Here is a 144179-nt window from a genome sequence, read left to right on the forward strand (position 1 = left end):
GCCAGGAGCGTCTGCCTGGTCTCCTACTCAGGTGCTGGGGCCAAAGAACCTGGGCCATCTTCTTCTGCTTTCCCAGGCCATAGCAAAGAGCTGGATCAGAAGTGGAGCAGATGGGTTCTCAAACCAGAACCCATATGGGATGCCGGCTGTACAGGCTGCAACTTTATCCACTTCGCAACAGTGCCGGCCCCAACAAATACTTGTGATTTCAAAATTCTCTCATTAAGTCATATCGCCTCCCCTTGAACTTAGGCAAACTTTATAGTTTAGAAACCATGACAATGTAGTAGAAATTATGCAACTTAACTGGAGAGATTTTGTAAAAAAAGGAATATGTTCTGTATTTCTCTCTCTCAGTGTGTTCCCATCTGCCTTTGGCTCTGTCTCTCTGTGTGTATGTGTCTCCCTTTCTTTCTCTGCTTCTCTGTGTCTCTTCACACTCTTAATTTGTCTTTTTCTCCCTCATTTGGAGGCCTGTATTCTAACTAAAGATTCCAAGAAAAGCAGATTAGTAGTGGGGAGACTACACAGATATGCCTAAGGAAACTTTCAAGTATTCCTATTTGGTCAAGTTTTAGTCAAGTTTCTGATGCTATGTCAAGGCCCATCTGGGAACTTCTATGTGAAATTGTTTCAGCAAGAAAACCCTGCTAAGTCAAATTAGCTACATCCCAGTCCCCAATATCTCATTACTCTCATTACAGCTTATATTACTCATTCTTAAAAAAAATAAGATTTATTTTATTTATTTGAAAGGTAGAGTTACAGAGAGAGGAATAGACAGAGAGAGAGGTCTTCCATCTTCTGGTTCACTCCCCAAATGTCCACAATGACTGGGGCTGGGCCAGGCTGAATCCTGGAGCCAGGAGCTTCTTCTGGTTCTCCCACTTGGGTGCAGGGTCCCAGGGACTTGGACCATCTTCCGCTTCCAAGCACATTAGCAAGAAGCTGTATCTGCATTGGAGCAGCTGGGATTTGAACTGGCACCAATATGGAATATCAGCACTGTAGGCTGGGGCTTTAACTTGCCATGCCACAGTGCTGGCACCCCACATTCCTCATTCCCCACCACCTACTAGGTAATTTGATGACCCTAACATCTGATGTTTTCTAGTAGTAAATATCCATCCATTACTATCTCACTGTTTTTTAGCTTTCAACTCGCACTTGCTCATGCTGTTGGGAGTTGAGCCAATCTCTCTCCTCCATAGCATGACTTATTGCCGTAGTCTTTATATACAGTGCAGTGGTCTTAACTAAATCACCTTACTGTGATTTAGCTAGTCTCATTGAGTAATTTGTTCTTTAACAAATCTGAATTGTTCTAGCTTCCAGGAGTTTAAATCTCAGATCAATCATCCATTACATGAGCCAAATTTCTCCCAATGATTAGAGCCCCAGCCATAATAACAGCCACTGGAGAAACCCTATGTAAGACCTTCCTAGGTGAAACCATCCAACAATGGGGCCAAAGTTTTGATTTCATAAGAGATAGTAAAGTAATTGTTGTTCTTTTCACATTTGAGCACTTGTTATGCAGTGATATAACAAAAATGTTTGTACATTTCTTGACTGTGCATTGCAATATACTACTACGGTATAGCAACATCATAGGGAACAAAAATCTAAATAATGTTACATTTTGGAAATACTTCTTTTTTATTTTTTTTAAATTTTTTTATTTTTGTGACAGGCAGAGTTAGACAGTGAGAGAGTGAGAGTCAGAGAGAAAGGTCTTCCTTTTTCCGTTGGTTCACCGCCAAAGTGGCCGCTACGGCTGGCGCTTTGTGGCTGGCATCCGAAGCCAGGATGCCAGATGCTCTCTCCTGGTCCCCCACGTGGGTGCAGGGCCCAAGCACTTGGGCCATCCTCCACTGCACTCCCGGGCCACAGCAGAGAGCTGGACTGGAAGAGGAGCAACCGGGACTATTTCAACCCCTTCTGATGCTTCAATTATCTGCAATAAAAGCCTAGTGGGAACTCCAAACTGTAGGGTATATGGTATGCATATAGGGAAAGAGGGTCCTTGGAGAAGGTCTTCAGTCTCCTGTTATAATCCACTTGAGAATATGTCTTATTATAGGTTAATGACTTGTAAATGAGAGTTAACAATTTAAGTGGCTAAGAGAAATACAAACAGTAGTAAATACCTTAGTTTGTGTGGCCTAGTGGAAAGAACACAAAGTAATTACCAAAATCAGTGAGTGAGTCTTAAATGAGTTACTAAAACTAAATAGTAGTGAAGGGTTATGGAGAGGACGTGTGTAATGAATGGGTTTGCTTGAGCAGGGTGTTAATGGTTACCAGTAGAGTTAAACTCAAAGGTAAATGTTCCAATCTTCATAATAAATTGTTATAAGTGGATGTTCTGATTCTTTGCAAAATAACCACTATGTTTTTTGTAATCAATTATTATGTAATTTATCATCACATTGAGTCTCTGTTCTATTGTATCTCAAATATCAAGTAAATCTTTAAAATCAAAGAAATTGTTACATGGCTATGGAAATTGGGATAAGGGAGGGGTTACACGTAATACTAGGTCAATGGCTTAAAGTGGATGGGAAACACTTTGTTATCATAAGGAAGAATCATTAGCTCTGTAAGGATCACTAATGAATGGACATTTGCAGAATTTTTGAGGACAGTAAAAAATATGTAAAATGAACAGCAATGTAACTTAGGGTATAAAAATAAGTCCGGTGCTCTCTCATCAGAACCATGCCATCAGCCTTGCTGTGAGTGTGTCTTTCATTCCTACCTCCCCCAGCGCCTCCAACACCTTTGGGAACCCCTGGACCTGCTGGAGCTGGCCTCTGGCAGGAGAGCAAACTGGGCAACAAAAAGGAAATATGGAGAAGTAAAAAATGATGAATTGAAAAACAACTAGTGTTTAATGTGGAAATGGAAAGTCCCAGAATGAGTTTGTGGAAAACTGCCAAAAATGGTTGGCACGTTTGGTTGGACAATGTGCATTTTGGAACCAATCATGTTTTCTCCAGGAAATACTCAGCCTGGTGGCTAGAGTCACCTTTAAAGACATGAACCATGAGCTGGTAGAGATAGAAGCCAAAATAAACCTTGCCAAGTACTTTGGCACAGTGTCTAGCCAGGCTCTTTGCACTGCATGGATGTTTACGGTTCACATCCTCATAATACATGAAACATTACTCATTTGAAATTTTCTTGGTTGAGGAATTCAGAATGGGCTCAAATTGCTCAAATTGCTATCTACCTAAAAGTATGTAACTCATCAAAAACTTTATTAGAACATCAAGTTATTTTCATGGACATCTTCAGTACTCTTCAGTAATCATTACTTAATGAAAATAGTAATATACAAAATGGAAGGAGAGAAAAGTTCCTTGTGGTTAAGAAAGCTGGGGCCCAGCAAGCATAGACGACCTGGTGGATCATATCATAAAACTTCCTTCCTGCTGCAATGATACCTTTTACTTCTTTGGCTTATTCTGTCCAGACTGGTACTTTGTGAAGCTGTGATGTTTGGTTGCTTAGGGACATTAAATGCATTCTGAACTTACTCAACTTGCAACCTAAATTAAAGGCCATTTGTATATAAAAGTGAATCACTGATTTCTTTTAACAAATTTCTAAGTATTAATCTGATTGATCATCTTTTTATGTTTACATTTTGCACTCATTTTCTTTTTTTTTTTTTTTGACTGATGGAGGTAGAGCAGATACAAATGTAAATTAATTGTTTTCAAAAAATAAAATGCCAAATCATGATGACAGGGACTTTAGAGTGACTGACAAAGAAATTAGTTCACTTGGAGCCATCAAAGAAGGAGGTACCTTTCTCTGAAAAGAGGAGAGAACTTCCACTTTGACTATGACCCTGTTGGAATAAGATCAAAGTCAGCGAACTCAAAAAGCTTCCATAGCCCTGGCAACTCATGACTAGAGCCTAGGGAGATTACTGACGCCATGAACAGGAGTGTCAGATTGTTAAGTCAGCAACAGGAGTCACTGTGTACTTACACCCCATGTGGGATCTGTCCTTAATGTGTTGTCTAATGTGCAGTGATGCTATAACTATTACTGAAACAGTGTTTTTATACCTTGTTTTTCTGTGTGGGTGCAAATTGATGAAATCTTTACTAATTATATACAGAACTGATCTTCTGTATATAAAGATAATTGGAAATGGAAAAAAAAAACCTGGTGTTAAATTGGAAATCGCATAGAAAATTAATTAATTTTTAAAAAATATCATGTAGGATCTCTGTCTTTAATATGCTGTACACTGTGATTTAATGCTATAACTAGTACTCCAACAGTATTTTTCACTTGGTGTTGCTATGTGGGTGCAAACTGTTGAAATCTTTACCTAATATATACTAAACTGATCTTCTGTATATAAAGAGATTTGAAAATGAATCTTGATGTGAATGGAAGTGGAGAGGGAGCAGGAAAGGGGAGGGTTGTGGGTGGGAGGGAAGTTATGGGGGTGGGGGGGAAAGCCATTGTAACCCATAAGCTGTACTTTGGAAATTTATATTCATTAAATAAAAGTTTTTAAAAAAGAAATTAGTTCACTTAAGATGAGATAAATTGTTTTAAAAAATAATGCAAAATTCTAGGTAGGACAGGTGAACTTTGGAATTCATTTGATCGATCATAAAGGGAACTTGAAGGTTATAAGGTTCAGGATAGAGTGAAATGCAAGATTAATATATTTCAGTCTTTAAAATAGCATAGAATTCTGCCAGGTGACAACATGGAAGAACTGGAGGACATTATCCTAATGAAAAAATTCAAGCACAGAAAGACATGGACCACATGATTTCACTTGTATGTAGAATCTAAATCTTTCCAACTTGTAGACGCAGAGTATAATAGAGGCATGTTGGTCACAGCATGCAAACTTCCAGATGTGTAGGAAGAATAAGGTACAGCATTCTACTGCACATTATGGTGCATATAATTAATAATCATGAATGATCAAACTTACTAAGAGTGTATTTCAAATGTTCTCACCTCAAAAGATAAGTATGTGAAGGGATAGGTATACTAATTTATTAAGCTATATTTCATCATTCACATAGTATAAAATAGGATACGATAAAAAATGTAAATATGATACTGTAAATCATGTTTATAAATAATATCATAATCAATAAATAAAATGAATTTTAAAAATATATAAGTACATTTGTATTGAGAGCCACCTCTAAACATCACATTTTCCTTTATCATTAAACATTATTTTGTATTAATCTCAGTATATTTACATATATATTTAATCTTATAACACATATTTGAACACATTAATGTTAAAGACTTTGAATTGATGCAAAATTTTTTTTTAAAAATAGTCCTTTGAACCATTGTATCCTGGTATTAAGATCACTTGCATTATTATTTTATCTCTTATTCTGCATCAGGGATACTTCAGATGGAAATCACCTCACTTGCCACTGCTCATAGCACTGCTCTAAATCTCTTGCATCATGCTGGTGCATTACACATGTAGGTCTTTGCCTTCCAGTTATGAAAATCAATTAATAACACCAGAGAACTCACATAACCATGACAATATCTAACTTGGCTTTTCTACCTATCATCCTGGTTCACAAGCTCTGGTTGTTCATATCATGTATTTACTTTAATCAGTGCAAGTTATACTTTAACTACTTATTACATTTCCTTTTGGATATAACCATCAGAAACTAATGAAGGGAAAACAAGTAGAAAGGAAGCATTGCATTTCACCAGGATGTCCAGGAAATGTGTCTCACTTCTGCTGCTGCTGCTACAGCTCAGTTGCTGCTTCAGCTCTGGGAGTTGTGGGAAGGTGCTGGTGTGGCCTATGGAGTACAGCCACTGGATGAATATGAAGACAATGCACTTGTCCTGCGAGGTCATGCAGTAACTGTTCTGAGATCAGCTTCTGTTTGAATCAATCTCACCAATAAATCAGGAGTTAAATTTGAAACTTTTCACACATCCCCCACTAAAGATGAAATGGAAGCTTTATCAGGTATTGGATTAATACATCAATAAATGATGTGTCAAGAGATGCATGTTCAGAATACTTCTCACAATTGCAAAATTATACTTTGAACATTCTGACACTTTTGAAAGCCAAGATATCATGGAAAAAAAAAAAAAGACCTAAATGAATGATCTCTGTGAGTGAGATCCCAGTGGAAAGAACGGGGCCATCAAAGAAGGAGGTACCCTTCTCCGAAGGGAGGAGAGAACTTCCACTTTGACTATGACCCTATCGGAATAAGATCAAAGTCAGCGAACTCTAAAGGCTTCCATAGCCCTGGCAACTCATGACTAGAGCCTAGGGAGATTACTGACGCCATGAACAGGAGTGTCAAATTGTTAAATCAGCAACAGGAGTCACTGTGTACTTACACCCCATGTGGGATCTGTCCCTAATGTGTCGTCTAAAGCGAAGTGATGCTATAACTAGTACTGAAACAGTATTTTTATACTTTGCGTTTCTGTGTGGGCACAAACTGATGAGGTCTTTACTAATTACATACTGAAGTGATCTTCTGTATATAAAGAGAATTGGAAATGAAAAAAAAACGACCTGGTGTTAAAATTGAAATGGCATAGAAAATTAATTAATTTGAAAAAAAATTATGTAGGATCTCTGTCTTTAATGTGCTGTACATTGCTATTTAATGCTATAATTAGTAATCCAATGTAGTTTTTTCACTTTATGTTGCTATATGGGCAAAATGTTGAAATCTTTACCTAATATATACTAAACTGATCTTCTGTATACAAAGAGAATTGAAAATGAATCTTGATATGAATGGAAGGGGAAAGGGAGCGGGAAAGGGGAGGGTTGCGGGCGGGAGGGAAGTTATGGGAGGGGGGAAGCCATTGTAACCCATAAGCAGTACTTTGGAAATTTATATTCATTAAATAAAAGTTTAATAAAAAAAAAAAGAAAATCCCTGCAAAGACATAGTTTTGAACAAGAAAATCATGACAAAATTTTAACAATCAAGGTTTGATGTTGTTCTTGCAGACCCATTTTCTTCCTGTGCTGAGCTGCTGCCTGAACTACTGAAAATATCCTGTGTGTACAGTCTCCGTTTCGCTCCCAGCTACATATGAGAAGACTTGTAGAGGACTTCTATTTCCTCCTTCCTATGTGCCTATTATTAGGTCAGATTTAAGTGGTCAAATATTCATGGAAAGGGTAAAAAATATGCTATGGATGCTTTATTTTGACTTTTGGTTCCAATCATTTAATGAGAAGAGATGGAGTCAGCTTTTCAGTGAAGTTCTAGGTAAGTCATGTTTTTGATTGCTGGTGTGAATTTTTAACTTTCCTGTGACTTTGTAGGTGAGTTTGCATGAAAGTAAAATCAAGGAATTTAGTCTTTTATAGGTAAGATAATGAAATGACAATGAAGCTAGAGTGTATAATTGTTTGTAAGCCCCTGAGTTCTTTGTCTCCTAGACAAGGAAGTATGAAGGCAAGGACACAAAAGAGCAAATGAATATTGAAGCAAAATTTAATGAAAACAAATAATGAAGAGACACAATTGAAAGACCAGGTGAGCATCTTGGTAAAGAACTGATCCCAGTCTGTATTCAGAGTTTTTATGAATATGCATAGGAGCCCTCAATACTTTCTCTGCCCTGCTCTCCCTGCTGAGAAGGCTTCATGACTCTGAGATTCCTAAATTTCCCTCAGAACTTCCTAATGGACCTACATAGCTCCTTCCTTGTAGGGTGTTGAAAATTCCCCTGATCTGCCCCCTTAGCAGGAGTTGGGCTGTCCTATTTGATTATTGTCAATGACAAGACTCTTTTTTAAAATTTTATTTAAGTTATATAAGTTCCATATATTTCATATATACACATCTAGGAACATACTGATACTTCCCACCCTAGCCTCCCACACACCCACATTCCAACTCTTCTTCCTCCTCCCTCTTACATTCCCAATCTTAATTTTTATGGAGATCTACTTTCAGATTACTTAATGATCATAAAATTAATCGTACACTAAGTGAAAAAGTTCAACTAATAGTATAAAGACAAGAAACACTGTTCCTCAGCAGGAGAGAGAAGGGCTGTAAACAATCATCGAATCTCAAAATGTTCACTTCGTTCCAATATATTATATTTTAGATACTGTATTAGTTACCTCAGATCAGGGAAAACGTAGTATCTGTCTTTTGGGGACTAGCTTATTTCACTAAGTACAATGGTTTCTAGTTGCAACCATTTTGTTGAAAAGTAAAGGATTTCTTTTTTTTTTTTTTCCTTACAGCTTAATAGCACTCCACAGTGTATATATATATATCATAATGTCTTTATGCAGTCAACAGTTGATAGACATTTGGGTTGATTCCACACCTTAGCTATTGTGAATTGAGCTGAAATGAACATGGTGGTACAGATAAATCTCTCATATGCTTATTTCTTTTGATTAGGATAAATTCCAAGGAGTAGGATGGCGGGCTCATATGATAGGTCTATATTCAGATTTCTGAAGTATCTCCATACTTTACTCTTACACAGTGGCTGCACCAGTTTACATTCCCATTGACAGTGGATTACGGTGCCTTTTTCTCCACATTCTCACTATGTGAATGCTGGCCTGCTGCTACAGTTCTTCCCATACTCAACCAAACAGAAGATACACCTAACAAGGTTATTGAGCAAGAGCAACACTTTGGATATGTAATTCTGACTTGCTTCTTCATTATTCCTCTCTAAACAATACAAAAGTGCCCATTTTTCTTTGACCACTGATACAAATATTAATTCCTGTCAACTCTTAGAATCTGTTAGACCTCTGAGGCCTAAATTCCCAAACCAGAAGAAACTAGGCTCAGGTAATCTTAAGGCTAGTGGTATGCTTATGGCTCTGGAAGCTCCCTACCTGGGACATTCCCAACTGCTAAGACAATACATTATAACTTCACCAAGGAGCCATTCTGCTTGTCTCCCACCCATCTCATCAGGGTCCTTGTGGTACTCTGTACCTCCCTGAACAAGAAGCTTAAGAAGGGATTCTGCCTGTTATCCAAACTCATGTTTTGGGAACCCTAAAATCCTAAAATCTAACATCTACTAGCTAACTTAATAAAATAGAAAGGTCGATCAATTTCAGAAGTGTTGTAGAAAGGATGAGTTAGAAGCCAGAATCGAGCTCATCCTTTGGATGGGACATTCCAGGAGGTTGCACAGCTACAAATGAAACAATGAGGATTTCTCTGAGCAATTCTATGTCCATTTGATAATACGTTCTTCATGTTATAAAACTTAGTGGGCACTTCTCTAATATATTGATGAAAAAAGATGTGTCCATTTGCTTGTTACACATACTTCTCATTCAAGCAATTGTGTGACCTCAATTTTTCCTTACATAGATCTGTCTCTTCATTTATAATTCTAATATTATTTCTATATTACCTGAAAGAGTCATTAACATTAGGGAGATACAGAGTTTTTACCAGGGAGAAAATCTGTAAATTGACCTTTGTACAGTTGATAAATTACTTCATTATGTACATAAAAAATCATATGTGTAAAGTCTAAAATTTTGTTGAAAGATACATTATATACATATATGTATATATGCATATATACATAATTAGTCTCTATTTTAAAATTAGGTTGTTGTACCTGAGAGAGTGCAAACAGAGGAGCACCACACATTGATAAAACTTGATGGTCCTTTATTGCCAGTGGTAGAGAACAGGTCCTTGCCCTAAATAACTCTCAACCCCAAAGCTCAAAGCAGCAGGGTTTACAAAGGCAAAACTACATGGAGGGAAAGAAGAATACTTCATTACTAGGACTGGGGACTGAGAATACATGGTTACTAGAATCAGACTGACCTAAGGCCTATGTAAAACAAATATCAATTACAGTCATGACAATAGACAAATTACAATCTTAACATTAATCTAGGTGCAGTCTATCTGTTTTAAGCTTGACTGATCATGCTAGGGATTTTCTATGCTCTGCCAAGTGGGATGCACTCTACTGTTATTGTATGAGTAGTGTTATTGTCTGAGTTTTAGATCATAGTTCCAGACCAGAGTCTCATAGTTGGGGGTGCTTTCTCAAGATGGAGTCTTGGGTGCTCTAAAATGAATTCTCTACTGTCAAGGTATTACTTCAGGTTTATCTGTTTTTTTTTTTATAATAATGATCCACAATCTGAGTGAGCAAAAATCTCCATTTCCATAATTTAAATATATATCTGTTAGATTTTACTATTTTAGAGTTTGAAGAAGGTGAGGAGGAAGCTAGTTAAATAAGAAAGAATTTTTATTTTAGTGAGGCCAGAACAAGGGCATAAAGAGAATGGGAGTTGAGCCCATACAGAGAGCCAGGCTTCACTTTACTGGAGCAGCAACAGAGCCCCTTGTTAAGATGCTTGTTGGGGGAGGTACCAGGTAGCTCAAGGACCTATAGAGAGGGTGGGAGTCAGGCAGAAAGGCTCCTAGGGACAGTTTATAGCACATTGGCTATTGTTAAGGGCTAGGTAGAGTCTAAAAGTCCCTACTCCAGGCTCTTGCCTCTTACCTGGATTAGCCTTCTAAGTATAGGCACAAATATGACTTACAAAGTGATGAAGTTCATTTGGAAGGTGAGGAAATCAAATACACACACATGGGACAGGTTCAGGAACAGAGTGGGCAGGGAAGAACAAGATGAGAGATTTCAGTACCCTGCTCCTCTATGTCCATGGAAGAGAGACCCTCCCTGTTGCCAGACTTCTTAAGAGCTTCTGAATGGAGGACAAGTTACCTAGCACTGCCCCCAGGCTAGGGCAGGTGCATCCATGGGAAGGGGTTATTGGATTGAAAGGTGGGTGGAAGAGATGTACAATTTGGGACATGCTCAAGAGGACTTGCCCCAAATGCTAGAGCTAGAAACATACCAGGGGATTCCAGTTCAATACCATCAAGGTGGCATGTACCAATGTCATCTCACTAGTCCAAGTGATCATTTCAGGTCACAACTGATCATAATGATAGGACTAAGAGTCAAAGGGATCACACAAACAAGACTAGTGTCTGCTAATGCTAACTGATAGAATAAAAAAGGAGAGAACGATCCAACTTGGCAAGTGGGATACACAGCAGACTAATACAATGGCAGATGTCCTAAACAGCACTCTGGCCTCAGAATCAGCCCTTAAGGCATTCAGATCCGGCTGAAAAGCACAGGAGAGTATTTCAGGCATGGAAAGCCAAGACACTCTGGCAAAAAAAAAAAAAAAAAAAAAAAAAAAAAAACACCTAAATGAAAGATCTCCGAGAGTGAGATCCCAGTGGAAAGAACAGGTCATCAAAGAAGGAGGTAACCCTTTCTCTGAAGGGAGGAGAGAACTTCCACTTTGACTATGAACTTGTCTAAATATGATCAGAGTCGGTGAACTCAAAAGGCTTCCATAGCTTTGGCAACTCATGACAAGAGCCTAGGGTGATTACTGATGCCATAAACAAGAGTGTCAATTTGTTAAGTCAACAACAGGAGTCACTGTGAACTTATTCCTCATGTAGGATCTCTGTCCTTAATGTGCTGTACATTGTGATTTAATGCTGTAACTAGTACTCCAACAGTATTTTTCACTTTGTGTTTCTATGTGGGTGCAAACTGTTGAAATCTTTACCTAATATATACTAAACTAATATTCTGTATATAAAGAGAATTGAAAATGAATCTTGATGTGAATGGAAGGGTACAGGGAACAGGAAAGGGGAGGGTTGCAGGTGGGAGGGAAGTTATGGGTGGGGGAAGCCATTGTAATCCATAAGCTGTACTTTGGAAATTTATATTCATTAAATGAAAGTTTAAAAAAAAAAAGAAAGGTGGGTGGATAGGATTAGAGGCTGCAGGGTCTGGGGTGAGGGAGAGATGTTGCTTTCAGCTCATAGCCCTAATCTAGCTAGCTGCCTTATCCCATATCCTTAGCACTTTTGAATGTCCCAGGTGTGGGTGTTTTCTAAGCACATATAAACATTCCACTAGCCAGTAAGTTATGTATCTGTGTCTGGTTTTACTGGTCCTAGGGATTCACGCCTCAGTGACCTAACACATTCTCTCAGGCCTCAGTGGCTTTATGGATTCTAACACTCCCCATATGATATTTGGAAATATTTATGTATAAATTTACATGTAAATGAATATTATTAAGCTGTTAATGTGAACCAAAAACAGTACTAAGTAAAAGAAAAAGAAATTCAACCAAACTAAAAAAATTTAAAAATGAAGAAATAAATCACACTTCTCCTAGGAAAGCAAGGAAACCAGCTGGCTAAACTGGAAACTGGGCTGAGTACCTCCTCTGGGAAAGCTCTGTTCATGATTATTGTAGGATAACTACTCTTCTACTCTTGTAAGTTTAAAGAGGAACACAATGCCTGTATAATTCTAAAACGGACTATTTTAATAACAAAATTATGACTATACTGATTTGATGTTAGAAACAATTCCTGGGGCTGGCACCATGGCTCACTTGGTTGATCCTCTGCCTGCGGTGTCGGCATCCCATATGGGCCCTGGTTCTAGCTCCTGTTGTTCTTCTTCCAGTCTAGCTCTCTGCTGTGGCCCAGGAGGGCAGTGGAGGATGGCCCAAGTGCTTGAGCCTCTGCACCCGCATGGGAGACCAGGAGGAAGCACCTGGCTCCTAGGTTCAGATAGGTGTAGCTCTGGCCGTGGCGGCCACTTGGGGGGTGAACTAATGGAGGGAGGACCTTTCTCTTTGTCTCTTTCACTCTCTATCTGTTAAAAAAAAGAAAAGAAAAGAAAAAGAAACAATTTCTCATTACACAGTGGTTAAAAAAAAAAAAAAGGAAATCCTATTTGCAACAAAATAGATGCAACTGGAAAACATTATACTTAGTGAAATAAGCCAGTCCGAAAGACAAATACCATATGTTCTCCTTTATCTGTGGTAATTAATAGCATACCTAAAAGTATGCTATTAGTAGAAGTGAAATTGACACTTTTGAGATGTGGTGACTTCAAACATCCTTGCCCTGACTGTTGAGGAACATTTTTTTATACTATTCACTGAACTCTTCAGTGTAGGGTTAGTCTTATATATATAAAGATAATTGAAAATAGGTCTTAGTAAAAAAATAAGAAAGGGATTGGTAGAGGAAGAAGAGAGAAGGGTGGAGTGCAGGTAGGAGGGAGAGTAAAATGGGAAGAATCACTGTGTTCCTAAATTTGTATAGATGAAATACATGAAATTTGTACCCCTTAAATAAAGGTTTCCAGGTAAAAAATAAAGGAACAATTCCTTTGCAAATATATCTTGTATGTGAACAATTCATAATATATTTATATGTATTATATATGAAATACGTATAAATATTTCTTTTAGCAACACACAGACACTTTATACATCATTGACTGCATCATTCCATGTAGTTACATGAAAAACCCTGCTTAATAATTCTCTCACTAATTTGCTTTTCCTCATTTTCCTCTATTCAAAAAGACCTGTTAGATTCTTTGAGCTGGTGGAGAAAGCTGAAACATGGCTCATTAGAGCTGTTGATATTTGGAGTTTCCTCACACACTACTACAGAATTTTTATTTTGTTGGAGGGCTCCATTGCAAACCTGCCAACCTCTGTTCAAGTAAATATGTTTGCTTTCTTTTTTTGACTGTTTTTCATTTAGAGCACCTGACTCACAGGAAGAGATATGGGAAGTGGGATAAAGGGCCCTATCAGGCAGAAAATCATGAGAGGACTTTACAAAGAACATGCAATGTTTGAGTTAGAAGATAATATATATTTACATGAACTTTATGAATTCTTGTGTATTTCTATACTACCAGATGTATCCATTTTGTTTATCATTAGAGAATAACAACTTCTGGGGCCAGGGCTGTGGCATACCGGGTAAAGTCGCTGCCTGTGGTGCCTGCAACCAATATGGCTCTGGTTCGAGTGCCAGCTGCTCCACTTCTGATCCAGCTCACTACTATGGCCTAGGAAAGCAGTAGAAGATGGTCCAAGTCCCTGCACCCGTGTGGTAGACCCAGAAGAAGCTCCTGACTCCTGGCTTCAGATCAGCTCAACTCCGACTGTTGCGACTATTTGGGGAGTGAACCAGCGGATGGAAGACCTCTCTCCCTCTCTCTGCCTCTGCCTCTCTGTAATATATATCTTTTAAAAATATATCTTTAAAAAAGGGAGAATAACATAATATCTGGGGAACTTTAAGAATAAAGTAAGTTAAATTAAGGTCTTTAATATTCAGCACACAAGAATTGGCTTTTAATTTAGTGTGGACTCATAATGTGACAAGGATACAAGAGGGGCAAGTGCTGGATATATAGAGAAGTAAAGTAGAAACCATTTGTGCTCTCTCCCCAAAACTTTATGTTCTCTTTGGAGTCATAGACAGTAAAAAGGGTGTAGATGATTAAAGGAAAAATCACACTGTTAACATTTATCCAGGAGCGGTCATAGAAAATGTTACAGAGTCACTGATAATAATACTTGACAGATATTTGAATGATTTACCAGAACAGGTTAATGATTAGGGGAGAACAAGACAGAAAAAAAAATGCAGACAGCATAGTGAAAACAAGTATAGTTTACTCGAAGTGGAATAAAGAGACTGATTTTGTTAGGAGGGCATTTAGTATCACAGAATATGAAGGCATTTAAAATGCATCAAAATATATTTGTTAGGGAACCACAGAGAAATAGTTGAGGTAGAGATATATTCAGATATCCTATAAGAATAAGAAAAAAAAAAAACAAGAAACAACTAAACTAATAAATAAGCCTTCAAGATCACTGGAGTAGATTGGAGAGGTATGACTGCAGAAAAGGTGGGAATCAAGGAGGTGATTACATGAGTTCAGGCTGCACAATAGAGAGCTAGACAACAAAGTTCACAGACATAATTATTCATACACTTATACTAATAATGTTATTCCATATTATGTTGTGTGGAAAAATGGTAAATACAAAAAAAAAAAAAAAAAAAAACAAATGCTTAAAATGTCTCCCAAAACCAAAGGAAATCCAATCAGTCTGTTAAAGAGCAAACTGCATTGGCATGTTAATTGCAACACTATTTGTAATAGCCAAGAAGTAGAAACAGTCATATTTGTCCATGGACTGATGAATGGATAAATAAATGCCTCATATATAAATAATAGAATACTACTCATGTATAAAAAGAATAAAACCTTGTGACTTACCACTACATGGATTGATCTGGAAGTCATTATGATAAGTGGAAAAAGCCAGGCCCAGAAAGGCAAGTACTGCATGTGCAAAAATCTAACACTCATATTCATAATCTAAAAAAGTTTATCGCATAGAATTTGAGAATGTAAGGGGTGGTTGTCAGTGGCTGGAGAGAGTGGAAGAGATGGGAAAGGCTTGATAAACAGGAACAAAGTAAAATATAGATAGATGTGAAAAGTTCTGATGTTCCACTGAATAGCAGGGGAAGCACAGACAACAACAATGTACTACACATTTTTCTATAAGAAAAGCAAAAAGAAGAAAGGATTTTTAATGCTGTCACCGTAAGGAAATAATGAATATTTCAAGATATAGATATCTTTACTGTAAATATTACAATATATCCTATAAATATGTATAATATTTATATGTCTGTAATAAATAAGAAAAAATTCCGACACTTAGGTCAGTAATCAAAATTAATATTGAATATTGTCATTATTGCTGCTTTTGTTGTTATTACTAGTACATTTAATTACCTAAAATATATGACTCTATGGACATAACATAATTCAAAAGGCAATTATTTTCCAACATAATGAAATTATATTCTCAAGCAAAAACATAGAACAGAAATAATGTAGACTCATTTAAATGTAAATGTGTAGTTTTGACAATCAGATGAACAACATGAAGGCCAAAGTTTGATTGTAGGCACTGAGGCTCTTCACCGGTATTCCAGCGTCACAGAAAAATTCATCCTCAAAGCAGCATAAATGTGTGGTCCCAAAAATAATGATGCTCGAATCCAGTGCTTACATGCTTTGACCACTGCCTTATGTCAATCCTTGTTGAGCTCCAAGAAGCTTACTTAGAGCTTAAAAGGAATGGCTTACATGCTAAGACAGATGTTTTCGGTTTTGTATGTTAGATCCCTCAATAAAAGGCTGAGGCAATTTTCGTGAAAGCTTATACAACGTGTCTCTACCCTCACAGATTTCCTGCTTTGCATAAAGGGAAAGTGACAGTGTTTGTAGAAGAGGGAGAAAGAGGAGAACAAGGCAAATCAGAAGGACAGCTAGCCCTGTCATGATAATTGGCAATAATATCTGTTATTCGGTTCCACAAACAAAATTTGAATACAAGTAAAAGATTGTGAACCTTGTCCTCTTTTGTCTTAAACATATCTTCCTTATCCCAAGGAACTTGCTTTTCCATGCTTATCAAATGCCCAGGTAATCTCTGAGCCTGTGATTATAGAGTGGACTAATTCTATAAACAGTTTTTTTGTCAAGGAATATTCAACTAGAATGACATATTGTTAATGGATAAGTAATACATACATATATATGTATATATATATATATTTAATGCAAAAAAAGTTTTTTTTTCTTATTCTTTGATGTTCTTAAATACATTTCAAAATGTTAACTGTTCCTAAATTTCAACAATAACTACAAATTTAGAGAGTGGGGCCTTGCAGAGGGTGCATCTTCTTACCTCTTCTATCTTTCTGGGTCACTCCAGTGTTCTCTACTGCTGAATCTCATCATTTATCCAGATGACAAGAAATGTTTTGCCTGCAAAAATCAGAGTTGGTACAGGACACAGCCAGGAGCCCAGAACTCAAAACAGAAAACAGTCTTCCATTTGAGAAGCTGTGACCCAAGTTAAGTCATTCTCTGCTCCCTCCCATGACGTACAAAGCAGGAAGTTGGATAAGAAGTAGAGTAGTTAGGGCTCAAACCTGGTATTCCAATATGCTACGTGAGTGTCCAAGCAGTGACTTAATAGCTGAACCACACACACACACACACCACTGTCTTAATTTTTTAAGTACTTCACTGCACATTGTAGAGTGATAAGATCTTAGTCCTTGTTTTTTTTTTCATTTATTAAACTTTTATTTAATGAATATAAATTTCCAAAGTACTGCTTATGGATTACAATGGCTTTCCCCCTCCCATAACTTCCCTCCCACCCGCAACCCTCCCCTTTCCCGCTCCCTCTCCCCTTCCATTCACATCAAGATTCATTTTCAATTCTCTTTATATATAGAAGATCAGTTTAGTATATATTAGGTAAAGATTTCAACAGTTTGTCCCCATATAGCAACACAAAGTGAAAAAAATACTGTTTGAGTACTAGTTATAGCATTAAATAACAGTGTACAGCACATTAAAGACAGAGATCCTACATAATATTTTTTTAAATTAATTAATTTTCTATGCCATTTCCAGTTTAACACCAGTTTTTTTTTTTTTTTTCATTTCCAATTATCTTTATATACAGAAAAGATCTTAGTCCTTGTGTCAAGGCCTGTGTCTCATTTAGATTCCTACAAAAAGAAATAGTTTCAACATGGATCTATTCATGTTAATAACTGGTGGATATCCTGTCTTAGTTTCACACATAGATATGTACATTATATATTCTTTATTGAATGGAGACATGTATGTGTTCAGAGCAGAGCTGGGAAAGGATTTAGTCATTTGCTTCATCTACTGCACTGAATGGAATTTAAATTTTGTGCTTGATTTCTTTTTTTTTTTTTTTTTTTGACAGGCAGAGTGGATAGTGAGAGAGAGAGAGAAAGAGAGAGAGACAGAGAGGGAGGTCTTCCTTTTTGCCGTTTGTTCACCCTCCAATGGCTGCTGAGGCCGGCGCGCTGAGGCCGGCGCACTACGGCCTGCGCATTGCGCTGATCCGAAGCCAGGAGCCAGGTGCTTCTCTTGGTCTCCCATGCGGGTGCAGGGCCCAAGGACTTGGACCATCCTCCACTGCCTTCCCAGGCCACAGCAGAGAGCTGGCCCAGAAGAGGGGCAACCGGGATAGAATCTGGCGCCCCAACCGGGACTAGAACCTGGTGTGCTGGTGCCGCAAGGCGGAGGATTAGCCGCTTAAGCCACGGAGCTGGCTGCTTGATTTCTTTTAAACAGTTATCAACCAAATTTATTTTACTATATGAAGATTTATCTAATTTAAATATTTTAGAATTCATTACATTTGTCTCTGAGCTTGCCTGAGATTAATTTTATAAAATGCTTTATATGCATTGGAAAGAATGCATATACTCTAACATTTGAGAGTCCTCAAAAGTTTCGCCAAAGGGGAAACCTGTTAAGTGAAATGGACACTATAAGCAACAATGAACTGATCAGCTCCTGTCCTGACTTTAGATGTACAATGTAATACTTTATCCTTTTTAGTATTTGTTGTTGTTCTTGTTGTTCTAGTACTAGTGGTTGAACTCTGTAATTAACACACAATTATTCTTAGGTGTTTAAATTTTAACTGAAAAGTGATCCCCCTTAAATCTAAGAGTGGAAAAAGAGAGGGAGGAGATGAACAATTTGGAACATGCTCAATCGGACTGGCCACAAATGGTGGCCAGGGGATTCCAACACAATCCCACCAAGATGGCATGTACCAATGCCATCTTACTAGTCCAAGTGATCAATTTCAGCTCACAATTGATAGCTCTGATAGGTCTAAGAGTCAAAGGGATCACACAAACAAGACAAGTATCTGCTAATACTAACTGATAGAATCAAAAAGGGAGAGAAAGATCCAACATGGGAAGCGGGGTACACAGCAGACTCATAGAATGGCAGATGTCCTAAACAACACTCTGGCCTCAGAATCAGCCCTCAAGGCATTTGGATCTGGCTGAAGAGCCCATGAGAGTATTGTAGGCATGGAAAGCCAAGATATCATGGGAAAAAAAAAAAAGACCTAAATGAATGATCTCTGTGAGTGAGATCCCAGTGGAAAGAACGGGGCCATCAAAGAAGGAGGTACCTCTCTCTGAAGGGAGGAGAGAACTTCCACTTTGACTATGACCCTATCGGAATAAGATCAAAGTCAGCGAACTCTAAAGGCTTCCATAGCCCTGGCAACTCATGACTAGAGCCTAGGGAGATTACTGACGCCATGAACAGGAGTGTCAAATTGTTAAATCAGCAACAGGAGTCACTGTGTACTTACACCCATTTTGTGGGATCTGTCCCTAATGTGTCGTCTAAAGCGAAGTGATGCTATAACTAGTACTGAAACAGTATTTTTATACTTTGTGTTTCTGTGTGGGCACAAACTGATGAGGTCTTTACTAATTATATACTGAATTGATCTTCTGTATATAAAGAGAATTGGAAATGAAAAAAAACAACCTGGTGTTAAAAAGGAAATGGCATAGAAAATTAATTAATTGGAAAAAAATTATGTAGGATCTCTGTCTTTAATGTGCTGTACATTGCTATTTAATGCTATAATTAGTAACCCAATGGTAGTTTTTTCACTTTATGTTGCTATATGGGCAAACTGTTGAAATCTTTACCTAATATATACTAAACTGATCTTCTGTATATAAAGAGAATTGAAAATGAATCTTTACATGAATGGAAGGGGAAAGGGAGTGGGAAAGGGGAGGGTTGCGGGCGGGAGGGAAGTTATGGGAGGGGGGAAGCCATTGTAACCCATAAGCCGTACTTTGGAAATTTATATTCATTAAATAAAAGTTTAATAAAAAAATAAATAAATAGTATACATTTTTTTCAATGTCTACTCCATCAAGTTCATGAGGTATCATAAGTGAGGTCTAATCATATATTCCATCCAAATAAACTGATGTTCCTGACCATGTTTCCTCTCCTGTTACAACAATTCTGCTATGTTTCAGGATATTTATCCCACTTAAAATTTACTGAAAAACATTTCTCTGTGAGGCTGACCTGGTTTCAATAGTGTTTGTGCCTTTTGAGCAAAAACCTTACTGAACTTTAATTTTTTAGTCACAGTTTTGTAATTGGAATCAACAAAGACATCTGTAGCACTATTGATTCTTCTGTGAAGCATTGATCCTTCTCAATCAAAACATGAAGATGATTGATTTTTTTGCTCAGAAACACTGAAGTGGAATTTCTGTACCTGTTGCCTTCGTTTTCAACATTGTCTTGTTCCTCCTAAAACTTGATTATTTACTTATAAATCTCTAGTTTATCTGAGTCATTTTCCCTGTAAGCTTTTGACAAAACATAAATACTTTCACCTTTATTCTACCCAAGCTTCACTAGGAAGTGAATTTTTGTATTTGTTTCAATTTGTGTTGTTCAGATACAGGCTATGTTTCAACCTTAATTTCTTAGTGCATTAAACCAGATCCTATATATACAAGATGTACCAAGTTAGTATGAGGTTATTTTGTTGCAAAAAAATGAAATCAATGATTTTAAACATAAATGCATTTTTGAAGACTACATGCATAAATAACCTAAAAAAAATCTATTGATAGTTAGGTAGTGTCTTAGTTAAAGTATGAATCAGTGAACTCTAACACAAGTTACTGGAAGTAATGCAGTCTAAGTATCAAGAAGAATGAAAAAATAAGAGAGTGAATACAGTTTAAGAGACGTAAGGGATTGTGCCAGTCTTATGGAATAGAGGGTTAAGCTGCTAAGCTACTGTTGGCAACGTTGGCATCCCTTATTGAAGTGCTGGCTTAAGTCCAAGCTGCTCCATGTTAATGCACCAAAGAACATAGAAGAATATGGCCCAAGTACTTGAGCCCCTGCTACCCACTGGGGAGACCAGGATGGAATTCTTTGCTCCTAGATTTGATGTAACACATCTAATACTGCTGCAGCCATTGAAGAGTGAATCAGCTAAGAGGATCTCTCTCTGTCTCTTCCTGTATTTCTGATGTTTTGTCTATCACATAAATATATAAATCTTAAAAAGAGAGTTGGGTCGGCGCCATGGCGCAGTGGGTTAATCCTCCGCTGCACCCTTTCCAGTCCTGGCTGCTCCTCTTCCAATCCAGCTCTCTGCTACAGCCTGGGAAAGCAGTAGAGAATGGACCAAGTGCTTGGGCCCCTGCACCCTCATGGGAGACCAGAAAGAAGCACCTGGATCCTGGCTTCGGATTGGTGCAGCTCCGGCCGTTGCGGCCAGTTGAGGAGTGGACAAACGGAAGGAAGATCTTTTTCTCTGTCTCTCCCTCTGACTGTCTGTAACTCTACCTCTCAAATAAATAAATAAAATATTTAAAAAAGAGAGAGAGAGTGAGTTAAAGGACAATGTCAACATGATTATTTGTATATTTTTTGACATGCCAGTAAGAGAAAATATATCTTTCAAAATGGCACAGAATTTCTCAACTGGAGGAAAGAAACAGAAAATTCTCTCTGAGAAGCACAAAAACTCAAGATAAATCCAGGAAGACCTACACCCAGATGCGTAATAATTAAATAGTTCAAAATTAAAGATATAGTGTTGAAGGCAGTAAGGGAAAAAATTGTTATATATAAAGTAATCTGTAGTTGTATTTGCCTTTCTGTGCCTGGCTCATTTTACCTAATATTGTGTCCTTTAGGTTCATCCATGTTATTAAATATAAAGTGATTTCAATCTTTTTATGAATGAATAATATTCTATTTGTATGCATATGATATTTTCGGTATCCATTCATCTCAGGTTTAACACTTAGTTTGAATGTGTCTCATCTTCTCTGTATGGTGTTACAATAAATATCAATATCAGAATGCAGATTTTGTTGACTGATAGGTCTCATTTCTTTTAAATACATATATAATACTCAGAGGTGCTGATTCTTGGGTAACTCCACTTTTATTTTTTGAAGGCTATTAAAAGGTTTTATGACAATAATTTGAGCAACTTAAGTAAAATATGTGTTTATTTAAAAACAAGAATTCAGAAAATTTACAAAGCAGAAAAATATTTTAGTATTCTCTTATGGGAATTTAAGATTTTACAGTATTAATCTCAGTATATTTATAGATATACATATAAACATATAAAACAGAACCAAATGCATTAATGATAAAAACTTTGAATTCATGCAAACATTGTTTATAGAACAATCCCTTGAACCACACTATCCAAGAAATGAAGATGAGTTGCATAATTATTTTATCTCTAATTCTGTATCAGGGATAATTCTATGCAAATCAAATTGCTTGCCACTGCTCTTGGCACTGCTCTAAAATCTGTTCATAACACTGATGCATTACACATGTAGGTCTTTGTCTACATGTTATAAAATTAATCAATCATAAAAGACCAGGAACACTCACATAAACCACAATAATATATAACTTGGCTTTTCCACCTGCCTAAAGCTCCACAGCCAATGCAAGTTATTCTTTAACTATTTATTACATTTCCCTTTGGATATAACCATGAAGAACTAAAGAAAGAGACAAGTGGAGAGGAAGGATTGCATTTCACCAGGATGTCCAGGAGATGTGTCTCACTTCTGCTGCTGCTGCTGCTGCTGCTACAGCTGAGTTGCTGCTTCAGCTCTGGGAGTTGTGGGAAGGTGCTGGTGTGGCCTATGGAATTCAGTCACTGGATGAATATGAAGACAATCCTGGATGCACTTGTCCAGAAAGGTCATGCAGTAACTGTTCTGAGATCTTCTGCTTCTGTTCTAATTGATCCCAAAAATGAATCAGGAATTAAATTTGAAACTTTTTACACATCTTATACTAAAGGTCAAATAGAAGCTTTTCTCTTAAATGGGATTAGTAAACTTATAAATGATATGTCAAGAGATGCATATTGGGAATATTTCCCACTACTGCAAAAATTATTCTTTGATTATTCTGATGTTTATGAAAGTATCTGCAAAGACTTGGTTTTGAACAAGAAAATCATGACAAAGCTTCAAGAATCAAGGTTTGATGTTGTTCTTGCAGACCCAGTTGCTCCCTGTGGTGAGCTGCTGGCTGAGCTACTGAACAGACCCCTTGTGCACAGTCTCCGCTTCACTCCTGGCTACACCTATGAGAAGTATAGTGGAGGACTTCTGTTTCCTCCTTCCTATGTGCCTGTTATTATGTCAGATTTAAGTGGACAAATGACATTCATGGAGAGGGTAAAAAACATGCTATGGATGCTTTATTTTGACTTTTGTTTCCAGTTATTTAATGTGATGAGGTGGGATCAGTTTTGCAGTCAAGTTCTAGGTAAGTCGTGTTTTTGGCTGCCAGTGTGATGTCTTAAGTTTAATGTAATTTTGTAGGTGATCTTTCATGAATGAAAAAAAAAATCCAAGGAATTTTTCTTTCCTAGGTGAAGTAATTTAATGAAAAACAGAAAAAGATTTATCAGTTTTACAAATGTTATGGAGAGGTTGTCATTATAGATTTAGATAGAACTTATTGAGTCACATTTGGATGGAAGATTCCAGGAAGTTGTACAGCTACCAATGAAGCACTGGGGATTTCTCTAAATAATATTGTGTCGATTCTATCAGTTTTCTAAGCCATAAAAATCAGTGGACAAATTTTGTTGATGAATGAAAACATGTAGATTGTCTTGTGTAGGTCTGTTGCTACATAAGTTTTCCATATTATCTAAGAGTGCCACTAACAACTGGATGATACAAAGTTTCTTTCCAGACAGAAAACATGTAAATTGAGTTGTATAATGTTACCACATTCCTTCCTCAAGTCCTTAAGTTCATCTGTGTAAGGTCAAAAATTTTGTGGAAATGTAGACACATATAAATAATTAATTTTAAAATCATGTTTCTCCATATAAAAAAGATCCAAAACAAGGGTGAGACAAAAATATGTTTTTCCAAAATTTAAAAACATCTCCCTGTGATTTTGCAAATATTTATATAAATTTCATTGTAAAGTGATATTATTAAGTCACCAAAGTGAACCAAAACCAGAAATAGATCAAAAATATGCTCAGACTAGCAACAACAACAAGAAGAAAAAAAAATGATTTTTCAGTTCACCTGAAAAATCAAGGATCAGAGGCCAGTTTGGTTAACAGGAAACAGGACTGAGTTCCCCATCTAGGAAAACCCTGTTCATGATAACTGTAGAATTTCTTGACTCTACAGCTAAATAGTTGTTCTCATTTGAATTTGATACTCTTGTAATTGAAAAAAGAAAATAATGCATGTTTAATTCTATAGTGGCCTAATTTAATGACAAGAATTCTGGCTGTATTCTTGATATTAGAGACATTTTTGCATGTATCAAATAGGTGAATAATGCATAGTATACATATATATGTATATATATATGTATTAAATTATTAAATTTAATACATATTAAATTATTGCTTTGTAAATCATTGACTACATTGTTCCACATAGTTACATAGCATACTTCATGTAACAATTCTTTATTTACCCTGTCTTTTCCTGATTTTTCTTCCATTCAGGAAGACCTGTCAGATTCTCTGAGCTAGTGGGGAAAGCTGATATTTGGCTCATTCAAAGTTATTGGGATTTGGAGTTTCCTCGCCCACTCCTGCCGAATGTTGAATTTGTTGGAGGGCTCCACTGCAAACCTGCCCAACCTCTGCCCAAGGTAAATATGCTCCTGCTTGCTCTGCATTGTTCACTAAGAACATCTGACATACAAGGAGTGCTGTTGAAAGTAGAATTAAATGCCCTGCCAGCCAGAAACTCATAGGAAGGGACTTCACAAAGAGTTTGGAATATTTGAACTAAAATATGGACATTTCTGTGAACTTTTTGAAATCCCCTCATAATTTCAAAGCCATCACATGTATAGAGACATCATTATCATTGTAGCATAACAGAATGTCTAGAAGACTTTTAGACTAGAGTCATCTTGATTAAGATATTTCTTATTCAAAACATAAGAAGATATTGGATATTAATTCAGTGTATATGTGAAAAGTGATTATGATACAAAACAGCAAATGTTGGACATATAGAGAAATAATGTAGACAGTTTATCCTCTCCCCAGCATTTTACATTCTCTTTGGAAGCATGGTTCCAACATTTTGTGAAAAGAAAAACAACATTCTTAAAAAAGATCCAGGAGAGGTCAGGGAAACTGTCCCACAGTGACTGATAATAACAGACATATGAAGGATGACATGAGCAGGCTAAGGATGAATGGATATAAGACAGAGAATGACAAGTATGTAAAGTAGCAAACGCAAGAATGGTTTAGAAGGAGAGGTTGAACAAAGAGGCTGATTTTTCTAAAGAGGTCAAGTGGTACCACCTAATGTGAAGGAGTGTAAAATACATCACAATATTTCTGATAGGGAACCAGAGACGAAGATTTGTGTTACAGATAGGGTCAGATTTCCTTTAGTCAAAATATTAATTAGTTAGTTAATTAATATTTAAGATGCAGACATCAAGATTAAGTCACTGGATTTGATAGAAGAGGTATAGTTGTGGAAAAGGTGAGATTAAGGAAGTGATTGTAAGAGTTCAGCTACAGGATGGAGAATTAGGCAACAATCACCAGAGATATGGTATTCATGATGTTATAATAATAACAATACTGCCCCATGTTTGTTGTACGGAAAATTGGTTAGTACAGGAAGAACAATTAAGGTGTCTCTGATAACCAAAGGAAATTCAATCAGGCTGTCAAAAAACAAACTGCATCACTAGGCTAATTGCAGTATCATCTCCAAAGCTAAAACTGGGAATGGGAATATTTTTCATCCACTGATGGGTAGATACAGAAAATACAACACATTATACAATATAATACTATACAACTATAAAAAATTATGAAAACTTGTGATTTGCCACTACACATATGGAACTGGTGGTCATTATGCACAGTGAAATAAACATCACAGACAGACAAGCACTGCATGATTTCATTTATGTACATAATCAAACAAAGTTCATGTCAGAGATGTTGGGAAGAGAATGGTAGTTGTCAGAGGCTAGAGAGAATAGTGGGGTGGGAGACATGGGGAAATGTTGATAATGAGGAACTAAACTACAGGTATATAGGTATGAAAAACGCTGTTGTTTCATTGTGCAGTAGGGTCAATATAGATAATGGTAATGCACTACATATTTTCCTAAAAAACGCTGGAAAAAGTATTTTTAATATTTTCAACTTTAAAAAATAAATAGTAAAAGATAATTTGCCCTCATTATAACATAATATACTGTAAATATCACATGGTGCCATATAATGTATATTATATATACATTATATATTATAGATAATATATAATATATGATCATTATATAACATATAATGATTATATATGTGTATAATATATAATGTGTATAATGTATTATGTAAGATATATTATATAATATGTATACTCTTTTATATATAGTATATATAATATACATTTATATTAATTTATATAATATTATATAATATAGAATCATATTATATATTTTTATACTTTTATTATATTCATTTCTATTAATATATATTATATTATATATTTATCTAGATTATATGGCATCATGTGATAGGATGTGATAAGATGGCATTCTTCATAAAGAAACATGAGTACTTAATATATTTTAAACTCGGTTGTGAACTGAAATTAATCACTTGGACTAGTGAGATGGCATTGGTACATGCCACCTTGATGGGATTGTATTGGAATCCCCTGGTACATTTCTAACTCCATCATTTGGGGCAAGTCTGATTGTGCATGTCCCAAATTGTACATCTCCTCCCTCTCTTATTCCCACTCTTATATTTAACAGGGATCACTTTTCAGTTAAAATTTAAACACCTAAGAATAATTTTGTGTTAATTACAGAGTTCAACCAATAGTACTAGAACAACAACAACAACAATAACAACAAATACTATAGTTCACAACCGATGGCTCTGATAGGTCTAAGAATCAAAGGGATCACACAAACAAGACAAGTGTCTGCTAATACTAACTGATAGAATAAAAAAGGGAGAGAAAGATCCAACATGGGAAATGGGATACACAGCAGACTCATAGAATGGCAGACGTCCTAAACAACACTCTGGCCTCAGAATCAGCCCTTAAGGCATTCGGATCTGGCTGAAGAGCCCATGAGAGTATTGTAGGCATGGAAAGCCAAGACACCATGGAAAAGAAAAAAAAAAAAAAGAAGAAGACCTAAATGAAAGATCTCTGTGAGTGAGATCCCAGTGGAAAGAACGGGGCCATCAAAGAAGGAGGTACCTTTCTCTGAAGGGAGGAGAGAACTTCCACTTTGACTATGACCCTATCGGAATAAGATCAAAGTCAGCGAACTCTAAAGGCTTCCATAGCCCTGGCAACTCATGACTAGAGCCTAGGGAGATTACTGACGCCATGAACAGGAGTGTCAAATTGTTAAGTCAGCAACAGGAGTCACTGTGTACTTACATCCCATGTGGGATCTGTCCTTAATGTGTTGTCTAATGTGCAGTGATGCTATAACTAGTACTGAAACAGTATTTTTACACTTTGTGTTTCTGCGTGGGTACAAACTGATGAGGTCTTTACTAATTACATACTGAAGTGATCTTCTGTATATAAAGATAATTGGAAATGAAAAAAAAAAAAAAACCCTGGTGTTAAATTGGAAATGGCATAGAAAATTAATTAATTTTTTAAAAAAAAATATTATGTAGGATCTCTGTCTTTAACGTGCTGTACACTCTTATTTAATGCTATAACTAGTACTCCAACAGTATTTTTTTTTCACTATGTGATGCTATATGGTGGGAAACTGTTGAAATCATTACCTAATATATACTAAACTGATCTTCTGTATATAAAGAGAATTGAAAATGAATCATGATGTGATTGGAAGGGGAGAGGGAACGAGAAAGGGGAGGGTTGCGGGTGGGAGGGAAGTTTTGGGAGGGGGAAGCCATTGTAACCCATAAGCAGTACTTTGGAAATTTATATTCATTAAATAAAAGTAAATATATATATATATATATATATATATATATATATATATATATATTTTAAACTCATACTACCCTAAAATGACATGTAGAAAATAAGTTTTCTTTATCACTGTATTAGCTCATCTCTTAAGAGATACCATCAGTCTTCCTATTAAAGCACCACAAAATTGATAGTAAATGGTTAAAATACTATACCAATTTTGAATGCAAATTGCTTGAGCTTTATATGGTACAATTCACAGGTCTAAAGGCTGAGGCAATTTTAGTGAGGGTTTATACTATGTATCTCTTTTCTTAATGGTTTCCTTATTTGCATAAAGGGAAAGTGACAGTGGCTGTAGGAAGAAAGTGGAGCAAAAGGTAAAGCAGGAGGACAGGTGGCTCTGTCATGATGGTTAGTAATGACACCTGTAGTTGTTCCATTGCACAGACAAGGTCTGAATACAGCTCAAGGTTGTGAAGCTTCTCTTCTTTTATCTCAAGCCTAGTTTTCTAATTCCAACAACTTGCCTCTCCTGTGATTATCATATGTCTAGATAATGTCCATCCTATTTAAAAAGAGAAATAAAAAATTAATAAATTAGATCAAGATAATTAAAATGTTTATAACATTTGGATTTTTAAGATCTTAGTATGAATCTGTAAAGAGAGAAGTAATTAAGATGTTTGAAGTCAATGAAAATAGTAGTTTTGCAAAAATAATCATGAACAGTAATGTAAACTCAATATTAGGGAGTGATTAAATAATTTGGTTTGTAAAATCACATCAATACAATTATTTTATCAAAAATCTTTGATGACAATAAACCAGCCATATAGGAAATTTAGCTGGAAACAGGAGCCAAGAAGATAAATGAAGGGCCGGCGCCAAGGCTCACTTAGCTAATCCTCCACCTGTGGCGCCAGCACCCCGGGTTCTAGTCCCTGTTGGGGCGCCGGATCCTGTCCCAGTTGCTCTTCTTCCAGTCCAGCTCTCTGCTGTGGCGCGGGAAGGCAGTGGAGGATGGCCCAAGTCCTTGGGCCCTGCACCCGCATGGGAGACCAGGAGGAAGCACCTAGCTCCTGGCTTTGGATCAGTGCAGCACACTGGCCATAGTGGCCATTTGGGGGGTGAACCAATGGAAAAGGAAGACCTTTCTGTTTCTCTCTCTCTCACTGTCTAACTCTGCCTGAAAAAAAAAATGAAATCAGATTTTATTCTCTAAAAGGAGAAAAGGATTCTAAATTATGATTACCATTCCCTGCATTTGTTTCTTATAAAATAGGGCCCTAGCCGGCGCCATGGCTCACTAGGCTAATCCTTCGCCTTGTGGCGCCGGCATACCGGGTTCTAGTCCCAGTCGGGGCACCAATCCTGTCCCGGTTGCCCCTCTTCCAGGCCAGCTCTCTGCTGTGGCCAGGGAGTGCAGTGGAGGATAGCCCAAGTGCTTGGGCCCTGCACCCCATGGGAGACCAGGATAAGCACCTGGCTCCTGCCATCGGAACAGCGCGGTGCGCCAGCCGCAGCGCGCTTACCGCGACGGCCATTGGAGGGTGAACCAATGGCAAAAAGGAAGACCTTTCTCTCTGTCTCTCTGTCTCTCTCTACTGTCCACTCTGCCTGTCAAAAATTTAAAAAAAAAAAAAATAGGGCCTGAAGTTTCAATTTTCTAAGAAAAAGAAATCCAGGACAGTTAGCACAAAAACGTGACCGTAGATAACACGAACATCTTTATAGTTAGAAATGTATAATCAGAAAAAATTAGACAATATTGGAAAATTTTGTCACCATGTCTTTTACCACAATGACCACTACAATAATTTCTGATAAGACTTTACTTTCTCTGCTTAGTTGATTGCACCGATCCTTCCTCTAGTGTTTGTTGTGATGCTGCCCTTTTGTGATGGAGCAATTTTTCTTCACAGGAAATGGAAACCTTTGTGCAGAGCTCTGGAGAAGAAGGAATTGTGGTGTTTTCTCTGGGGTCCATGGTCAGTAACATGACAGAAGAAAGGAACAATCTGATCGCATCAGCCCTTGCCCAGCTTCCACAAAAGGTTAGAAAAGTGTCCTAATGGTGGGCAGCTACTGAATTGTGTCTGTTACACTCTGTAAACAGGCTCAACAGAGAAACTTCCTGTGTGAAAACTAAACTGTTACAATACTGAGATTTTTTGTCAGATATCAGTTTAAAACTAACTCTCTGTGAGACATGGAACAGTAGCACAGAAGATGTTTTTAACAAAAAGTGTGTTTGGCTTTTAGTATTTGATCACAAAAATGCATATATGGGAGGTGCAGTGTGAGACTTTGTTACCATCATGACATTGCTACCAAACTCTGCAGTATCATTTGGTTCTTTATTCTGTACATTGTTGATGCCCCCTCCTACACTAAAGATGTTATCACAAAAGAATTAAAGTGCAATTGATAATTGAGCTGATAGATTAGTATTAAAAATGTTTTGAAAAAATTCTGCTGTGTGACTTGTGGTTTCAGACTCCCAAATAATTCTCAACTATTTACTTCTCCTAATTTTATAATAGGTCCTCTCAAAATGATTTGCTGGAATCTTCCTAGATTTAGAAAAATCAGGGCTTGTGAACCCCAAGCTCAGGACTTCACTCAGTCAAGTATATTTAGAAAAATGAAGAAAACAGGCTGCCCTCTAGGCTGAATCCTGGTTGTATCTAAAACAGGAAAATGTAAGGGAGGGAGTAGAGATGGACCCAGTGCATCACAATGTGTGGCCTCACAGGACTGTGTTCCTAGCCCATTAGATATACACCTCCTGCAGACTGAGGAAGGAGGAGGGAATTTCAGGATGAAGCAGGAGCAGACCTGGAATGAGGAGAGATTCAGATGGACTCCTCTAGCAATTGTAGTGCACAGCAATTTTCCAATATATGTAAGATAACTTTGATCTATAAATTGTTATGAACTGCTTTTTAGTGTGGTATGTAATGGAAGGGTCTAGTAATCACCTATGTAATTTTTTTTCTGAGAACTGAAATTATTTTTAACATTCACAAAGCAAACTGAAATTAAATGGTTGTGGATCCTGCTTCTATGAACAAAGCTTGGAAACTATAAAATCAGTACTTCATTTTGGTACTGCATATGGAAACGATCTAACAACAGCAGAAATTAGTAATCTTTGCTGTTAGCACTTTGTAGTGCATCATGGAAGAGTTTACTGTCAGTTGAACAAAATTTAGCATTAACAATTTTGCATGTTTTTCAGACATCATAGTACTACTAACACCCTCTTATTTTCCACATTTAGAGTTTCCTATCATAGCAATAATGATATTACTCTTGATTCATTTCAAAAATACCACTGTAGTGGTCAGTGATATGGCTCAGCAGAATAAGCCTGTGTTTTGGCTTCATTTATCCTATATGATATAGCTTGTGATGGAGTTTTTCCAGTGCTTCTGATCCAAATTCTCACTTTTAACCATCAGCAGGTACTAGCTCAGGTATCCTCGACTCACATGGAGTTGTAGGTTCAGCCTATCCTTGCCTTATCTGTTGCAAGCATTTGGAAAATGAACAAGCACACAGGATCTCTCTCTCTCTCTCTCTCTCTCTCTCTCTCTCTCTCTCTCTGCGTGTATTTATGTGTGTGTGTGTCTTTCTATATCTCCATCTCTTGCTCTGACTTTTACAGGTACATTAAGTTAATATAATAAACTTTACATAAATCCATTTAAACATTTTCCAGGAAATAGTGCTTAGGAAGTTGTGATATAAAACAAGTTAAATGTAGTCCTAAACAGAATTAATTTATTTCTCACAAATAACTCATTACACGGATTTACTTTTTGTGAATTAAAAGATGTTAGCTTATAATGAAATATGTTATGAACATTGGATATAAGTATGCTTTTCTTTTATGATCACAACTGAAATAGTTATTACACTTGGAAGATGAGTCCAACATGGTAATTCATGTATTTCAAAGTGTACAATGCAGGGAATGAGTTTCACTTCTTGCAGTAGAATTATGACATTTTAACAATTCCTAAAACACTGGTTTTTGTCAATCATTATGTCACATGACTAAGGCAGTGTATGTGAAGCATCATAATTATGTTCCATGTCTGTTTGAATGACAAATAAACAGAACATATTTGTAGGCTACTTACCTCTATCTTTTAGTAGTTCTCTCTACTTAATCTCTTCTGTCTCCCTTTACTAATCTTACACATGGAAGACATTTAACTAGGTTACCTCTCAATGTCCTTAGACTCTAAGATGCTGTAGTTTGATATTCAACTCATGAAATAGGTATTTTCTTTACCTAATAGGTTCTTTGGAGATTTGATGGCAAGAAACCGGATACCTTAGGACCTAATACCCGGCTCTATAAGTGGATACCTCAGAATGACCTTCTTGGTAAGACATGGAGGACAAATGCTGTAAACATGAGTAACAGCCAATCAAGAAGACAGTACTCCAACAGAAAGCTGGTGACCATTTTTAGTGGAAAAACTCAGAAGTCAACCAAATGTATTCATTCTCATTATTTTCTAGTCCTAGGGGAATACAATGAACTAAAGAGGTTGACATTTCATGATGCACAAATTCTTCATGTCCATAGAATTTCTAACTTCTCGGTGGGAGGGCATTTGGTATAGCAGTCAAGATGTCACTCAGGACATCTGCATTTTTATTGCTGTTCCTGGGTACAAATTCAATTTCGACTTCTGGTTCCAACTTTCAGCCAATTTACACCATGGCAAGTAGCAGGTGATGGCATAAATTCTTGGGTCACAGTAATCCACATTGATACCTAGGATTGAGTTCCTGCTCCTGGCTTTGCCTTGCCCAGCCCCAGTTATTGCAGGAAGTTGTATAGTGAATCAATAGAGGGAAGATCTCTCTCTCTCTCTCTCTCTTTTGTTTCTGTCTCTCTCTCACTCACTCATTCTCTCCATATGTCTTTCAAATAAATAAAAATATAATAATTGTTTCCTAGGTAGTCTCTCTGTTTCCTGTTTCATTCAATCTATCTGTTGATTCCCATAATAAAATTTCCAAATGCCACTGAAAATAATATATATCTGTACTTATTAATTACTCCACATTTTTTGTGGGAAAAACTCAGAATCTTCAATATGAAGTGATAATGCATTTGAAGATGAAGTGTAGCCCCTCCTTCTATGGTTCCAGCAATACAACTATGCCACTCCTGCTGCATTGTAAATTTTACATATTGGTCTCAGTGAGTGGACTATTGCTTTAAGACAAAATCTTCTAACATGTACTTGATGGGCTTTTTAGTTTTCTTTAGCTATATGCAATCTTTTTTTATTGAGAATATGTCCTTATTTCATGCCCATTTGCTAATCCGCTGGTTAAGTTTTAAGTCATACCAGCTTCCCATGTGGCTTTTGCTGACCTTTCCACTGGAATTAGGAGTCTCTTCCTCTGGATCTCAAACTAATTTTTACACTATCTCATGTTTACTCATAATCTGTGGTCTAGAGGTCACCACCCCTTTTAGCGCCTCAAATTCTGTTTCTTATTTCACTACTAAGATTTATCATTAATAATTTCACTGAAAACCTCTCAATTTTAGGTCATCCAAAAACCAAAGCTTTTGTAACTCATGGTGGAGCCAATGGCATCTATGAGGCCATCCACCATGGCATCCCTATGGTGGGCCTTCCTTTGTTTGGGGAGCAACATGATAACCTTGCCCACATGAGGGCCAAGGGAGCAGCTGTTAGATTGGACTGGAAAACAATGTCAAGTTCAGATTTGATCGATGCCTTGAAGACAGTCATTCATGATCCTTCGTGAGTATTGTTTTTTAAAATAAACTGTATTAATAGATAAGTTTTCACTTGAGGACTAAGTGATTGTGAAAAGGGAAAGTATTTTGAGTACACTTTTGGATAACATTGGAAAACAATAGAATTAGAAAATAAACAAGTAATTTACTTGAAATGGATAAATTGCAATAATCTGGTTCACTATTCAAAATATTTGTATCAAGAGATGGTTCTCAAATTATTCCTTTATATGGCTAATTTTGATTAAGCTATTAGTGTTTTATTGTTATATCAATAATGTTTGGAATGTATTTTCCTCCTTTCACTACATAATGACATAAATGTAAATGCAGCATTTTCATTGGGTAGTAGTACCATGACACATAGGTTTATTTTATTGCAATTATAATTTATTCAAGAATAATACATAAGCAGGTTTTCAATAAGTTGATGAATAAAGTAAAAAATTGTTTTGACTCCTATATTTGCTACAAAAACTAACTTCCATGTTTTCTGTCACTTGTCTTTCACTTTTTACTTTATTTTATCCTGTTATAAGGAATTGTCATATAATTGATTGGAAATGAGAAAAATAATGAATTTAGTATATTATTTTTGCTTAATTAGGGTCAAATTTTTTTCCATCCATATAGTCCCTTCAATGTAAAGTTTTAACAGCAAATAAAAAATCAAAAGCTAGATCAATGAACTTTTAAAGCCAATGATGACCCAAAGCATAATTAAGTCAGGGAAAGAATATTGGAAAAATGCGACATTATAGCTTGACTAACAAGCTGATATTCTGTTTGTATGTGTGTGTGTGTGTGTGTGTAGAATTTGATGACTTCTCTTCTTATAGGCTAAAAAAATATTCTGTTAGGGTACTGGTTTTCCTTTGTGTTAAGCAATAAGTTGAGCTTTAGCAATAAATTGGATGATATTTATGAACCAGATATTAACAGAAGTCTTAACGAGTGCTGTCAAAATCAACCAACCATTCATCTATATATTCAAGAAATATTCATCAAAAGATCATGTGTTTTCAATTTAAAAATTGGTAATAAATGCAAATGTTTATATTTGGTAAGAATTTTGATATTTGGCTGGGACAAATATCCACTTTGAATTATGAACTGACAGTTCAAAAATATACAGTTAGATGTAGGTGATTCCATAGATGTCAAAAGTAAAATTAATATTTCTATGTGAGTAGAGACTGCCTAAATTCAACTCTAACTGGCTATCATTGACAGAGAATGATTGCTATTCAGTCTGAACATCTGAGAATTTAAAGTGATACTTGAGACCTATCACCTGTTTTTTATAATTTCATTTAAGTTATATAGGTTTCATGTATTTCATATACACAAATTTAGGAACATAAAGATTCTTGAACCTCTATCCTCCCTCCTACCCAAACTCCAACATTTCTTCCTCCTCTATCTCACATTTCCACTCTTAATTTTTACAAAGATCTACTTTCAGTTTACTTAATGATTATAAAATTAACCCTACATTAAGTAAAAAAAAAATTCAACAAATAGTATGGAAAAAAAAAAAAAAACTCTGTTCCGCAACAAAGACACAAGGGCTATAAACAACCATCAAATCTCAAAATGTCCATTGCACTTCTAAACATTACATTTTAGGTACTCTATCAGTTATCTTGAATCAGGGAAAACATATAGTATCTGTCTTTTGGTGTCTAACTTCTTTCACTAAGTATAATGGTTTCAAGTTGTGTCCATCTTGTTGCAAAAGACAGAACTTCATTTTTTTACAACTAAGTAGTTCTCCGTAGTGAATTTATACAATAAATTCTGCATGCAGTCAACAGTTGATGGACATTTGGCTTGATTCCATATCTTAGCTATTGCGAATTTTGCTACAGTGAACGTAGGGGTAAAGATAAGTCTTTCGTATGCTGATTTCTTTTGGTTTGGTAAATTCCCAAGAATGGGATGGCTGGATCATATGATAGCTCTATATTCAGATTTCTGAGGTATCTCCACACTTGATCTTACACAGTGGGTGCACCAGTTTACATTCCCACCAACAGTGGATCAGGGTACATTTTCCTCACATCCTTACTAGCATTTGTTGTTTCTTTATTTCTGTATGAGACCCATTCTAACTGGAGTGAGGTGAAATCTCATTGTGGTTTGATTTGTATTTCTCTGATGGCTAGTGATCCTGAGCATTTTTTTAATTTCTGTTGGCATTTTGAATTTCCTCTTTTAAAAAATGCTTGTTCCTTCTGTACAGCAAAAGAAACAGTCAGGAAAGTGAAGAAGCAACCAACAGAATGGGAGAAATTATTTGCAAACTGCACAACTGATAAAGGATTAATAACCAGAATCTATAAAGAGATCAAAAAACTCCACAGTAACAAAACAAACAACCCAGTTAAGAGATGGGCCAAGGACCTTAACAGGCATTTTTTCTTTTTTTTAAAGATTTTATTTATTTATTTATTTATTTTTATTTGACAAGTAGAGTTATAGACAGTGAGAGAGAGAGAGAGAGAGACAGAGAGAAAGGTCTTCTTTCCATTGGTTCACCCCCCAAGTGGCCACCACATCCAGTGCTGCGCTGATCCAAAACCAGGAGCCAGGTGCTTCCTCCTGGTCTCCCACGCAGGTGCAGGGACCCAAGTACTTAGGCCATCCTCCACTGCCCTCCCGGGCCACAGCAGAGAGCTGGAATGGAAGTGGAGCAACCGGGACTAGAACACGGCGCCCATATGAAATGCAGGAGCCGCAGGCAGAGGATTAACCAAGTGAGCCACAGCGCCGGCCCCAACAGGCATTTTTCAAAAGAAGAAGTCCAAATGGCCCACAGACACATTAAAAATGCTCAGGATCTCCAGCCATCAGAGAAATGCAAATCAAAACCACAGTGAGGTTTCACCTCACCCCAGTTAGAGTGGCCCTCATACAAAATCAACAAACAACAAATGCTGGAGAGGATGTGGGGAAAAGGGCACTCTAACCCACTGTTGGTGGGAATATAAACTGGTAAAGCCACTATGGAAAAAGTATGGAGATACCTCAAAAATCTGAATATAGACCTACCATATGACCCAGCTATCCCACTCCTGGTAATTTACCCAAGACAACTGAAATCAGTAAACAAAATTACTATCTGCACCACCATGTTTATTGCAGCTCAATCACAATAGCTAAAACATGGAAGCAACCTAAATGCCCATCAATCAAAGACTGGATAAAGAAATTGTGGGATATGCACACTGTGGAATACTACATGGCAGTAAAAAAAAAAAAAAAAAAAGGATGAAATCCAGTCCTTTGCAACGAAATGAAGCAAGCTGGAAAATCTCATATTTAGTGAAATAATCCAGTCCCAAAGAGACAAATACCATATGTTTTCCCTGATTTGGGCGAATTAATAGTGCACCTAAAATGAAAGCTATAGAAGTGAAATTGTCACTTTTAGAATCAATGTCTTCAATAGTCCTTTACCTGACTGTCGAAGGACAGTTTATCATTGTTACTTTTTACTGTGTATATCCTTTTGTTTTGTTTGTTTTTTTCTCTGTTTTCTTTCTTTCTCTCTCTTTTCTTTACTTCATACTATATGCTGAACTCTGTACGTAACATAGACTCAGTCATATGTATTTTAAGGCAATTGGAAAAATATCCTAGTTAAAAATAAGAGGGGGAGCCTTCCTTGTCTGAATATGATCAGAGTTGGCAAACTCGGAAGGCTTCCATAGCTTTGGCAACTCATGACGACAGCATAGGGTGGTTGCTGGTGCCATAAACTAGAGTGTCAATTTGTTGGGTCAACAACAGGAGCCACTGTGCACTTGCTCCTCATGTGGGATCTCTGTCCTTAATGTGCTGTACATTTTGATTTCATGCTATAACTAGTACTCAAACAGTATGTTTCACTTTGTGTTTCTATGTGGGTGCAAACTGTTGAAACCTTTATACTAAATTGATCTTCTGTATATAAAGAGAATTGAAAATGAATCTTGATGCAAATGGAAGGGGAGAGGGAGGGGGAGAGGGGAGGGTTGCAGGTGGGAGGGAAGTTATGGGAGGGGGAAGCCATTGTAATCCATAAGCTGTACACTGGAAATTTATATTCATTAAATAAAAGTTTAAAAAAAATAAGAGGGGGAATAAGAGATGGAGGAGGTAGTCTATAACTGTAAAGAGTCTAGTTCTGCATACAGTCATACAGACTCACCTCTAAGGGTACAGCCTAAGAACTTGTCATGGGGCTCCAAACCCATAAAAATCAGTGGTATAAATGCCATCTTCAATGTTAAAATAATCATATTAAACATTAAAGTCAACATATAGATAGGTCTAAGTTTAAAAAAGATCATATAAATAACATAAAGTACCCAGTAAAAATAATATAATTTAAAAGGAAGTAAAGTCCAATATGGGAAGCACTCCACACAGCAGACTCCTAGAATGACACTCACTATTAATAACACTCTGACCTCAGAATCAATCCTTAAGGCTTCCTGGTTTGGCTGAAAGGACTGTGAGAACATTTCAGGCAAGGAAAGCCAGGACTCTGTGGAAAAAAAAATTCTACAAGGAGGATCTCTGTGAGACCTAAGTGGAAAGAAAGAGTCATCAAAGAAGGATATACTTTTCTCTGAAGAGAGGAGAGAACATCCATTCTGCTTATATGGCTGTGTCCAAATACCAATGGAGTCTATGATCACAAAAGGCTTCCATAGCCTTGGCAGACCATGGCAAGAGCCTTGGATGATCACTGATGTCATAAATAAGAGTGTTAATTGTTAAAGGAACAACAGAAATCACTGTGCACTTGCTCCCCATGTAGGACCTCTGTCTCTAATGAATTGTATTATGAGAATCGACTGCAAATTTTCTTCCCAAACTGTACTCTATATGTTGTGTGTGTGTGGGGGTACAAATTATTGAAGTCTGTGCTTAGCATGGAGTTAGTCCTCTGTATATAAAGTCAAACTAAAAATGAATTATAATGGAGAAGGAAATAAGAGAGGGAGAGGGAAGTGGGACAGGAGTTGGGGTAGGGTGGGGGGAAAGAACCACTATATTGCTAAAGTGGAATCTATGAAAAAATGCATTAATTAAATAAAAACTTTAAAAAATGCTGTTCAAATCCTTTGCCCATTTTTTAACTGTATTATTTGTTTTGTTGTTGTTGAGTTTCTTGAGCTCTTTATAAATTCAGGATGTTAACCCTTTATCAGTTTCAAAGTTTGTAAATATTTTTCCCATTCTTTTAGTTGCCTCTTCACTTTGCTGAATGTTTCTTTTTCAGTACAGAAGCTGTTCAGCTTGATGTAATTCCATTTGTCAATTCTGACTTTGATTGTCTCTGCTTCTGGGGACTTTCCCCAAAAGTTTTTGCCAATGTTTTGCAGAGTTTCCCTAAGGTTCTCTAGTAATCTGATGGTGTTGGGTCATAGATTTAGGTTTTTAATTCTATTTTGAGTGGATTTTGTGTAAGTTGTAAGGTATGGATCTAGTTTCATACTTCTGAATGGGAAGATCCAGTTTCCCAAGTACCATTTGTTGAAGAGACTGTCCTTGCCCTAGGGAATGATTTTTAGATCCTTTATCAAAGATAAGTTGGTTGTAAATGTGTGGATTGATTTATAGTTTCTATTCTGTTCCATTGGTCTGCATGTTTGTTTTTGTGCCAATATCAGGCTGTTTTCATTATACCTGTCCTGTGGTGTGTCTCGAAATTAGGTACTGTGAGGCCTCTGGCTTTTTTTTTTTTTTTTTGCTATATAAAATTACTTTAGCTATTTGGGGTTTCTTATGTTTCCATATGAGAACCAGCTATGCCCTACACCTTCTCATGAAACCAGGGAGTGCCCAGATTCTCAGCACACAAGGCTCCCACAGTTGCTGTGTGAAGAGGTTTGGCTGTGCCCTGCCAGTCTGTTCAGTCAACAGAGAGGCAGATGTTCCTCTGGCCAGCTCTGCCTAGGTGTCTTGATCCTGGGAGGCTGTGGGTACCTTATGGGTGCCTAGGCACCTCCCAGCCAGGCTCAAAGTCAGTGGGGCCTACATATTTTTCCCTCTGCTACAATCTCTGGATCACCTGTGCCTATAAGAACCACTGACTGAATATTGCTCTCACCACCACTGCTGCCAATACTAGCAAGAAGGCATCCTGCCTCAGCCAGTTGCTGTAGGTTCACAGACAAAGGCTTCAGCAGCTGCCATCCAAACCCAAAATGGCGCCTGCCTTTTCTCAGCCAGGCAGTGGACACTATTGTGGGGAAGTTGGGGAAAGATAAATGTGCCCCCTCTATTTCCACTGGGACTATGGGCAATCATTAAAAACCACCAGTCCCAGGGGCACCATTCTAGACTCAGGCCACACTCTCTCTGGCTGTATCACACAGTTTGCCGCTGTCCAGTCTCTCTCTCCACGCCTCCACCAAGCCACCTCCCACTCCAGCTCTTGACTGCAGCAATTGTGTATCGTGTTTGTGTTCATGCTGTATGTCCACACCCTCCACACAGGTCCATGGCATTCCTCTTCCTCTTGTAGGATCTCCAGTTGGTTTCTTCATCAATTCTCCCCTGAGAGTGGACTTCCTACACTTTTGTTTTTACTATTTATCTCAGGCCTAGCCCAGTATATCATTCCCTAACCCACCATCTTTGAATCTCTGACACTTAGGTATTAAAAGTAGTTGGATTTCAACTTTTTATAGCTGTCGTTCATCCTAATGAGCTTAATTAGAAGCACACTTCTTTTGTCTTTTTTTAAAAGTGAATTTATCATTCACTTGCAGATTTTTTATTGTAGTTTAATAGATACAATGTTATGGAGTAGAGAATTTCTTAATTAGCTAATACATTGAGAATATATAATGTATGGAACACATTGTACTAGTTTTTGGCAAATATTTTATCACCTTTTCATTATAGCTTTTCACCATCAATTTCCACAATTTTATAAGCACCCCTCCTGAAAGGAGTTTTCCTACATTTTTTATAACAACAATGGAATTTACCTTCATTGTAATTGCTATTGCATTGCAATTGCACTTTGTGATTCAGAGTTGGTAAGACACAACCTTACATGCACCCTTTTACCTTGTCCATTAGTTCTTGATAATTTCAACAACAAGAACAATTACAACTGTCTTGAGTGCCTTGAGAATTCTCCAGACCCTGAAATCACAACCCTACCAAGAAGAAAAATAGTAATAATAGAAAACATTTACTCTTGGTTTGTCATATAATAATAATAATAATTCAAATATTCTAAAAATCAACATATTTTTGATTTGAAAAAACAAAGAAAGATAATGTCTATTTACAATGCATTTAACAATGAAAATCTTGTAAAGTTAAAACTGAGAGAAAGGGAAAGTAAAAGTCAATGTAAGGCTACAAAGAAGGCAATTAAATTTAATGAATTCACAACTCAAATGTTAATGCACTGATTAAGGGTTAAGTCTAGCACAAATTCCTGATTGATAACAACTCCTTATTAATTTGGCCCAGATATACCTGAGCTTTGTAATGATTTGCCTCTTATCTCTAAATTACATTAATCCCAATCTAGTACATTCAACCTATAAACCACTGCCTACAGAACCTGTCAAGCTTTGTACATAAAGTGAATAGTTTTGTTGCTGTTATTGTCATTTTTTCTTTTCTTTGTCTGTAAAAATTAACTGATTCCAATTTCTAGGTTTGAAAGTTAGAAATATTGTTCTTTGTCAGTTTCTCCCAACACATTTTGTAACCTTGTAATCCAACAAATTCCTATCAAAAAACTCAGATCTGTCTGAGGTTTACTGAAGAAAATAATTTATTTCTCCTAGTTTTTCATGCAACATCCATTTTACCATCTACATAAAAATTTCACATTTATAAATTTATGTCTATCGATTTTTTTCAGCTATAAAGAGAATGTCATGAAGTTATCAAGAATTCACCATGATCAGCCAATGAAACCCCTGGATCGAGCAGTCTTCTGGATTGAGTTTGTCATGCGCCATAAGGGAGCCAAACACCTTAGGGTTGCAGCCCACGACCTCACCTGGTTCCAGTACCACTCCTTGGACGTGATTGGGTTCCTGCTGGCTTGTGTGATGATCATTATCTACCTTGTTATAAAATTTTGCTTGCTTGTTTATCAACAGCTTGTTAAAACAGGAAAGAAGAGAAAGCAAGATTAGAGCTGTTACAGACCTAAGGCTAGCAGCCCTGCTATGTGACATCATGCCATTAGCTCAACCATTAATGATGCAGGTGTGTAAAAACTGTCCTGCATACAGTTCCTGATTCCTGGCATCATCCTGGTCCAGATCTGGCTGTTGTGGCCATCTTGGGGGTGAACCAGTAGATGGAAGATATTTCTCCTTCTTTCATTTTTGCTTTCAAATAAATCTTTTCAAAATTATCTTTTTACAAAATTACCATAGAGCTGGCACTGTGGCGTGGCAGGTTAAGCTGTTGCCTGCATCACAAGCATTCCATGTGGGTGCTGGTTGGAATTGTGATGGCTCCACTTCCTTTCCAGTTCCCTGCTAACAGCCTGGGAAAGAGGTAGAAGATTGCCCGAGGGGTTGGGCCCCTACCACACATGTGGGAGACCTGGAAGAATTTCCTGGCTCCTGGCTTTGGCCTGGCCCAGCCCCAGCCATTGAGGCCATCTGGGGAATGAACCAATGGACAGAAGATCTCGCTCTCCTCTCTTTCTGTAACTCTGCCTTTCAAATAAATAAATAAAATCTGCTTGCATATGTAATAGATACCAATTTTTAAATGCAATGTAAATTTAGGCCACGTCTTTTTCTTTCATTCAAGGTAGATATTTGATTTTTCTCATACTTAGTTTATAGTAACAGATCACCAATAAAAATGATGAATATACAACAACAACAAAAAGACTGTCCTGCGCAGTTTAGGAGATCTGTGCATTCCAGATTTATCCAAATATTTATTCTTAAAAAAGCATTAAGGAAGTACACCATTCTAACTTTAGATATACTGAAACAATTCAATAGTAATGATGATTTCTTAACTGATTTACTAACTTGAAGAAAGGAGACTCACTGGAGCATCAGACTGTTCTTTAAGAAGAGTTCTCAAATTTTGTGTTCATTTTCAGAATCATCTACTTGAACACTATTCCACCAAGTAGAATATATGTGTACTTGCCAAAGAAAATATAGCCAGATCCTTGGTGTAGGAGGCAAGACAGATTGTATCCTGACATCTTTTAATTGGAAGAATGACTCCATGATAAGCTGTACTCAAGTTCAACTAGGACAAGTGTGACAGATTTTCAAAAGGAGAGACAGAGAGGGAGAGAGAAAGAGAGAGAGAGAGAGAGGAAATACAGTAGTAAGGAAGGTGAACCAAAAGAAGCTACACAAATTTATGGAAATAGAAGATTACAGAAAATGAAGTGGAAAATTACTAGAAGTAGTTTGGTAAGGTGCACCAGACAATGTAGAGTTTACAATTTAGCAAGATTGAGTTTTCTTGAACAAAGAGTCAGCACATATTCTAGACTTAGCTTTAAAGATCTAACTCATAGGGCCAGCACTTTGGTGTAGTGAGTTAATTCTCTGCTTACAGCGCCAACATCTCATTTGGGCACCAGTTCTAGTCCCGCTGCTCCTCTTCCAATCCAGGCTCCTGGCTTTAGATAGGCTCAGCTCCCACTGTTGTGGCCTATAACCCTGTCTTTCAAATAAATAAAATAAATCTTTTTAAAAAAATGAAAGGAATTACACTATGTGTGCACTTAATTTTTCTCTTACACTATAATTTGAAATGTGACTCAAGTAATAAGATTTTTTTTAACCTAACATGGTCTATGGAGATTTCATGACAAGAAAACCAGTACATTATTTTCCAATTCTTGTGTGAATGAATCCCATCAAATTCCCTGCTAGATATGACTCTGGACTCAGTTATTGAAATGATGTTCAGGATCACTAGCAATCAGGGAAATGCAAATCAAAACCACAATGGGGTTTCACCTCACCCCAGTTAGAATGGCTCACATTTAGAAATCTACCAACAACAGATGATTGGTGACGATGTGGGGATAAAGGGACACTAACCCACTGTTGGTGGGAATGCAAACTGGTAAAGTCAGTGTGGAGATTCATCAGAAACCTGAATATAACCCTACCATACAACCCAGCCATCCCACTCCTTGGAATTTACCCAAAGGAAATTAAATTGGCAAACAAGCGGTCTGCACCTTAATGTTTATTGCAGCTCAATTCACAATAGCTAAGACCTGGAACCAACCCAAATGCCCATCAACAGTAGACTGGATAAATAAATTATGGGACATGTACTCTATAGGATACTATAGAGCAGTGAAAAATAATGAAATCCGGTCATTTGCAACAAAATGGAGGAATCTGGAGCACATCATGCTGAGTGAAATAAGCCAGTCCCAAAGGGACAAATGTCATATGTTCTCCCTGATCAGTAACAACTAACCAAGCACCAAAAAGGAAACCTGTTGAAGTAAAATGGACACTATGAGAAACAGTGACTTGATCAGCAGCCCTTGTCCTGAATGTTGATAAACAACTTAATACTTTATCCCTTTTAGTATTTTGTTTTTTTTGTTCTAGTTAATACTATTGGTTGAACTCTTTAACACAGAATTGTTCTTTGGTGTTGAAATTTAACTGAAAAGTGATCTCTGTTAAATATAAGAGTGGGAATAAGAGAGGGAAGAGATGTACAATTTGGGACATACTCAATCTGATTTGCCCCAAATGGCAGAGTTAGAAACATGCCAGGGGATTCCAATTCAATCTCATCAAGGTGGCATGTACCAATGCCATCTCACTAGTCCAAATGATCAACTTCAGGTCACAATTGATCATACTTATAGGTCTAAGAGTCAAAGGGATCACACAAACAAGACTAGTGTCTGCTAATACTAACTGATAGAATTAAAAAGGAGAGAACGATCCAACTTGGCAAGTGGGATACACAGCAGACTCATACAATGGCAGATGTCCTAAACAGCACCCTGGCCTCAGAATCAGCCCTTAAGGCATTTGGATCTGGCTGAAGAGCCCATGAGAGTATTTTAGGCATGGAAAGCCAAGACACTCTGGCAAAAAAGAAAAAAAAAAAGAAGAAGACCTAAATGAAAGATCTCTGTGAGTGAGATCCCAGTGGAAAGAACGGGGCCATCAAAGAAGGAGGTACCTTTCTCTGAAGGGAGGAGAGAACTTCCACTTTGACTATAACCTTGTCTAAATATGATCAGAGAGAGTGAACTCAAAAGGCTTCCATAGCCTTGGCAACTCATGACAAGAGCCTAGGGTGATTACTGACGCTATAAACAAGAGTGTCAATTTGTTAATTCAACAACAGGAGTCACTGTGCATTTACTCCCCATGTAGCATCTCTGCCCTTAATGTGTTTTTCAATGTGAATTAATGCTATAACTAGTACTCAAATAGTACTTTACACTTTGTGTTTCTGTGTGGGTGCAAACTGTTGAAATCTTTACATAATATATACTAAATTGATCTTCTGTATATATAAAGATAATTGAAAATGAATCTTGATGTGAATGGAATGTGAGAGGGAGTGGGAGATTGGAGGGATGCAGGTGGGAGGGAAGTTATGGGGGGGGGATGCCACTGTAATCCATAAGCTGTGCTTGGAAACTTATATTTGTTAAATAAAAGTTTAAAAAAATATGAATAAAGCCATTAGTGTGATAACAGTTCAGTGAAATTATATTTGTCATATATTTATGAATGGAATTTTTAAAAATAAAATCTAAGTTATTTGTATTTATTTTTCAGGTCTAGAGAAGAAAGACTGAACTATAAGAACTGGTATGTTTTATACCTAGTCACATTCTTTATGGCCTAAATCAAAGTATTTTCCTTCAAATGTAGTTATGTTTCACAGATAACTTTTTCAATAATTTTCTGCAATGTGTCTCTCTCTGTTTGACAACAATATGCTTATCTTTTCCCTACTATAGAGATATTTCAAATGCAACTGAAAAGTAATTCCTCTCTTTATCAGTAACTCTTCAACTTCCTAATGCAAAAAAAATCAAGATATATCATGAAGTAGTAGCACATTTTATGAAGAAGTGTGGCCTCATGGAAAGCCAAGATACCATGGAAAAGAAAAAAAGAAGAAGACCTAAATGAAAGATCTCTGTGAGTGAGATCCTAGTGGAAAGAACAGGGCCATCAAAGAAGGAGGTACCCTTCTCCGAAGGGAGGAGAGAACTTCCACTTTGACTGTGACCCTATCGGAACAAGATCAAAGTCAGCGAACTCTAAAGGCTTCCATAGCCCTGGCAACTCATGACTAGAGCCTAGGGAGATTACTGACGCCATGAACAGGAGTGTCAAATTGTTAAGTCAGCAACAGAAGTCACTGTGTACTTAAATCCCATGTGGGATCTGTCCTTAATGTGTTGTCTAATGTGCAGTGATGCTATAACTAGTACTGAAACAGTATTTTTACACTTTGTGTTTCTGTGTGGGTACAAACTGATGAGGTCTTTACTAATTACATACTGAATCGATCTTCTGTATATAAAGATAATTGGAAATGACTGCACTGGCCCAGGCAGCCCTGCCTTGCTAAAAAAAAAAAAAAAAAAAATTTCATTCCATATGGGTGCCAGTTCATGTCCTGGTTATTCCACTTCTGACCCAATTCTCTACTGTGTCCTGGGAAAGCTTTGGAGGATGGCCAAAATCCTTGGAAAATGCTTAAGAAGCTCCTGGCTCCTGGCTTCAGCCTGGCCCAGCCCCAGTCATTGTGGACATTTGGGGAGTGAACCAGAAGATGGAAGACCTCTCTCTCTGTCTATACCTCTCTCTGTAACTCTACCTTTCAAATAAATAAAATAAAAATTATGTTTTAAAGAATGGGTAATGTAAGCAGTAGTGAGAGTAATGAGATATTGGGGACTGGGATGTGGCTAACCTGACTTAGCAGGGTTTTCTTGCTGAAACAATTTCACATAGAAGTTCCCAAATGGGCCTTGACATAGCATCAGAAACTTGACTAAAACTTGACCAAATAGGAATACTTGAAAGTTTCCTTAGGCATATCTGTGTAGTCTCCCCACTACTAATCTGCTTTTCTTGGAATCTTTAGTTAGAATACAGGCCTCCAAATGAGGGAGAAAAAGACAAAATAAGAGTGTGCAGAGACACAGAGAAGCAGAGAAAGAAAGGGAGACACATACACACAGAGCCAAAGGCAGATGGAAACACACTGAGAGAGAGAAATACAGAACATATTCCTTTTTTTACAAAATCTCTCCAGTTAAGTTGCATAATTTCTACTACATTGTCATGGTTTCTAAACTATAAAGTTTGCCTAAGTTCAAGGGGAGGCGATATGACTTAATGAGAGAATTTTGAAATCACAAGTATTTGTTGGGGCCGGCACTGTTGCGAAGTGGATAAAGTTGCTGCCTGTACAGCCGGCATCCCATATGGGTTCTGGTTTGAGAACCCATCTGCTCCACTTCTAACCCAGCTCTTTGCTATGGCCTGGGAAAGCAGTAGAAGATGGCCCAGGTTCTTTGGCCCCAGCACCTGAGTAGGAGACCAGGCAGATGCTCCTGGCTCCTGGCTCCTGGCTTCAAACAGGCGCAGCTCCAACCGTTGTGGCCATCAGGGGTGTGAATCAGGGGTGTGAGTCTAGCGGATGGAGTCTCTCTCTCTCTCTCTCTCTCTCTCTCTCTGCCTTTCTGTAACTCTGTCTCTTAAATAAATAAAGAAAACTTAAAAAAAAAATTACAAGTAATTTTTGTGTCCAAATCACCACAAATGAAACCTCTTGAGCTGGCCAGCAGAGGTCACTAAGTGGCTGTAAAATCATTAAATACTGACATCACAGTAACTGAATTTCCAGGTTTATACTGGTTGAAAATTTCAACTAATACTGCAATATATTTATTCATAGACATTTTAAATATGATATAGACACCATAAATATGCCCTGACATATCACATAGATAATGTTAACAGATTTCTAAATGATTTTAGTATTTTCAATGATACCAAATGTTGATAACACAATATGAAAATCTTGGAATTTACTTCTTTGAATGAATTACTTAAGTGATTTTAGGTCACATGATTCCTGAAAACATTCTTGTGTAGTTCAGCAATGCAGTCCATTGAGGGGAAATTAACATTCCCATCAAAGGAAACTCTAGTATTCTTTCAGATCAGTTTCTCTGTGTTTATAGAAATGTAAGTATTTTTACTTACAAAAGCTTTTCTTCTTGAACTTTTTAAAATTTAGCAATGTGACATGAGCATCATTGAAACTAACTCCATGTAATCACCCTTTTCCCTGAAACGGCTAAGTGCTGTCTAACATTTTGATGGAGACAGAAGTGTACTTTGTCTGAAAGCCATTTAGGTGCTGCAGGGAACATCTTGTACCTTGCATGGTCGTGTGCAAGTACTTTTGCATGACAAATTTGCTCCATCACAAAAGGGTAGTACTGCTGGGTCTTAGTCCACCCGTAGGAGGATGCACCGGCCCGAGGAAAGGTAAGTCCACTGCTCGCCCCTTCCCCAGCCTCCTGATCCCGGAGACAATCAGATGCAGCTGGGAGCCAAGTCAAGTTGGTTTATTTCAGGGTAACAGAGCCTTTCAAAACACACAACTGCAGAGTCATTGGGGAGGGAATAAGGACCAACCAATCACTTAAAAGATCATTTTACGGGGCGATTTCTACAGGACTAGCCATATGTCTATACACTTGCTATCAGTGTTGTCACTTCCCCTGATGTTGCGCAGCCAATTAGTTTTAGTGGTAAACAACTTTGGATTCCACCCACCTTACTTCCTCTGGGCACCACTTTTGAATTACTTCGTGTAACTAATTTTCCCACATACTCCCCCTTTTTTGTTTTTAGCCGACGCCCACCTCGTTTGAGGTTCGGGAATACGGACACCTCCATTAGGAAGCATGTCGGGCTACACAGAATATGTGGGGAAATCAGTTACAGGAAGCAGCACAGCGCATGGAGCCCGGCGCGGACCATCGGAGACGGAGCAGCGGCAGTAGGGGCGGCCAGGGCCAGCAGTAGCCTTGGCACTCGGCCAACGGCTGCCGCCCACCGGGTCAAGCGGCGGCGCGGATCCGGAGAAGGACCACGGCGGTAAGCGCTGGGGCCGGCGGCCTGGGCGGGAGCCCCGACGTGGGGGGAGGGGAGGGCTGCAGCTCCGGGCCCCTCTCTCCACCACCAAACAAAGCGGGGGACGCGGGGCGGGCGGGGAGAGGCCGGGTATGGGGCCGGGTATGGGGCGTCCCGCGGCCGCCCGAAGCCCGCATGCGCCCTGCGCCCGAGCACTCGCTGGACCTGGCCGGAGGCGGAGGGCGGTGCGCGCCAAGTCCACGGACTGCCCGGGTACCGGTTCGGAGCGCAGCCAGCGCGCGCGCACCCCGAGGAGCACTGGAGATGTCCTGGACAGCAGCAGCTGGTGCACAAACCCCACCTACACGCTCATCATCCAAGGCAAGATCCGCCTCCGCCAAGTCTCCTGGATCATCTGCGGCAGCAGGAAGCCGACCACCAGCTGCACAGCGTGCAGATCATCTGCCACTTGGAGGCGGTCGCCGAGCAGCTCAGCCAGCGTGTGAACCGCAGGTGCCTGGGCTTCCTGGCCTCGGGGAACCCCTGGGTGCAGGACGTGGCTTAGGACCCGTGGCAAGAGGAAAATGGCTGCGAGTGCACCAAAGCCGTGAACTTCGCCATGCACGAGCTGCAGCTGGTCCGCGTGGAGAAGCAGTACCTGCACCACAACCTGGACCACCTGGTGGAGGAGCTCTTCCTTGCGACATCCAGGCTCCAGCTACTTCCTGAGGCTGCTGGGGTATTGGTGCACAACAATGATTCCTGCGAGCTAGTGACCCTCATCCCCCACGTACTGTAACCACACTTACAGGTTTGGGTGCCATAAGGGTTGGCTTAGGAGCTTCATTTTTAATAAAACAAAAAAGGGGGGACCATTCCAGGAAGTACAGGATATTATGACAAAATTAATAATAATAAAAAAAAAAACCTTCCGTGTAGCCAGGATGTACTTCCTAATGGAGGTGTCCGTATGCCCGAACCTCAAACGAGGTGGGCGTCGGCTAAAAACAAAAAAGGGGGAGTATGTGGGGAAATTAGGTACATGAAATAATTCAAAGGTGGTGCCCAGAGGAAGTAAGGTGGGTGGAATCCAAAGCTGTTTACCACTAAAATTAATTGGCTGCGCAACATCAGGGGAGGTGACAACAACTGATAGCAAGTGTATAGACATATGGCTAGTCCTGTAGAAAAATAAACAGTGATAAAATGCCTGATCAAAGTTTAATCAGGTTTCCACTTCTACTAATTCGTAGGTTGTGTCGCTAAAGGTGACTCTAGCCACAAGCTGAGTATTTGCTCAAGGAAACATATTTTAATTCAAAATGTATATTGTTCAACCCATCTTCACCTACCATTTTCAGTAATTTTCCACTTACTCACACTATAGTTTTCTATTTCCACATACACAACTTGTCCTTTTTCAGGTAATCCTTTTTTACTTCCCAATGTTCTGGTTTTGTTCTCTGTTCTCACTTTGAAAACCACAGTCACCTTCGTGTTAGTTGAAGTTGAGCTCAGTTTGTCCTGGAGTCTCTTTCCCCTATTATGGTAGTAAGAATAAAATCTGTGTTATCACATTTAACTTGTGTCCATCTCTGTGATTCTTGGACAACAACACATATGAGGGTACACTGAGAGGATCAAGAAAAATTGAGGCCGGCACCGTGGCTCAATAAGCTAATCCTCCACCTGCGGCACTGGCACCCCGGGTTCTAGTCCCAGTTGGGGTGCCAGATTCTGTCCTGGTTGCTGCTCTTCCATTCCAGCTCTCTGCTGTGGCCCGGGAGTGCAGTGGAGGATGGCCCAAGTGCTTGGGCCCTGCACCCGCATGGGAGACCAGGAGGAAGTACCTGGCTCCTGGCTTCGGATCAGCGTAATACGCCGGCTGCAGCGCTCTGGCTGCAGCAGCCATTGGAGGGTGAACCAACAGCAAAGGAAGACCTTTCTCTCTGTCTCTCTCTCTCTCACTGTCCACTCTGCCTATCAATCAATCAATCAATAAAATAAATAAGAAAAATTGAATGAAAGGACAACTTTATGTGGTGAAAAAACTTTTGAAATTCATGAATAGTTTTCTTTTCCTATACTATAGGTTGTCCATGAACATTTTGAAGATCCCTTGTATACTCCACTAGATTACATTTTAATAGGCGGGCATTTCCAAAAATGCATATTAAAAACATTAGCCTATTCTTTCTTCTATATCAACAGGCTCAGGTTCTAGTGATTCATATTTTAGTAAAAATACTATATGTGTGTGTATATATACATATATATAATTTTGAAATTATAATTTTTCTTTGCTAAATGTTCAACCTTGAGTAAATTTAGGTATCTCAGAAATGCATTCCTCTTATTACAGTGGAAGATAGTCTTGCCACAGCTTAATCCCTAGTGGTTGAAAAAGTGGAGGCCGGCGCCACGGCTCAATAGGCTAATCCTCTGCCTGGGGCACTGGCACACCAGGTTCTAGTCCCGGTTGCCCCTCTTCCAGGCCAGCTCTCTGCTATGGCCCGGGAGTACAGTGGAGGATGACCCAAGTCTTAGGGCCCTGCACCCAATGGGAGACCAGGAGAGGCACCTGGCTCCTGGCTTTGGATCAGTGTGATGCAACGGCCGCAGCATGCCGGCTGCAGCGGCCATTATGGGGTAAACCAACGGCAAAAGGAAAACCTTTCTCTCTTGTCTCTCTCTCTCTCACTGTCCACTATGCCTGTCAAAAAAAATGAAAAAATAAAGAAAAAGAAAAAGTGTAATGACTGTAACTACTAGCTTTAGGTTTCAAAGAACTCGTCATCTATCCTGTCTTTTCTGACACAAACTTTCGGCAATCAAAGAAAGTATATTTTATGACAAAGAAATTATGACTTCAGTGCAGAACAGCAGCAACACAGTCACATTCAAACATTAGTGTGGGAATCACGTAAGGTTGTAGGCTTTTGGTCAACAGTGATTGGATACTTGTTGATCCAGCAAACTGCTAGGACTCCGGACCTTCATAGACTGATCATGGAGTTTGGTTGCTAACCACATGGCGTTTGTATGATGGCTGAAAGAAAATCATGGACACCAAATTATACAATAAATTAGAAAAGATTAATAGGTGTAGTTTTCATGCAGATGTTAAAAATATGTGCCATAGACATTCCAAATTGGAGTGCCAGCTCCAGCCCCAGCGACTTGGATTCCAATCTGGCTCCCTGCTAATGCATCCTGGGATGCAGCAGATGATGGCTTAAGCATAGGAGTCCCTGCCATCCACATGAGACACACAGATGGAGCTCTGGGATCCTGGTTTGGCCTGGAACAGCCCTGGCCATTGTAATCATTTGGGGAGTGAACCAGCAGGTAGAAGATCAATCTCTCTCCCTCTTTCTCTCTCTCTTTCTCTCTTCTCTCTCTCTCTCTCTCTCTCTTTGCCTTTCAAATATATAAATCTTAACAAAGAGAAGTAGAATGTTGTTTACCAAAAAAAGTGCCACAAAAAATCGAAGAAAAAAACATCACATTTTATACATTTTTAGTGATTGTTATAAAGCTCTTAAATCAAGAGCCATAATTTTTTAAATGCATAGGTTTTCAAGACTTGAAAAGAGAAATTGAACAAGAAAGAACACTTATATTCCAGAGATCAGAATGAGTTTAATCCCAAAGGAAGAGGGTAAAAATAGTGTCAATTGATGGTATAAAACTTAAATTATCCCTTACGCAATTGCTAATGGATTAATAGACCTGGTGTACCAGGCATAAAACACTATCAAAATAGAAAGATAAGAGGCAAGTCCATGACAAAGTTCAGGTACATGCACAAAGTAATAGTATTGACAATTGCTATTGACTTTGTATCAGTGAATTAATGTTTGAAGTCTGAACTATATTGCTTTTGTTGAATCCTGGCTTTGATACTTAATATCTATTTTTTTTTAATTTTTTTTTTTTGACAGGCAGAGTGGACAGTGAGAGAGAGACAGAGAGAAAGGTCTTCCTTTTGCCGTTGGTTCACCCTCCAATGGCCGCCGCGGTAGGCGCGCTGCGGCCGGCGCACCGCGCTGATCCGATGGCAGGAGCCAGGTGCTTCTCCTGGTCTCCCATGGGGTGCAGGGCCCAAGGACTTGAGCCATCCTCCACTGCTCTCCCTGGCCACGGCAGAGAGCTGGCCTGGAAGAGGGGCAACCGGGACAGGATCGGTGCCCTGACCGGGACTAGTTTTTGATTCTTACTGTTTTCTTCAGTTTTTCAGTGTTAAATGAAGTAGATAAAAATATGTGATTACCCTGAGTCCTAATGTATTAGTTCTTAAAATACTCAGATTTAGTCATATAGTATACTTATCTAATATTGCTAGAGTTTCAGTAAATGTTTATAATTTTTTATTTTGTTGGTTTTCTTGTTAGTTATTTTAGAATCTGTATTATTAAGCATTTACTTAAAGCACTGAAGCCACATTCATTATTTATACTGTTGAAATTACTTTAGCATACTGGAAAAGCAAGATGAGTGAAGAAAGGGACATGACTTCCAATCTCTAAAGCACAAAGTGCTATAGATTGGCACTATAGAACTAGCAATACAGATAACTTGTATCTACTACTTTAATAATTTGAAGAACTATGTTTTGAGAGGAGGCTATGAATATTGATATATTTTTATAATATTATTGGGAAATGCTATAATCAAACTATTTAATTCTTTCAAAAATGAGTAAAATGTACATATCATAAGCATTTCAACATGTATTAGCTAATAAAGAATTTTCCAACTTGAGCATGCCCCAAATTATACATCTCCTCCCTCTCTTAAAAAAAGAAGAAGACCTAAATGAAAGATCTCTGCAAGTGAGATCCCAGTGGAAAGAACGGGGCCATCAAAGAAGGAGGTACCTTTCTTTGAAGGGAGGAGAGAACTTCCACTTTGACTATGACCCTGTTGGAAGAAGATCAAAGTTGGCGAACTCAAAAGGCTTCCATAGCCCTGGCAACTCATGACTAGAGCCTAGGGAGATTACTGACGCCATAAACAAGAGTGTCAAATTGTTAAATAAACAACAGGAGTCACTGTGTACTTACATCTCATGTGGGATATGTCCTTAATGTGTTGTCCAATGTGAAGTAATGCTATAACTAGTACTGAAACAGTATTTTTACAGCTTGTGTTTCTGTGTGGGTGCAAACTGATGAAATCTTTACTTAGTATATACTGAATCGATCTTCTGTATATAAAGATAATTGAAAATGAAAAAAAAAACTTGGTGTTCAATTGGAAATTGCATAGAAAATTAATCAATTCTTTTTTTTTCATCCTTCTTTTTTTTTTTTTAACTTTTATTTAATGAGTATAAATTTCCAGTGTACAGCTTATGGATTACAATGGCTTCCCCCTCCCATAACTTCCCTCCCACCTGCAACCCTCCCCTCTCCCGCTCCCTCTCCCCTTCCATTTGCATCAAGATTCATTTTCAATTCTCTTTATATACAGAAGATCAATTTAGTATAAAGATTTCAACAGTTTGCACCCACATAGAAACACAAAGTGAAACATACTGTTTGAGTACTAGTTATAGCATGAAATCAAAATGTACAGCACATTAAGGACAGAGATCCCACATGAGGAGCAAGTGCACAGTGGCTCCTGTTGTTGACCCAACAAATTGACACTCTAGTTTATGGCGCCAGTAACCATCCTAGGCTGTCGTCATGAGTTGCCAAGGCTATGGAAGCCTTCCAAGTTTGCCGACTCTGATCATGTTTAGACAAGGTCATAAAAGACAGAGTGAGGATAGTAACCAATGATCCTAAGAGTGGCATTTACCAGGTTTGAACAATTATACAGCATTAAGTGGGGAAGAGGACCATCAGTACACACAGGTTGGGAGTAGAGCCATTGGTGGTAGAGTAGAGGTTATGATTACAAAGGAATGAGGCCCAAGTGCACTAGACAGGGCATAGAACAAAGGACAGAGTCATTATTGGAGGAGCTAAGAAAGGTGCTGTCTAAGCTACAAGTAATTTTTCTGATTGAGAGGCAAATAGAACCTGATAGACGGGGCTTGATAATAATCTGGTGGGCTTTAGGCCTTGTAAGTTAAGAGGCCCAGAACTATCTATCTCTTCACATGGGGTATATCCTAAGGGAGGTGTGAACCTCCTAGGGGAAGGCACTCTGTTGACTTTCATTACTTGGCTGGGCTGGGAGGAGAGCTGGCCAGGTAAAGGCAGGTGGCATCTCTAACAAGAAATTTACAGTTCTGCCTGCAATGTTGCTGACCCTACTTGACCATCTCCTCAGCTGCAGTGGTCACTTTGGAAGTTGGGCTGAGTGAAGGGCTTTTCAGCTTAGAGCCAATAAGATCTGTGGCTCTGACCTGGGCATCCTTCGACTCCAGGGCAGATCCATTTCCAGTGATCCAACTCTTGGCAGAGCTGCCCGGGCTCTTCACAAGCTGACTTCTGCTGAAGCCCAGGCTTACCACATTGAAAGCCACTGCAGTGGACTGGCCTGTTGGGTCTCCCTGAGGGCAGATCACTGTACAGATCAGCCATTCTAGGCCTGCCACCCATTGCTTCTGATGCCTAGCTTTCTTTTCCTCCTGGTTTGTGTTAAAGCAGACCAGAGGATGCAAGTCAAGGGAGTGCCCGTGTCCCATCTCTAATCTTCGGTGGCCTGAACTACAAGTCTATAGTCACAGGCATGTTCTGTAGTAGTTTTTCTAAGGCAGACAAGGCCCATGAGGAAAATTATATTCTCACTTTAAAACTTTCTTTCCCTTTGGTCTGAAAGGGAGGTTTTTTCTACTTACTGTATACTTCGCTGATGGCGAAGTGAATCTAGCTATGAGATTATTATTTAAGTTCTTATTTTGGCTATGCTATTGCAGAAAAAAGTTAGCCATCTCTTTTATAAGGTCTAAAAATTAAATTGTGCATCCTACAGATTCCTTCATAATAGAATTAGTTTCCTACCTTGAAGAGAATAGAGAAATGAAAGAACAAGTTGGGCTTAGAATAGAGAAATGAGGGAGCAAGTCCTAGATCGCTTGCTGACAATAGCAATATCACATGAATACTTAGCAAACCGTTTCAACCATTAGATAACAACTTAAGAAAACATTTACCAGAAGGTCCAATGCCTTCTATAAATTTTAAGAATCATGTATTTGGAAACACCTCTTAAATATCTAACATGGTGTAGTTTGTTTAACCAGTAAACTTAAGCACAACCATCTAAAATGTTTTTAGTTTCTTTTACCAACAAATCTAAAACATATGATACACAGATTTAGGTCCCACAAATTAAAATGTATCTTTCATTGATTTTAGCATCTTAAATTTATGGACAATCTTTTCTATAAGCCATTTAAAATAAAACTCTTAATAAAATTTCCCCATGTGGACATACAATATGTACACACATATAATATAGCATAATAGACCAATATAGCAATTTTAATAATAGCTTTTAAAAACTTTAACTCTTTTTTGTAGATTGCCAATTGATTTGAATTGCTTTTTCTTTTTAGTAACCTCAGTTAACCATACTTTCTCTCAGTTGGTACTGTTAATACATTATTGGCTTCATCTGTTTACAGAGCCATCCCAAAGTACTGAATACAATAGAAGTGGCTGGAAAAAGTCCATATGAACCTATAGGAGGACAGGTAAACACAGAACCAACAACGCTTTAGTTTTATAAGCAGCACATCATATATAACTGTGGATGACAAAAGACTTTAAGTCGCCATGTTTAAAATTATAAACTCATCAACCAACAAGAGGCCCATGTAGGATCTCTGTCCTTAATGTGCTGTACATTGTGATTTAATGCTATAACTAGTACTGCAACAGTGTTTTTCACTTTGTGTTGCTATATGAGGGCAAACTGTTGAAATTTTTACTTAATATATAGTAAACTAATCTTCTATATATAAAGAGAATTGAAAATGAATCTTGATGTGAATGGAAGGGGCGAGGGAGTGGGAAAGGGGAGGGTTTCTGGTGGGAGGGAAGTTATGGGGGGGGAGCTATTGTAATCCATAAGCTGTACTTTGGAAATTTATATTCATTAAATAAAAGTTAAAAAAATAAAAAATAAAATAAAAGAATTTTTCAACTTGTAACAAGGATTATGGTTATTGAAATTAATAAATATAGAAAGAAACCTTAGAGAAATCTGCTTTTACATTAAGCCATCAAACAAGACATCTTTACTCTCTGAAAAAAAAGATGTGCTCTTCATGGTTCTCGTTATAAACAATAGTTGTACTGAACTTAAAATAACACTTTTTAAAATCAATCAATTGGCAATCTACAAAAAGAGTTAAAGTTTTTAAAAGCTATTATGAAAATTGCTATATTGGTCTATTATGCTATGTTATATATGTGTACATATTGTATGTCCACATGGGGAAATTTTATTAAGAGTTTTATTTTAAATGGCTTATAGATAAGATTGTCCATAAATTTAAGCTGCTAAAATCAATGAAAGATACATTTTAATTTGTGGGACCTGAATCTGTGTATCATATGTTTTAGACTTGTTGGTAGAAAGAAACTAAAAACATTTTAGATGGTTGTGCTTAAGTTTACTGGTTAAACAAACTACACCATGTTAGATATTTAAGAGGTGTTTCCAAATACATGATTCTTAAAATTTATAGAAGGCATTGGACCTTCTGATAAATGTTTTCTTAAGTTGTTATCTAATGGTTGAAACTGTTTGCTAAGTATTCATGTGATATTGCTATTGTCAGCAAGCGATCTAGGACTTGCTCCCTCATTTCTCTATTCTAAGCCCAACTTGTTCTTTCATTTCTCTATTCTCTTCAAGGTAGGAAACTAATTCTATTATGAAGGAATCTGTAGGATGCACAATTTAATCTTTAGACCTTATAAAAGAGATGGCTAACATTTTTCTGTAATAGCATAGCCAAAATAAGAACTTAAATAATAATCTCATAGCTAGATTCACTTTGCCATCAGTGAAGTAAACATTACGTAGAAAAAACCTCCCTTTCAGACCAAAGGGAAAGAAAGTTTTAAAGTGAGAATATAATTTTCCTCATGGGCCTTGTCTGCCTTAGAAAAACTACTACAGAACATGCCTGTGACTATAGACTTGTAGTTCAGGCCACCGAAGATTAGAGATGGGACACGGGCACTCCCTTGACTTGCATCCTCTGGTCTGCTTTAACACAAACCAGGAGGATAAGAAAGCTAGGCATCAGAAGCAATGGGTGGCAGACCTAGAATGGCTGATCTGTACAGTGATCTGCCCTCAGGGAGACCCAACAGGCCAGTCCACTGCAGTGGCTTTCAATGTGGTAAGTCTGGGCTTCAGCAGAAGTCAGCTTGTGAAGAGCCCTGGCAGCTCTGCCAAGAGTTGGATCACTGGAAATGGATCTGCCCTGGAGTCGAAGGATGCCCAGGTCAGAGCCACAGATCTTATTGGCTCTAAGCTGAAAAGCCCTTCACTCAGCCCAGCTTCCAAAGTGACCACTGCAGCTGAGGAGATGGTCAAGTAGGGTCAGCAACATTGCAGGCAGAACTGTAAATTTCTTGTTAGAGATGCCACCTGCCTTTACCTGGCCAGCTCTCCTCCCAGGCCAGCCAAGTAATGAAAGTCAACAGAGTGCCTTCCCCTAGGAGGTTCACACCTCCCTTAGGATATACCCCATGTGAAGAGATAGACAGTTCTGGGCCTCTTAACTTACAAGGCCTAAAGCCCACCAGATTATTATCAAGCCCCTTCTGTCAGGTTCTATTTGCCTCTCAATCAGAAAACTTAATTGTAGCTTAGACAGCACCTTTCTTAGCTCCTTAAATAATGACTCTGTCCTTTGTTCTAGACCCTGTCTAGCACACTTGGGCCTCATTCCTTTGTAATCATAACCTCTACTCTACCACCAATGGCTCTACTCCCAACCTGTGTGTACTGATGGTCCTCTTCCCCACTTAATGCTGTATAATTGTTCAAACCTGGTAAATGCCACTCTTAGGATCATTGGTTACTATCCTCACTCTGTCTTTTATGACCTTGTCTAAACATGATCAGAGTCGGCAAACTTGGAAGGCTTCCATAGCCTTGGCAACTCATGACGACAGCCTAGGGTGGTTACTGGCGCCATAAACTAGAGTGTCAATTTGTTGGGTCAACAACAGGAGCCACTGTGCACTTGCTCCTCATGTGGGATCTCTGTCCTTAATGTGCTGTACATTTTGATTTCATGCTATAACTAGTACTCAAACAGTATGTTTCACTTTGTGTTTCTATGTGGGTGCAAACTGTTGAAATCTTTATACTAAATTGATCTTCTCTATATAAAGAGAATTGAAAATGAATCTTGATGCAAATGGAAGGGGAGAGGGAGGGGGAGAGGGGAGGGTTGCAGGTGGGAGGGAAGTTATGGGAGGGGGAAGCCATTGTAATCCATAAGCTGTACACTGGAAATTTATATTCATTAAATAAAAGTTAAAAAATAAATCATGCTCATAGATTATCCTTCTCACTGGGTTAATCAAACAAAATATTGTACTTCTAATTAAAGTAATTAAAAGGGATGGAAAATATATACTTAATAATAGTGGTAGCGAGAATGATAACAGGGTAAGCATTTGGCATGGGGGTTAGGACTTGGATGGCCCTTTTCTAAATTCCTGACTCAATACCTGCCTTTGGCTCTTGGCTAGCTTCCTGTTAATGCAGATCTTCAGGGGCAATGGTGATAGCTCAATTCATTAAGTTCCTATGAGTTCATGACTCCTGGCTTTGCTCTTCAAGTCTTTGTGGGCATTTGGGGAGTGAAAAAATGAATGAAAGCTCTCTCTGTCCTTGTAAAATTTACAAAAAATGAATAGTAATGGTTTAACTGAAATGAGATACGTTTTGTAATAATTTGAAAATCAAAATTTCTGCTTTCATAAATTTTGGCTTTTCGTTAGGAATATTCCAACTTAACTTTCCAAGTCAATAATTTTTTAATTTTATAGTTTTTTTGAAGACAAAGACAAGCACAACCAAAAAATGGAGAGTATACTCATATTTATGAATAGCATCCTGATTTCTCAGTAGTTTTAACTGGATAAATTTGAAAATACCAGTTGCTTACCTTTTGTTTTTTAAGACAATAATTTTCTTTGATAGAGTTAATATTATTTTTATTTATCTATTTACTCAAGAATTGGAGAGATGGATAGACAAAGAGAACTCCTCCATCTGCTGCTTTATTCTGCAAGTGCTCACAGTGGTTAGGACTGTCCAGGCCAAACCAGGAGCTGGGAATTCAATCCAGGTTGTCAACGTAGATAGCAGGGACTTACTTTTTGAGCCAATACCCAGGTTCTGCTGTAGTCATGGGCCAGTGCCAAGTTCTGAGCTAAAGTACTCCACCATACGGATACACGTGTCTTTACTGACATGTTAGATGCTAGGCCAAAAGCTCTCTCTAGTTTTAGAAACCAACATATTCACATAAAAATCTGGGAAGCACTAAATGTTAATGTGAGGACAGCATTTAGCCTATTTAAAATACCTGTGTCTCATATAAAGTATCTCCATTCTATATCCAGCTCTAGTTCCTAACTCCTGATTCCTGGTAATGCAGACCTCAGGAACCCACAGTAATAACTGGGTCCCTACGACTCTGGATACCTGAATTCAGTTACAGCTTCTGACTCCAGCCCCAGCTGGGCACAATTGCAGGTATTTGGGGAGTGAAGCAACAGATGAGAGCTCTCTTTACCTTTCTTTCACTCTCCCTCTGCTTTTCTATCTAATAAATATATTTTAAAAAATAAAAAATCTAATTAGAATTAGTAATTGATTATATTATGCCTATTTTCTGAAAAAAAAAAAAATTAGAAGTCTTTAGAATATTTGCGTTTTCATGGAGAAAGAATATAACTGGCATTGGTACTTGGTTCTGACATGGAACAACTCCCAAAATTGGTTGGAGGAGCTTCTGTAGAACTTTCAAAATGGGGTGTGCTTCCCCAGTGGACAAAAGGTCAGTGAGTGGCACCAGGGTAGTTGAAGAAGGGAGGTGTTTATTGCCAATCACAGTTCAAGGGGCAGGGCAGCTATCACTTTATTTCTGGGCTCCCGGTGAGGTCATGGGTAAAAGGTCCTTATGGATTGAAGCAGGGGGTGAGAGGTATGTGTTCAGCCTCTGTTCAAGTTCCTGGTTGGTATGCAGTGTACACGGTCCTCCTTTGATTGGTCAGTGAGACTGTGTCCTTCATGAAATGTTGATAATCATTGAGTGAGCTTCAATCCAGGAGCTGCATGACAGTGACAGCTACATTCTCCTCCTGGTCTAGATTTCATTGTGAAGTATCCCTTGAGGCAAGATGGAACATTAAGATGTTATCTACTAGAGAATCAAATGAACTTGTTAGTCCAGTGATTACACTGTTAACTCAGGGAGCTTATTTTATCAAGAGATTGACTTGCAATAAAAAAAAGGAGGGCAAGGAGGAGACTTTAAGCTACAGGAGGGTGGCTGGGAGACAGGGAACAGATGATCTCCAGCGTCTGCATTCATGGCACTGTATAGGGGCTGTGTTTCAGTTCCCTACTTCTGCTTTGTCCTCAGTGATTATTTGTAATCATGCTATAACACCATTAAGCAATTTTTCTCATTCAAAATTTGTGTGCTATCCTTAAGCTCTTACAAATCTTTCCACTAAAACTACTGTGGGGGGCCGGCACTGTGGCTTAGTGGATAAAGCCACTGCCTGGAGTGCTAGTCTGTTCCCACATGGGAGACCCAGAAGAAGCTCCTGGCTCCTAGCTTCAGATTGGTGCAGTTCTCTCTCTCTCTCTCTCTCTCTCTCTCTCTCTCTCTCTCTCCCCCTCCTTCTCTGTAACTCTGCTTTTCAAATAAATAAATCTTAAAAAAAAAAAAAACACTGTGGGTGGCAGGGAACATTGTTGACTATTTTTAAAGCAAAAAGCACACCTGTACTCATCATTATGGTTATTTTCAGGCTTAGTGTTGTCAACTTGGCCTACATGCAAAATATACAAATATAACTAAAAACTAAAACAAGAAAGTAATATTCATGAAGTGACTTTCCTCAGGTCTTGAGCAAATTTGTACTCCGTCATTGTGTTCAAGTATGAAGTGACAGCTGCTTCCTTGGCCTTCACATTAGAAATGTTATCTGGTTGCTAACTTAATGAATAATTTAATTGCTAATTTAATAAATGTTATCTGGCTGCTCTTTAAACAAAGGAATTGCCACCGTAAGGATGTCATGGTAGATCGTCTCATAGATGCTATCAACTCCTTCATGAGTTGTAAAAGCTTTGATTTTCTATAACCAAAGGTTAGACTTATTTCAGCAACCTTATTTGTTATAAATCTTAGAAATACAATGAGAAATATTCAAAATAAGACAACAAAAGAAGCAGTGTTCCCTGTGTTATGTAGGAAGGAAGACTTCAGCCTATGTGTGTAAGAGGGACTAAAGGGAAAAAAAAAAAAACCAGGAAGTTCTTATTTAAATTTTTTTAAAAGATTTTATTTATTGTATTTGAGAGGTAGAGTTACAGACAGATGGAGAGACAGACAGAAAGGTCTTCCTTCCATTGCATTGGTTCACTCCCCAAATGACCGCAACAGTCAGAGCTGCATCGATCCAAACCCAGGAGCCAGGAGCTTCTCCCTGGTCTCCCATGTGGGTAAAAGGGCCCAAGCACTTGGGCCATCCTCTACTGCTTCCCCAGGCCATAGTAGAGTGCTGGATTGGAAGAGGGGCAGCCTGGACTAGAACCGATGCACGTATGGTATGCTAGCGCCACAGGCAGAGGGATTAACCTACTGTGCCACGGAACTGGCCCCCAAATAGGAAGTTCTGAAGGGAAGGAACACTGAAGCCCTTAGAAGCATGCCTAGAAAGCTGCTCAGCACCTGCACATGAAAAGTCCTGCTCGTAGGGGTTCAAGAAGATTCTTCCTGGCTGAGCACCAGGAAGATTTTTAAATTCAGACCAAAAATTATGCAATAAAGTCCCAAGGGGAATTTCACACCCAGAAAGCCCTTAACCCAGCAACATCCCAGAAGAAGACCAAGGTGGGAGGAGAAACAGCAGGAAAAGTGTGCCCAATACCCAGATAAACTGCAATCTAAATGAAGCCTGGGCACCCAATTCTTTGCTGAGTTGCCCACCTGGCCTGGTAGGTGTACTGCTTCATTCAACATTGACAGCTGGCTTGTCGCCAATCTCTTTCCCACATCTGAAATTATTTTTTTATGGGGAACAAGACCTCTGTTCCAATCATTTCCTGTAACACCCAGATAAGATTATTACCTACATGAAAGTGCATTGGTACTGATTTCACAACTCAGAGTACAGGCACAAATGTGTATTGGAGGTGTAGGTGAAGGCTCCATAGAAGAAATGATGACTTGAGTTGAACAATAAATAGATTTCCAGCTGAACAAAATTAAAAGGCACATTCTGGATAAATAAAGAACATGAGTAAAAGAAAAATGATGCAAGCATATTAAAAACACCTTATCTTAAGAAATGGCAAATTCATTGAATCTGATGTGCAGAGTTTCAGTGTACAATTGGGAGTGTGCCCACTCTCTGGACATCGTGCTCACTCTGTACAGCACACCCACCCTGCTCCCAACACTACTAGTACAGTGAAGGATTTGCAAGGTGAGTGCCATACCACATGGGCCTTCAGCCTTCCCCTCTCAACTGACAGTAGCCATAGTTTCTGTGTCCCTCACATCCCAAGCATCCCTCTGGACACATGCCCTTCCCACAATAGCCACCTGTACCTTCTGGCTCCACTCTGCCTGGTACATTGATTCCCTGAGGCCTCTGGCCAAGACTTCCTGTGTTCTTCCCAGCCCAGCCTACTGCTTACTCATTCAGGGCTCCGGGCCAGGGTTTCTGTACCCCACCCTACCCAGCATAGGTCGTGAGGCTCCAGAATCTCCCATGGAAACTTTGTTTTCTTGGCTCCTCCAAGAAAAGCACACTCATGCCTCCAGCCTGGGGCTCCTGCACCCTACTCAGCTCAGCAAATCAGTGAGTGGACTGAGAGTGCTTGTTCTGCAGTCAATCCCAGAATCCCAACCAGTCTTGTGGATCTAGCTGCTCACTAAGACAGCATCTGGGAGACCTTTGGCACCACCTCCTTTTTAAAAAAAAGTAGGATTAAATGGCATAGAACTATCACTTAACTTATTTCATTCTTAGGACCTGAGAAAGTCATCTGACATTATTATTTTTCCTTTTTTTTAACTTTTATTTAATGAATATAAATTTCCAGTGTACAGCTTATGGATTACAATGGCTTCCCCCTCCCATAACTTCCCTCCCACCTGCAACCCTCCCCTCTCCCACTCCCTCTCCCCTTCCATTTGCATCAAGATTCATTTTCAATTCTCTTTATATACAGAAGATCAATTTAGTATAAAGATTTCAACAGTTTGCACCCACATAGAAACACAAAGTGAAACATACTGTTTGAGTACTAGTTACAGCATTAAATCACAATGTACAGCACATTAAGGACAGAGATCCCTCATGAGGAGCAAGTGCACAGTGGCTCCTGTTGTTGACCCAACAAATTGACACTCTAGTTTATGGCACCAGTAACCACCCTAGGCTCTCGTCATGAGTTGCCAAGGCTATGGAAGCCTTCCAAGTTTACTGACTCTGATCATATTTAGACAAGGTCATAAAAGACAGAGTGAGGATAGTAACCAATGATCCTAAGAGTGGCATTTACCAGGTTTGAACAATTATACAGCATTAAGTGGGGAAGAGGACCATCAGTACACACAGGTTGGGAGTAGAGCCATTGGTGGTAGAGTAGAGGTTATGATTACAAAGGAATGAGGCCCAAGTGCACTAGACAGGGCCTAGAACAAAGTACACAGTCATTATTAGAGGAGCTAAGAAAGGTGCTGTCTAAGCTACAATTAAGTTTTCTGATTGAGAGGCAAATAGAACCTGACAGAAGGGGCTTGATAATAATCTGGTGGGCTTTAGGCCTTGTAAGTTAAGAGGCCCAGAACTATCTATCTCTTCACATGGGGCATATCCTAGAGGAAGGCACTCTGTTGACTTTCATTACTTGGCTGGGCTGGGAGGAGAGCTGGCCAGGTAAAGGCAGGGGGCATATCTAACAAGAAATTTACAGTTCTGCCTGCAATGTTGCTGACCCTACTTGACCATCCCCTCAGCTGCAGTGGTCACTTTGGAAGTTGGGCTGAGTGAAGGGCTTTTCAGCTTAGAGCCAATAAGATCTGTGGCTCTGACCTGGGCATCCTTCGACTCCAGGGCAGGTCCATTTGCAGTGATCCAACTCTTGGCAGAGCTGCCAGGGCTCTTCACAAGCTGACTTCTGCTGAAGCCCAGGCTTACCACATTGAAAGCCACTGCAGTGGACTGGCCTGTTGGGTCTCCCTGAGGGCAGATCACTGTACAGATCAGCCATTAATAGGCCTGCCACCCATTGCTTCTGATGCCTAGCTTTCTTTTCCTCCTGGTTTGTGTTAAAGCAGACCAGAGGATGCAAGTCAAGGGAGTGCCCGTGTCCCATCTCTAATCTTCGGTGGCCTGAACTACAAGTCTATAGTCACAGGCATGTTCTGTAGTAGTTTTTCTAAGGTAGACAATGCCCATGAGGAAAATTATATTCTCACTTTAAAACTTTCTTTCCCTTTGGTCTGAAAGGGAGGTTTTTTCTACTTACTGTATACTTCGCTGATGGCGAAGTGAATCTAGCTATGAGATTATTATTTAAGTTCTTATTTTCTCTATGCTATTACAGAAAAATGTTTTTTTAAATTTGTTTACTTGTTTGAAAGTCAGAAGTATACACACACACACACACATACACAGAATGAGAGAGAGAGGGAGAGAGAGAAAAAGATCTTCCAACTGCTGTTTCACTACCCAGATGCCTCAATACTCAAGGGTGAGGCAGGCTAAAGCCAGGAGCAGGCGATTTATCCAGGTCTCCCACATGGGTGGCAAGGGCCCAAGCATGTGAATTATCTTTTGCTGATTTTCTTAGGCCATTGACAGGGAGCAAGACCAGAAATGGAGCATCCGGACCACAAACCAGAACCCATATAAGATGCTGGCATCACAGGCAGTGGCTTTACCCACTGTGTCACAACACCAACCCACCATTAAATGGTTTAATAACCCTTTTGATGTTTTTCTTTGATGCACTAGTTCCTTTAAAGTATGTTATTAAATTTTGATTGAACTCTGAATTTTCCAAAATTCCTTCATTAATGTCATTCTGTTATGACTGTAGAACTTACTTTATGATATCAACCATTTAAATTTATTGAGACCTATTTATGTTCTTGTTATAGTGTATCTCTGGCCGCTGTGGGAAGATGGCAGATCTCTCCCTCTCTCTCTGCCTATCTCTGCCTCTCTCTGCATCTGTGTTACTCTCCCTTTCTAATCTATAAATAAAACATAACAGAAAAAAAGATTGCAAAAATCATGCTTGTATAAACATGTCCTCAAGGTCCTACAGTCAACTGTTTTGCATAAACATCCAGAAGATCAACTGCTATATTATAAATCTATTTTAGATTTTTCTAAGAACTTCCTTACTGTCTTCAGTAGTGATTATTTCTTAAAAGATCTGCTCAGAATCAGCAGGGGCTGAGCAAAGATGGCGGAAGAGTGAGGGCACACACCAACAGTCCAGAGAAAGATAGTTTAACAAAAGTAGAGTTACTGTAGCCTCAGGAAGAGACTCAGAAAAAAAAAAAAAACTGCAGAGGAAACTCTTCCAGATATAGTGGATGTGACACAGAAGACCTACGGGGAGAGCAAGGTCGCCCACCGCCGAGCCGAACCGTGCTGCTGGAGTGGAGCCGCGAGAGTGGGGAACTGAAGAAGCCCATCCACAGAAGCCCAGCCGCAGAATTTGAGCACCAGTGCTGGAATGAGAGGTGAGGCAGGGACCTCTCAGTAACCCGAGACATTGGCAGGGAAAGGCAGAATGAGGCCTGAGGTCCCACTGGGGAAAGTGCACCAGGCTGACTGGAAGAGAGAAAAAAAAGCAAATAAATAGGGTGAACCAGCAGGGTCACTAGCCTCTCTCTCCACTCACCTTACAAAGCCGAGCAAGACAAAGAGCAGGTGCCATTTTACATATGTAAAACAAACTTGTAAGCTAGGCAACCCGGTGAGCTGTGTGGAATTACTTCCCAACTGAGTCTAAAAAAAAAGAGAGCGCGTGAGCTAGCCAGAGAACAATCTGGGTGAGTCTCCTTGGGCACACCCTTAACCCTGAAGAACCAAACAGAGCTCTCTGGCCACACCCATCATAGCCTCTAAGGATCCATCAAAAGCAGACAGTCCACTTAATCTAGAGTCATAGTATAATGAGAAAAAACACCACAGTGAAGGAAACAAAGAACACCTCCAAGATGACAAACAAACATAGAAATCAAGGTAACAAGAGCAAGAAAGACACTATGATGCCTCCAAATGAACAAGACACCCCAATTCAAGATTATGAAGATGATGAGATAGAAGAAATGCAAGAAGCAGATCTCAAAAAATTGATAAGAACATTAAGAAGTTCTCAAAAAAAAATTCTTGAACTACAGAAATCCTTAATGGACAAGATAGAAAATCTCTCTCGTGAAAACGAAATATTAAGGAGGGAAGTTTTGGGAGGGGGAAGCCATTGTAACCCATAAGCTGTAATTTGGAAATTTATATTCATTAAATAAAAGTTTAATTAAAAAAAGGAGGAATCAAAATGAAATAAAACAACTAGTAGAACAAGAAACTTGATAGTGACGAGAAACCATAATGAAATGAAGAATTCAATAGATCAAATGACAAACACATTAGAGAACCTTAAAAACAGAATGGGTGAAGTAGAAGAGAGAATATCGGACTTCAAAGACACAGCACAGGAAAGTATACAGTCAAACCAAAGAAAAGAAGAGGAAATTAGAAATCTAAAAAATATTGTCGGGAAGCTACAGGATACTAATAAAAAACCTAACATTCGGGTTCTAGGAGTTCCTGAAGGCATGGAGAGTGAGAAAGGATTAGAAGGCCTTCTGAGAGAGATACTAGCAGAAAATTTCCCAGGTTTGGAGAAGGACAGAGACATCTTAGTACAGGAAACTCATAGAACCCCTAATAAACATGACCAAAAGAGATCCTCACCACAACACATTTAATCAAACTCACCACAGTGAAACATAAAGAAAAGATCCTAAAATGTGCAAGAGAGAAACGCCAGATTACTCTCAGAGGATCTCCAATTAGACTCACAGCAGACTTCTCATCAGAAACCCTACAGGCTAGGAGGGAATGGCGAGATATAGCCCAAGAACTAAGAGAGAAAAACTGCCAGCCCAGAATATTATATCCTGCAAAGCTCTCATTTGTGAATGAAGGTGAAATAAAGACCTTTCACAGCAAACAGAAATTGAAAGAATTTGGCGCCACTCATCCAGCCCTGCAAAAGATGCTTAAAGATGTGTTACACGCAGAAACACATAAACACGGTCATCAATATGAAAGAAGGTAAAGGAAGGAAACCTCACAGCAAAAGATCACAGAAAACTCAAAGCATATGTTAGAAAATATCTTTGGAAAATGCAGGGCAAAGTTACTACTTATCGATAGTCACATAAAATGTTAAAGGCCTGAACAGTCCCGTTAAAAGACACCGATTGGCTGACTGGATTAAGGAACAATACCCATCTATTTACTGCTTACAAGAAATACATCTTTCTAACAAAGATGCACACAGACTGAAAGTGAAAGGCTGGAAAAAGATATACCATGCCAACAGAAATGAAAAAAAAGCAGGCGTAGCCAACTTAATAACATAAATTTTACCACAAAAACTGTTAGGAGAGACAAAGAGGGGCACTATATAATGATTAAGGGATCCATTCAACAGGAAGATATAACGATTATCAATGTATATGCACCTAATTACAGGGCACTGGTTTATTTAAAAGACTTGTTAAGGGACTTAAAGGGAGACTTAGACCCCAATACAATAGTACTGAGGGACTTCAATACTCCACTCTCAGAGATAGACAGATCAACAGGACAGAAGATCAACAAGGAGACAGTAGATTTAAACAACATATAGCTCAGATGGACCTAACAGATACCTACAGAACTTTTCATCCTACACAGAAAGCATTTACATTCTTCTCAGCAGTACATGGAACCTTCTCTAGGATTGACTACATACTAGGCCATAAAGCAAGTCTCAGCATATTCAAAAGAATTAGAATCATACCATGCAGCTTCTCATACAATAAAGGAATAAAGTTGGAAATTAGCAACTCAGGAATCCCTAGAGCACGTGTAAACACATGGAGACTGAATAACATGCTCCTGAATGAACAATGTGTCATAGAAGAAATTAAAAGAGAAATCAAAAATTTTCTGGAAGTAAATGGGGATAACAGCACATCATACCAAAACCTATGGGATACAGCAAAAGCAGTGTTAAGAGGAAAGAATATAGCAACAGGTGCCTACATCAAGAAATTGGAAAGGCACCAAATAGATGAGCTTTCAAGTAATCTCAAGGATCTAGAAAATCTGCAGCAAACCAGACCCAAAGCTAGTAGGAGAAGAGAAATAATTAAAATCAGAGAAGAAATCAACAAGATTGAATCAAAAAAAAATTACAAAAAATCAGCCAAACGAGGAGCTGGTTTTTTGAAAAAATAAACAAAATTAATACCCCACTGGCCCAATTAACTAAAAAAATAAGAGAAAAGACCCAAATCAATAAAATCAGATGAAAAAAGAAACGTAACAACAGACACCACAGAAATAAAAAGAATAATAATCTGAAATTACTACAAGGACTTGTATGCCAGCAAACAGGGAAATCTATCAGAAATGGATAGATTCCTGGACACATGCAACCTACCTAAATTCAGCCAGGAAGACATAGAAAATCTAAACAGACCCATAACTGAGACAGAAATTGAAACAGTAATAAAGGCCCTCCCAACAAAGAAAAGCCCAGGACCAGGTGGATTCACTGCTGAATTCTACCAGACATTTAAAGAAGAATTAACTCCCATTCTCCTCAAACTATTCAGAACAATCGAAAAAGAGGGAATCCTCCCAAATTCTTTCTATGAAGCCAGAATCACCTGCATTCCCAAGCCGGAAAAAGATGCAGCATTGAAAGAGAATTATAGACCAATATCCCTGATGAACATAGATGCAAAAATCCTCAATAAAATGCTGGCCAATAGAATGCAACATCACATTAGAAAGATCATCCACCCAGACCAAGTGGGATTTATCCCTGGTGTGCAGGGATGGTTCAGTGTTTGCAAAACAATCAACGTAATAAACCACATTAACAGACTGCAGAAGAAAAACCATATGATTCTCTCAATAGACACAGAGAAAGCATTTGATAAAATAAAACACCCTTTCATGATGACAACCCTAAGCAAACTGGGTATAGAAGGAACATTCCTCAATACAATCAAAGCATTATATGAAAAACACACGGCCAACATCCTATTGAAAGGGGAAAAGTTGGAAGCATTTCCACTGAGATCGGGTACCAGACAGGGATGCCCACTCTCACCACTGCTATTCAATATAGTTCTGGAAGTCTTAGCCAGAGCTATCAGGGAAGAAAAAGACATTAAAGGGCTAAAAATTGGGAGGGAAAAAATCAAACTATCCCTCTTTGCAGACGGTATGATTCTTTATTTGGAGGCCCCAAAGAACTCTACTAAGAGACTGCTGGAACTCATCGAAGAGTTTGGCAAAGTAGCAGGATATAAAATCAGTGCACAAAAATCAACAGCCTTTGTATACACAGGCAATGCCATGGCTGAGGAAGAACTTCTAAGTTCAATCCCATTCAGAATAGCTACAAAAACAATCAAATACCTTGGAATAAACTTAATCAAGGACATTAAAGATCTCTACGATGAAAATTACAAAACCTTAAAGAAATAAATAGAAGAGGATACCAAAAAATGTAGAAATCTTCAATGCTCATGGATTGGAAGATCAATATCATCAAAATGTCCATTCTCCCAAAAGCAATTTACAGATTAATGCAATACCATTGAAAATACCAAAGACATTCTTCTCAGATCTGGAAAATATAATGCTGAAATTCATATGGAGACACAGGTGACCTCGAATAGCTAAAGCAATCTTATACAACAAAAACAAAGCCGGAGGCATCACAATACCAGATCTCAGGACATACTACAAGGCAATTGTTATCAAAGCAGCATGGTACTGGTACAGAAACAGATGGATAGACCAAAGGAACAGAATAGAAACACCAGAAATCAATCCAAACATCTACAGCCAACTTATATTTGACCAAGGATCTAAAACCAATCACTGGAGTAAGGACAGTCTATTCAATAAATGGTGCTTGGAAAACTGGATTTCCACATGCAGAAGCATAAAGCAAGACCCCTACCTTTCACCTTACACAAAAATTCACTCAACATGGATTAAAGACTTAAATCTACAACCTGACACTATCAAATTATTTAGGGAGCATTGGAGAAACCCTGCAAGATATAGGTACAGGCAAAGACTTCTTGGAAAATACCCCAGGAGCACAGGCAGTCAAAACCAAAATTAACTATTGGGATTGCATCAAATTGAGAAGTTTCTGTACTTGAAAAGAAAGAGTCAGGAAAGTGAATAGGAAACTGACAGAATGGGAAAAAATATTTGCAAACTACTCAACAGATAAAGGGTTGATAACCAGAATCTACAAAGAAATCAAGAGACTCCACAACATCAAAACAAACAACACACTTAAGAGATGGGAAAAGGACCTCAATAGACATCTTTCCAAAGAGGAAATCCAAATAGCCAACAGACACATGAAAAAATGTTCAAGATCACTAGCAATCAGGGAAATGCAAATCAAAACCACAATGAGGTTTCACTTCACACTGGTGAGAATGGCTCACATTCAGAAATCTACCAACAATAGATGCTGGAGAGGATGTAGGAAAAAAGGGACACTAACCCACTGTTGGTGGGAATGCAAACTGGTTAAGCCACTATGGAAGTCAGTCTGGAGATTCCTCAGAAACCTGAACATAACCCTACCATACAACCCAGCCATCCCACTCCTTGGAATTTACCCAAAGGAAATTAATTTGGCTAATAAAAAAGCCATCTGCACATTAATGTTTATTGCAGCTCAATTCACAATAGCTAAGACCTGGAACCAACCCAAATGCCCATCAACAGTAGACTGGATAAAGAAATTATGGCACATGTACTCCATAGAATGCTATACAGCAGTCCAAAACAATGAAACGCAGTCATTTGCAACAAGATGGAGGAATCTGGAAAACATCATGCTGAGTGAATTAAGACAGTCCCAAAGGGACAAGTATCATTTGTTCTCCCTTATCAGTGACAACTAACTGAGCACCAAAGGGGAAACCTGTGGAAATGAAATGGACACTATGAGAAACAGTAACTTGATCAGCTCTTGTGCTGACTTTTGCTGTACAATGTAATACTTTATCCATTTTAGCATTTTTTTGTTCTAGTACTATTGGTTGAACTCTGTAATTAACACACAATTATTCTTAGGTGTTTAAATTTTAACTGAAAAGTGATCCACATTAAATATAAGAGTGGGAAAAAGAGAGGAAGGAGATGTACAATTTGGGGCATGCTCAATCGGACTTGCCCCAAATGCTGGAGTTAGAAACGTGTCAGGGGATTTCAATACAATCCCATCAAGGTGGCATGTACCAATGCCATCTCACTAGTCCATGTGATCAATTTCAGTTCACAGCTGATCACACTGATATGTCTAAGAGTCAAAGGGATTACACAAACAAGACTAGTGTCTGCTAATAGTAACCGATAGAGTAAAAAAAAAAAGGAGAGAACGATCCAACATGGGAAGCGGGATATACAGCAGACTCATAGAATGGCAGATGTCCTAAACAACACTCTGGCCTCAGAATCAGCCCTTAAGGCATTCGGATCTGGCTGAAGAGCCTATGAGAGTATTGTAGGCATGGGAAGCCAAGACACTCTGGGAAAAAAAAAAAAAAAAACCTAAAGGAAAGATCTCTGTGAGTGAGATCCCAGTGGAAAGAACGGGGCCATCAAAGTAGGAGGTACCTTTCTCTGAAGGGAGGAGAGAACTTCCACTTTGACTATGACCCTGTCGGAATAAGATAGAAGTCGGCGATCCCTAAAGGCTTCCATAGCCTCAGCAACTCATGACTAGAGCCTAGGGAGATTACTGACGCCATAAACAAGAGTGTTAAATTGTTAAATCAACATCAAGAGTCACTGTGTATTTACGTCCCATGTGGGATCTGTCCTAAATGGGTTTTCCAATGTGAAGTAATGCTATAACTAGTACTGAAACAGTATTTTTACACTTTGTGTTTCTGTGTGGGGGCAAACTGATGAAGTCTTTACTTAGTATATACTGAATCCTGTATATAAAGATAATTGAAAATGAAAAAAAAAACACTTGATGTTAAATTGGAAATTACATAGAAAATTAATCAATTTTTTTTAAAAAAAATATCATGTAGGATCTCTGTCCTTAATGTGCTGTACACTGTGATTTAATGCTATAACTAGTACTCCAACAGTATTTTTCACTTTGTGTTGCTATGTGAGGGCAAACTGTTGAAATCTTTATTTATATATAGTAAACTGATTTTCTGTATATAAAGAGAATTGAAAATGAATCTTGATGTGAATGGAAGGGGAGAGAGAGCGGGAAAGGGGAGGGTTGCGGGTGGGAGGGAAGTTATGGGGGGGGGAGCCATTGTAATCCATAAGCTGTACTTTGGAAATTTATATTCATTAAATAAAAGGTTTAAAAAAAAGATCTGCTCATTTAGTTTGTTTGGAAGGAGATATATGATATTAATATATGAGATCAATTTTCTTTATTGTGTTCAATGTGCTGGTGTGCATATGTGTTTTGTGCATGTGAGTATTTATGCAAGAGATGAAATACAGCCATTCTATACTAGTGGTGAAGATTTTTCTTTGACCAAACACCTATGGCTTTTTCTCAAATCGCTCCCATCTGCATTGAGTATCTTAACATTCCTGTCTGCATTGTCCAAATTAAGTGCGATTTTGCCCAATTAGAATCCTGATACATTATTTTCATGAAAATCTGCCATGCTCAGTATTAGTGTTGTGATGCAGTGGGTTAAGCTGCCACCTTTGATGCCAGTATCCCATATCAGAGTACCACAAATACAGTTCTACCTGATAAAGTAGAAGATGGCCCAAATACTTACACCTTGTTACCAGGTGGGAGAGCTGAATGGAGTGCCTGGCTCCTGGCTTCATCCTGGTCCAACCCTAGCCATTGAAAATCATTTGGGGGAATAAATCAGCTGGTGGAAGATTTCTCTGTCTGGCTCTGTCTCTGTCTCTGTCTCTCTCTCTCTTTCTCTCTGTGTGTGTGTTTATGTATGTACCTTTCTTGTCCACTCTGCCTTTCAAATAAAAAGATATTTAAAAAAAAAGAGTCTGCCATTCTTGATATCTGATCAGCCTCTGAAGCCCAACAACTCATCCCATCATACTTTTCTGTTTTTTCATATGGCTTCTAAAATTTTTACCGGTTTGATAATTTTGTACTTTTTAAATAACAGATGACAGAAACTCTGGATATGGGATGTATTAATTTCATGAACTGTATTTGTTAGTTATTTGTTCAGTGTGTATTAGACTTGGTGAAGTCTCTTTCCCTTGACATATTAATTCTTAGATGTTTCTACTCTGAGTGGAGAGACTAGCACCTGTTCATGTTACCTGGGATGAGAGTGTTTTGGAAGATCTTAATGTTGCTCCCATTCTTTATCTTTCTTTTAAATAAGTAACAAATAACCAAGCATTTAAAATTAATTTCACCAGGTATTCTTATTTCACTTGGGACCTAGTTTATGGATATTCTCACCATTCCAGAAGAGGCTAGGAAAGATTTTTCCCTAGAATTTCTCTGTAATATCTGCATATATTAGACAGTAGAGTCATAAAAGAAAATGTTTATACATCAGAGAAATGCCATGTAAGGGTAAACTTGAACAACATGTCTAGCAAGAGGTCCATGGTACATTCCCTGAACAACAAAGGACCAAATCAAAGGAATCACTGCTGGTATTCTACTTCATTTATAAATGATCTTCAGTTTCTGAGAATTGCTTTAAAAGTGGCTGTCACCAGCACTGAGATGCCTTGACCCTATGAGTCACACAGGTGAAAATGCGCACCCTCCCATGGATCTGCAAAGTAACCATGCAGTCAACCAGCAGTGGTTTAAAATGTTCAGCCTTCTGTGATGTACACAAACAGCCCTGCTCACTCTCCTGTAGCTTCTACAAACACCCCAGCAGCCCATCTTGAGAAGCTCAGTGCCAGGGTGCAGTGGGAGAACGGCTGAGAGGTCACAGAACATAGAAACAAATCATGGTCTTATAAAAGAGGGAATTAATCAAAACATACACTGTCCCGTCTTTCAAGAGATAAACATCCAGGCAGGAGAAATTTTCCTTAGTGGGAAAAAGGTAAAAAGAACTCCTAAGCTCTCCCCACAAATGCAACAAGTATCTAAATTAATTTCTTCTGAAGTAATCTGCAGCCATCACAAGATCTGAGTCTAGCTTGGGGTAGTGCCAGATGATCCACAACACTACATTGCCATGTCTAAAGAGTTCAGCCCACACTTTGCTCTCTTCTCCTTGGGATTTTGCTGCAACACACCACCTATAGACCCTTCTTACCAAGTGGGATAGCTGGGTGGCTAACAGGAATCTGAAAAAATCATCAGCATCATTAATTATTAGAATGGCTATTATCAAAAAGACAAATGATAGCCAGTCTTTGTGTGAATGTGAAGAAAATGGGAACACATACACATAAGAAAGAACATCAGTTTAATCATTATGGAAAACAGTACATAGGTCCATCAAAAGTTTAAAAATAGAAAATTGTATATATTCCAACAATATATCTTTTGAGTATACGCCCAAAGGAAATGAAATCAGTACATCAAAAATATGGCTACACTTCCATGTTTAGTACAGAATTATTCAGTACTCAAGGTTTAGAATTGCTCTAAATGCCCAATATTGAAAGTGTATATAATGAAAAAGTAATACATGTAAACAATGGCATACTATTCAGCAAGAAGAAGGAGAAGGAGAAGAAATGCAGGGAAGGAGGGAAGGACAGAAGGAGGGAAGGAGGGAAGGAAGGAAGGAAGGAAGAGAGGAAGGGAGGGAAAAAAGAGAAAAGATAGAAAAGAAATACTATCACTTGACAGCATATGAAAACCTGAAGAAGTTACATTAAACAAAATGAATCAGACACAGAAAGAAATTGTATGACCTAAGTTGATACGGAATCTAAAAAAAGAGTTGATTTAAAGAAGTAGAGAATAGAACTGATACCACCACAGACTACTGAGACAATAGAGGAGGGAAGGATCAGAAGGGGTTGGGCAATGGGTACAAAGTGACAGATAAGAAAAATAAACTCTGGTGTTCTCTTGCACAATAGGAAAATGAACTCTGGTGTCCTCTAGAACTATGGCATGACTGGAGTTAACAATAAGGTACTGTTTATGTCAACATAGAAAATGGCTATTTTCATGTTCTCACTTCAAAGAAATAGTAAATGAATGAGATGATCGATATGCTATCAGTATTTAATCAATATACATTTTAAATATATATCTCAATTGCAAATTGTACACCATAACATATAAAATTTTAGGTATTAATATTGAAGAGGGAAAGAAAAGAACAAAAGTGAATAGACAGGCTTCAAATGTGAACAATATATTTGCAAATCATATATCTGATAGTAGATTTGAATCATGAATATAAAAAAAGGAAGATAAAATTTCAGTATGAGTAAAAATAATCCAATCATAATATGACCAAAGGATCTGAAGTCATCTCTCTAAGAAAGATATTCATATGGCCAAAAACACATAAAAATATTCAATATCATCAAATATTAAGCCAAAACCACAAAGATATACTACTTTATCCTAACTAGCATGGCTATAATAATAAAAAAAAACCATGAAATAAGACATGTCCAGTATGTGAAGAAATTGACAACCTCATACATTACAGAATGGAAAATAGCACAGCTACTTTGTAAAAAGTTCAATTGTTCAAAGGTTAAATACACTTATCATCTAACTCAGAAATTCCACTTCTTGTTTCACACTCAATAAACTGAGAACATGGCCACACCAAAGTAGGTCATAAATGTTAATACAAAGTCAGCGAACTCTAAAGGCTTCCATAGCCCTGGCAACTCATGACTAGAGCCTAGGGAGATTACTGACACCATGAACAGGAGTGTCAAATTGTTAAGTCAGCAACAGGAGTCACTGTGTACTTACATCCCATGTGGGATCTGTCCTTAATGTGTTGTCTAATGTGCAGTGATGCTATAACTAGTACTCAAATAGTACTTTACACTTTGTGTTTCTGCGTGGGTACAAACTGATGTGATCTTTACTAATTATATACTGAATCGATCTTCTGTATATAAAGATAATTGGAAATGAAAAAAAAAAAAAAACCCTGGTGTTAAATTGGAAATGGCATAGAAAATTAATTATTTTTTTAAAAAATATTATGTAGGATCTCTGTCTTTAATGTGTTGTACACTGTGATTTAATGCTGTAACTAGTACTCCAACAGTATTTTTTTTCACTTTGTGTTGCTATGTGATGGCAAACTGTTGAAATCGTTACTTAATATATACTAAACTGATCTTCTGTATATAAAGAGAATTGAAAATGAATCATGATGTGATTGGAAGGGGAGAGGGAGTGGGAAAGGGGAGGGTTGAGGGTGGGAGGGAAGTTTTGGGAGGGGGAAGCCATTGTAACCCATAAGCTGTACTTTGGAAATTTATATTCATTAAATAAAAGTTTAATTTAAAAAAAAAATTGAGAATGCACTACAAACTATTGAATTATATCATGAAAATAAGTGAATTTTATGGTTTATGACTAATATGTCAACAAAAGATTTTCAAAAAAGAGAAGCCTTTGTCATACCCTGGACATGTTGATTCAGGCGCATTATTATTTTATTTCTAGTTCTGTGCCAACAGGATTATAGACACAAGCAATGTATCATTGTTATTGAAACTATTTGAAAAAATTTTACATAAGTGAAATGTACATGCTAAGTCATCAATTCTTAACTCCATGAACCCACTTGTAATAATAAAGGTGTCATTACACACACCCATTAAACTATGAGGCCAAATGCTTTTTTTTTTCTATTTGTCATACAGGTACTCTGATTGTTCATAGGCATGAATACTTTGACCTGGACGAGTTATATTTTAACTACATGATAGTTCTCCTTGCATATATCCAAGAGCAGAGGCAGCAAGAGTTTGAAGGGAAACTTTGCCTTTAACCAGGATGTCTATGAAGTGGATTTTGGTTCTTCTGTTGCTTCAGCTGAGCTGTTACTTCAGCTCTGGGAGATGTGGAAAGGTGCTGGTGTGGCCAGTGGATTACAGTCATTGGATCAATATAAAGACCATCCTGGATGAGCTCGCCCAGAGGGGACATGAGGTGACTGTTCTCAAACCTTCACCTTCTGTTCTACTTGATCCCAACAAATCTCCTGGTATTAAATTTGAGACTTTTCCTACATCAATATCCAAAGATGAGTATGAGATGCTTTTCACGAACGAACTCATGAACATTGTTCTGGAATTGGCTAAGTATCCATCTTGGAAATACTTTTCAAAACTTCAAGAAATGTCAATGGAAGAATCAGATTTTTCTGAAAATATCTGTAGAGATGCAGTTTTGAACAAGACACTTGTGACAAAACTGAAAGAATCGAGGTTTGATGTCATTCTTGCCGATGCCCTGTGGCCCTGTGGTGAGCTGCTGGCTGAGCTACTTGAAGTTCCCTTTTTGTATACGCACCGTGTCTTTCTTGGCTATACATATGAAAAGTACAGTGGAGGACTTCTGTTTCCCCCTTCCTATGTTCCTGTTATTATGTCACAATTAACTGATAAGATGACATTCATGGAGAGGGTAAAAAATATGTTGTATGTGCTTTATTTTGACTTTTGGTTCCAAAATTTTAATGAGAAGAAATGGGATCAATTTTACAGTGAAGTTCTAGGTAAGTGTTGTTTTCAATGGATATTGACTAGCCTGACTTCTTGTACTTTGGACCTGAGCTGGTATGCTTATCAAATCAGGGAAACTTGTCTTGAAAAAATATAATGATGAAATAAACAGGTAAAATAATCTAACAAACTCAAAGCGCGACAGAAAAGCTAAGATTTTAGGTCAGTTAGAAGCTGATAACTTTCACTCACACAGGACACTCCAAGTCATAAACCTGCACAATAAAGCAATCACATGTCTCTAAGCAATCACATGTCCATTTCATTATACTCCTTGTTTCATCTTGAAGAACAGTGATTTTTAGTCTGAGTGCCACGATGAATGTAGACATGTAGTCTAGGAAATAAACTATGCATTTCTTTCTTTTTAAAGTTTGTTTTATCTATATAAAAGGAACAGATTTCATGTATTTCATATATACAGTTTTAAGAGCAAACATATTGAGGCTGGTGCTGTGGTGCAATGTGTTAATGCCCTGAGCCGCCAACATCCCATATGGAGGCTGGTTCAAGACCCGGCTGCTCCACTTCCAATCCAGCTCTCTGCTATGGCCTGAGAAAACAGTAGAAGATGGCCTAGATCCTTGGGCCCCTGCACCCATGTGAGAGACCTGGAAGAAGCTCCTGGCTCTTGGCTTAGGATTGGTGCAGCTCTGGCCTTTGTGGCCAATTGGGAAGTGAACCATCAGATGGAAGACTCTCTCTCTGCCTCTCCTCTCTCTCTGTAACTCTCTCAAATAAATAAATGAATATTCAAAAAAAAAAGAGCTAACATAGCTATCTACATAGTATTGAGAAGTTTGTTTCCTCTCATGGTAAATAGTTTACTTATTTTAAATTTTATATTATTTTTATCACACTACCTAATGAATTCTTTCACAATTGGGAGATGTAGTGTCTCTATCCCAAACAGTAAGCCTATAATTTGAGCTTTCTAGTGATCCACATTTTTTTCACTAAATTTTAAATTTTATTTGTTATGCAAGTTTCATACATTTCACATATATAAATTTAGGAACTTATATAAATGTTAGCTGTTAATGTTATCTATCATCATGCTATGTGTAATTAAGCACACAAGTTTTTTATTCCTATGCAACTATAATTCAGGACATATTAATCAGCCTTTTCCATTCCTCCCTTCTGCTCTCCCAGTCTCTGGTTAGCTTTATTATATTTATAATTTCTGTGAGCTCATATATTTTAGACCCTATATAGGAGTGAGATACTGAGATACTTGTCATTCTGGGCTTGGCTTATATCACTTAATATAAGGACCCCCAGATCCATTCATACTGTTGCAAATGACAAGATTTCAACCTTTTCGTGGCTAAGTATCTCATAGTGTAGGTATGCCATATTTTCTTTCTTTAGTCATCAATGGATGGACTTTTAAGCTATTTACATTTCTTGGCTATTGTGAATAGTGCTGCAATAAAGAAAGGAGTGTAGATGTCACTTTGAGAGATTGATTTCATTTCCCATTCATATATATATATATATGTATATGAATAAACATATATGAAGATTTCATGTATATATACACACACACACTTACTATTGGAATTGTTAGATCATATACTTTTATCACTTTTGTAGCTTTATAGAGAAAATTAATACCTGCTTAAATGCATACTGGCTTAGTTTGAAAATTGTTTATGATAGTGAATATACTGAGGTGAGTTACAGATGTAGTGTCTTCTCAAAATGTGCTTATTATATATAAATATATATGTTTGTATATTATATTTTATATATTGACATACACATATATATTACATATATTGATTTCATTAAATACTTTTTTAAAGAATAGTACTTTTTTTAAGATTTTTATTTGTTTATTTGAAAGTCAGAGTTACACAGAGAGGAGAGGCAGAGAGAGAGAGTGAGAGAGAGAGAGAGGTCTTTCACCCAATGGTTCATTCCCCAGATGGTTGCAACAGCCAGAGCTGTGCAGATCCGAAGCCAGGAGCAGGAGCTTCTTCCAGGTCTCCCACATGGGTGCAGGGGCTCAAGGACCTGGGCCAACTTCTACTGCTTTCCCAGGCCATAGCAGAGAGCTGGATTGGAAGAGGAGCAGTCAGGATTAGAACTGGTGCCCATTTGGGATGCCAGCGCTTCAGGACAGGGCGTTAACCTGCTGCACCACAGCGCCAGCCCCAAGAATAGTACTTTTTTAAAGATTTACTTATTTATTTGAAAGTCAGAGTTACACAGAGAGAGAGAGAGAGAGAGAGACAGAGAGAGAGACAGAGAGACAGAGAGAGAGAGAGAGTGTCTTTCCTCTGCAGGTTCACTCCCCGATTGGCTGCAATGGCTGGAGTTGGACTGATCTGAAGCCAGGATCCAGGAGTTTCTTCTGGGTCTCTCACATGGGTGCAGGGGCCCAAGGACTTGGGCTGTCTTCTATTACTTTCCCAGGGCATAGCAGGGAGCTGGATCAGAAGTGAAGCAACCAGGACTAGAACTGGCACCCATATGGGATGCCGGCACTGAAGGTGGTGGCTTTACCTGCTATGCTCCAGTGCCAGCTCCATAAATAAAGACTTTTTAAAACGGCTTTGAATACTTTATACTTTACTCAAGCCTCTTCTGAAAGTCATCTGGCAGGGGCTGGTGTTGTCTCCCAGCAGGTTAATCCGCAGCCTGCAGCACTAGTATCTCATAGGAGCCCCAGTTCAAGTCCCGGCTGCTTTGCTTCTGATGCGTTTCCTTGCTAATGCTCCTGGGAAAGCTGCGGAAAGTGGGTGAAGTACTAGGGCCCCTGACATCTATATGAGAGACCTGGATGGAGTTCCAGGCTCATGGCTTCAACCTGGTACAGCCCCAGCCATTGCAGCCATATGGGGAACGAACCAGCTGATGGAAATAGTCTGTTTTTTTCTCTCCCTGTCTCTCTCTTCTCTTTCTCTCTGTAACCCTGATTTTAAATAAATAAAAAAAAATCTTAAAAAGAAAGGGAAAATCACTAGGCCTATTCACTTTACGTTTTCTAACATCCTGCAGTTTTTGTTTTCCTTTTCTCCTTCAGGAAGACCCACTAAATTAACTGAGTTAATGGGCAAAGCTGACATGTGGCTCATTCGCACCTACTGGGATGTGGAGTTTCCTCGCCCACTCTTACCAAATGTTGATTTCATTGGAGGGCTCCACTGCAGACCTGCCAAACCCCTGCCTAAGGTAAATCTATTCTGGTTGGTTTTGTTCTGTTTGCTTTGCACTTGAAGTAGAAATGATTCTGTGTTCCTCACTCAAGAGTGTTTGAATCACACTTAGGATGTTACAGGAAAGGATTATAGGAGTATAGGTTCCTACCAATAGAAACTAGTTTTTCTACACCAGCACAGCTATGTGAGTGTCATTTTTGTTATGAAATAATGAAAGTAATCTGGGAGACTTTGCAAATAATGTCAGTTAAAATAAGGCCTTCACTATTCAACAAATAAGAAAGAAACATTCATTCATTCAAGGAATTTTGATAAGTGATTTGATACCTCTGACTTAAGTGCTAACTACAGTCAGAGAGAACATGGACACAGTTTCTGCCTCCAACACACTTCTTAAGAATCACAAGAAAAGAAGAGCAAGTAATAACAATTGTGTGAAAAGTGTTATCAGTTTTTCTCTGCCTAGAGCAATACTATAAGAAACTTTAAGAAAAGTCCCCTGTGTAAAATGTGTCTCCTGAGCACAGTTGCCTTATAGGAACAGCATAGAGAAAACACATGCTTCAGACAAAACAAAGACCATAAATTCTGCCAATATGTATATAAAAAGTGATTTCTGGGGTCGGTGTCATGGCTCACTTGGCTAATCCTCCGCCTGTGGTGCCGGCATCCCATAGGGGCACCGGGTTCTAGTCCCAGTTGCTCCTCTTCCAGTCCAGCTCTCTGCTGTGGCCTGGGAGGGCAGTGGAGGATGGCACAAGTGCTTGGGCCCCTGCACCCGCATGGGAGATCAGGAAGAAGCACCTGGCCCCTGGCTTCAGATTGGCACAGCTCCAGCCATAGCAGCCATTTAGGGGGTGAACCAACGGAAGGAAGACCTTTCTCTCTGTCTTTCTCTCTATCTGTCAAATAAATTTTAAAAAAAAAATTTAAAAAAGTAATTTCTACTGCTTACAACAGAAATTTGCCATTATTAGACTTGTAGAAGTACTTGGTTAGCAATGGGATGATATTCTTAATGAAGGCAAACAAAAAACCTAAAGTTTTAAATTAATACGTTTTTATAATATAAAGTAGAAAGCAATGAGTGTTTACTGACTATCATATAATTTCTTACAAAACCTTTTCTTCCTATCTTGAAACCCAATATAGATTTTAATGCTAATTATTGGGGCTAGAAATTATAACTTTCACAAGTAAAATGTTCAAGTCAGATTAAGGAAGGCAAAGTAATATATCCTCTACTTGAAAGATTCTCTCAACTATTTTAAGGGACAGTGACAGTGTCAGGAGGACAGGAACAAAGGCGTTTTGGAGGAGGACGAGGACAAGGATGAATACAGTCTAATTGTGATCATTGGTAACTAAAGTTATTGTCATTAAGTAGCAGAAATAAGATTTGAATCCATATCAATAATTATGAATTGTCTGATTTATTATAAAAATTGTTGCAACAAAGTACTTCCTTTCCACCAATTATTAGAATCTTAGATAAATTCTATTTTGAAAGAACTACTTATTTACATAATACATGAAATATCTGAAAAATGTATAGTATGTAATTTATTGTATATCTTAAAATAGCTGTATGAGAGAATAGTGAATGTCCCAAACACAAAGAATTGATCAGTGTTTGAGATAGTGGAATTGAGATCACCATGAGTTGACCACGGTATCTGGCATACATATACCAAAACGTTAACAGTATACACTCTCAACTTAAACATTTATTACATATGCATTTAAAATAAAATATAAGTATACATGCACATATGTATATGTGCATTTAAATAAAAAATTGCCCTTCGGGTCACAATAAATTCGTGTTAATTATTAGAGTGAGAAACAATAATTTAAACATCTTTCCAAGGAATGCTTAAAACCATATATTGTTTTTATACAACACTATTATAATTATTTTATTACAGAACACTTATCTACATTATGAAAATTAGGTGGAAATTGAGAGTCAAAATGATAAATATAATTATTTTCTTGTGTTAAGATAAATAGTCATACCTCAATTTGGAGGCTAACTTTACTGAACTCAATAGATTTTTGCTTGATTATTTAAAAATAATTTATATAAGATGAATAAATTCATGTATTTCATATATAAAGACTTAGGAGCATAGTGATACTCTCATTCAATATCCTCCCAACCCACACTCCCACCATTGCTCTGCCTTCCTTCTAATTTTTTCCTTTCTTCATTTTTACAATGACATAATTTCAATATATTTTCTAATTATAAGATTAACCCTCCACTAAATAAAGCATTCAATAGTCCAAAGAAAATAAAAACATTGTTCCTGAACTGTAAAGGCAAGACCTATCAACAATAATCAAGTCTCAAAATGTCAATTTTGCCCATATATATTGTATTTTTTGTACTCTATAACTTACCACAGATCAGGGAAAACATATGGTATTTGCTTTTTTGGGAATGGCTTATTTCACTAAACATGATGATTTCCAGTTGCATCCATTTTGTTGCTTAAGTAGGATTTCTTTCTTTTTTATGGCTGATTAGTATTCCATAATGTACATACATCACATTTTCTTTCATTAGGCATTGGTTAATGGGAATTTGAGTTGATTCCATATCTTAGATATTGTGAATTGAGCTGCAATAAATAGAGAGGTACAGATGTCCACTGTATTCCACAATGGTTGTACCAATTGGCATCCCCAACAATAGACCTTGTTCCTCACATCATCAGCAGCATTTATTGTTTTTTTTTTTTATTTCTGTATGAAAGTTATTCTAACTGGGTTGAGGTAAAAACTCATTGTGGTTTTGATTTGCATTTTCCTGATGGTTAGTGATCCTGAGCATTTTTTCATGTATCTGTTGCCCATTTGAATTTCCTCTTTGGAAAAATGCTTGTTCATGTCCTTTGCCCATTTCTTACATGGAATGCTTTTGCTGAGTTTCTTGAGCTCTTTATAGATCCTGGATATTAACCTTTTATCAGTTGCATAGTTTATAAATATTTTATCCAATTCTTTTGGTTGCCTCTTCATTTTGTTGAGTGGTTTCTTTGCAGTGCAGAAGCTTCTCAGTTTAATGTGATCCTATTTGTCAATTTTGGCTTTGATTGCCTGTACTTCTGGGGTCTTTTCCAAGATATTGGCCTATGCCAATGCCTTGTAGTTTCTTCAGTGTTCTCCTCCAGTCATTTGATGGAATCAGGTAGTAAATTTTTTTTTTTAAGATTTTATTTATTTATTTGAGAGGCAGAGTTACAGAGAGAAAGTAAAAGGGACACACAGAGAGATCTTCCATCATCTGGTTCATACTTCTAATGGCTGCAACAGCCAGGACTGGACCAGGCTGAAGCCAGGAACAAGGAATTTTTTAAGGATCTCCCAGCTAGATGCAGAGGCACAAGACTTTGGCCATCCTCATCTGCTATTGCAGGTGCATTAGTAGAGAGCTGGGTCAGAAGTGGAGCAGCTGGGACATGAACCATACCCATATGGGATGTGAGGCTGTAGGCTGCAGTTTAAACCCGCTGAGTCACAGCATCAGGCCCCGAGTAGCAAATTTAGATCCTTGATCCATTTTTAGTTGATTTTTGCGTAGCATGAAAGGTAGGGGTCTTGTTTCATACTTCTGCACATGGAGATCCAAGTTTCCTGGCACCATTTGTTGAACAGACTGTCCTTACTCCAGGGATTGATTTTAACTCCTTTTTCAAAGATTAGTTAGTTGTAGATGTGTGGATTGATTTCTGGGATTTCTATTCTTTTCCATTGTGTATATAAAGCCTATTGATTTTTATGTGTTGATTTTATATCCTGTAACTTTAATAGACTCTCTTACGTGTTCCAGTAATCTCTTGGTGAAGTCTTTTGTTTCCTTATATGTAGAATCATGTCATCTACAAACAGGGATAATTTGACTTCCTCCTTTCTAATTTGTATTCCTTTGATTTCTTTCACTGGCTTAGTGGTTCTGGCTGAAACTTTCAGAACCATATTCAATAGCAACTCTGAAAACTGACATTCTTGTCTGGTTCCATCTTACTGGAAATGCTCCCAACTTTCCCCATTCAATATGATACTGGCTGTATGTTTGTCATAAATTGCCTTGCCTTGATTTTGATGTTCCTTCCATATACAATTTGCTAAAGGTTTTCATCATAAAAGGATGTTGTATTTTCAAACCTGTCTTTAACAAGTCTGCTGAGGTCATTTTTCCAAAAGCATTTCCTCACCTCATGTCTCCTGGTGACATTGTGGTTATTCTTGCTGATTTACAAAGTTGTTCACTATCATGATATATATTGTGGACTGAGATCAATTCCTTTGTAATTTTGGCAGGAACCACAACCCTCACCTAGATAAGCTGGCAAACTTAATGAATAACATGTATACTCTGACTACTCCACTAATGACTGTTTATTCTACTATCTCTCTTCTTGAGAGAAAACAGACCAGAAATAAAGCACACAAAATTTAAACAGGAGCATTTTGTATTGAGATTAATGATGTTACTTTTTATTGTACTTTTTCCAATATTTTTTAATTCGACACTCTTGCTCTCTCTTACTCTTTTTTAAAATATTTTCACAAAGAATGAGAATGACCAGATTATGGTGGTCATTAATTTGTAAAAAGAAGTGGTATTATTATTATAACATAGGAAAATATTTTCCGTAGCATGGATAAAGTAATTTTAAGTGGTTAATCTTTGAGACAAAAGACAGTGAAATTAGATTATCTGAATGCTCCATGTAAATCATGTGACTATTACTTTCAAGTTGAAACTGATGACATCAATTTAAATTAATTTTAAAAAATTCAGTGGCCAATTTATTTATTTACTTATTTTCAAAGGTTTATATTATTTATTTATTTGAAAGACAAAATTACAGAGAGAGACAGTGAGAGAAAGACAGAAACAGAGACAGAGAGAAAGAGAGATCTCCCATCCACTGGCTTACTCTCCAAAAGGCTGAAATGGCCAGGGCTGGACCAGGGTGAAACCAGGAGCCACGGGCTCTTTCCAAGCCTCTCATGGGGGTGTAGGGGCCCAAGCATTTTCACCATCTTCTGTTGCTTTGCAAGTCACACTAGTAGTGTTGCTGTGGGTTCGTTCTGAGAGGAGGAGCATGGTGGGGACAAGAGGCGCGGAGTCATGACACAGACACCAGGAGTCAGGTGAAAGCGGGGAGAGGCGAACAGCTCACAGACTTGTTTATTTCAGCTAGTGCAGCAGCTTATATAGCCAAGGCAACCAATCTGGTCAAGGGGTGTTTTATGCCATAACCAATCCAAACAGGCAGGTTCTGAAGACATTTCCTGAATAACTGACACTTGCTTGTCAGTGGCCATCTTGGCATGGCCTTCTCATTCTACCACATTTCCCCCTTTTCATTTATTTTTGAGCAACGGGAGGCATGATCCTTGGCCATACCATTGTTGACCCCATTTCCATGTGATCTCCTCATGTGGCTGTGCCTGTCTTAGGTTGTCCCCCAGAGGATTTTACCCATCGTTGATTAACCAGCCCTCAAAGTGGGAGACCACAGGAGTGCTTGCTCAGATGGGGTAGGAATGAGGAACAATGGTAATCAGGAGTAGTGTGACCACACTCAGGCTGTGAGCTTGACAATCGGTAGCAGGTGCGTCTGCCAACAAAGTGGTCTCTCAGTCTTGTTGAGCTGATTCTGGTTGACTGTCAGTTGCAGGCTTGATGTTTCTGGCTTGTACCCAAATGGGTTGTCCTGCATTCTCTGGAAATACACAAACATATTCTCGGCTCTTTGTAATCTGTGTGGGCTTCTGAGAGGGGGGTATGATTCCTATGTTTGAGTGCTTAAGGGCGGTGTGCCATGCCAACTCTAGCCAAAAGAAAGACACCCACAGCACTGCTGCCATAACAAAACAAATTCTTAGCACCTCAGTGGCTGATGGCGTTATGCAGGGGGTTCCCAACCTTAGAGGAACAGACAGTGGTGTATCAGATCATAAGCATGTCCTGTGCTTAGTGGGGGACTTCCTTGATTCGTTAGGTCAAGGCTGTATGCCCACCGGGTGTCTCCGGAGCATCACCTCTCTCGAGTGAGGGAAAATGACTTGGTTCCGAATTCTGGGATGATCAGTCCCTTATGTGAATTCGCCGGGTGAACCAAAAGTAAAAGGAGGGGCCAAGAAGCAGCATTACACTTCTGGGCGGTGTGTGCCTAACCTGGAGTCACTTAGAATGAGGACAAGGACAAGGAAAGGGGCGTAGGAGGGGGTTCTGTGCTCACCATCACAGAACCAAACAGCGCACAAAACACTGAGGGGCCTTCTTGCTGAAATCAAGGAGGGACCTCGCCGAGTCCATCACGCTATCTCTCTCAGTCACCTTGGGCACCAGATGTTGCTGTGGATTCGTTCTGAGAGGAGGAGTACAGTGGGGGTAAGAGGAGCACAGTCTTGACAGAGACACCGGGAGTCGTGTGAAAGCAGGCCAGAGGCCAGCAGCCCGCAGACTCATTTATTTCAGTTGGTACAACAGCTTATACAGCCGAGGCAGCCAATCCGGTCAAGGAGTGGTTTATGCCCTAACCAATCACTGCCTGTTGCCAGGCAGGCTCTTTTGCCAGGTGGGTTCCAAAGCCAGTCCTGAGTAACTGATGCTCACTTGCCAGTGACCATCTTGGCACGGCCTTCTCATTCCACCACATAGCAGGGAACTGGATAGGTAGTGGAGCAATCGGGATTGGAACTGGTACCCATATAGGGTGCAGATATTACAGGCAGTGGCTTTACCTATTATGCCACAATGCCAGACCCTGAAATGGGCAATTTAATTTGTACAAATTTAAAAACATTTTCTCCCTCTTTTTGTAAAACATTTATGAAAGAAATTTCAAACAGTAATCAGGAAGAGAAAGTACATTTCTTAAATTGCAAAGATTTAGACTTTATTTTGTTGAGAGAAAAGAGAAAATAATGAATTGAAAACAGATGGATCAGCAAAAGGATGAGTGCATAGTTTTGACAACAAATCTAGAAAACCTGTGGTTCTCTATTTCATATTTGGGTGAGTTTATTGAGAAATGTGGAATTACTCTTGTTAAAATGTGTGTCAAGTACCAAGTATCATAGATAAGAAAAATATCAAGTCCAGGCAAACACATCTTCAAAAGGAACTTTTTATAGTATAAGTATGCTATACAATACATTGACTGGATCTTCACTGGAGAAATGCCTAGTGCACTTTGTTCACTTTTGGTCAAGCACTCCCTGTAGGAGAGAGTAAAAGGATGAGGAAATTCCTAACGGCCAGTTATGGACAGCATATTCTTCTGGGACATCACTTTTAAAATGTGATTTTGGAGTAAAAGATGTTATACACACCCAAGCTCAGAAGTATGATCATTTAAATAGGTAGCTACAAATGAATGAGTCCTGTATAAATAGGACTTTTAGGATTATTTTAATCCTAAACTCTAAATCACAGTACTGATTCCTGTATTTCCGTGGTTGATAATCTCATGTTAAGGAATGATTTAGAGCTAGCTGCTAGGAAATCGGATCACGTTTAAAGCAAAAGCTTATAGAGCTGAGAAAAAGATAGCTAGAAATCCATCCCAATCGTATCTAACTTTTTCTTAGTACTCATAGAGAAGTAAAACACTAATGACTAAATTAGAATCACTTACCAGATAATTTTCCTGGAATAATAACAAGTGATCTATTATATAAGATTCTTCTTTAAAAATATAACTTTTACTTTATTTTAAATTTCCTCTATGAGTATATAATTTTTTAAATTATTTTTCAATGAATCAGGAATATTTTCCCATATCATTAAATGTTTATTTTTATTACTGTAAAGATAACAGATTTCTTAGATTTCAAAGATGTAATTCTAAGAACTTCGCTCTCTTCCCCCTCTTTCTTTTCTTTCTTTTTTCTTTTAATTTTTTATAGTATGCTTTAATTATTTTACAGTCACAGACTTAATAGCCCACTAAATATAGTGTTCAACAAATAAAGGCAGAAGACCATTGATCCACAGGAAACCTTTTGAAATTATATATTAATAATTAATCACATGGTAAGTGAGGAGTCTGTGTACAAAGTTTTGCAACAGTATCTATTTCATTATAGTTAGATAATAATTATTCATGATCCCTGTTCAAGACAGTAAGGCAGATTTTACTAAGAAGTTCCTCAGTAGATATAAAGAATATAATTACCGAGATTTGGGCTTGACTCAGTATAAGAGGGAAATAGAGAAGTATAGTGAAGATACAAAATAGTGGTCAGCAAACAGAATAGTATTAAGGGAAAAATCAACAGTTAGGACAGACTCAGGCTAACTCAACCCAACAGTATTCTACTTAAAGACAGCACAGGGAGTTCAAACATTGCCATGTGGGTAAAGAATTCTGATTTAGCTGACTGGGCAGCATTTTGATTGACACTGGAGAATATGGAGATACACAAGATACACGTGGAAGTGACAAGTTTTAGAACTAGAGGAGACAACACTCTAGAAAAGATTGGCTGGAGACCATATAGGAAAGAATCTTTGTCAGTCCTCCTGTTGTTCAATGACAGAACAGTACCTTGCCATTATATCTCAGAGCAGAGCATGGAAGCATCCATTGTTAACTGGAAAGACCCATTAAATAATCACAGTAAGGATGTGGGAAGACAGTTTTTTGCATCAAAGCACCAAGTCAAGAGCATAAAAGAAACACTGGAAGCATAGGCTTATAAATTTTTAGGAAGACACAAGGAGATTTCAAAAGCTTTATGACAAAACTGAAATAAATATTGTGCACAGTCTCTACAAACATTTTATAGTCCCTCACATAAGGGAATCTAGTCAATTGAAAATGCAATAATAACAGACATATTGTTATCTAGTCAAATTTCCAGGTAATCACAATTTGCAATAGTATTTCACTGAAACATAAAATTTCCCTAGAATTTCCCCCACTGTGATCACCAATAAAGAAATTTTACTGTTCTTTTGGAATTAAGTGAAGAAAGTCTGGTTAGATTTCTTGACCAAGCAAACTTTGGCCTTATTTCCTCATATACAGTGTAAGAAACACTGTGAGCCAAGTACTAGGCCAGTTTTTCAAAAGTGCCTTTGAAAGCCTAGGCTCTCTGGCGCTGCAGCTCATTTGGCTAATCCTCTGCCTGCAGCACCGGTACCCGGGGTTCTAGTCCCGGTTGGGGTGCCGGATTCTGTCCCAGTTGCTCCTCTTCCAGTCCAGCCCTCTGCTGTGGCCCGGGAAGGCAGTGGAGGATGGCCCAAGTGCTTGGGTCCTGCACCTGCATGGGAGACCAGAAGGAAACACCTGGCTCCTGGCTTCAAATTGGTGCAGTGGGTAGGCCAAAGCGGCCATTTGGGGGTTGAACCAACAGAAGGAAGACCTTTTTCTCTTTCTCTCTCACTGTCTAACTCTGCTTGTCAAAAAAACAAAACAAAACACACAAAAAAGAAAGTATAGGCTCTGTAAAGTCAATCTGAGTCCATTAAATCAGATTCTATGAACAATGTCATTTATAACATTCCAAACTCTGAGCAATAAAAACAGTGTCTGCAATTCAAATTGTTATAATAAGTACAGAACTCCATTGAATTTAAGCAAATAATTATACCTCCATTAAAAATCATTATGTTTCTGAATTCTGAAAATATCAGTAGGAAGAAAAATTAGTGTTATCTGTTTACAAATGTATTGTTTCTTAAAGGGTTATAAGTTAAAATAATTTTAATAAAAGAAAAATGAATTCATCAAATATTAAAATTCTACTAAAACATTTTTACAAAGCAAAGTTTCAAACAGGAAGGCTATGAAAAAGTTATACTCCTCATCATCAGTACATTCATGCTTAAGTCATTATTTTTACTTTATGTTGGGTTAAGAATTTTATAAAACAACAGATTCTGAAGATACAATAACTAGTTCTTTTAAACCTCTTTTCTTTTAAAATTTTTATTAATATAAGAGAAAAAATTTCAAATATTTCATAGTTACATTTCTAAGAAGATAACTATAATGTGCTCCCTCCCTCTCTCCATCCCTCAATATCCCTCCTCCCTTCCTTTCTTTTTTCTTTAATTTTTTCAAGAACATAATTTCAGTCTCTATAAAATCAAGCTTAATGAACCACTAACAATAATATTCAACAAGTAAAAAGTAGAAAGACCACAGTTCCACAGGAATGTAAATAATGGCTAAAAGCAACAGTTAAATCACAAGACATCTGTTTCATTTCTGTACATTTGTTTTTGTATTATGTATTAACTACTGCATAGCAGAGAAAACATGGTTTTTGTGTTTTAGGGACTGGCTTGTTTCACTAAGGACAGTGGTTTCCAGTTGCATTCATTTTTTTATAGGGATCGGATTTCATTCTTTTTTATGGCTGAGTAGTACTCCATCATGAATATATACCACATTTTCTTTATCCAGTCATTAGTTGATGGACATCTAGGTTGATTCTATATCTCAGCTATTGTGAATTGAGCTGCAATAAACATGTGGGCACAAATAACTCTTTCATACGCTGATTTCATTTCATTTGGGTAAATTCCCAGGAATGGGATGATTGGGACATTTGGTACTTCTATTTTCATATTTCTGAGTAATATCCATACTGTATTCCATAATGGTTTTACTTGTGTAGATTTCCACTAACAGTATGTCAGCATACCTTTTTCCCCATTTCCTTACCAGCATTTATTTATTATTTGTTTTGTTTTGGAGTTATTGCCATTCTAACTGGAGTGAGGTAAAATCTCATTATAGTTTTTATCTGCATTTCCTGATGACTAGTGATCTTGCACATCTTTTCATGTGTCCCTTGGCCATTTATATTTCATCCCTTGAAAAATACCCATTCATGTCCTTTGGCCATCTCTTAACTACGTTTCCTGTACTAAAATAATAACCCCCAAGTAAAGGACCCAAGAAAATTGGCAGAACAGATCCTCAGTAAGAGTTTGAAAAGGAGGTTTGGCTCTGCTGAGATGTTCCCATGGGGAAGTTACAGAACCAGCCTTCTCAAAAAGAGACCGTGAAAGGGAAATTTCCCAGCCCATGAATCAGAGAATAATCCTCATGCCAGAGAGAGAGCCAGCAAGTAACATGTCCAGGCTAAAGACGGCTTTTAATCCAAGAAGCCTGGAAATTTCCCAAGCTTCAGCTTGCCTGCGACTCTCATTCACCTCCTTGTAACAGAGACACCTAAATATTCCCAACCTCTTCTTCAGCCTTAAGAGAATACTGAGATTCAAAACCATCAGAATGTGTCCTTGTCAGCTTCCGTGTGGCTTTCTACAGAGCCGTGGTTTGGGTATTTGACTCACTAACTGATCCCAGATAAGTCAGTCAGGAGTGAAAACAAAAGGTTCAAAAATGCACACTTGCATCTTGGGTAAGAGACCTAGGACTCCAAAACTAATCTAACACTCTTCTGAGATGTAGTATGATAGCTGTTAAGGAAAGTGGAATTCCTGACACTAGGTAAAGAAAGTAAGGTAGACTTTATCTTGCACTCTCCGCAATAAGTATGCAGAGTATGGCAAAGAGATTTTGCAGAAAAAGCAAAAGATTGAACTCAACTCAGAATACAACAAAAAAGGGGTGGGGGGGGTGAAGGTGCTATATGGGAGTCCTGAATAGAAATTTAATGAGGAAACATTAAGGGTTAAGAGGGATTTTAACCACACTGACCTGATGGGATTATTGCTGAAAAGCAGCCCAAGGTGTTCACACATCAAATGGGGAAGAAAGAAGAGCCATCTGAGAACAAATTGACGGCGAGCAGATTTTAAGGGTGGTAGAGTATTATAAATTAATTTAGCAAGATTCTAAATCAACAAAATTGTACTTACATTGGACAAAACAGATAAGAATGTATAGCCACCCAAAGAAAATAGGAGCTATTTGACAGGAAATGTCAGAGAAATCTGACCACAATGTGTCAGTAGTATATAGTGGCTGTGTTACATTTCTTAAACAAACGTGTACACACATACACACAAAAACACACACATACACTGGCATTATATACATGATGATGATAATTGACCTTTTTAATAGTGTTTGCTATGCTGCAGTTCTTTTGTAATGAGTCAAATCCTTTCTCCACAGGAAATGGAAGACTTTGTGCAGAGCTCTGGAGAAGAGGGAGTTGTGGTGTTTTCCCTGGGGTCAATGATCAGTAATTTGCCAGAAGAAAGGGCCAATGTGATTGCATCAGCTCTTGCCCGGCTTCCACAAAAGGTTCAAAAACATGTATTATGGTAGTAATTTACTATAAAGACTATTAAAATCTTTAAAAGTCTGATTATTGAAGCTTCCTCTGCCCAGTAGACTGTTATATCTGTAATTTATCTCCAAAATCACTTTTAAAAGAAAAATATACATGTCAGGTGATAAATAGTATAGATACTCCTGGTGATTATACAAAACTATTTGCATTAACATTTTGATCAGCAAGAAAAACACCGGGTACAGTGTGAGTTTGTATCATACTGGTATTGCAGGCTGGCATACCGTAATTACCAAATTCTGCCTTGTCATTTCCTTATTTGCCAAGCAGAATTGCTGAAAGCAATGTGCACAATACAGATGTTTGCAGAAGGGATTAAAATATTAATGAGTAATGACACTAGAACAGTAATAACAAGCAGATTTTGAAAAAAACAAAGACTGGATTGCATAACAAAAACTAGTCTTCACATGCGATTTGAGTATTTTTACTTTCCCTGTATTTTGCAATATGCAGATTCATTGTGCTATTCAGAGAAAAAAAAGGGCAGGGCTCACCAACCTTGAGTCTAAAGACCTGCCAATTTGATTTAGAGAAAGCAAAAAACCAGCCTTCCCTGATGGACATGGGTCTGCCAATGTCTAAATTAGGAACATGAAGGGATAGGATCCTGTTTTTGTGATAAACCCTGTGTATAAAAAAAGGGGGCCCCATTAAGCCAAAAGACTATTATAAAATAAATTATGAAGCAAGTAAACTGTCTTAACTGTCCTATTGCTCACTAATTAAAAGAGAACAGGTTGATACCAAGTTTCTAAGAAGAGGGCTAGCACAAAACATAGATGTATAAAAGTAGATATGTAGGTCATTAGGAATTTGCTATAGGATTTTATACAAGAATTATAATAGCTACCTATTTCTTTAAAACTTCAGTTTGTCATTGGTGATCTCCTTTGTTAGAGTATCACAATTACATTCTTCTATCTAAATATAAAAATAAGGGCATAAAATGTAGATATTCTATTTACATTAATGTATTATACTTTTCATTATTTAACATCTCTTAATTATTTCCTATCTCTCATGTGAAAGACACTTAAGCATGTGAACTGTTAATCTCTTAAGAACTCTAAAATCCTGTAATTTGGAATTTGAATAAGGTAAGGTTTTTTTTCCTGAATAGGTTCTGTGGAGATATAATGGCAAGAAACCAGATACCTTAGGACCGAATACTCAACTGTATAATTGGATACCTCAGAATGACCTTCTTGGTAAGAATATGAAGAAGAATGCATAAAACATGACAAATAATTTGATAATCAATAGGAAACAAAATAATTAAGTATTTATTAATAACAATATTTTTAAATTTTATTTGTTATGCAAGTTTCATGTATTTCATAGATACAGATATGGAACATAGTGATCCTCCCCACCCTTCACTCCCTCCTGTCCATGTTCCAACGCTACTTCCTCCTCCCTCTACTATTCCTATGTAATTTTTACAAAGATCTATTTTCAGTTTATGTGATACCTAAAGGTTAACCCTGTACTAAGTAAAGAGTTCAAAAAAATAGTACGAAGAAAACAAAAACCACTATTCCTCAACAGAAGAGACAAAGGCTATAAACAGTCATAGAATCTCAAAATGTCCATTTCATTCCAATATATTTTATTTTAGGTACTCTATTTGTTACCATAGATCAGGGAAAAATATGATATCTTTTTGGGACTTAATTATTTCATGAACTATGTAATGGTTTCCAATTTCATCCATTTTGTTGCAAAAGACAAGATTTCATTTTTCACAGCTGAGTAGTACTCTATCTATAATATAATTAATTTATCCAGTCATCAGTTGTTGGGCATTTGGGTTTATTCTATTTCTTAACTATTGTGAAGTGAACTTCAATGAACACAGAGATGCAAATAACCCTTTAATATGCTGATTTCTTTTGATTTGGGTAAATTTCCAGAGTTGGAATGGCTAGATCATATGGTAGGTCTATATTCAGATTTCTGAGGTATCTCCACACTGTCTTCCACAGTGGCTGGACCAGTTTAAATCTCCACCAACAGTGGACTAGTGTACCTTTTTCCTCATATCCTTGCCAGCCTTTGTTGTTTGTTAATTTCTGCATGAGAGCCATTCTAACTGGGGTGAGGTGAAACCTCCTTGTGGTTTTGTTTGCATTTCCTTGATGGCTAGTGATCCTGAATGTTTTTCATGTGTCTGTTGGCCATTTGAATTTCCTGTCTTGAAAAGTGCCTGTTCAGATTCTTTGCCCATTTCTTAACTGGTCTGTTTGTTTTGTTGCTGTTGAGTTTCTTGAGCTCTTTATAGATTCTGGATATTAACCATTTATCAGTTGCATGGTTTGCAGATATTTTCTCCCATTCTGTTGGTTGTCTCTTCACTTTGCTGATTGTTTCTTTTGCAGTGTAAAAGCTTCTCAGTTTGACATAATGCCATTTGTCAGTTTTGGTTTTGATTGCCTGTGCTTCTGGGATCTTTTCCAAGAAGCCTTGTTTTAGCCAATGTCTTGCAGGTTTTCCCCAATGTTCCCTGGTAATTTGATTGTATTGGGTCCTATATTTAGGCCTTTGAACCATTTTGAGTGGATATTTGTATAAGGTGTAAGGTAGGGGTCTAGCTTCATTTTTCTGCATGTGGAGATCCAATTTTCTAAGCACCATTTTTTTGAAGAGACTGCTCTTTCTCCAGGCATTAATCTTAGCTCCTTTGTCAAAAATCAGTTGATTGTAGACGTGCAGATAGATTTCTGAAGTTTCTATCCTGTTCCATTAGTCTAAACATATGTTTTTGTACCAATACCAGGCTGTTTTGAATATAACTGCTTTGTAGTATATGGTGCCTATAGGAAACACATCACACCAACAAAGATACATCCAGACTGAAAGTGAAAGGATGGAAAAAGTTAATCCATACTAACAGAAAAAAGAATAGGGCAGTTGTAGCCATCCTAATATCAGACAAAATAAACTTTAACAAAAATTGTTAAATGAGATGAAGGAAGGCACTATGTAATGATAATGAATAAGGGATCAATTCAACAGGAAGTATGACAATAATAAATTTATATGCACTCAATTACAGGGTGCATGGATATTTAAAGTAAATGTTAACAGATCTAAAATGAGACATAGGATCCAACACAATTGTAATGGGGGACTTCAAAACCCCACTTTCATTAATGGACAGATCTAGACAGCAAATCAGCAGAGTAACAACAGAGCTGATTGACACTATTGCCCAAATGAATCTAAATGATATGTATAGAACTTCTCATCCCACAGTTGCAGAACACACATTCTTCTCATCAGTACATGGAACTTTCTCTAGGATAGACCATATGCTAGGTGATAAAGCAAATTTCAGAAAATTCAAAAAAATCAAAATCATACCATGCATCTTATCTGAGCACAACAAAATGAAACTGGAAATCAAAAACTCATGAATCTCTAGATAATATGCAAACACATGGAGACTAAACAACATGCTCCTGAATTAACAGAGGGTCATAGATTAAATCAAAAGAGAAATCAAAACAATTTCTGGAATGAAGACAACAATATAACATAGTAAAAGTATGGAATACAGTAAAAGCAGTGTTAAGATGGTAATTCATAGCACCTGGAACCTAGTCAAGAAATTGGAAAGGCACCAAATAAATGAGTCATCTATGCATCTCAATGACATAGAAAAACAACAACAAACCAAACCCAAAATTAGTAAGAAGGAAATAATTACAATTAGAAAATAAACAAAATTGATACCAAAGATTAATACAAAATATTAGTGAAATGAATAACTAGTTTTTTGAAAAATAAATAAAATTTATACACCATTGACCCAACTATCCAAAAGAAGAAGAAAAATCAATAAAATTAGAAATGAAAAAGTGAATGTAACACCAATAAATAAAAAGAATCATCAGATATTACTACAAAGAGATGAATGCTAACACTTTGGGAAACCTAGGAGAAATGAATAGATTCCTATACACATACAATCTATCAAAATTGAGTCATGAAGACCTAGAAAACCTAAACAGACCAATAACCAAGACAGAGATTGAATCAGTAAAAAAGACCCTCCCAAGAAAGAAAAGCTCAGGACCAGAAGGCTTCACTGCTGAATTCTACCAGACATTTTTTTTTTTTTTTTTTGACAGGCAGAGTGGACAGTGAGAGAGAGAGACAGAGAGAAAGGTCTTCCTTTGCCATTGGTTCACCCTCCAATGGCCGCCGTGGCTGGCGTGCTGCGGCCAGTGCACCGCACTGATCCAAAGGCAGGAGCCAGGTGCTTCTCCTGGTCTCCCGTGGGGTGCAGGGCCAAGCACTTGGGCCATCCTCCACTGCACTCCCTGGCTACAGCAGAGAGCTGGCCTGGAAGAGGGGCAACCGGGACAGAATCCGGAGCCCCAACCAGGACTAGAACCCGGTGTGCTGGCGCCGCAAGGTGGAGGATTAGCCTGTTGAGCCATGGCGCCGGCCTCTACCAGACATTTAAAGAAGAACTATTTCTAATTCTTTTCAAGCTATTCAAAACAAGAAAAAGGGGGAGAATCCTCCTAAACTTTTTCTATGAAGCCAATCTCACACTAATTCCTAAGCCAGAAAAAGATACAACAGAGAAAGAGAACTATAAACCAATACCCCTGATCATCAATAAAAATATTTCTTAAAAACCTTACTTCGAGTGGGTGTTTGGTGCAGTAATTTGAGAAGCCTTCATTCCATATCAGATTTCCTGGATTTGAGTCCCAACTCAGCTCTGGATTTCAGCTTACTGCTAAATGCATACTCAGGGAGGTACCAGGTCAGACAGCTAAGTAGTTGGATCTTTGCCATTTATCTTATAGCTCCAGATAAAGTTCTTGACTCCTGGTTGTCCTGGCCTACCTGGGGGCTTATGCGAGCATTGGGGGAATAAACCAGCAGATGGGAGTTCACTTTCTGTCCTTAGGCCACTTTCTGTCTCCCTATCATTCAAATAAATAAACAAAAGTTTTAAAACTACCCTAACTTCTTCAATGCTATAAGACTTTTTGACTTTGGGAATAAAAGTTTAAATAAAAATCTGGTGTTTTATTATATACAGTCATATTTTTATAGTTAGAATCAAAATATGTATTTCATCTATAATTGCCTCTAACAGACAACTTTTCAGTAACTTTCTGGATGGTCTTTCTGTGTCCTATTTCTAGTTTTCCCTTGTACTTCCCCAACACGAGAATATTTTAGAAGCCAAATAAAATAACAGCATCTCACTGATTATGATTCTCTGTGTATTTTTCTGTGGGGAAAAAAAAATCCCACAATCTAATCATGTAGCAGTAGTGCTTTTCATGAAGTGTAATCTTTCCTTTAATGCCAGCACCATGATCCTCTCACTCTCTGCTGACTTACACATACCATATAACAGAGTTTGTGACCTAATTATTTAATTAAAAGAATACTATCTATGTGACCTCTATTTTTTGCTCGAGCTGTTTCTTCTATGTAGGATCCACTTTTTCATATTTTCCACCTGCCTATCCTGTATTCATTATTCAAGTATCAACACACATATCATGTCTTCCATGTGGCCTTCACTCTCTTCCCCAGTAGACTTAGGTGCCGCTTCTTCTGAGATTTGAAACAACTTCAATGCAGTTTCTTGGCGATAGAAATCTGTTTCCTACAAAACATTTTATCTTTCAGTTACCTTAATCTATGAATGTCTCATTATATTGTAACATTAATGATGAATAACTCTGCTGAAATTCATTCAATTTCAGGTCATCCAAAAACCAAGGCTTTCATAACTCATGGTGGAACCAATGGCATCTACGAGGCAATACACCATGGTGTCCCTATTGTGGGCCTTCCTTTGTTTGGGGATCAGTTTGATAACATTGTTCACATAGAGGCCAAGGGAGCAGCTATTAAATTGGACTTAATCACAATGTCAAGTTCAGATTTGCTCAATGCTTTGGACACCGTCATTTATGATCCTTCGTGAGTATAACTTTTTTTTTAAGTTGGCAGTATTTATAGATGGAATTCTCTTGTCAACCTTGAGTATGAGTATCATCTGTTCTTTTAAGTTTAATTCTGAGAAAAGTAAAATGACTTAGCCATTTTTTTTCTTTTTTTCTCTCTTTTTTTTAAATTTTTTGACAGGCAGAGTGGACAGGGAGAGAGAGAGAGAGAGACAGAGAGAAAGGTCTTCCTTTGCCGTTGGTTCACCCTCCAATGGCCTCAGTGGCTGGCGTGCTGTGGCCTGCGCACCACGCTGATCCAAAGGCGGGAGCCAGGTGCTTCTCCTGGTCTCCCATGGGGTGCAGGGCCCAAGCACTTGGGCCATCCTCCACTGCACTTCTGGGCCACAGCAGAGAGCTGGCCTGGAAGAGGGGCAACCGGGACAGAATCCGGTGCCCCGACTGGGACTAGAACTTTGTGTGCTGGCGCCGCAAGGTGGAGGATTAGCCTATTGAGCCGCGGCGCTGGCCATGACTTAGGCATTATAAAATGTGCTTTTGCTTTCAACCAGTTATTTCAAAGCTGTAAATCAATCCCATAGATTCACTGCATGATTAATAATGGTTAATACAATATTCTACACAAATATTTCAAAGTATATAACTAAATTAAAGACTACAGTTTTGTGCATGACAAAATCTTCAGAAGAAAAGAATAATGAAATTAAAGAAATGAAAATAATGAAATTAAAGAAATATGATAGTATTTTTAAATTCAACACCTAAACTTTCTGAAACTATGTGACTTTTTGTTCAATAATTGATTTTTATTTTAGCATTATTTTAAAAATATTTTTGAGATATATTTGTATATCATCATATTTAAAGTCTAAATTTCAAATGAATCTAATACATTTGTAAGGTTAAGAAACTCTCATCAAAATATAGTGTTGGAGTTTTTTTTTGTCACACCAAAAGTATACCTGATATGTCCTAAAGTAAATTTTGCCTTAACCACAGTCCTGTGCAACCAGTAATTTACTTACTGTTTCTATGAAATACCCTGTTCTGGAGATTTCCTCTAAAGGGAAACCTACAATGTACTAGCCTCTTTCTGTTAGCATGCAGTTGCAACTAGCCTATCTCTGTCAGCATGATTTCACTTAGAATAATATATCTTTGGCCAGCGCTGTGGCTTAACAGGCTAATCCTCTGCCTTGCGGCGCCAGCACACCAGGTTCTAGTCCCGGTTGGGGCGCCAGATTCTGTCCCGGTTGCCCCTCTTCCAGTCCAGCTCTCTGCTGTGGCCCGGGAAGGCAGTGGAGGATGGCCCAAGTCTTTGGGCCCTGCACTTGCATGGGAGACCGGGAGAAGCACCTGGCTTCTGGCTTCGGATCAGCACGATGCGCTGGCCGCAGTGGCCATTGGAGGGTGAACCAATGGCAAAAAGCAAGACCTTTCTCTCTGTTTCTCTCTCGCGCGATCCACTCTGCCTGTCAAAAACAAACAAACAAAAAAGAATAATATATCTTTACTTCATCTAGATTATTAATGCATTATTATGTTGTTTCTGTTTAATGTTGATTATTGTTCTTTGGTATGAATATATCATATTTTATAGATCCATTTATCAGATCATGGATATTTTGGTTGTTTCAAATTTTGGCTGTAATAAACATGGCAATACATGCTTTTTTGTATAAACATATGTTCTTATTGCTATTGATCAGTTCCTCAGAGTGGAATCACTGCACTTTATACAAATTTCATGTTAATGAGAATGTTCAAAATATTTTCCATAGTAGTTACAGCATTTAAATTACTACTTCTAGTTCCTTCACAACATTGCTAAAATTGTTATTATCTTTGTTTTGTATTATAACCAATTTATTGGATGTAATGTGATGTCTCACATAGCTCCTGATTTTATTTCTTTTTTGGTTTAAGACAATAATTTTCCATGTGCTTTTCATTACTTCAGATTTTTTGGATAAATGGCCATTCCAATCATGGTCATGTCCAGGGGTTAATGTACATGGTCATCGTACAGGTCCTTCTAAATGATCATTACCACTTTTTTTTTTTTTTTTTTTTTTTTTAGTGGGAGGTAAAATAGCAAGGTTTATTAGGGAAGAGACATCCATAAGGCAGATGGGCACCTCTCCAGACAGAGCCTGAGAGACTGGGGGGGGGGGGGCAGGGCAAGGAGCGAGGTTACATGTTTGAGTGGAGAGATTACATCTGACCATTCCAGGCGGGCGACTCAACAGAAGGGCAGAGGGCTGAGCGCACAGTCCAGTTGAGGCTGGGGTTTTTTAAGGAGATGGGTCTTGCTTCCCCACCTTTGCTCCTCTTGGAACAAAGTGCTTTTTGGATGTAAATAGAAAAACTTCTCATTTGAAGGTCTGAAACAAAGGACTTTATGGATGCAAATGTTATCAGACAGGAGGAAGGGAGCAGGGTGTTTGAGATGCAGATACTGGGCTGTACCTGGGAGATTGTGGAAGATTGTCAGGCAGAAGGGGTGTGGACCTCCACCTGGCAGGTTATCAGGTAGAAGGGGGCAGGGCAGGATGCAAGGGCCATGCTGTCCCTGAAACATTATCAGGATGACTTTGAGATGCAGATGCATATGCTGGACATAGATGTCTTCTCTTTAGGCCTGTTACACACACATAAGCTCATAACTGACTTCCTACCTAACATCCCCCCTCAAGAGGTAATACCCAAAATTCTTCTTTGGGATTATGGATGGAGTTCCGTTTTCTGTAACTTCTTCAAAGCTGGCATGTGGGTGTCGAGGAGGATTTGGGTATTTTGCTCTTGCTATCTGTCTTATGGTGTGCAACAGTGGCCTTGGAAAGACTGTCCTGCTCGGTGCAGAGGGCTGCTCAGGTCATCCAATGGAATGGGCTGGAAGCCTTGTCTGATGACCATTTGGAGTCTGACAGCCTTTAGTCTGTTAGAGACAAAAGGAACAAGGGCATTAAAAACATAAGGTCCAAAGGGAAGCAGCAAGATTACAGAAGTTATTGGGCCAAGGAGAGGAAATAGGCAGGATTTCCATGACCAGATGTCAGGCCAGAAATCCCAGCCCTGCTTGACCTGGTCCTGGAGCTGTTTAGAATTGTCTAGGAAAAGTACAAATTTGGGTTTGTACCTGTCCAGTCTGATTGACCCAGAGACAACATTCTTCCTGGAGCATGGCACAGATACCTCTCAGAGCAGCAGTTAGCATGTCCAATATTTCTTTCTTTTATAACCTTTTGTGACTTCCACACACCCTCTTCAACTTACTTTAAACATTTCACCATTTCCATTCCAGTCTAGAGTAAACTAGCCATCAGGATAAAGTCATTCTTACAAACCATGTCCTTTCCTTATTTAAAAAGCTCTTTTCTTTTTAACCCTTCTTACCAACAACACTCTTTCCTTCTAAACCTTTCTTACCAAGCACACATTTCTATACTTGATGTTTTCCATAGAGCCTGGTTGGCTCTTCTTACCTTACCAGAAGACTGAGGTCTCCATGCAGAGTGAAGGTGCCTTACAAATCCCTTGTGTGATCTAGAGCTCTGGTTAAGGCAATCCGTTCTGCTAGCTGAGCAAAAGTTCCTGGGGGCAGAGCACGCTTCAATAACGTGCCATGCTGTAACTGTTGCATACCCTGAGAAGCAGGTCCTGTCTGACAAAACTGTTTCTGTCTGTAAACCAAACCTCATCTGCGTTAGTCAGGGGGCTGTCTTTTAGGTCCCTTCTGCTGGCATAGATCAAGTCTATAGTCTCAGTACAGGAGTGGAGGGGACCACTTTCCCCTGGAACTGGCATTAAAGTAGCTGGCTTTAGTGTAGAGCAATGCCTTATTTTTACCTGAGGGTTTTCTAGAAGGAGGACCTGATATTTTAGTATTCTACTATCTGTGAGCCAGTGAAAGCCCTTTTGCTCTAATAGAGAATTTATTTGATGTGAGGTATAAAGGGCGATATCTTGCCCCAGTGTAATTCTAGATACCTCCTCTGTCAGCAAGGCAGCTGCTGCCGTTATCCTTAGGTATGAGGCCATCCTTATACAACCATGTATAAGGTTTTAGAAAAGTAGCCCACAGGTTGCTGAACAGGTCTCAGATCCTGAGTTAACCCTCTGAGGGTGACTTCCTGCCTCCCAGTGAAGTACAGCTGGGAGAGTCTCTCTGGGTTTGGCAGTCATAGCATCCTTTAGCTGAGTAAAGGCTGTTGTTTGCTCTTTCCCCCAAAGGAGGGGGCTCTGCTTTGGCTGCCTGTTGAGAGCCTGGTTTAGGAACTGTGCCATTTCCCTGTATCTAGGAACCTCTAACCTGATAGAGAAAAGCTGGGACTGCCTGAAGTTTGCAGAAGTAGGAATTTGCTGCATGGCCCATATCCTCTCTGGGGCAGGTTTTCTCTCCCCAGGGGAGAGAATAAGGGTTAAATAATTAACACTCTAATGGACTAGCAATGCTTTGTTTTCCTCCAGATACCTAGTAGCTAGTTTTGCTAGGAAGTTAAGCCAATGTACAAGACTAGCGTCTCAGGCTGAGAAAGGAGACAGACTAACAAATCATTTACATTTAATCAACTACATTATGGATTATTGTGCCCCCCCCCCCAAGAGATAGTCCCTTTAAGTCCTCAGTGAGGACCTGTCCAAATAGGAGCAGGACTATCTGAGTTAGCTGTTACTGAAAGCCCTGCTTTTAGGAACAGGCAGGGAGGGCTTTCTCTAAGCTTAATACTATTGGATAGACGTTTAAGGCCTGGCTGGGTGTGTGAGGCCCAGACCTATCCATGGGGTGCTGGAAGAGAATTGCAAGAGATGTGAATGTCCTTTAAGGGAGGCACCCTGTTGACTTGCATTACCTGGCTGGACTAGGAGGAGAGCTTTAATAGGAGGTTGATGGAAATCGGCAACTTGTGTTTCACTGACCCTAGGCCATCCCCTCAATAGCAGTGGCTGGAGCTAGAATCTGGGCAGAGGCTGGGAAGAGCCAAAGGCTTTTTAGCTCAGGGCCACAAGGTCTGCGGTTCTGAACCAGGAGTCCTTCGACACCCAGGGCAGTTCCGTGTCCAGGGACCATGCCCTTGGCAGAGCTGACAGAAGGCAGTTTCTGTCATGACAGCTGCTTGCCCAATGCCCTGGTTCCTTATATCAGCAACAGGTACTGTTTGGGGTGCACGGGCCTTGCTGGGTCTCCTTGAAGGCAGATCACCATGCAGAACAGCCATTGATTGGCCTGTTGCCTATCCTTATATCACTCCTGCTGCTAGCTTGCTCCTCGTTCTCCTGGTCTCTAATAAAGTAGACCAAGGAGGTAGCCTCTATGATGTCAGTCAAGGGGGTGCTCAACCCAACCCTGATTTCTTTAATATCAGGGTGAGCTAAAAAAACTATGGTCATGGGTAAATTCTGATGCTTAGTATTTTCCTGTGAGTTAAAACTGTGCCCATGAGGAGAACTATGACCTTTTAGGTAAGATCAACTGCGGTGACCTTGCATACTTTGAGACCATCAGTGCAATTTCCTATCTATCCCTCAGTTTGGTTTAAAAGGGGAGTTCTGCCCATTTACTGCGTACACCGAAAAATCGATCTAGCTGTCACATTATTTCATAGTTTAATCTCTTATTCTGGCTATGCTGTTTGGTCCTCTATACTGTGGCCAGGCATTATTACAGAAAAGGTCAACCATTCCTTACATAAGGTCTGGGGATCAAACCATTCATCACAGTGGAGAGTCCTGCAGAACTGTAGTAACTTCCCTTCTGGAAGAGAAAAGAGGAGAAGTGAGGCAGCGAGTCGGGTCTCTAGACTGACTTCCTGGGCTTTCAGATTTAACTGGCGGTTTAACCAGTGCTTACTGCGTAACCTAACTTAGAGGAGAAATTGTGGCAGAGGTGTCTGCCATCCTTTGGCTTCCGGATATTTACCGTGTAGCCAGTGGGTTATGAGCCTGGGTTTCCGGGTTTAACTAGTCTTACCGTGTAACCCATAAGTTTAAGTTTTTGAGCTTCCAGGCTTTCACTGTGTAGCCTGTGGACACTAGAGCTTTCTTGGGCTCCTGGAACCCACTTCTCTAGCATCTGCTGCATAACCATCTCCCGTCATCTCTAAGTCTCTTTTGGAACACTTTCTCCCTTTTGGCTAGACCTCCCGTTTGATTCACATTTGAACTAGCAATACATTTGAACTAGCAATGCCTGGTTGTTCAGCGTTAGCTGGACGGAGACTTCGTCAGTCCCTCTTTAAAGGATCTGGCTTCTGAGCCAGAGACTGGAGCAGCTAGAAAGAAACACGTTTATAGCTGAAGTTTAGCATCATTTCACATCTTGGCACCACTTTTAATCTAAACAGCCGAATGGTTATTATCCCTGTAAGATGAGAGATATCTCTTTTGACATCTTCAGGGGCCTCTGGGGATGTCAAAAGTCCAGATAATTTAGAACTTTGATTTTCAGAAAGTCTGTTAAAGGTGTCAAGAGAACTTAGAGTATCTGGTCAAAATAGAATTCCGTAACATCCTGAAATGATAGCCATTCATTAGTCAGGGTGATTTTAACACTTTTAAACCAGATCTAATCATAATGATATTTAACAATGCTTTTCATCAATCTGAACTTAACAGAGACAGTAGAGTACACAATAGATTACTTGGGCAGAACATGAATTCTATGTCTCTTGTTGTCGAATAAACCAGAAATGAAAAACCTTGCACATAAGAGTTCACATAATTCAGAACTATTTAACAGAGTCAAAAAGAGCTTACAGGACCTCACTCTAGAAATGGCAGAGTAACTGATTCAGCAGACACTGTTAAAATAGACGTTACAGTTTTTGCAAAAACAGATTCCAAGATTTATGACTTAGACCATTTCCAGATATTTACTAACATTAGTGCACATTTTTTTAAAAATCTCATTGTTGTAACAGAAGATCAGACTTCAACTTTAGGTCAGACTTCAACTTTAGGTCAATGTAATTTTGGCATTAGCATTCAACTTAAAGAAAACTCTGTAAACAATTTTAAAGTTGTAAACCTTTTAAAACTTTTCATGACTTGCTCACACCTTCTGAAACTTTATACCTGTAGTTACTTTTACATAGTCTTGAATTGTCATGTATGGACAATCTATGAGAATACATGCTAAAAAACTCAAACAGTCTCTCTTATCGAATTTAAGATGTGAAAAGTACACATAATACATTTTCCCACATTTTGCTTAGCATTGATGCCTAGATGACTTAGGACACTGAGTTATTAATGAATACCACACCATTATCTGAATTAAAAGTCAAAATTACATTTCCATGCTTTTAAGTAACATAAGAATTACTCCTCCTGGACAGCAAACATGGACACTAGTACATGTTTACAACTTTGAAAAGATCTTCATCGTTAAGAGAAACAAGTTTAAAGCATATCAAAGACATGTAAAACTGAGCAAGTGAGCTACCAAGCAAACCGAAGGGCTTTTGCATTAACTTAATTCTCTGAACCAATCTGTATTGGCTTACTTTAGTTAACAACATAAAGGCTTGTATACACAGAATTTACTCATTTTCGTAAGGCCACTCTAGCTGGAAAGCAAGAACATGAATACAACATAGGTCTGACATCATTTACAACATTTTAATGCATTTCACATAACCTGAATTGACTCAAAACAGCTGTTACTTTAACAAATTTTAGAGTCTCATCCCTTGAGAGTTCCAGGGATCCGACTGGAAGCCCAAAGTTGGAAGACTTGGTTTAGAATTTAAGCTGTCAGAGTCAAGCAGTTTAGCCAACAATTAGTACATTTCTGATCAGTTGGGTAATTACTCAAACATTAAAAACAGATAAACAACATAAACAACTTTGTGTTGCAGTTTTCCTAATCAAGACTCATAATGGCAATAGAAAAACATGAAATCTTCAAGGTACGAGAAGGAACACTCTCATCAGATAAGTCAGGGACAGCAGCAGAGAAAAGAACTAGTCATCAGCATATGCTTAGGCTTCCATTAACTGCAAAGAGAAAAACCCATCAGGTTGGAAAGGGTTAATGGATTAAGGTTCTTGCTTCCTTAGGTAAGGCCAGCAGTAGTAAGTATTGAATTGGAAATTCCTCCAGGGGAGAAAAAAAAAGCAGGGGGGGGGGGTGCTCTCCCTGGAGATATCTGGCTATGCCTCCCTGGGTGCAGCAGGCCACGTGGACTGGAATAGAGTGCAGAGAAAGGCTGTGGTCCCCCATTTACAGGGAAGACTGCGCACACCGGGGCCTGGCAGGACTGGCCGTGGGGTTGGGTAGGTGCACCATTTCACCAAGAGTGCTGGGAACCTCCTATAATTCAACCAAAGCCAGATCAATCAGGACTACTACAAACACTCAGTCAATTAAAACAGATAGTTAACTTTAGCTCCTTTCCAGATTCAGTCCTCAGACAATCAAAGCTTAGCAACAGTAATAGCTCACAAAAACTTCAAGACGCACCAAAGCTACCATAAGCTGCAAAGACGGAAAACCTTCTACCAGGTTGGAAAGGGTTAACTGGTAACAGCTTTTCCCTAGGTGGAGAAACCTGTGGAATTCCCTCTCCCTTTCTCTTGGCCAGTGGTATAGGAATGGAGATGAAGAGAGCAAAGAGTGGGGGAGGGAGCCCCAGGGGGGAGGAGGAAGTCAGAAAGCAACAGAGGACAAGATGTGAGCAGCTGCCCTCACCTTCCCCTATGAATCTCAGCTGGAGGAGAGCATAGGGAAAGGCCCTGATGTTTGGGGGCTGAGTGGGGTTTGAAATCTCCTATCGCTCAAGATTGCCCACTACCCAGTTGTCCGAGTTTACCTGGAGGGCCAATATTAGCCTCAACTGAAGCTAAGCCCTGCTCACATAGCAGTAGGCAGCGTGACCAGGCGTCCCTCCAAGATAGAGACCTGGTCCTCAGGTCACAGTCCGGCCGCTGGGAAGCCAAAGCGAGCTCAGGGAGGTCTCCAGGCTCTCAGCCAACTGCCCTTCCTCATCGCCCTCCTATTCCTTACAATCCCTCTGGAGTTTCGGCCGTAGCTAAGCCGTGGCCGGGGGGACTCTGCGTTCTCGGAGAGCTGTGGGGTGCCGGACACCCAATGGTCACTTCCAAAGATCCGGTCCCGCTTGAGGGAAGGAATACTGACCTCTGATGTCTTCTCAAAATGCCTTCGTGGTTGCCAAAAATGTTACTGGAGAAATTGCAGGGTTCTTGTCTTTGCGCAAGAAAGAATTCAGGCATGAGACAGAGAGTAGTGGGAGGTAAAATAGCAAGGTTTATTAGGGAAGGGACATCCATAAGGCGGATGGGCACCTCTCCAGACAGAGCCTGAGAGACTGGGGGGGGGGGGAGGGCAGGGCAAGGAGCAAGGTTACATGTTTGAGTGGAGAGATTACACCTGACCATTCCAGGCGGGCGACTCAACAGAAAGGTAGAGGGCTGAGCACGACCACTTTTTTTTGTATGTTACTTCTTATCTTTCCTTGAGTTCTAAGAATTATTTTTATATAATATATACAAACCCCTTACCAGCATATGATTTGATAATATCTCTCACACTGAATGGTTAATCTATCACTTTCTTGATGGTGTCTTTTGTAGTACAGAATTACATAGTTTTAATAAAATCATCTTATGTAATCAAATTTTCAACATCTAAAGCAAATGATGTTACAGAATATGTGTTCCCTCACATGGCTGATAGCTTAAGTGCTGAATCCCCTTACAGCAATGGAGAACTTCCACCCGGCCCAGGTTGGGCTGTTACAAGCATTTGCAAAGTGATACAGCAGATGGAAGATCTGTCTTCCCCATGTCTGTCTGTCTGTCTGTCTCTCTGTCTCTAACTGACTTTCAAATTAAGTTAAAATAAATAAGTAAATAATTTTAAGAAAGCATGGATTGTAGAAAATATTTGAAAAAGAAAGTAAAAAAAAACTTTAAATTTTGGAAATTAAACAATACATTTCAAATATCTAAAAGTTAAACATGAATCTTTCTATCAGGAAGTCTACACTGAGGTATATACCCAACAGAAATATATAAATATGTAAAACTCAATATATATATATATATATATACAAAATTGTATAACTGCATTAAAAGTAATGTTGAAACACTAACAACCAAAACATCTATCAGTCATTGAATCAAAACATAATTATGGCATTAAGTACAATGGATTATAACACAACAATGTAATTAACTAACAATGTCCACACAAAAGACACAAATGGATGCATACTATAAGATTCCAGTGTATTACCAAACAGAAGTAATCTAGTGCAGAAGTCAGGACAGTAATTACTTTGGGGAAGGAAGTAATACTTACACAGTCCACAAGGAGGCAGTGCTTCTACCCAGATGTGCCTGTGTCATCTGATTAGTAAGCACACTGATGTCTTCCCTTCACCATAGTTATCAAGCCAATTATAAAGATGCCAGCAGTTCACTTAGGACTTCTGGATTCTTTTATATTTGTCCAACATAAAGTTAATTTATATAAAATATTTGTATAATATATTTTAAAAGCCTAGGGTGAAAGACAAAAATAGACAAAAAGCAACAGGAGAGGTACCTTCAGCTACTATATTATTTGGCCAGGGACAAGCTTCTCAGAGAGAAAGTATTTATGCCAACATATCAATTAAGAGGTAAAAACACACCTTGTGGAGAACTAGGGGAAAATTATCCAGGAGAGGACTTGGAACAGGAAGTTGACAGTTGCTGCATAGAGAAAAAACTTCTTGGGTTCAAAAGAAAAGACAGTTGTGTCTAGAAAAGAGTGTGCATAAGGCAAGCAATAGAAGAGGACATTTTATAATGTGTCACCTTGCAGAGATCAATAATTCGAAGAACAGTTTTTGATTTTATTCTAAATATGATGAGAAGCAAGATAGAAATGGTAACAGGAAAATATCTTGACCCAACACATTATATTTAAGTTTATTATTTTTAAGAGGATTTATATTTGTAAGGCAAAGATACATAGAAAAAGGTAGGAATGAGAGATGAGAGAGAGAGAGAGGGAGAGAGAGAGAGAGAGAGAATCTTCTATCGCTGGTTCACTTCCCAGATGGCCACAATAGCCAGAGCAGGAATTGTCTAACGCCAGAAGCCAGAAGCTTCTTCAGGTCTTCCACTGGTGTTCAATGGCCAAGGACATGGGCCATCATCCAATGCTTTCCCAAGTGCCTTAGCAGGGAGCTGGATTGGAAGTGGAGCCACCGGGACTCAAACTGGTGCCCATATGGAAAGCTGATGCTGCAGGCTGGTGCTTTAACTTACTCTGTCACAATGCTGACGCTCCTTTAAAAGCTTTAAGACAATTTTCTCAAAATGCATTTCCACTATCTCGTTTAGAATGATTCTTTACCTTTTCTCTGCTGGGAAAGATTTCTTTTACTTGGGATTTTCCATTTTCACTTTGAAAAATCGATGTCAATTCTAAGATGATCCAAACAAAACCATGCCTCTTCTATAGCTATAATACAGCACTTGTTTTGAGTCAACTTTATGAGACTTTACAACAACCTGTCATAAGATGATGTTCTTTGCCAAATTAACTTCCTTTCAATGTTGCTATCTTTATGTTTCTCCTTTAGATATAAAGAGAATGCTATGAGATTATCAAGGATTCACCATGATCAGCCCACGAAGCCCCTGGACCGAGCAGTCTTCTGGGTCGAGTATGTCATGCGCCACAAAGGAGCCAAACACCTTCGGGTTGCAGCCCACGACCTCACCTGGTACCAGTACTACTGTCTGGATGTGATTGGGTTCCTGCTGGTCTGTGTGGCCGCTGCAGTGTTCATCATCATAAAATGTGGTCTGTTTTTTTACTGGAAATTCGTTAAAACTGTTAAAAAGAGCAAAAGAGAGTAGTTGTATGTTGGTCTGAAACTGAGAGACCTGAAAGATGGAAGGTCTCAGTTTAATTCAACAAAGTGAGGATATCATGCAAGTTTACCTTCTTCCTATGATGAACTGTTTTCAACCTACCTGAAGAAACCAAAATTTGTCCAAGGTTTTATAAAACCTCTTGAAGAGTTGGAAATACATTAAAAAAAACATTATAAACAATAAAAATAAAATTGCATGTGTGCATATTGAAATTTACCATTGAAATTTACAATTTGGGGGCCAGCGCTGTGGTGTAGCAGGTAAAGCCACAGCCTGCAGTGCTGCATCCCATGTGGGTGCCAGTTGGAGGCCCGTCTACTCCATTTCTGATTCAGCCCTCTGCTATGGCCTGGGAAAGCATTAGAAGATGGGCCAGGTCCTTTGGCCCTTGTACCCACATGGGAAGACCCAGAGGAAGCTCCTGGCTCCTGGCTTCGGATCAGCACAACTCCAGCCATTGCGGCCAATTAGAAAGTGAACTCGCGAATGGAAGACCTCTCTCTCTCTGCCTCTGTGTAACTCTGACTTTCAAATAAATAAATAAATCTTTTTTAAAAAATTGCAATTTATGTTTAAAAATCACTGAGCTTAACTGTGTTTCACAAGTTCTAGAGACCCCAGAGTTATAAGAAATCTACACTTGGGGCTGGTGATGTGGCAAAGCAGGCAAAGCCACTGCCTGCAGCACTGGCTTCCCATATGGGGGTACCTCTGTGAGATCCGGCTGCTCCACTTCTGATCCAGCTCCCTGCTAATATTCTCATAAGAAACTGCTGTTGACTCCTGGCTTCAGTATGGCTCAACCCTGGCTGTTGCAGCCATTCTGGGAGTGAACTAGTGGATGGACGATCTCTCTCTCTCTCTCTCTCTCTCTCTCTCTCTCTCTAATTCTGCCTTTCAAATAAATAAATAAATTGCAAGGAAAAAAAAGAAAATATCAGAAGTAAAAAGTACATTTAGAAGCTTGTGTTTTGGTTTGGTAGGTTAAGCCACCACCTGTGATGCAGGCATCCCATATGGGTGCCCAGTTCATGTCCTGGGTGCTCCACTTCCATTCCAGCTCCCTGTTAATGTGCCTGGGAAAGCAGCAGAAGTTAGTCCAAGTGCTTGGGCCCCTGATAGTCTTGTGGAAGACCCAGATGAAGTTCCCAGTTCCTGGCTTCAGCCTGGCCCAGCTCTGACCATTATCGCCATCTGGAGAGTGAACCAGTGAATGCGAGATCACTCTTACTCTGTCACTTCCTCTCTCTCTTGTAACTCAGACTTTCAAATAAATAAATAAATAAACAAATCTTTTAAAGAATGCATTGAAGGTATAGGCAATTGGCACAGAGGTGATGCTGCTTGGAAGGCACACTTCCTACATTCAGATGCCTGGGATGTGAGTGCCAATTCTGCTTCTAGCCTGAGTTCCAGTTAATGCATACTTGGGGGTCCATTGGATGATAGCTCATGTACATTGTTCTTGACATCCATGTGGATAATCAGATTGCTTTTCAAGCTCCTGGCTGTGGACTTGGCATTTGGAAAATGTAACAGTGAATGGAAAGTCTGCTTGTGTTTGTTCCCTTTTTCTATCTTCCTTTCAAATAAAATGAAAATAAATGAATAAAAATTAAAAGTTAAAACATGCATTTAATCCACTTGTCCTACTGAACGTACTAGATTATCAAAGAATACACTGTAGGGTATCCATTCTTTCCCCTCATGATCAAAGGTCTGGCTGAGACCTGCAGTTTCTCAATCTGTGCTTAATCACTAATTTGCTCCACTAACTTTTAAACCTCATAATTCATGAAAACAGTATATCAAAGGTCAACACTATAGAAGCACAAAGATTAAACATTAAAATACTTTTCTTGAGGCCAGTGTTGTAGCACAGTGGGTTAACTCCCTGTCCTGAAGCACCAGTATCCCTATGGGTGCCAGTCCTAGTCCTGGCTGCTCCACTTCCAATCTAGCTCTCTGCTATGGCCTGGGAAAGCAGTAGAAGATGGCCCAAGTCCTTGGGGCCCCTGCACCCATGTGGGAGACCCAGAGGGAGCTTCTGGCTCCTGGCTTCGGATTGGCCAGCTCTGGCCGTTGTGGCCAATTGGGGAGTGAACGAGCGGATGGAAGTCCTCTCTCTCTCTCTCTCTTTCTCTCTCTCTGCCTCTCCTTTCTCTGTGTAACCTAACTTTCAAGTAAAATAAATAAATCTTTAAAAAAAAACTTTTCTTTTTAATTAAGTATATGCCTCTAGACTGTTACTCTATGCTTGTACAAGTCTATAAATGTTTTATTTTGTTCCAAAGAATTTTTTTTTTAATTTCTGGATTTTTTTTCTGCGACAGGCATCCAACTGTTTCCCTATAATCTACCTGCTTTCTATAACATTTGTACAACTTGTAATATTCAATGGAAGTGTGTCCATTTACAGGCAGCTGTTTATATTCTAGAGGGAACATCCCCTACATAAATATGTGCATGTGCAGATATATCTACATGACAAATTCTGAGAAGTAGAATTGCAGGGTAAAATATTATGTTCCAAGTGTATTTTAAAATATGGTTCCAAAGGCCGGCGCCGCGGCTAATCCTCCGCCTTGTGGCGCCGGCACACGGGGTTCTAGTCCTGGTCGGGGTGCCGGATTCTGTCCCGGTTGCCCCTCTTCCAGGCCAGCTCTCTGCTGTGGCCAGGGAGTGCAGTGGAGGATGGCCCAAGTGCTTGGGCCCTGCACCCCATGGGAGACCAGGAGAAGCACCTGGCTCCTGCCATCGGATCAGCGCGGTGCGCCGGCCGCAGCGCACCTATCGCGGCGGCCATTGGAGGGTGACCCAATGGCAAAAGGAAGACCTTTCTCTCTGTCTCTCTCTCTCACTATCCACTCTGCCTGTCAAAAAAAAAATAATAATAATAATAAAATAAATAAATAAATAAAATATGGTTCCAAATTATACACCTTCAGAAATAATTTCTTCATATTTTTCTGTTAAACATCTGAAAAATTATTTGTTGACTTTATTTCCACTTCCTTAAGCATCAGTGACTTCTACATATTTTATATACTGTGGTGAGCATTGTGGCACAGCAGGTTGAGCCACTGCTTGGAATGCCAGTATCCCATACTGCAGTGCCTGGGACTGAGTCCACCTTTGCCTTTGCATCCAGCTTCCTGCTTATGCACCTGGGAGGCAATAGAAGATGGCTCAAGTACATTGGTCCGGGCCATCTACATATATGTGGCTTTAAAGAGTCCTGTCACTGACCCACTTGAATGGAAAGGAAAACAATGAATCCTTTGAAAAGATTAAGGCTCTACTGACAAAGCATCCTGCAATAGAAATCTATAATCTAGACAAGCCCTTCATTCTGTTTGTAACAAAAAAGCAAGTAATGGACCTGGGTCTACCCACCCAAAAATCAGGCACACTTTCACAACCAGAGGCCTACCCTTCCAAACAACTGGATTCAGTGGTCGCAGAAAGGCCTGAAGGCTGGAGAGCAATTGCTACTACTGCACTGGTAGAGGAAAGCACCAATCTAACTTTGGTCCAGACACTAGAAGTTCAAACTCTACACCAGATACAATGCACTCTAGAAATTAAAGGACACTAGTGGCTAACCAGAGGATACATTGTTACACACCAAGCTCTTCTTTAGTCTCACCTGTGATAACACTTGAAGTCTGCCAGGTTCTCAATCCACTTACTATGCACCCATTGGAAGCTACTGAAAAACTAGTTTACTCTTACATAGAGATCAGAGAGGAAGTCTATTCCAATAGGCCTGATAAATGAGATGAACCTCTAGAAAACCCAAATGTTGAATGATTCATGCATGGCACCATTTACATTAAGGAAGGAATAATAAAACAAGATATACCAGAGTAGCTCTTTCTCAACTGATGGAAGCCCAGGCATTTCCACTCAACATTTTGTCTCAGAAGGCTGAATGTATTGCTCTGACCAGAGCCATATAGATGGGAAAAGGCCAAAGACTCAATATATACATATACTTCAAATATGCTTTCCTTGTGCTACAAATGTATGATGAATCTGAAAAGAAACTTACTGACTACAAAGAATTCTCCCATTAAACATGGTAGAGATTGTACCTGTCTTCCAGGCAATTTTGGAGCCTTCACAAGTGGCTGTTGTTCATTGCAGGATGACCAAAAGGGAAACAGCTACATCATTGAAGGAAATACAACTGTAGGTGGAGTTGCAAAGTAGGTTGCTATTCAGCAGACTTTGGAAATGGCTGTAATACCACAGCCTACAGAGCTGGCTAAAAATCCCTACTATACTATGCCTGAGATATAATGGACCCAGCAAAGAAGTTACACTAAATATTTCAATGGGTCTTGGATTTTAAGGCATAAAACTATGTTCCTTATGGAAAGGAAGGAAGGAAATGTGTGACTTTATCCTTCTGGGAACAGGAACCAAAACTCAAATGGTCTCTCATGTCATAGATGTGAAAGTGATAACTATTGTTAAAAGGGAAGTAACCTCATCTACAAAATAATTCTGCTGGCCACACCAAACTAACTCTTATACTAATAGCTACACAAGGACAGGAAACTAACCTGGTGAAGATTAGCAGGTAGACTTTTACTAGCATTCCCCCAACAAATGGTTACAGATACCTATTACTCTTCATTGATACTTCCGTAGGATGTATAGCAGCTTATCCAACCCTAACAGAAAAATCACACACACAAAAAAATCTAAAGTACTGCTAAAGGAAATAATCCCATGTTTTGGCTCCCCAAATGATCTCCAAAGTGATAGTATGGACCCTATTTTTTCTACACTGTAACTCAACAAATCCCCTGCTTGAGGAATTTCTTACCATTTATATGCCTCCCAGAGATCCTAATCTTCAGTTAAAGTTGATAAGGTCAATCATAATCTTAAAAGGACTGTAGCGAAGTTTTGCCCAGAGACCTCAGGATTATGGCTCAAACCATCATGTATTGCACTCCCTAGGATGAGAATGGCACCAAAGCCTACTCTTTAGCTTAGCCATTTTGAAATGTTGTATGGGAAACACATTCTCAACTCTGACATCTCTTTGACCTCAATCAAAGGGATAAATAAAACAAATGATCAATTTAGGTCTGGGGAAAGAGGCTCTCAAAAATCTGACAGTAAGATCATCCCAGTGCCAGATCCCAAAAACCACCAACAGCTGATTGCCTCAACAGATGTAGTTTTCTTAAAAGCTTGGAGAGAACAATCTCCTTCACCAATTACAGACTAAATGGAATGGACCCTATCAGGTGTCCCTTAGCACTCTTCTGCACCTAAATTACTGGGAATTTCTAGCCAGATATGTCTATCAAGAATAAAACTTCTACCCCTTGAGTCTTTACAGGTACACACAGAGGATAATTATGCCTACTCTGTGAGCCAATTGAGGACCTCAAGTACCTCTTCATAAAGCAAATAGGTAATTAATTTTTTTTCTTTTGTTATACACTTGTCCTTAGGGAGTAATATTAAGGTTGTTGCATTTTCTAGCATATATGTTTTACCCACCTCTTTCCATCGTTCCCTCAGGAAGCTTCTGTTGGCAGGAAAACCCTTGAAAGCTCTTCTAATACAAAGGTAGAAAATTTTGCTATGTTCCATAAAGTTGTTTAAGGAACCTGTAGGTTTTCTTGGGCAGCTTATCCCAGGTGATTGGTCAGGTGCTACGAAAATTGCACAAGTTTGTGAATTCCCTAGCTGAAATGTTCATGGATAACCAACTAGCCCTAGAATATCTACTGATAGAATAAGGTAGAGTATGTGCAGTGACAAATGGAGTCTACTGCATTTACTTTAATAATGTCCTTGTGGAAAGAAATAACACAAGGATTTACATTCAAACCAAATGGCTCTATTATTTTTGTAAGGGAATCCTATCAGCTTCCATCATCGGTGAAGCAGTAGGAAGCACTTTCCCTTTTCTCACATGCACCTTGATCTTGTTCTTTCTTTTCCCAATAGTACTTATCTTTCTCACAGAAATGTTGATCATGGGACTGATACTGCAGCATAGTAGGTTAAGCCTCTGCCTATAGCACCAGCATCCCATGTGGGTGCCAGTTCCAGCCTGGCTTCTCCACTTCCAATCCAGCTTGCTGCTTATGTCCTGGGAAAGCAGCAAAATATGGCCCAAGTGCTTGGGCCCCTGTAACCCATATGGGACACTCAGAAGAAGCTCCTGGCTCCTGACTTTGGATCAGCCCAGCTCCAGCCATTGTGGTCACTGGGGAGTGATCCAGCAGATGGAAGACCTCTCTCTCTGTCTATCCCTGTTTGTCTGTAACTCTACCTCTCAAATAATAAATAAATTTTGTTAAAGAAAGAAATGATAGTCATCCAGGGACTACAGCCTTTGCCAATGACTGGTGGCAACTCTCCAGCTCTTGAGGTAGAATCTTTAGATAAAGTTAGCAAGGGACTTTCATTCCCTGGATAGGCAGAGACAACACCTTGACTCTATGAAGAAAATATAGAAGATAGACCTTCCTCCCTTGATCTCCCATAAAGATTAAGGGATGGAAATCTCAAAGGGGGAATTCATATACACTAGTTGTGTCTTAACTGTTCAAATGAAATTCATGGAGAGGGTAAAAAAATACATTTTTTTCCCTATTTTGACTTTTGGTTCCAAACACTACATTGAAAGAGGTATGATCAACTTTAAAGTGAAGTTCTTGTAAGTCATGTTTTAATGGGTACTGGAGAGTCCTAAATTATCTGTGCCTTTTGAAGTTGAGCTTGTATTGATATAAAAATCAGAGAAATTTGTTTCTTTAAATGTCTAATCATAAAATAAAACTATAATAAAATCTAAATGCTCAAAGCACCATAGAAAAACTTATGCTGTAAGTCATTTAGTATCTATGATGGTCACAAATACAAGATACGTCTACATAAGGCACTGAGTATTTCTCTAAGAAACTATAAATTCATTTTCCATGCTTCTTATTTTGTCTTTAAGAATTGTGATTATGGCCGGCGCCATGGCTCACTAGGCTAATCCTCCGCCTTGCGGCGCCGGCACACCAGGTTCTAGTCCTGGTCGGGGTACCGGATTCTGTCCCGGTTGCCCCTCTTCCGGGCCAGCTCTCTGCTGTGGCCAGGGAGTGCTGTGGAGGATGGCCCAAGTGCTTGGGCCCTGCACCCCATGGGAGACCAGGAGAAGCACCTGGCTCCTGCCTTTGGATCAGCGCGGTGCGCTGGCCGCAGCGCGCCAGCCGCAGCGGCCATTGGAGGGTGACCCAATGGCAAAAGGAAGACCTTTGTCTCTGTCTCTCTCTCTCACTATCCACTCTGCCTGTCAAAAAAAAAAAAAAAAGAAAAAGAATTGTGATTATAAGTCTAAGTGTCATGATGAGTATACAAAAGTAGATTGAAAATTTACACATATATTTTAGTGCAATTGTAGGCAGGTGGCACTGAGAAAATTATTTCTCTTCATTTTCATTAGTTTCTTTATTTAGAAATTAAAATACTTTCCCATGCCATCTAATGAATTCATCTACAGTTGGAAAACATAGTATCTCTATCCAAGACACAGGAAAACTATAATTTGAAGTCTCTAATAATTCTATATTCCTTCAATCAGATTTTTTAGTTCATTAGCTTTAAAAATCTATAATCTCAAACATGTGGGAATGCAGAATATTACTGCATAATTTTATACAGATATGAGTCATTTAAAAGGCAAAGCAACAGAGAGAGTGGGAGACACACACACACACACACATACACACGGTGTGAGAGAAAGAAAGAGTACTTCTATCCACTGATTCACTCCACCAGATGGCTGCAACAACCAAACTGGGACATGTCAAAGTCAGAAGCCAGAAACTCCAACTGGGTCTCACACGTGGGTGGCTGGGGTATAATGACAGTCCATCTTTTACTGTCTTCCCAGGTGAATTAGCAAGAAATTGTATCAGAAGCAGAGTAGCTGAGACTCCAACTAGCACTTTGACTTGGTATACTGGCATCATAAGTGGTGACTTAGGCCATGATATTGAATGTTTTTTCATATATTTGTTGGCCATTTGTATTTCTTCTTTTGAGATTCATGATCTTTGACCATTTCTTGACTGTATTTTGTTGTTGCTGTTGAGCTGTTTGATTTGCTGGTATATTCTGGATAGTCTTTGTCAGATAGGTAGTGGCAAATATTGTCTCCCATTCTGTCCGATTTCCCTCCACTCTACTGATTGCTTTCCTTGCAGCACAGAAACTTCTGAGTTCGGTATAATCCCACTTCCCAGGTTTTGTTGTTGTTGTTGTTGTTGTTGTTGTTTTTGGTTTCTGCTATTTTGGGGGCCTTACCCTGGAAATCATCACTAACACTAATGTCTTAAAGGGTTTCTCTTATGATGTTTCTAGAAATATCATGTATTCCATGTCACTTAAATATAACACTATTACAGTCATTTTATCAAAGAATACTTACACAGTCAGCCAGAATACAAGCTTATTTGGAAACAGAGGTGAAATGATAGATATAAAATGACTATTTTCCTATATTATGGAAAACTATATAGGTATGCCTCATTTTATTGCAGTTCCTCTTCTTGTACTTTGAAGAGAGGGCTTTTTTTTTTATAATGAATGTTTGTAACAGCCTGGTTTGGGCAAATCTATTGGAACCATTTTTACAACTGTATATACTCACTTCATGTCCCCGTGTCACATTTTTGTGATTCTCACAATATTTCAAGCTTTTTAATTGTTGCTATATCCATCACAGTGGTTTTATTTAACTTTTCTTTAATGTTATTTTGTAATTGTTGGAGGGGGTAGGCATCATTAATGTCACCCATAAAAACTGGCATACATAACAGATAAGAGTATGAGTTCTGCCTGTTTGTAAAAAGGGCCCTGTCCTCCTCTATCTCCCTTTCCTTGGACTCTCCATTCAGACAGAACAATAATAAAATTAGGTTGCTTAATAATCTTACAATGACTTCTAATTGTTGAAGTGTATTGCAACAAATAAGGATACTCAATGTGTTTCTGAATTCTGAAACAATTAGGAGAAAGAAACAGTAAAGGTATTACATCTGATTACTAAAGCATAATCTAATAAATCGTTAATCGTTAAGATAGCTTTAGACCAAAGAAAAGAACTTCCTTAAATATTAAAAATAAAACAATAAATGTGCACAGTTTCAAAAGTCACAATCCTCCATCCTCAGTTCACTGATTCTAAAGTGATGTTATTTTCTGCTTCATTTTGTCCATAAAGCCAATAGCTTCCAAAGATATAAAAATCAACAGTTAATTTGACAAGAAAGTTTTTGTTACTTCTGTAAAACACATTGTCTTATTGCTATTTTCTCCAGCTACAATTTCTTAAGTTTATTAAAATATATTGAATTTAAAAGCCAGATGCCAAAGTATATAAACATTAACTTAGGTCCAATAGTTTGTGTTCAGCAGTTTATCCTGTGTAAAAAATATCTAGGTGTCTAATTAGTAACTGTGACTTTTTTAATTTTTTCTTTTTTTTTTTTAGTTTTTAACAGGTTCAACATAGTTCATAGATACAGTTCTTTTTTTTCTTTTTTTTTAAAGATTTATTTGTTTGTTTGAAGGTCAGAGTTACACAACAAGAGAAGGAGAGGCAGAGAGAGAGAGAGAGAAAGAGAGAGAGAGGGGTCTTCATCCGCTGGTTCATTCCCTAATTTGCTGAAACGGCTGCAGTTGCACTGATCCGAATCCAGGAGCCAGGAGTTTCCTCCAGGTCTCCCACATGAGTACAGGAGCCCAAGGACTTGGGCCATCTTCTACTGCTTTCCCAAGCCATAGCAGAGAGCTGGATTGGAAGTGGAGCAGCTGGGACTCGAACCAGTGCCCATATGGGATACCAGCACTGCAGGCGGGGGCTTTACCTGCTAAGCCACAGCCAGCCCCCATAGATAGTTCTGAGAAAATAATACTATTCCCTTTCTCCCTCCCTCCCAGTCCTTTTATCCCTTCCACCCTCCCTCTTTCTCCGTTTCCCTATTCTCTCCTTCACTTTTGAGATGATATAACTTTAATTACTTTTCAGTCAAGGGCTTTAATCTCCAGTAAATACATAGTTCAACAAGAAATAAAGTAAACAGACCCTAGTTTAGTGGAAATATAGGCAAGGACTATAAACAATAATCAAATGGAGCAAAAATTCAACCATATACAATAAACTTAAAAGTAATCATAGAGGGATATTCCAAGATGGTGGAATAGGTAAAGGGCAGTTTCCCTAGGCTAGGGGAAATCAGTAAAAACACAGTGTAGAGGGGCCAGCGCCGTGGTTCACTTGGTTAATCCTGTCTGCAGCACTGGCATCCCATATGGGCACTGGGTTCTAGTCCCAGTTGCTCCTCTTCCAGTCCAGCTCTCTGCTGTGGCCCAGGAGGGCAGTGGAGGATGGCCCAAGTGCTTAGGCCTCTGCACCTGCATGGGAGACCAGGAGGAAGCACCTGGCTCCTGGCTTTGGATCAGTGTAGTTCTGACTGTAGCAGCCACTTGGGGGGTGAACCAACGGAAGGAAGACTTTTCTCTCTGTCTCTCTCTCTCACTGTCTAACTCTGCCTGTCAAATAAATAAATAAATAAATACAAACAGTTGAGAAAGTACATTTTCAGGGTAGGGAAAACTACAGTGCAGATTCTGCAGAACAAGGAGAGATACCATGGATCTGTGTGGAAGGTGCAGACACACAGCAACAAGCATAGACACAACAAACAACCCTAGCAGTCCTAGCCAGAGAAAGTGTCAGCCTTGGAGACCAAGGTGAGACCAGCAACTGTGCCACTGATGATACAGCCAGAGGGAAAACCTAGAAGACTACATTATCTTTGAGTCCAGCCCAGAGCCCTGAGGGAACAAGGTGCCTGCCCAGCCAAAGAAAAACAACAGGGGCATGTCTTTCTCAATCCATCCCCTCCAGAATGGCAGCAGGGAATCAGCTGAGAGATCTCAGGTGCCATTTTGGACATAAGTAGGTAGCAGCTGCTGTAGCTCTAGTGTGCACACACAGTAACTGGCAGGGCTGCCACCATCTTTTTAGTAGGTGAAACCATAGCAGCTCTGGTGCATACACCCAACAGTGGGCATGGAGGAGTCATTCTGACATGAGTACCAGCTGTTGAGACTCTTGTACGTGCCCAGCACAACTGTGAAGCAAGTAGGGCTCTGGCCGACCAGTATTGTGCACATATATGATCCAGGGATTTTACCAGAGGGAAAAATCCACCTTCACCACTAACTTTTTTTTTAAGATTTATTTTATTTATTTGAAAGGTAGAGTTACAAAGAGAGGTGGAGACAAAGAGAGAGGTTTTCCATCCACTGGCTCATTCCCCAGATGGCCGCAACGGCTGGAGCGGCACCGATCCAAAGCCAGGATCCAGGAGCTTCCTCCAGGTCTCCCACATGGGTGCAGGGGCCCAAGGACTTGGGCCATCTTCTACTGCTTTCCCAGGCCATAGCAGAAAGCTGGATCTGAAGAGGAGCAGCCTGGATTAGAACCAGTGCCCATTTGGGATGCCGGCACTTCAGGCCTGTGCTGTAACCTGCTGCACCACAGCATCGGCCCCTCACTACTAACTTTGAGTTCGGCTGGGGGGATTGACAAGGGGCTGGGTACCCATGTAGGACTGAGGTGCCCCCAGCCTTTCAACATATCATGGGCTCCAGAGCTCTGAGGCTCAAACTGCCCTAGCGGAGCATCCACACGCAGTTTGCTCTGGGAATGTCTCAACCTCTCACTGGGACAGGACACGCTAGTGGGACAGAGTGGATCCTCTGCACCCCATGACTGTGGGAGCCTTGAGCTCTGAGACTGTAGGAACTCTGTGACTGCATCAGAGGTGCAGGGTGTAGCTGGGTCTCTGGGTAATCACTGTATGTGGCTCTACATGCTAAGAGGTCCCCTATTGCCTGAAATGGGTCATTGCAGTAGGATCCGTGCACACACTGAGGACTGCACGGATCCTTTATTCAGTTCATGTGGAAGCATGGATGAGTGTTTCATCCACTGAGAGCCAACAATTGAGCATTGATCACCTTGGAAGAAAGGAGGTAAGGGTATGATTATGGCAACAGAAGTGGTCATATGCTCTCTTCTGCTAACAAGAAGAGAACCTACATGTCTAACTTGGGCATCACCTTGGATACTTGTCCCACACTGGAGCACTAACCAGAGCTCCCTGACCCCACCCAGCACACACCTCCAGGTATTTCCTGAAAGAGCAGTCATTCCACTAAGCCACAAAGGCATAGTAAAAAAGATAAACACCATCAGAGGAAAAAACTAACAAGTATATCCATAAATGTCTAAAAATCAATGCAGAAATTAAAAAAAGATTAAGAAAACAACATGGTACCCTCAAGTGAACACAGCATGGTAGCTAGCTTTATTTGCTGTTACAGTATGTCTGCATGAAATCTGGTCCCAAATATTCTAGTTAACTTGAAGTAATGACTTGGCCCTGCCTTTTTCCCATCTATATATAATTTTTTAAGATTTATTTTATTTGTTGAAAGACAGAGTTGCAGAGAGAGGTAGAGACAGAGAGAGAGAGAGAGAGCGGTCTTCCATCTGATGGTTCACTCCCCAACTGGCCGCAATGGCCAGAGATGCGCCAATCCAAACCCAGGAGCCAGGACATTCTTCCAGGTCTCCCACATGGGTGCAGGGGCCCAAGGACTTGGGCCATCTTCTATTGCTATCCCAGGCCATAGCAGAGAGCTGGATCGGAAGAGGAGCAGCCAGCACTCGAATCAGCACCCATATGGGATGCCGGCGCTTCAGGCCAGGGCTTTAACCAGCTGCGCCACAGTGCCAGCCCCAATATAAAATGTTTTTTATCCATTCATCTGTTGATGAACACTTAGCTTGACTCCATGTCTTGGCTATTGTGAATAGTGCTATAAAAACATGGAGTGCACACATGTTTTTGACAGATCGATTTCATTTACATATATATATGTGTGTATGTGTATATATATATATATATATATATATATATATATATAATACTGGGAGTTCATGGATAGCTCCATTTTATTTTTTTAAAGGTGTTAAGAAATTTCATGCCAATAATTTTAGCAGCCTTTAAATAAATACACATATTTCTTTAAAAACATGATTTCAGAAAACTTGTATCAAAATACAAAATATTTCAATAGCCTCTTGTACATTGTAGATATTAGATTCATTTTAAAAGTCTTCTCCCCAATATAACTAAAGGGTTAATTAGTTTCACTGGTGATTTCTACTAAACATTTTTTTTTTTTTTGACAGGCAGAGTGGACAGTGAAAGAGAGAGACAGAGAGAAAGGTCTTCCTTTTTGCCGCTGGTTCGCCCTCCAATGGCCGCTGCGGCCGGCGCATCACGCTGATCCGAAGCCAGGAGCCAGGTGCCTCTCCTGGTCTCCCATGGGGTGCAGGGCCCAAGCACTTGGGCCATCCTCCACTGCCCTCCCGGGCCATGGCAGAGAGCTGGCCTGGAAGAGGGGCAACCGGGACAGAATCCGGTGCCCCGACTGGGACTAGAACCTGGTGTGCTGGTGCCACAAGGCGGAGGATTAGCCTATTGAGCCACGGCGCCGGCTCTACTAAACATTTTTAAAAGAAATAATAGCTCAATAATAAAGACTTTCAGAAAATAGAGCAAGATCAAATACTTTCCAATTAATTTTAACAGATCAACATAATCCCGATATCAAAACCTTAAAAGCAGAAGAAAATGCTATGAAATTATAGTACTAATAGGTACAAATAAGGAACACCTTAAATAAATATGAAAAATCAAATCCAAATAGAAGTAAAAGAAATATGAATGCTTACATGTTTTTCATTTCTCATTTGTGTGTCTGATTCACTATTAACATTTGTTTCAAGTTTTCATGATCATTAATGAGGACTCTTATGCATTTCTCGTAGGGACAGGTGTATAGTGATGAATTCATTCCATTTTTCCTCATGATGTAGGTCTTTACAGCTTTTACATTTATGGAGGACAACTTTGCTGGCTATAGTACTCTTGGCTATATTTACTTTTCTTTGCATTGCCTCAGATTTTCTCCTGGCCTCTAAGATTTCAGATGGGAAGTCTACAATTATTCTAATGGAAACCGCTGTATAAGCAACTTGATAATTTTATCTTACTTTTTTTTTTATCCTTTGTACTTCTTTTTTTTTGAGAATTTCATTATAATGAACTTCAGAAAAGATTTTCTTTTAACAAATACTTAGAGTCCTTTAGCCTTGATGGGACTGTATGTCTATGTCTTTCTAAATTTGGAAGGTTTATTATAACTATTTCATACAATATGTTTTCTACTACAAGGCAGGAAAGTGGGAAAACAACAGAAGTTGAAGACAAAAATCAAATGAATATAAACTTAATCTTGAAAATAATATGTGTAGATGAATCCATCTATGTCACAAACTAACTGTATAAGAAATTTCTTCAATCCATGTGAAATGAAAGGTTTACTAAGTATAAATAATGCAAATATAGTAAATAAAATTTTCTTGTATTATTGAAGTATATATTTTACTATGCTTTAACAAATGGTTCTCTGAAATGTAGTGTTCTTTAGTATTCCTTTACACATATGTCCTTATACTTCAATAGTAACCAAAAGTAATACCAAATAAAAGTAAAGAAGAGTGGGACCTATGTTTTGCATCCATCAACTAGAAGAGTCCCTCCAGGAACTATTAATGAAGCTCAAAAGTCAACCTAATGAAAAGAGATAAATGCTTACAAGATCTAGATTCAGCATCACAAAGTTATATTTGGACTCAAGAGACAATAAAGTAAAAACTATTACAGAAAATAACAATAATTCAAAATTCTCATTTGCTAGTATCTCAAAGACTGTATATTTGGACACTGCATCGTGGTAAGATTCATATGAGTACAAGGCATGGCTTCTCTTGAAAATAAGGTTGTGGGACTGCTGTTGTGGCAGTGGTCTAGGCTGCCATCTGCAGCACCAGCATCCTCTAGAGGTGCCCATTCTAGTCCCAGCTACTCCATTTCCAATGCAGCTCCCTGATAATGTGCCTGGGAAAGCAGCAGAACATGGCCCAGATGCTGGGGCCCTTGCACCATGTAGGAAACCCAGAAGAAGCTCCTGGTTTCAGCCTGGCCCAGTCTAGGCCATTGTGGCCATTTGGGGAGTCATTCAGTGGATGGAAAATCTGTTGCTCTCAATCTTTCTCTCTGTAACTCCATCTTTCAAATAAATAAATATAATTTAAAAAGAAGAAAAAAGAAAATGAAGTTAAAATTCTTAAATAAAGAGCATAAACAGCTCCTGACAAAAGAAAGCTGAGACGGACCCATTGGCTTTGCAGCCCAGCTGGCAGCCACTTTCCTAAAATTCAAATGCATGTTCGAAATTTATATTTCTGTTGTTTGCATTTTTTATTTCAGTACTAGAAGATCAGTATGGGTTTGAGTAAGTTTATTTTGTTGGGCCACCGTATATTCTTCTAACAATCCCACACATTTTTCAAACCAGCAACAGAATGCCAAGTTACTTGGTACCTCACCTTTGATGAATATAAATTTTTACCAACTCAATGTTTAGTTGTTCTTCATCTTACAATATTTTGACATGATTTTTTTTTACTTTACAATGATGTGAAAACAATATTATACTTTGAATGGCAAACTTCAAAAATTATACTTTGAATTGTAACCATTTCCTAGCCTAGAGGTATGTCATATGAATACTCTTGATAGTATGCAGTGGCAGGAGTCCACAGTTTCCAGTGGGCCAAATGATCAAAGGAGGAAATGATCAAGAATCTACAAAGTAATGTATTGTAAAACTTTGATGCTCTTTGGTTAGGTGTATTAAATGCATTCTTATGATAACTTCAACCTAAGTTAGGAACATTTGTATATGAAAATTAATTTTATAAATCCCTAATTATTAATCTGATAGATCATCTTATGCTTCAAATCAATTAGATCTTTTGTTCACATATTGAATTCATTTTATCTTATGATGATTTTCTGCTGATTATGTAGGGTAGAGAATTTACAAAGGGCAAATTTTTTGTTTTTAGAAAATCTAAAATCCTAAGTCATGAGAACTTACGGTGACAGCCAAAGAAATGTGAAGGTCAGATAAATTGGTAAAAATTAATCAAAATTTCTAGCTTGGAGAAGGGATCTTTGGAATTGAGTTAATCAATTATTAAAAGAAGATAAAGGTTACAAGAGTTAGGATAGAATGAAATACAGATGGAAACATAATGCAACTAAAAACAGAATGAAATTCCATCATTTTTATAACATGGATGAAGCTGGAGGGCATTACCTTACAGAAATAACCCAGGCACAGAAAGACAAACACTACCATGATCTCACTCATATGAAAATCTGAAACACTCTAAATTGTAGATGCAAAGGGTAGAGTGGTGACATTTGGTCAAAGTGAACAAACCAACAGTTCCAGCTGAGTGAAAAGAAAGTTTTAGGGATCAGTTACACATCATGGCAACCACAGTTAAGAGTCATGTATTTGTTAAGAATAAATTTCAAATGTTCTCATCACAAGAAATAAGCACAGGAGGACAATGGTATGATAATGTGATAAGCTGAATTCCATCATCCCACATTGTATACATATATCATAATGTATTGTAAATAATCTGTTTATACAATTGTAATATTTGGATTAAAATACAAAATAAACTTTTTTAAAAGACCACAGTATATACATACTAAGTCAACTTTTCTAAGTATTACATTTCCTCACTTAGACTGTATTTTATATTAATCTTATATATATATATATATATATTTGGTCATGCTTAAACATGACAAATACATTAGTGATACATTTAAGATTTTAACATCAGCTTTAAAATATGCTATTATTGCCATCTTATTAAACAAGATAATATATTGAATTTAAACCTTCACAAATAACAAATCTCTTGATGAATAATCAGAGAAAGTATTCTGCTATTTTGTATATACATATTAATATTTTTCTGTAACCACTTATGTAGTAAAGTCTCAATCATTTATGTTAACCACAAGCCTTAATCTGCATAACCAATTCTAGCTTAAAGGAGAAAGCAGAAACGCAAGAAGGACCTACTTATTCCTGTTCATGAGTGCACTTTACATATCAATTCCAAAATTTTAACATGGGAAAAACAGACAAGTACAGCAAGCATAATATAATGCTATGTTTTGTGACTCAAAATAAAAATTAATTGGTCAAATAAAGTATGAATTATCATGTTACACTATTTAATCAATCAATATCTTTTGGAATGCTTGAACCGACAAGGAATCTGTCATATTATTTGTTAGATACACATGGGATCTTTTTTTAAGACATGCATTTCAAATTTTAAGTATATATGAGTGAATTTAATGCAAAAATTATTAAAGATTCACATGCTTGTGAAAATCTAGATTCATACAGTTTTTATGAATGTAGACAGAAAGCCAACAAGAAATCCTTGAAAAATCCACTTCTCTCATGGATGAGTTCTCAAGTATAACTAGTGAAAATTATTTAAAAAATAGCCATTTAATGCCTCTGGGAATTTTCCTAATGCATACTCCATAAAAAGTGAGACAGAAAAAGAGAGAGAGAGAGACAGACACAGAGATTCAAAGACTTTATAATTTTAAACAATGAGAGCTTGTGCTATTTACCCTGGCCAGCTTCCTCTCCTCCCACCTTCCTAGCCAGTGACACAGCAAGTGCACTGCAGGTAACTGCAGCCTGGACCAACGGGCTACTTCTCCCACAGCTCACAGTTGTTGGTGATCATCAGCCACAGTCCCTGTCAGCCACATTGGGTATCGGCCCCTAGTCATTCTCACAGACAGCCTTGCTGTGTTACAGCAGCTAAATTTTAGAACAACAGAGATGTGTCTCCTTTCTTTCATCCAGCTCTATTTCTACCACAGGGAGGGATTCAACTAGGCACAGCACACTGAGAATTCGAACTCCTAAAAATATCATTGTCCATGGTGCCGGCGCCATGGCTCACTTGGTTAATCCTCCGCCTGAGGCACCGGCATCCCATATGAGCGCCAGGTTCTAGTCCCAGTTGCTCCTCTTCCAGTCCAGCTCTCCGCTGTGGCCCGGGAGGGCAGTGGAGGATGGCCCAGGTGTTTGGGCCCTGCACCCGCATGGGAGACCATGAGAAGCACCTGGCTCCTGGCTCCGGATCGGCACAGCGCTGGCCGTTGCCGCCATTTGGAGAGTGAACCAACAGAAGGAAGACCTCTCTCTGTCTCTCTCTCTCTCTCACTGTCTGTAACTCTATCTGTCAAATAAATAAAATAAAATAAAAATGTCACTGTCCAGCTCACTCAAAAACTGGGCATTTCATGATGAGAGAAGCAAACTAAGCCCACAAGTTAAAAATTTACTCCTCAAGTAGTGATGGCACTCACAGAGACATGTGCCAGTGCTGCTGCCCCCTGTGCTATATCAATCAATTTACATGAAATGCCCACAGTAGACAAAGCTATAGAATCATAAAGCAAATTAGTGGTTTCCTAGGGCTGAAGGAACTAGAAACTGGAGTGTGGGGGAAGGGCACAAAGGATAAAGTGGTCAGGGCTTATTTTGGGGTGATGAAATGCTCAAAAATTGATAGTGATGATAGCTATAAATTCATGAAAAATACAGAAAAATCTTGAATTGTACACTGAATTGATATGTATGTGCCTGAATTATGTTTTATCAAAGTTTATATGTAAAATAAATCCCTTGACCCATGCTACCCAAGTGGATCAGTGCATAATTACTTTGTTTCTAGTTCTGTGTCAGGGAGACAGCAGACGCAAGTCACCCTTCACTTGCCACTGCTCTTGGCAGAGCTCTAAACTCTCTTGCATAACACAAGTGCCTTACACATGTAGGTCATCACCTTAGAAATAGGTCAAAGCACTTAAGCAAAATAGAAACACTAAAAACACTCACATAAACACAACATCATTTAACTTTGCTTTTCCACCTGCCATCCAGGTCGACAAGCTCTAATTGTTCATATGATGTATTGGCCAATACAAGTTATATTTTAACTATTTGATAAATTGCTTCTTGGATATAAGCAAGGAAAGTGACAGAAAGCAATAACAATTGCAGAGGAAGCATTTCATTTCACTGGGATGTCTGTAAAACACATCTCAGTTCTGCTGCTGCTGCTACAGCTGAGTTACTTCTTCAGCTCTGGGAGTTGTGGGAAGGTGCTAGTGTGGCATGTGGAGTACAGTCATTGGCTCAATATAAAAACAATCCTGGACACACTTGTCCAGCGAGGTCATGAAGTAACTGTTCTGAGATCTTCAGCTTCTATTTTAATTGATCCCAATGAACCACCTGGAATTAAATTTGAAACTTTTCCTACATCGTATGCTAAAGAGGAAATGAAGGATTTTTTCATGTATTGGATCAATAATGCACTATATAATATGTCACTAGATTCATATTGGGATCATTTTTTCATACTGGAAAAATTCTTTCCAAAATATTCTGATGTTTATGAAAATATCTGCAGAGACATAATTTTGAACAAGAAACTCATGACAAAACTGCAGGAATCGAAGTTCGATGTTGTCCTTGCAGATGCCATCAATCCTGGAGCTGAGCTGCTGGCTGAACTGCTCAAAGTGCCCTTCGTGTACAGCCTCCGCTTCTTTCCGGGCTACACTATGGAGAAGTACAGCGGAGGGCTGCATGTGCCTCCTTCCTACGTACCTATTATCCTGTCAGGTTTAACTGGCCGAATGACATTCATGGAGAGAGTTCAAAATATGCTATGCTTGCTTTATTTTGACTTTTGGTTCCAAACTTTTAATGAGAGGAGATGGGATAAGTTTTACAGTGAAGTACTAGGTAAGTCATGGTTTTAATTGATGCTGTGAAGTTTTAACTTTCTGTGACTTTGTAGGCAAATTTGTATGAATATAAAAATCAGAGGAATTTCCTTTTATACGTGAAATAATGAAATGAAAGTATAAAAAGAGCTATTGGTCTCAAAAATGTTATGGAAAGGGTCACGTTACAGTACCTGTTAGAAGTCAGTGGCAACTTAGTATATACTAAGTTGATCTTCTGTATATGAAGATAATTAAAAATGAATCTTAATGAAGAATGGGATGGGAGAGGGAGTAGGAGATGGGATGGTTTGAGGGTGGGAGAGTGGTTATGGGAGGAAAAAACACTATAATCCAAAAGTTGTACTTTTGAAATTTACATTTATTAAATAAAAATTTAAAAAAAGTGAAAATAAGAGAAGTCAGTGGCTCATCACTAGGACATGACACTCCAGTAACAGGTGAAGTACTGAGGATTTCTCTCAGTAAATCTATGTCCATTTTACTAGACATTTTCACATTATGCTAGTACAAAACCCTATTATATTAATGCATGGAGACAAGTAGATTGAATTGTTGCACATACTTCTAGTACAAGAACCTATGTGACAATTGAGGAAATCGCTTTCTTTTCTGGAAATACATTTTTTAACATATAAATAATTTTCAAAAATTTATACATACAGAGTTTTATTCTAGCTGCCTATAAAGTAAAAGCTACATTCCTTCATTAAGTCCTTAAAAATCATTTGTATAGGACTTAGCTTTTACATGTGTGAACGTATATGTAATCAGTCTACTTTTTAAATTTTTTAGAAAAATGAAGCAAAATAGGAGTGAACACAATTCTTTGTTTTTATAAATTAAAAATTTCCTTGTGGTATTACGTAGATTTACATGCAAATATTAAGTGGATAAGTCTTACACTCCTAATGCAAACCAAAGGCAGTCACAGGTGTAAAGCTTTAGCCATACTCAAAACCCTCCGAATGAACCTAGAAAATTAGGGATCAGGGACCAGTTTGCTAAATTGTAGAAACTGGACTGAGTACTCTGGCTGGGACCATGGAGGAATCATTTGATTCTGTAATTACAATCGATGTTTATATCTGCCATCGCCACTTCAAGTTTAGAAGGAAAACAAATGCATGTTTAATTTTATATTGGCCTATTTTAATGACAACTTAAGATTGTAAATATCCTGAGGTAACATTACATAGTATCCCCTCATATTCTTCACATGTGCTTCATGTGAACACTGTCCAATTTCTTCTTTGTCCTCTGTCCAGGAAGACCTGTTAGATTCTCTGAGCTAGTGGGGAAAGCTGATATGTGGCTCATTCGAAGCTATTGGGATTTGGAGTTTCCCCGCCCCCTCTTACCAAACTTTGAATTTGTTGGAGGGCTCCATTGCAAACCTGCCAAACCTCTTCCTAAGGTAAATACATTCTTTGTTCACATGTTTTGTTTGCTTTCCATTTTCAGTGGAAATGACTCTGTATTTTTCATTTAGAGAATTTGACCCAGGAAGAGATATTGGACACTGGGTAAAACATCTTGACTATCAGAAATTCATGTAGGAACTTCAAAATGTTCACAAAATTTTTGAATTAGAATACAGTGCATACTCCCCATGAACTTTGTGAAGTCCTATTGTATATTTCTACACTATGACAAATATCCAGATTTCATTATCATTTCAGAATAATGTGGAATACCTGGGAGACTCTGAAAATACTGACAATTAAATTAAGACTTTTATTATTCTACATGTATGAAATTAACAACTCATTCTTTCAATGTACATCTGTAAAGTAACTAGAATATAACAGAAATGTGTTGGACATATACAGAAGCAGGTTAGACAGTTTTTTGCTTTCCTCTAATACCTAACATTCTATTGGGGAGTTAGACTGTAGGATACATAGACTAAAATAGGAAGAATGACGATGTTGAGAGAATGTCCTATTTGCCTCATAGGAAACATCCCAGAGTCACTGATAATAAAAGAGAGATATGAAATATGTGCAAAAATCACTGTAAGGAATAAAGAAAAGTAAAACACAAAAAAACAAAAGTGTACAGAGTTGTGGAGACATTTCCCAAGAGCTACTACTTTATTTTTAAAAGATTTTGTTGATTTATTTGAGAAGCAGAGTTACAGAGAGTGAGAGACCAAGAGAAAGCTCTTCCATCAGCTGGTTCACTCCCCGAACAGCTGCAATGGCCGGAGCTGAGCTGTTCCGAAGCCAGGAGCTTCTTCCAGGTCCCCTACAGGGGTGCAGGGGTCCAAGAACCTGTGCTATCTTCCACTGCTTTCCCAGGCAACCAGCAGAGAGCTGGATGAGAAGAGGAGCAGTCGGGACACGAACCGGCACTCCTATGGTATGCCAGTGCTGCAGGCAGAGGCTTAGCACACTAAGCCACAGTGCCAGCCCCAAGAGCTACTACTTTAGGAGTAAGATGAGTAAAGAGGCTGATTTCAGTAGAGAGGTAATTTGGTATCTAAAATAGGAACTAGCTTAAAATATGCAGTTAGGTGTGTTGAGGAGAGGACAACAGAAAAGAGTTGAGTTAGGGAAAGATAGGATCAGGTTTTCTTTAAAAAGAAAAAAGTGTTGAAGATGTAATTATTGGATTAGATTTCAGAGAGATGAATGGCTCTGGAGGAGTGATGAATAAGATGGTTTTAGGAAATCAGGCAACAGATAACAGAGAAATATGTTCCAATAGTCATAGCATGCAGTGCCGGCATCCCACATGGGCTCCAGTTCGCATCCCAGCTGCTCCACTTGTGATCTGGCTCTCTGCTATGGCCTGGGAAATCAGTAGAAGATGGTCCAAATTCTTGGGCCCCTGCACTCACAAGGGAGACCCAGAGGAAGCTCCTGGCTCCTGGCTTCAGATCGGCCCAGTTCTAGCCATTGCACGTATAGAAGACCAGGGTATAGAAGACCTCTCTCTCTCTCTCTCTGCCTCTGCCTATCCATAATTCTGCCTTTCAAATAAATAAATAAATTTTAAAAAAGAAAAATATTGGAAATGAAAAAAAAAAACCAACCTGGTGTTAAAATGGAAATGGCATAGAAAGTTAATTAATTTGAAAAAAAAATTATGTAGGATCTCTGTCTTTAATGTGCTGTACATTGCTATTTAATGCTATAATTAGTAATCCAATGGTAGTTTATTCACTTTACGCTGCTATGGGGGCAAAATGTTGAAATCTTTACCTAATACATACTAAACTGATCTTCTGTATATAAAGAGAATTGAAAATGAATCTTTACATGAATGGAAGGGGAGAGGGAGCGGGAAAGGGGAGGGTTGCGTGCGGGAGGGAAGTTATGGGAGGGGGGAAGCCATTGTAACCCACAAGCTATACTTTGGAAATTTATATTCATTAAATAAAAGTTTAATAAAATAAAAAAAAGAAAAATAAATAAAATTATAATGCACTTGTCATTTTTCTAAATATTTTTCTAAATAAAAATGCTGGGGATGGGCATCGTGGTACAGCAGGTCAAGATGCCATTTATGGGGTGGCTTCATCCCATATTGGAGTGCAGGTCCAAGTCCTGGGCGCTACATTTCTGTTCCAGCTTCTTGCTAATGTATACTGTGAGGCAGCAGATGATGGCTCAAGTGCGTGGACCCTTTCATCCCTGTGGGGAACTCAGATGGAGTTCTGTGCTCTTGGTTTTCAGCTTGGCCCAGGTCTGGTTGCTGTAGGCATTTGTGGGAGTGAACCAAGATATCGACGATCTCTCTTTATCTCTCTATCTCTCTCTCCCTCTCTTCCACTCTCCCTCTCTCTCTCCCTTTCTCTGTCACTCTGCCTTTCAGGTAGATGAAAAGAACTGAAATAAGCACTTTTTTAAAAGTTAGGAGAGGGCCTGGTGTTTTGGCACAGCAGGTTAAGCTGCTGCATGTGACAATGGCATCCTATATGAACACTGGTCCAAGCCCAGGTTGCTTCACTTCTGATCCAGCTCCCTGCGAATGCAACTGAGAAAGTAGAGGAAGTTGTCCCAAATACTTGTAACCCTGAAACCTACATAGGAAACCTGGCAGCAAGGTTCTAGGCTCCTTGGCTTCAGCATGGCCCAGTCCCAAGCTGTTGAGGCCATTTGGGGAGTGAATCAGTGGTTGTAAGATATCTTCCTCTCTCTCTGTGTCTCTCTCTATGTGTGTAAATCTGTCTTTAAAACAAATAAATAAAGCTTAGGGAAAAAAGCTAAGAGAAATGATTTGTAACATTTTGACCATAAACACTGATTTGAATATAATATAATACATGGCACCTGTATGTATGTATAATTTGTATGTGTCATAAAAATAAAAGTAAGTAACAGAATAAAATGTCACTGGCACTTACTGAATTAGAACTAATGTGGACTGTTGACATTATTGCTACATTTTGCTGTTTTTACTTATACATTTAATTACCTAAAGTGTTTCTAATGTATTAGATTTAAACCCATTCAATGGAAAGTGAATTTCCAACAGATTAAGATTACATTCTCCCTTTTTGAGGAATCTCCAGACAGACTTCCATAGTGGCTTAACCAGTTTGCATTCCCACCAACAGTGGGTTAGTGTCCCTTTTTCCCCACATCCTCTCCAGCATCTGTTGTTGGTAGATTTCTGAATGTGAGCCATTCTCGCCGGGGTGAGATGGAACCTCATTGTGGTTTTGATTTGCATTTCTCTGATTGCTAGTGATCTTGAACATTTTTTCATGTGTCTGTTGGCCATTTGGATTTCCTCTTTCGAAAAATGTCTATTGAGGTCCTTGGCCCATCTCTTAAGTGGGTTGTTTGTTTTATTGTTGTGGAGTTTCTTGATTTCTTTGTAGATTCTGGTTTATCTGTAGTATAGTTTGCGAATATTTTTTCCCATTCTGTTGGTTGCCTCTTCACTTTCCTGACTGTTTCTTTTGAAGTGCAGAAACTTCTCAATTTGATGCAATCCCAAATGTTAATTTTGGTTTTGACTGCCTGTGCTGTTGGAGTATTTTCCAGGAAGTCTTTGCCTGTGCCTATATCTTGCAGGGTTTCTCCAATGCTCTCTAATAATCAGCAACAGGAGTCACTGTGTACTTACACCCCATGTGGGATCTGTCCCTAATGTGTCGTCTAAAGCCAAGTGATGCTATAACTAGTACTGAAACAGTATTTTCATACTATGTGTTTCTGTGTGGGCACAAACTGATGAGGTCTTTACTAATTATATACCGAATTGATCTTCTGTACATAAAGAGAATTGGAAATGAAAAAAAAAAAAAACAACCTGGTGTTAAAATGGAAATGGCATAGAAAATTAATTAATTTGAAAAAAAAATTATGTAGGATCTCTGTCTTTAATGTGCTGTACATTGCTATTTAATGCTATAATTAGTAATCCAATGGTAGTTTATTCACTTTACGTTGCTATGTGGGCAAAATGTTGAAATCTTTACCTAATATATACTAAACTGATCTTCTGTATATAAAGAGAATTGAAAATGAATCTTTACATGAATGGAAGGGGAGAGGGAGCGGGAAAGGGGAGGGTTGCGGGCGGGAGGGAAGTTATGGGAGGGGGGAAGCCATTGTAACCCATAAGCTATACTTTGGAAATTTATATTCATTAAATAAAAGTTTAATAAAAAAAAAGATTACATTCTCAAGTGAAGTCAGAGGCAAAATTTCTATAGATACATTTAAAAAACCAATGTATAAGTTTTGACAATAAGATGAACAGATGAAGGCTAAGGTTTGTTTGTAAGCCTTGAGGATCTTCAGCCATTCCTCAGCAACATAAATGTTTGGCTCTCAAAATATCTTTAGCCAAATCCAGTTTTACTTGTTTTCAACACTGCATTGCATCATTCCTCATGAGATCCCAGGTTTATATCAAACATGAAAGGGATGGTTTACCTTCTCACTGCAGGTGTTTTCTGCCTGATCTCAATCCCATAGGACCCCTTGGTAAAACTCCTTTGGAGAACTTGATTCTCAGCATCACAACTGCCTGATGGAGTGAGAATAGGGGACATGCTCATTGCATTTGGAATGAAGAGCTAAGAATTTGTATCACCTGTACCTGATAAGGGCCTTTAGTTTAATTGAAATAGGATTTTGTTAACAGGTGGTGGTCCTTATAAAGGAACACAAGAAGGTAATCTATTTTAGATTCATATCACACCATAAGGACATACATAGAAAGTAGATAATTTTAATGCTGTATTGCATTATTTCTCAAGAGATGCTTCTTAACTACCATTTTATTACAGCAACATGAAACTGATATAAAACCAATATCAATTTTTAGTGCAAATAGATTCGGCTTTATATGGTAACTTTAGTAACTTTTACAGGTCCTAAGACTGAGGTAACATTATCAAAAGTTCTGTACAGCATTTCTCTATGTTTAATGAATTCTTGATTTGTCTAAAGTGAGAGTGATTGTGTTGGGGCAGGGAGAGGAGGACAAGGAAAAGCAGGACAATGGGTGGGTAGTAATGTGATGATAATTACTGATTAAACCTGTTGTTACTCAGTTGCACACCTTTGAATCCAAGTCAAAGACTGGAAAGTTGGCCCTCTTGTTCTGTGTTAGAAATCTCTCTCTCTCTCTCCAGATAATTTGCTTTTCCATTAATTATCAAATTATCAGATAATCCCTTTTTTAAAAAAAGAAGGAATTTAACAGACTGCATCAAGTTTTTTAAATATTTATACTCTTTGGCTGTACAAGATACTCACATGAAACTATGCAGACAAAAGTAATTAAGATATGCAAAATTAATAGTCATAAAAGCTATTTATAAAGGTAACCAATGGAAGTAGCTTAAACCTAATACTAAGGAATGATTAAACTTCTTTATGTGTAAATCACAACAGTATAATGGTTTTAACAAAGAACCCACATTAACAGTAAATCAGCCAAAATAGGAAGTTTGCTTGAAAACAAGGGACCAAAGAAGATAAATTAAGATCATATTTTTTCTGTAGAATGAAAAAAGATTATAAAAATAAGTTTATCATTTCTTACATGTGTACTATAGTGTGCCTATTGTGACCTGTCTTAACACTACCACCTGTGCACTTTGAAATGACTCAGATGGAAAATTTTGCCTAGTACACATTTTACCACAGCCACTATTCTAATGTCTTAATAGTCCTTCCTCTGTTGTTTCCACCAACCCTTTCAATATTGTTTGTTGCAATGTTGCTTTCTTTGTGACAGACAATTTTCTCTTCACAGGAAATGGAAGACTTTGTTCAGAGCTCTGGAGAAGAGGGAATTGTGGTGTTTTCCCTGGGGTCCATGGTCAGCAACATGACAGAAGAAAGGGCAAATATGTTTGCAACTGCTTTTGCCCAGCTTCCACAAAAGGTTAGAAAAAGTGTCCTAATGGTGGGTGGCTACTGAATGAGTCTGTTAAACTCTACAAAAGGTCTTATTATAGAATCTTCCTGTGTGAAAGGTAAATTGATATAATAGTTCTAATTTATCTAAGATATCAATTTGAAAGCAACTCTACTTGACAGGTGCAAAAGGAGCATAGAGAGTGTTTTGATTGTTAATTTTGATACTAACATTATGATCAGAAAGAAATATATTGAACAGATGCAGTGTACAGCTGTGGTACAGCAGGTACCGCAGGAACACAAGTCACCAAATTCTGTCCTGTCACTTGCTTGTTTTTCTTGCAGCTGCTACCAGAAAGGACTTAAATGTTGATCTTTTTATTTACGAACAACATTTTTAGTTTTCTAGCTGATATAACCTTGTTAATATTTTGCTGGTAATCCGAAGCCATTTTTAACTTTTATTAGCAAATAGAAATTCAACACTTTAAGATGATATTCCAGTTTATGTGGATAATTTGTGGATAGTACAATCAGAGTCTTATTTTGGTACTGGACATGGAAATTGTCCAAATATAGCAGAAATGAGCAATGTTGGCTGCCAGTGCTTGGTAGTGCATCACAGAAGAGTTGAAAATTGAACAAAATTTAGCATCATAGCAATTATGGATTTTTTCAGCCACTATGTTATTTAAGAACTGGGTCTTTTTCCCACATTTAAAAAATTTCCTGGGGCCAGCCCTGTGGCATAGTAGGTTAAGCCTCCGCCTATGGCTCCGGCATCCAATATGGGTGCTGTTTCAAGTACCTGTTACTCCACTTCCAATCCACTTCCCTGGTAATGTGCCTGGGAAAGCAGCAGAGGGTGGCCCAAGTGCTTGTGCCCCTGCACCTGAGTGGAAAATCCAGAAGCAGCTCCTGGCTCCTGGCTTCAGATTGGCCCAGCTCTGGTAATTGTAGCCATTTGAGAAATAAACCAGTTGATGGAAGATCTCTTTCTCTGTCTCTCCATCTCTCAAATAAATAAATCCTTAAAAAAAAAAAAAAGAATTTCCAATCCTAGTCATAGGAATAATGCCTATGGATTGATTTAAAAAATGCACCTTGAAATTTTTCCTAGAAATAGTGATTAAAAATGTGTAATCTACAAGTTAAACATAATTACATATATTTGCTAAACAAAATTAATTTATTTCTCACACATAGACAATTGCAGAGGTAGGTTTGCTTTTAAACTTTTATACTTTTAAAGTATATCAATTCCAATGAAATAAGACATGAAACACTGGATATGTTAAACTCCAATTTTTATTTTATAAAAGATGAAAATGTTAATATTAAATTAGCAAGTCAAGACTGAAATTATATATACATATATTTAAAAAGTATAGATCATTGGAAAAGAGTTACTTCTCTTTGTACTAAACTAATTAACATGGTCTTTTAGTTGTCATTATTTGAACTCTCTTCTCTTTGTCTTTTCTATGGAAGGCAAAGATCTTAGCAAGAGATCTCTCAATCTCTTTAGAATTCCAATGTGCTGTAATTTCAAATTCAATTTATGGATTAGGTGCTTTCTTTACCTAACAGGTTCTTTGGAGATTTAATGGGAAGAAACCAGAAACTTTGGGACCCAATACTCGGATTTATAAGTGGATCCCCCAGAATGACCTTCTTGGTAAGACTCTGGAGAACAAATACTAGAAATATGAGTAACAGCCAATCAGGATGATCATAGTTTATCAGGAAACTCATTAAATATTCACTATGAAAAAACTCAAAAATACAACAAAATGTCTTCACCTGTATTTTCCAGTTCTTCAGGAAATAACAATGAATCATAACAGATGGCTTTTTATTATTCACATCAATTTCTTTGTGACCAGAATGAAAAATATCTTAATTCTAAATGTAGTTACTTCAGAGAAAATTTTTCAATAATTTCCTTGGGGATAGTTGGCTCAGTGATTAGGATAGTTGGAAGACTAGTGTCCCATATTGTAGAACCTGTGTTCAAGTTCTACCATCACTTCCAATTCCTGCTAATGTGCACCCTGAAAGACAGCAGGTGATGGTTCAAATCCTTAAGTTGCTATCAACCACATGGTAGATCTGGATGGAGTTCCTGGCTCCTGACTTTCATCTAACCCACATCCAGCTGTTGTGGGCACTTGGGAAGTCAATGAGTAGAAGGAAGTTCTCTTTCTCCCAATGTCTCTCTCTTTCTCCCTACCTCCATCTCTGCCCCACTCTTTCCCTGCACACATATATGTCTCTGTCATTCCCGCTTTCCAATTAATTAATTAATAATTTCCTGGGTAGTCTCACTGACTCCCAATTCTTTGATTATGTTTGCTCTTTCTCCTAATATAGGACTTTCCAAATGCCACTGAAAAGCATTCATCTGTCATTATGAATGATCCTGCATTTTCTATGAAAAAAAAAAAAAGCTACAACTTTTATCATGATGTGATAACACTTTTTTTTTTTTTTATTTGACAGGTAGAACTACAGACAGTGAGAGGGAGAGAAAGAGAGAAAATATCTTTCTTCTGTTGGTTCACCCCCAGATGGCCTCTACGGCCGGTGCAGCGCCCATCCGAAGCCAGGAGCCAGGTGCTTCTTCCTGGTCTCCTATGCGGGTGCAGGAGCTCAAACACTTGGGCTATCCTCTACTGCCCTTCTGGGCCACAGCAGAGAGCTAGCCTGGAAGAGGAGCAACCGGGACTAGAACCTGGCACGCATATAGGATGCCAGCGCTGCAGGCAGAGAATTAACCAAGTGAGCTACGATGCCAGCCTATAACACATTTTAAAATGAAGTGTGAGCTGGAGCCGACACTGTGGTTCACTTGGTTAATCCTCCGCCTGCAGCGCTGGCATCCCATGAGTGCCAGGTTCTAGTGCCGGTTGCTCCTCTTCCAGGCCAGCTCTCTGCTGTGGCCCGGAAGGGCAGTAGAGGATGACCCAAGTGTTTGGGCCCCTGCCAAGTGTTTGGGCCCCTGCACCCGCACAGGAGACCAGGAAGAAGCACCTAGCTCCTGGCTTCGGATGGGCGCTGCGCCGGCCATAGCAGCCATTTGGGGGATGAATCAACGGAAGGAAAATCTTTCTCTCTCTGTCTCTCTCTCTCACTATCTAACTCTACCTGTCAAATAAATTATGAAAAAAATGAAGTGTGAGCTCTCCTTTTGATTCCAGCACTGTGACAATGCCACTCCCTGATACCTTGTACACCCTGCATTTTAGACTCAGTGAATGCACTAAGCATTTTGGAGAAAATGTTTTCACCTGCACTTGACCTTTAAAAAAGATTTATTTATATATTTGAAAGCCAGAATTACATAGGGAGAAGGAGAGACAGAGAGAGGAGAGAGAGAGAGGTCTTCACCTGCTGGTTCACTCCCCACACCGATCTGAAGCCAGGAGTCAGGAGCTTCTTCCAGTCTCCCATGTGGGTGCAGGGGCCCAAGGACTTGGACCATCTTCTACTGCTTTCCCAGGCCATAGCAGAGTGTGATGGGAAGTGGAGCAGCTGGGACTAGAACCCACACCCGTATGGGATGCCGGCACTGCAGATGGCAGCCTTACCCACCACACCATAGCACAGGCCCCCGCACCTGACCTTTTATTTGGCATTGAGAATATGTAGGTTCTTTCATCCAGAATGTGGTCCCTCTTCATGATGATTTGTCAATCTTGTATAGAGTTCAAGTCTGACGTCACACACCACCACTTCCATGTGGCCTTCCCTTACTTCTCCAGTGCACTTAGGTGGCTCTTCCTCTTCTTTTTGAAGGCAGCTTAGATACAGTTTCATGGCAACTGATAACATCTTAAATAGAGAACATTGTCCATTTTAGTGACATATACTGTGTATTTCCCACTTACTTTGTAGAATGCATAATTAATAACATTACTGAAAATCACTCAATCCTAGGTCATCCAAAAACCAAGGCATTTATAACTCATGGTGGAACCAGTGGCATTTATGAGGCAATTCACCATGGCATCCCTATGGTGGGCATTCCTTTGTTTGGGGAGCAACCTGATAATATTGCCCACATGAAAGCCAAGGGAGCAGCTGTCAGAGTGGACTGGAAAACAATGTCAAATGCAAATTTGCTCAGTGCTTTAAAGGCAGTGATTAACAATCCTTTGTAAGTATTTCCCTGCTTTTTTTAAACTATATAGTATTTATAGATAAATTTTTACTTGTGTTCAAAGGGAGCAGCATTGATTATGAACCTGGACATCATGTTGGGTACAGATTTGCTAAATGTTGGAAGATAATCATCAATAATTCATTGTGAGTGCCACAATAATTTTGATGATTTTATAGAATGATTTTCAGATGTTTAAAGATATTGCACAAATTTTGAATTAGCCAATATGTGGAATGTCACTGAAGACATTAACAAAGGATTACAAGGAATCCTTGGGAGCAGAGCTGAAATCTAAAACAATGTTATAAGAATATATTATTTGTAAAATCAAAGATAATGCTTCTGTCAAACTTCAAAATTTATGTACACTTCTATATGATAAGAGTTAGTGATGTACACTTCTATATTATAAGAGTTAGTGATTAACACTAAGGTGTTTCCATATGAGACAAAGTAGGAAAATATGTTTATAAGGGATTACACTTACAGAGAGCTTCTCTATTGT

General features: G+C 38.7%; 3 protein-coding genes and 1 pseudogene across 6 annotated transcripts in view; all 4 read left to right on the forward strand.

The window, feature by feature from the left end:
- The first annotated feature begins 5988 nt into the window (after positions 1-5988).
- On the forward strand, positions 5989-15963 carry LOC133765350 (UDP-glucuronosyltransferase 2B16-like; annotated as a pseudogene).
- A 6461-nt stretch (positions 15964-22424) lies between these two features.
- On the forward strand, positions 22425-43315 carry LOC133765143 (UDP-glucuronosyltransferase 2B16-like). The gene is made up of 6 exons (XM_062198767.1): positions 22425-23172; positions 24389-24537; positions 29768-29899; positions 32156-32243; positions 33430-33649; positions 41534-43315. The coding sequence occupies exons 1-6, from the start codon at positions 22437-22439 to the stop codon at positions 41811-41813; spliced, it is 1605 nt and encodes a 534-aa protein (XP_062054751.1). The 5' UTR covers positions 22425-22436; the 3' UTR covers positions 41814-43315.
- A 5119-nt stretch (positions 43316-48434) lies between these two features.
- Positions 48435-113912, forward strand: LOC133765144 (UDP-glucuronosyltransferase 2B13-like). Of its 3 annotated transcripts, XM_062198769.1 has the most exons (8): positions 48435-48791; positions 56353-56421; positions 78098-78954; positions 81996-82144; positions 94257-94388; positions 95561-95648; positions 100182-100401; positions 111983-113912. In XM_062198769.1, the coding sequence occupies exons 3-8, from the start codon at positions 78231-78233 to the stop codon at positions 112260-112262; spliced, it is 1593 nt and encodes a 530-aa protein (XP_062054753.1). In that variant the 5' UTR covers positions 48435-48791; positions 56353-56421; positions 78098-78230; the 3' UTR covers positions 112263-113912. The 3 variants fall into 3 exon arrangements, with proteins under 3 accessions (XP_062054753.1, XP_062054752.1, XP_062054754.1); XM_062198768.1 differs by lacking the exon at positions 56353-56421; XM_062198770.1 differs by lacking the exons at positions 56353-56421; positions 78098-78954 and having other exon boundaries at positions 48439-48791.
- Positions 113913-131446: 17534 nt separating this feature from the next.
- Positions 131447-144179, forward strand: part of LOC133765699 (UDP-glucuronosyltransferase 2B14-like) — a 14811-nt gene continuing 2078 nt past the window's right edge. Inside the window, exons 1-5 of one of the 2 annotated variants that reach the window (XM_062199244.1) lie at positions 131447-132177; positions 133448-133592; positions 139403-139534; positions 141100-141187; positions 143449-143668. In XM_062199244.1, the coding sequence (XP_062055228.1) occupies positions 131447-132177; positions 133448-133592; positions 139403-139534; positions 141100-141187; positions 143449-143668 (1316 nt within the window). Of the gene's footprint in view, positions 132178-133443; positions 133593-139402; positions 139535-141099; positions 141188-143448; positions 143669-144179 lie in introns of both variants that reach the window. The other variant, XM_062199243.1, reaches the window with a different exon arrangement.

This window comes from Lepus europaeus, chromosome 8 (genome assembly GCF_033115175.1).
Source record: "Lepus europaeus isolate LE1 chromosome 8, mLepTim1.pri, whole genome shotgun sequence".
NCBI lineage: Eukaryota > Metazoa > Chordata > Mammalia > Lagomorpha > Leporidae > Lepus > Lepus europaeus.

Excerpts from the sequence above, each read along its gene's own strand:
- LOC133765144 (XM_062198769.1), top strand. The coding sequence starts at position 78,231 with ATGTCTATGAAGTGGATTTTGGTTCTTCTGTTGCTTCAGCTGAGCTGT. Across the intron at positions 78,955-81,995 it reads ATTTTACAGTGAAGTTCTAG|GAAGACCCACTAAATTAACT; the intron begins GTAAGTGTTGTT and ends TTTCTCCTTCAG. Across the intron at positions 82,145-94,256 it reads CTGCCAAACCCCTGCCTAAG|GAAATGGAAGACTTTGTGCA; the intron begins GTAAATCTATTC and ends CTTTCTCCACAG.
- LOC133765143 (XM_062198767.1), top strand. The coding sequence starts at position 22,437 with ATGTCCAGGAGATGTGTCTCACTTCTGCTGCTGCTGCTGCTGCTGCTA. Across the intron at positions 24,538-29,767 it reads CTGCCCAACCTCTGCCCAAG|GAAATGGAAACCTTTGTGCA; the intron begins GTAAATATGCTC and ends TTTTCTTCACAG. Across the intron at positions 29,900-32,155 it reads TTGCCCAGCTTCCACAAAAG|GTTCTTTGGAGATTTGATGG; the intron begins GTTAGAAAAGTG and ends TTTACCTAATAG.